This window comes from Xiphias gladius, chromosome 4 (assembly GCF_016859285.1).
Source record: "Xiphias gladius isolate SHS-SW01 ecotype Sanya breed wild chromosome 4, ASM1685928v1, whole genome shotgun sequence".
NCBI classification, from domain to species: domain Eukaryota; kingdom Metazoa; phylum Chordata; class Actinopteri; order Istiophoriformes; family Xiphiidae; genus Xiphias; species Xiphias gladius.
This window is the reverse complement of record NC_053403.1, coordinates 14,347,078-14,465,141: the sequence shown is the minus strand read 5'-3', so window position 1 is coordinate 14,465,141 and position 118,064 is coordinate 14,347,078. Positions and strand designations below refer to the sequence as shown.

General features: G+C 40.9%; 4 protein-coding genes and 2 long non-coding RNA genes across 9 annotated transcripts; 4 read left to right on the top strand and 2 right to left on the bottom strand.

Annotated features, from left to right (window-relative positions):
- Nucleotides 1–9,683: 9,683 nt before the first annotated feature.
- LOC120789197 lies at nucleotides 9,684–11,564 on the bottom strand. Its single transcript, XR_005707355.1, has 2 exons — nucleotides 11,314–11,564; nucleotides 9,684–11,029 (listed from the first exon to the last, which is right to left on the bottom strand). It is a non-coding gene; the product is annotated as an uncharacterized LOC120789197 (long non-coding RNA).
- map7b (microtubule-associated protein 7b) lies at nucleotides 10,686–38,281 on the top strand. 3 transcript variants are annotated; one of them, XM_040125770.1, is made up of 20 exons: nucleotides 10,686–10,756; nucleotides 10,834–10,991; nucleotides 24,430–24,600; nucleotides 24,749–24,826; nucleotides 25,601–25,764; nucleotides 26,735–26,852; nucleotides 27,862–27,972; nucleotides 28,741–28,836; nucleotides 30,011–30,130; nucleotides 31,682–31,830; nucleotides 32,891–33,030; nucleotides 33,272–33,501; nucleotides 33,616–33,766; nucleotides 33,857–34,025; nucleotides 34,200–34,304; nucleotides 34,422–34,472; nucleotides 34,562–34,595; nucleotides 34,741–34,858; nucleotides 34,963–35,189; nucleotides 36,434–38,281. In XM_040125770.1, the coding sequence occupies exons 2-20, from the start codon at nucleotides 10,946–10,948 to the stop codon at nucleotides 36,442–36,444; spliced, it is 2,289 nt and encodes a 762-aa protein (XP_039981704.1). In that variant the 5' UTR covers nucleotides 10,686–10,756; nucleotides 10,834–10,945; the 3' UTR covers nucleotides 36,445–38,281. The 3 variants fall into 3 exon arrangements, with proteins under 3 accessions (XP_039981704.1, XP_039981703.1, XP_039981702.1); XM_040125768.1 differs by lacking the exons at nucleotides 10,686–10,756; nucleotides 10,834–10,991 and adding an exon at nucleotides 11,001–11,055; XM_040125769.1 differs by lacking the exons at nucleotides 10,686–10,756; nucleotides 28,741–28,836.
- A 113-nt stretch (nucleotides 38,282–38,394) lies between these two features.
- On the bottom strand, nucleotides 38,395–41,461 carry armc1l (armadillo repeat containing 1, like). The gene is made up of 7 exons (XM_040126113.1): nucleotides 41,319–41,461; nucleotides 40,832–41,010; nucleotides 40,123–40,214; nucleotides 39,665–39,848; nucleotides 39,452–39,568; nucleotides 39,197–39,271; nucleotides 38,395–39,076 (listed from the first exon to the last, which is right to left on the bottom strand). Exons 2-7 carry the CDS (start codon nucleotides 40,982–40,984, stop codon nucleotides 38,882–38,884), a joined length of 816 nt encoding a protein of 271 aa, XP_039982047.1. The 5' UTR covers nucleotides 40,985–41,010; nucleotides 41,319–41,461; the 3' UTR covers nucleotides 38,395–38,881.
- mtfr2 (mitochondrial fission regulator 2) lies at nucleotides 41,458–45,983 on the top strand. Its single transcript, XM_040126112.1, is given in 9 exon segments — nucleotides 41,458–41,646; nucleotides 42,968–43,150; nucleotides 43,345–43,449; nucleotides 43,772–43,784; nucleotides 43,787–43,895; nucleotides 44,156–44,364; nucleotides 44,473–44,794; nucleotides 44,935–45,118; nucleotides 45,393–45,983. Coding segments are annotated over 8 exon segments (1,068 nt in total). The 5' UTR covers nucleotides 41,458–41,646; nucleotides 42,968–43,078; the 3' UTR covers nucleotides 45,447–45,983.
- A 15,725-nt stretch (nucleotides 45,984–61,708) lies between these two features.
- On the top strand, nucleotides 61,709–63,825 carry LOC120789125. The gene is made up of 2 exons (XR_005707336.1): nucleotides 61,709–61,900; nucleotides 63,401–63,825. It is a non-coding gene; the product is annotated as an uncharacterized LOC120789125 (long non-coding RNA).
- Nucleotides 63,826–66,703: 2,878 nt separating this feature from the next.
- LOC120788917 (cAMP-specific 3',5'-cyclic phosphodiesterase 7B-like) lies at nucleotides 66,704–90,457 on the top strand. Of its 2 annotated transcripts, XM_040125191.1 has the most exons (14): nucleotides 66,704–66,808; nucleotides 66,922–67,079; nucleotides 70,629–70,689; nucleotides 80,938–81,027; nucleotides 82,247–82,410; nucleotides 82,504–82,567; nucleotides 82,863–82,958; nucleotides 84,272–84,372; nucleotides 85,438–85,569; nucleotides 85,692–85,783; nucleotides 86,436–86,580; nucleotides 86,720–86,816; nucleotides 87,685–87,765; nucleotides 87,923–90,457. In XM_040125191.1, exons 2-14 carry the CDS (start codon nucleotides 67,059–67,061, stop codon nucleotides 88,138–88,140), a joined length of 1,362 nt encoding a protein of 453 aa, XP_039981125.1. In that variant the 5' UTR covers nucleotides 66,704–66,808; nucleotides 66,922–67,058; the 3' UTR covers nucleotides 88,141–90,457. The 2 variants fall into 2 exon arrangements, with proteins under 2 accessions (XP_039981125.1, XP_039981124.1); XM_040125190.1 differs by lacking the exons at nucleotides 66,704–66,808; nucleotides 66,922–67,079; nucleotides 70,629–70,689 and adding an exon at nucleotides 76,317–76,644.
- The last annotated feature ends 27,607 nt before the right edge of the window (nucleotides 90,458–118,064 follow it).

The window sequence follows — 118,064 nt, the reverse complement described above, 5'->3', positions numbered from 1 at the left end:
AGCCATTATAGGGAGCTGAGATGCATCCAGGATTCATGTCGAGGTACTCCATAGGATTTTCACTGTCAAGAAACAGTTCAGGGGCAATAGGGTGATACTTTATAATTTATGGGATTTCATGTGGAGAGTATTTTGAAAGTGTCCATACTAGAAAGCTTTACATTTGCATGTATTTTTAAAGTAGCATGTTGAAGGGAACATTTTGTTGGCCCAAAGGTTTTTATTTTACAAAATAAAACACTTTCTTTTTTATACCTTTATTATTACTATTATTACGATCATTATTATTATTATTATTAAGACTAAAATATTCCGTTTTTCAGCTGCAGTTTTGTTTTTCTGTACATCCACAATAAGCGTTCTTGTTTTTAAAATGTAATGTGATGTGTGGTTTGTTTTTGCTGATAATAAAAATCCAGAATGACTCTGTACTGTTTAAAGAGATATCCCCTCGTGTGATGTTTACGTTTTTATGGATAAAGGACGAGTGTCTCTGTGCTTTATTGAAAGCACTCGGTTGACTTTTTGGGACATAATCTTGTTTGCTTTCTTGCTGAGAGTTAGATGAGAAGAGTGATACCATTCTTGCGCAAGGCTGGTAAATACACCCGTGGCTAAATTACAGGTAGCAACCCGTTAGCTTATCCCAGCATAAAGAAGCGATACAGTGGGAAAAAGTTAGTCTGGCTGTGTCTGAAGGCAACAACTTTCAAATACCAGCACCTCTAATGCTCACTAATTGCTTTATATCTAGTTTGTCGAATCCTTAAAATGTAAAATGTAAAAACGATAAACTTCTGTTTCCAGTTTTTATGCCAAGCTAAGTTAACTGTCTGCTGGCTATAGCCAAATATTTACAGGTCAGACATGAGAGTGGTGTTCCCAAAATGTCAAACTATTCCTTTAAATAGGGCAGGAAGGTGTTTATATTGATACAGATGCCTTTGTGTGGCTGAGTGTGTGCCATTATTCAGATGTGTTGAGAATTGTGTGTGTGCATCCCCCTTCATGAGTCTGTGTTTTAGCACAAGGGGCATATTACAGCATCACGGTTGCCAAAGTGTTCCTTCTCAGTGCCACACAGTGTGACAGTGGTTTATTAGGACACTCCTGTGCAGTGTCTGATTCTGTAAAGAGCTCATCAGGGTATGACATTATTGCTCAATGTGCGCATGAGTAGCCTTTATCTTCAGCATGTCTAGCCCCATATGGACTAGCCTACTGGCCTATTGTACATTGTTGCTGGGTAGAAAGTGTTCATTGATCTCTGAGAAATATTTGACACTGTTATTTAAAAGGCCATTGTGTGGGCTTAAGAAAGAATAATTGCAATGAGACTTAATGTTGCATGATCATTGATCTGTGGAGGAACAAGTCAACCAAAGCCCGTATATTTTTATTTCTTAAGGTAAGTCATGTGGAAAAATATATGCCAGTTTACAGAAGAGACAGAGATTCACTTGGTGAATGTGCAGCAGATTTTATTCCCGCGGAGAATGTCACAACGAAAGTCTTCTGATTTGCTGACACACATTCCCAAACAGCCTTGTGGATTTTCACTGCAGGAAACAGAATTGCGCACACACTACTGCTGCTGCTGCCGTGTGTGGGGAGGAAGAGAAAGCCAAAGCGGCGCTGGCGCGAGTGTGCACCCTGACAAGGCTGTGTGTGCCTTTAAATTCTATGACCCACTTTTCACAGCTGGGGCTAGCTGGCAGGGAGCACGTGTGCACGCTGCCTTGAATAATTGGGACTGCAAGGTGAATGTGAGGAGAATAGTTAAGGATGGGAGCCCCCCCACACCCCTTCGGTTCAGTCAGCTGGCTGCACACCAGCAAATCTCACACCAGCAGAGTCCTCAAGTCCCTGCTCTTTCATGGTTTTTCAGAATATTAAAACTGATGTGAACGTAGGTAGTTGTTTGACAAGAAATTAAATGAGATTGGCAAGAGTCAGGATGTCCGGTTTTTATGAGTGTTAAAACCATTTGAAAATTTCAAGGAATACAATAGCAATACATCTTATCTCCTTTTGTGAAATAGCCCAGCAGACCCTAATGTAATTTTTATGTCTTCCCATCCCCCTCTTCATTTTGCCATTCCCTCCCTTGATCCTATATGCCTCCCCTCCTTTTTTTTTTTATCTACTTCTCTCTGTTTTCCCCCCTCTCCCTTGTCGATGCGATGATCCATCATACCAATACTTCTGAGAGACAGAAAGAGAGAGAGGGGGAACAGATTGAGACTATAAAAAAAACAGACAGACTCTGTATATGACCAGGATGGTGGAGAAAATAGAGATAGGGTGACACCTGCAGCACCTCTCCCCTGTTCCATTCAGCTGGAAGATCGATACCATCTTGTCTCCACTCACTGCTGTGGAACCCAAGTGCAGCATCAGACAAATGCTGGGTCGACGCGTCACGCTGTAGTAGCCTGATCATTCATTCACATGACAGGCAATTCAGCCGTACAGCATCACTTATTACCCAGACAGAGAGGAAGAGAAGGGAGGAGATGTGTCACCTCAATGACACAAGGCTGCCTTTATGCTGCACACTAGACCTTCTGCAGTGTGTGTAAAGTGGACACGGCCGGCAGGACTCTCTCCCTTCCATCATAACCTGAAACTGATCTACAATGACAGCAACATTACTAGAAACAAATAAAAAGGAATATATAGCGGGCCAGAAGAAGTTACCCCAAATTTCTTTATTTCTGGCAAGAGTATGGGTTTTGGATACTTATTGAATATTTTATTCTACTTCAACCTTAAGTGCAACCAAATCCCTGGGAACAACCTCCTTCCTTTACTTTATAAATACTATATGACGTACATGCATTTGTTCTGCTTACTAAGGTTGCAGATGTGTGTGTGTGTGTGTGTGTGTGTGTGTGTGTGTGTGTGTGTGTGTGTGTGTGTGTGTGTGTGTGTGTGTGTGTGTGTGTGTGTGTGTGTGTGTGTGTGTTTCAAAACCTGCAGTGCATCTCTTGGGAAATCTGTTAAATTTCACTACACTGAGCCCTTTCAATTTTCCAGCACTCCAGACATAAATGTTACAACTTCTGCTCTTCAAGCATAAAAATATGTAGGCGTGTACAAGATCCCACAGACCGTGTTGCCAACATTGCCCATTTCTACTACTACTATTACTCCTAGAGCTGGAGGTGAATACACAGAGAAGATATGACTGAATAAGTGGGAACTGCTTTAAAAGTGCAGCTGTCTGAAGCTGTTCTGGTAAGTAACAAGTTCAAAGCATTTACACTAATATTTAGTCCAAAACTACTGTGATCACTGGTAGCAGAGGATGGGTTGGACAAAGGAAGAGTGTATTCATTGTGTATTGTGTAATGGTGGGAAAAGTACTTTGAAGTACCAACACCACAATGTAAAAAATACTCCATTACAGGTAAAAGTATTTCACTTAGCATCGTACTTAAGTAAAAGTACAGTAATATGATCTTACGAGTATGAATGTACTACTATGACAGTAAAAGTACGTGTTCTACTGTAAAATGGCTCCTGTGACTAATACATTATTATTACATTATGAGATTGTTAATACTGATGCATCAAGTAGCATTTTACTGTTGCGACTGCCCAAGGTGGAGACAGTTTAAACTACTTGATATACAATGAAGTAGTTTAGGGGTCGGGAGATGATTAATGGGGTAGGAAAGAATAAAAAAAACAACGTTTTGGTCCACAACTACAAATCCATTTCTAGGACTTTTTTTTCAACTTTAAAATATTGACCTTTTTGGACCTCAAACAGTTATTTAAATGAAATCTCTGAGAAGTTTAGAGGGGAAATTTTACAAGGGACCCCATGTAGACACTGCTTTAAAAAAAAAAAAAAAAAATCAAGGTTGACAAACCACAAAGGTTGGGGAACCACGGATATCAACTATAACAATGTCTTGCATATTATTAGATTATATTTTTTTTCGTAAAATCATCCAATCAGAAAAGTAAGAAGTAGCATGAAATGAAAATGCTGAAGTAAAGAATGAGTACCTGAAAATTGTACTGACGTACAGTACTTGGGTAAATGCCCTTAGTTACTTTCTACAGCGTATACTGTGTTAAATGATTACCACTGAGTAATTAATGAAACATGATGAGCCATAATCAAATGTGCATTTTCGGGAAAGAACAAACAACCTACGCTTCTTTTTGGGATTATTATACACACTAGTTGTACATTAATAGTAACATAACTACTTATGAAGTCAAACATTATAGACATTATTAGTGCTCATTAGTGTCTATGTTGTTTTCCCATATAATTGGAATAGACAGGTAGTAGACAATATCAGCAGGGAGGTTTACAGAGCCTAGATGTTGTGGATTTAATGCTTTACAGTTTAGCCGGCCCCTAAGCCTATCTAGCACAATGAATTCCTGGATATCAGACAGTAAGCACTGCTTTTATAAACACTATGTAGACAATACCACTGTAGCCACCCGAGGGATTAATTGCAGAGATTTAGAATTAATAGCACTATTTACTTGGGTCACATAGCCATATGTCTGCTCTCCTGTTTGTCTATGAACTTGTTGTAGTTGAGGTTTGTTTTCTTCGTTGGGATCGGCCTTTTCTGTGCATACCCAGAGGGTTGAGACTGGTCAGCTGTAAAGGATCTCATACCCAGATACAGTATGCAGAGCACAGCTGAGCTGTGTGTGTGTGTGTGTGTGTGTGTGTGTGTAAGTGTGTGCTCAAGGCAGGGCAAGTCTATTTAGACAACATGGGGGGGGCTCTTGGTGGGGGATCTGTCTATCTGCAGGGGGTGAGCTCAGATCATTCTCTATTATGCCATCTGTTTCTAGTGAATTATGTAGAGATAGAGATAATTAAAGAGGCTATTATCATCGTGCAAAACAACACAGACTACATGCTTTGTGCCTCACGTGTACAAAGAACAGAAGTGTGTAACAGGAGAGAAACAGGTTTGAAATGCAAACAGTGTTTAAGATTTGATCCATAAATAACTATTTTGTCACAAGAAAAAACAAAATTACCTATGTTTTCTAACAACATAACAATAACCAATAGGAAACTACAGGTTGGTATTCCCAGGCAAGTTAAAGCAGCAAGAATCCTCTGATTTGCTGGTTTCCTCTGTTTTATAAATGCGATCAGGAAGATAAACAGTCAGGCTAAAGAAACTGGCCTCAATTGTCAAATCAATGACACAAATGACTTGTTGCTATGGAGACATGGTCCTGTCTGTCTGCTCCTTAAAAGGTAAAATGAGGATAAAGAGACAGGGCGACGGAGACAAAGAGGCAGATGGAGTCAGTCTTAAAGTAAAAGTGATAAGATAAAGAGACTGAAATACAAGTCCAGTTTACAGTATATACTATGTGTGTGGTACAATCATGGCAATAACAGTTAATGGTTCCTCATCTTCTTTCGTCTCTGCTACGAATATACAGTTTTATTACAGTGTGTGGGTTGCTAGATACCAGCAGTAAAACCCGTACAGGTATGTGCTTTGTTATGAAGTGCCAGAGTATGTGTGATTTCACCATCATGAGAACATCGAAAACGGAAAAATAATGGAAAAATCAAAAACATTCTTGTTTCGTGAGGCCCTGAATACAAGAAAAAGAGTACGGGAGTCGTGTGACAATTCGCAGCTAAGCTGTTAATGTCCTTTGCGGAAGTGGTGAACCACCACTACACTGACATCTGTTTACTTGTAGGTGGCCATGTATCACTACCGTCAACACAGCGGCATGTCTCTGCAAGTGGGTTTGAAATTAATTTTTGCAGCCTATGCATAGTTCACCTCATTATCTCCAAGATTTCTTTTTTTTTTTTTAATTTGTTCAGCTCAACAAAATTAGCTGCTTAGCTGCCTTCACTTGCTGTCGGAAATATTGCAATTACAGGTACAGCAAGATATAAGGACCATGAACACATGTAAATACAACAGGAAATTTTAATTTTACATGACACCCAATATTCCGAGATATGGCATTCTCATTTTCTTTTTATGTGGCTTATTTTATTGTTTATTTTGTTGTGAATTGGGAATATGCAATGTTACATAGAAAGACTTACTGTACTGTTCGCTGGCCCATGATCTGGGTCCTATGCTAGCGCACAAATTAATCCAAATGAATCAGTGAGGAGCAAAGAAGCCGCTTGTCCTCAAAATCGTTCCATTCCTCGATCTGCTTATTCCTGAGCAGCCCACCCCCACTCTCAGTTTATTATAGTCTTTCATGACGAGCCCCGAGCAATAATCAACAGAGCATCCTAAAGTGGCAATGTCTGACATCCATTCCCCTCAAATCTTGTACACTTAGGTCAAGCAAAGACACCTGAAGTGTCTTTCCTCACTTCAGGCCAGGAAGTAAATACTCCATGCCATGCAGAGACTCAGTGTGTGCGTTCTTTTCATGGTGACCATTTATTGTTGAGCAGTCAAGCCTCTGTTTCTGTGCAGGGAGAATCCCAAGATCTTCTTCCCTTGGGAACCAATTACAGACAGTTTGGGGAGGCTTTCATCATGCACATGTGAACACACTCAAACACACATGACCCTGAACCTCTCCCCAGGCTTAACCACTACCTTCTGACTTAACCCTGTACCTCAGGAATAACCTTTAAGGCTTCTGACAAAAAAAAGACACAAAAGAAGAGAAGCAGGGGGTGGCTTCGTCTGGAGGGGGTTTTATCTGACAAACACGCAGCACAGTGATGTCCAGTACTATATATACCTACAGGCCAAAATCTCTTCCCTCCACTTCCTCCATCTGAGGAATTGCCAAACAGCTGGTTGCCATGGTTGCAGTTTACTGTGCACCAATCAGTTGCCATTTTACTGGGAGTCGAGAGGCGGGGGTGAGGCTGGGGGGGGTCAGCCTGCACATTCTGGCAAATAACAACGATAATAGCAGAGATTAGCATACATTCAGCTAGGAACAGTCAATCCTGGCTCAAATATCAATGGGTTAGCTGAAAAACAAAACAAAACACTGAACTGTTTCGTTTCTGTCTCATATCTCATTTTGTCCAATTGAAATGCTTCTTTGCTAAAGGTAAACTGTGAGGTGAAACGCCCCTTTTATTTCTATTCACTCTGATACTCATTAACATTTTTAGCTAAATACGGATTTTGGTGTTTGGTGAATCAATAAATTTGTTGTAATTTGCAAGACATAAAAGGATACATGAAAGCTGCTGTTATTCATGTATAAATATCAAGGGGATTAAATAATACTTCATTCATTATTAATAGTTATGCAATTAGCTGAATCTTGTGATTTAGACATCCTATAGATGTATCATAGAAACCTAATCAGAAAGGTATTGAACCCCTATATAAAGATTGAATGGAGTTTTGAAGAGTCGAAGATTTTTAATGTAAAAAGAGGGCTCCCTCTGCTGGTAGTATGGGATAATAGTAATACATTCAACATGAGCGGTTTGTGATTGGTGGCTTGCCAGTTAAAAACCTCTGGCTATTACTATAAATGTGTTTTATTATCACTGTCCTGTAAAAATGTATATCTCCAAATTTGGTGATTTTTAATTTTTCATATAAATGGAAAGATTAAATGCTCCTTTTTTGGTTGAAAAAAATATTTCCCACTTCTTAAGCTAAATGATACCTTTAAAACCCATTGGATTACCAGACAATGTGCACTGTTATTAAGGGCCTATTTCACAGAGAGAGGTTTTGACATGTCACAGTACGAAAAGCACAGGTATAAATCATAACGTGAATGTTGAATTGTCTGCCGAGAAAAAGGCCTATTGTTATTTGTTCATAGAGTTGTTAAGATCAGCTAATTCCCAACATAGCTCCGCCCAACTTCAACGTGACTAGAGGTCTAGCTACCTAGTTCTTTGTAAGATCCCGAATTGTTACACATTTATGCCATAACTTGACATCTTGTTCCGCAGTACTTACATATACTGTACCTATTGGTACGTAGGCTACTGCACCGCTACACCGTTGGTAGGGTTTTCTGTGCTGCCCATGATGTTCTGGCCATTTCTCTCACAACCTGCAAGAGCTAGTTTCATGTAGTCCTTCTTGGAGCAATTTCTGCTCCAGGTTAGTTCCTTCTAGCTGCCATGCAAAAAAAAGAAGGCCAGCAGCACTACAGCACATTTCATTATCCTTTAATATTTAAATTCATGATGCATCCAGGTGTAAAGAGAATACAGATTGTAACTCCTAAATCTTACAAAATGGAAACAGTAGTCCTCTACAGTGTATCTGATGTAGATTTTTCTCCTGTAAGATTATAAAAGGATATTGTTAAATAAGAAGTTGACTGGAGTCTGACGTCTTTTGGTGTGTTGCTGACTTTCTCCAGGTGCCAAATTTACAATTAAAGCGCAAAAACTCTGCTACCACTGCTGACCCTCCCCAGAAGAGGAAGCGGATTGTGGCTTGTTCTCCTAAACCTTCTGATGAACATCTAGAGGTGTTGAATTTGGTTCCACTTCCTGGGCCCTCCACCCCAGCAGATGACAACCCAGGGTGGCTGAATGTGGTTGGTGATTTATGGTATTTTGATAGCAAACATTTTCTTTGTGGATTTCTCCAGGACCTGTTGGACTTCACAGACTTCAACACCTACCAGGAGCTGATCAACGACTGTGACAACAATTCTGACTTTAACCACATAGAAATATTTCTCTTGTCTCATCCATACTGGAAGGCTTCTTCATGCTCTGTCCTCACACATAAAACTCGACCTGTGAAGTAGCACATGCCAGCTAGCCCAGCCTTTAATTGTACCTTGCCTTTCATGCCCAAAGGGAGTATCACTTCTCATAGAGATAACTGAAGTGATTAAATGACGTCTGCCCCCCTAATCCTGCATATTATAAATCTGAAGATGGTTATGAACCAATTGCCAAGCTTTATGGGAGTTTCTGACATCTGACATCCGTCCATCTCAGTTCCACCGGTTTATCCCCAAGAAGATTAATGGAGGTCTTAAGGATCCAGAGACGCTCAACCTGAGACTTTAGTGCCTTACATTTCCAACCACGCTCCCTTAAAAAGACTGCCAGTTAGATTGCTCTATTACAATGATTTGCACTCGTTCTGTAAACCTTTGCACCTTTGCGTTGAATAAAGTCCATCAAACTCTGCATCATCAGATCAGTCATTGGAATCCACAAGAATAAGCATAAAAACGGTATCTTAATATCTGAGATCTTGCTGAATTTGTCTTTGTTTTTTTTAGTTACTTATTTCAGTTTGCCAGCAAATGTCGTTATTTATTATTTTGGTGCAACTTTCTAATACGTCACCCTTTATAAAAGGGATTATAGGCAGTATTTAATAACTTAATAAACATTAATTTTCCTCTCACTTTCTGATAAGTGATCAAGTCTGCAGATATAAAAATCAGTAAGTCATTAATAAAGGATCATGACTTTCTTAATTTCTAATAATCGATCAGCAAAAATTCATCGTCGACTTCATTCATAACATAATGACGGATTCTCATAGTAAAGCCATTCATTTTGCCATTGTGAATGTTAATAAGTTGTTTTTAAATGGATTTTGATACAGATGTTCAGCAGCCCTTTTCCAGAAGGTAAGTCGTAGAGAGTCAATTGAAGGACAATTTTCTACAACCTGGCAATCCGACAGTCGTTCTTATTAATGGCTTATAAATGATCCACAACACATCAGTAAATTACTTATTTTTATTACACCATAACTCTGCAGTAATTATGCTATACTTTGCGGGATGTAATCTACCACCAGAGTTATTGAAAAAATACCTGTGTTGGTGTGCAAGGCCTTTAAGTTAACTATGTTCCCATTTTAATTTCTTGTAATCTTGAGCTAATTACCCTTTAACCCTAGTACCTGTTCTGACCGGGGTACTGATATGAAAGACTGCTTTAATAGCTGTATTAAGCGTTGGGGTATAGATTTCATTGTGAGGAATTGTGTCCTATGGTGGACACAAGCTATGACTAGTCTCAAAATGCGCATATGCTCACAGAAACTGCAAATTTCAAACTGGACTGGACTGGACCAGGAACTCTACGGCTCTCTGCGGGAAAGGGCCAGAGTCGAATCTTTTTCCTTGGGGGGGCTACGGTCCTTCAGTGGCTGGGAAGAAGCCCCGAGGGTAGACAACACGAACAGACTCCACAAGCTGATTCAGAAGGCTGGCTCAGTCCTGGGGGTGGAGCCGGACCCTCTGCATGCAGTGGCGGTGAGGAGGATGTTGTCAAAACTCCTCTCCGTCATGGACAATGTCTCCCAGCCTCTACACAGTGTTCTGGCAGGCCGCGGGAGCCCGTTCAGCCAAGAGACTCAGAATGACCAAGTGCTCCACTGCACGCCACAGGAGGTCCCTCCTTCCTGAGTCCATCTTGATATACAATCGATCTCCTTTCTGCGGTTAAACTAATGTTCATTTATGTTGACCTCCATTACTACTGACAATTTTTTTGAACTTGCCCAGACCCCAAATTAACGGTAAAGTGACCGTGGCAACGATTTCACCCTACTGATACAGTCTGACTGCCAGTAGATGTCAGCACGGTACTTCGTTTAAACACCTGTAGCCCATGTAGTTTAGCTTCAGCACATTTCCCCGTCTCAAGCTCTTCGAGCGTAGATGTTTAAAGCGGTAAAAACATCCCGAGATGGACCCAACCGAACCTTTTCTCGACATAAGTAGACGTTTGGCTCCTGCGGCTAAACGTCTACAGGAGGTTTGACGTGGCCCAAACTGAAGCAAATCAAAGGTATGAAAAGTTCATTCATCAGTGTTGTAACTATCACATATCATCAGTTCGCTTTGCGCTGCTAACACTGATGCTAGCCCGTGTCGTCCCCCACCTGTCCGTGGGAGGGTGTCCCGTCTGTCTCAGGATAGAGTCCGGCAGGTCCCTCGGGTTCCTGCCGCTGATCCCTCTCAGCTGACGTCAGGAGAAATGGCGGACCAGGATGGCAGCGACGCATCTCCTCCCGAGTCCCAAGGTGAGTTCTTGCAGACCGGAAACTTTCCAGAGACCAAACTTTTTTTAAATGGACAAAGTGTTAGGTAAGCGACGCGGTGCTTGTCAGTGAGAGGGCTTCCCATGATTTTCGTCGGTGTTCGAACGCTGACGCTGAATTACAAGAGAGACTGAAATACCGGTCGGTCACGGGAGTGGGATTAACTCTCAACGGACTCGCCCAACCAGTTTCTTTACGGGTTTTTGTTGTTGTTTGTTTGTTTGTTGGGGTTTTTTTTTTAATTCTTTTATTGTATTAAACACGACCTGTTCTCTAAACTACTCGAATATTTCTTGAGTGTTACCTATGTTGCCGTTGTCGAGGGACATTTTGAGCTCCTCGCGCGCTGGCAGACACCTGTTGCTGACATTTTGTCAACTCGTCGAAACGCTCCTTCGGTTGACTTGACAGGTGAATTAGTGGAAATAAGCGGAGGGGAGGTCTCGGGAGAGCAGAAGCTAGCTTTGCCATGCTTTGCCATGCTTTGCCTTGGGCCGTAACTTACTTTCCTAGCTTGTCCACCAAATTTTTGTACATCTTTTGCTCGGTCCACAGTTTTCTGTAACACCGCGTAACCGGACACCTGTGACCCAAACTGCTTATTTATGGTGTCGTCGTTCATCATATTAACTTTGGGACTGAAAATGACCACTCGCGGCTTCACTGCAGTACGGGTTGTTTTTTGTTTTTTTTAATGCACTGTTTTGTCAGACTTAAGTCTTAAACGTTGTATAAAAATCTAAAAGCAAAATAAAATGGTGGTAGTGTTCGGCTGTGCGGGAGCCACTGTCTATCTAATAATTTGTGCTTTAGGACAAACCATCAAATCAATACCGCCAGAGGAATAATAGAATATTGTGGATTTGTTTTTGTAATTCAGCACTGAATCGTAAAGGGCCATTTCTGAAGCGAAATTCTGCATTTGTTTAAAATTTGAAGCATATTTGCATATGTTAACTCGAATAGTGATGACACAACAGGTGTGTTTCATTATTTATTATTGGCAAATACCTGCGGTGACATCACTGAGCGGGGTGTGGTCAGAGCAGTGCAGCGGCGTATTATTTCCTATGTAATGCGCTCCTGAATTTTCAAAGCTGAAATGTAACCATCTGTATGATGGGGGCTAAAATGTCGATCAGGACTGAGGGTGTCCAGTTGACGATGCCAAAATTGTCTAGCTTTTTCACTTTAGTAAATAACCTCCGACACTTGTTGACACTGGATGCTATGTCATTAGATGATCATGTATCTCTGCTGTGGTTAGAACATGCAGTATTTTTTTTTTTTTCAAAATGTGAGCTTAACACTTGTATTCATGGATTCAGCTTTTAAATTCTGCATGGTAATTTGGTAGCCCAACAAGTTCTCTCTAGTAAAAGTACTGTTTGTAAACGTTCTTTGGTTTGGCGCATTTGGTTAGTCTAATCAGGATAAGTTTGCTTCAGGAAATAAAGTGTACAAAAGCAGACTAGTTTAGACCCTGCTGCAGACTCTCAGCATCCATTTTCTATAACATGGTGTTTTCATGCTTGACAGTCCTGCTGGCTTAGTATTCATGAACAACTTCCTTCCGTATGCATTATTTATCTTATATTCCTGTGATGCTGTGAGCTCTACAAGATGCCCAATCCACTGCACCTCTGACCATAACAGTGAGTCTGGCTCTAATGTTGTGATCACTGTATCCTACAGGACAATGTCTGACATCCCTTAGTTGCCCATCAATATGCCAGCACAAAAATGCTTCTTATATGTTTATTCACTCTGGGGCAAAACACGTTTTAATATCTCCTCTCTTATCAGCTGACAAATGAATTCCTAACTTGTTATTACTGCCAGCATGTTGCCAGGTGCAAATCTATTGCAGTTTGCCTCTATTCTCCTCCTTTCAGTCAGAATCTTTACCTTTATTCTTCCCATTTCAAATGGACCTTAACATAATGATAGACACACAGTAGTACTGTTCACACATGCCCCGATGAGCGAGGAGCACGGCCTTCCCTTGCAGCCCTCCTTCACCAACAGTACCACCATGATGACATTATTTCCTAATCTGGAAGGCTACACTGTGGAGAGGTGCAGCTGTACTGGGTTGCTCTGGCGATGTGCTGGTGGTGGGTGGACCCCCGCTGTTTGCTCATCTTGGCCCCATCATGTAGGTTGTAGTAGATTCAGAGACAATCATATACATATATTCTTATATTTCTATATGGATCTACAGTCAAAATAGTTAATTTGTTCCTATGTCTGTGTCTCTCATGCACACATTCAATAGGTGTGAGAAGGGTGTGTAGCCTAGCCTATCCAGTTAAAGTCTGAGGGTAGGATTACCCTATCCTGCAAGGACAAAGATCAGGTTGCGCTCTCATGAGTATGTTTGTTTGTACAGCATTTGCTTACTAAGGAGAGGAGGCAGTCTTGTCCTGAATTCCTTATGACTTTGTGATTTGGATGTGTTTATTAGCAAACACTCATTATGCCAGACCACTCATTGGGCTATTCACTTTGCAAAAGTTTATGTAAATATAAGGCCAACTGCAAGAAGTGCAACTATAATGTGTTTGAGCCAAGATTTTTTTTTATCAGAGGTTGTGTCTTTAGTCGTTTTGTCACCTTGATGTTTTGAGCCACTGTATCTAAGTTGCTTTAAGATTTCAAATTGTCATCCTGCTTGTTTAATCTCTGTGTGTATTTGCTTTGGTAGATGTGAGATAAGCAAGCACAAGCACACACCACTAGTAAAGGTTGTTCAGGCTGGTTTACACATTGTTATTGAACAGGCCTCCAGCAAATTCTCATGTTTGAGGAGGTGAGAATAGAGAATTGTTGGTATTTTTGCTTCTGCTTCATGCTTATTACAGTTGTGTCACGCTGTCCCCGTAAAGACCAGTCACACATGAATTGAAGGATGTACTATAGTACAACTGTGGTGTATGAAATAGGTGATGGCTCTTTAAGTGGGGAATGGGGCAGGGACATATACCATGTGCTCTATGAACACACCCCTTCTACAGATACTGCTCCAGTACTGCATTGTTTGGTTTCATGTGTGCATAGGCATGCATCCCTACTTTGTGTGTGTGTGTGTGTGTGTGTGTGTGTGTGTGTGTGTGTGTGTGTGTGTGTGTACACACATTACATTAAAGTGTGTCTGTCCTCTGCTCTTGCGCTTCCACTCTCCCACTGCATCATTTGCCCATGTGCTGCTTTTGTCAGGGAAACCCCTTACTGGTACCGGCTCAACTTCAGCTGCTGGATTCTCACTGAATATTTTAACAACCCTGCTGCCGTCTGTTACCCGTGTATGTATAGGCCTGAGTATGTGTGATTGTGTGTCCCGTGCAGCCTGTGTGATGTGATTCTTCTGACAAGTTTGCATTTACAGAATAGGCCTAGCCAAGAGAGAGTCGAGGAGGGAGAAGGGGGGCTGCAGCAACAGTAGTGACAGCAGCAGCAGCATCTCTTGAGGAGTGAGGGAGTCAAGAGAAGTGCAATCCTTCCAGCTCTTGGACGAGCCAGTCTTGTGGATTAAGTCGTCTTTTCTGAGCAAGACGACAAGAGCTCATCCTCAGACACTGTCGCACTCTCTGTCTCTTTCACTCTTCTCTCTATGCCCGGCACTGCCATCGCAGGCAGTGTGGACATGGCACAGTGAGCTGGTCTGTTTGTCTCATTCACACTCTCCCTCAGGACATTTGCTCATCATCTTTACCTGTCTCCTTTTTCTCTCATCTACCACCATTTATTTCCTTCATCTCTCCTGCTCTTTTTCTTCTGTCTTCCCCCTTCTCTCTCCCTCTCTGTCTTCCTCCTCCTCTCTCAGACGCAGAGTTGCAATGTGCAGTCAGGAGAAATTAGCTGTTAGCATTAGCTATTAGCTATTGGTTATCTTCGTCTTCACTCAGAAGTAGACTTTTAGGGGTGACCCTGTTCTCCAGCATCCTCTGGGGTCCATCACTGACCTGCCCCCCCCTTACCCCCTACCCACCCACCCAGCGCTCCAGGGTGGGATGGGCAGGGGCTGGGTGAGCTAGCCAGGGGCTCTAGGGCTAGCAACAGGGCAGGCAATGCCAGAGAGTAAAGGACAAGGACAAGGCGGAGGTGCAGGCGGGTGCTTGCGGGGCAAGTGGAAGCTGAGGAAGGGAGGCAGCCGCGCAACCATCCCAGTACTCTTCACCATCACTGAGGAAGAGGAGGGACAGAAGCGGAGAGATGCTTGCAAAAGAAAGAAAAAAGGTATGAAGGGAAAGGAGAAAGGGAAACTGAAAGTGGAGAGCACAATTCATTTGTATGCTCGGGTACTTTGTGCTGTTAAAACTATTAAATTGTGTGTGTGTGAGTGTGTGCGTGTGTTTGCGTGTGTGCGCGCGCCTGTACTCGTGTTTGTGCGTCCGTGTGTGTCTGAGAGAGTGAGGGCATTAATATCTGGGACAGAGAGGCTACTGGGGCAGAGGGATGTTTAACCAGTCTCTGGAGAGTAACAGCAGTAGACAATTAGAAAAAAGATCTGAGTTTGTGTTGCAATAAAGACAAGTGTGTGTGTATTTTTTTTTAATGTGATGCTATAGTGAATAAGTGTACCAGGATCTTGGATAGTAAGGAAAGACTTGCATTACGTTGCTGTGTTCCATTTGTGTGTGTGGGTGTGTGTCGCTGTGGGTGGGTGGGTGGGAACCAGCTGACAAGGCAAGATTAGGTCAACACAAGGGCAACGGATGAGAGTGAAGGTGCAGTCCACTTCACACGTATGTGGTTGTAAAGCATCAGTAAGCAGAGCATTCAGTCAGCAGGATAGCGAGTGTCTGCACTGTCTCAGCTGGTGTAAATGTTCAACACATTTACTTTTCATTCTTCTCTTGCTGTCTTCGTCCTGTTTTCCAGAGCTTGAAACATCTGACAGCCTATGTAAAAGATTTTCTTTGCTGTTGTTATGTATTCATTTACTTCTTCATTTATTTATATCAGAGCTTCTTGTTTCATATTCCCAGGGACAGATGGTCTCAGGAACCTGTTTCTGTTTGGCTTGGGGTTAGGGTCTGGAAACTAAGTAAGGAACTAAGAGGAGTGGAAAACGTTATGGTCAATGTTTTATGGGTAGTGCAGTTCTACAGAGTAATGTGGGCTTTAGACTTTGGGTAAACATGGGTCAACTGATGAGAACATAGAGAATAAATGAGCTTTTTAGGTTCCTTCTGAATAGTACTGTTGCTCTGAAAACAAGAAATTAACATCCTGTAAGACAGTAATGCTGTTTAGTCAGCACTGCTTGAAGGGTTTGCAGTGGCCTTATTGTGATGGATTAAGAGTCACTCCAAGTTTAGTGCAGTTTTATGATTTTTTTTTTTTATATATATATACCTTCATCCTTCTTTCACTTGTATGTTTTTTTTTTTTTTTAATTTTCTCTATTGGTTTTAGTGATATCAGAAGGTTTAGCTTGCATAACAGATTGATTTAGGAAGAGTTACATCTTTTACCGAGGGAGACAGAAGGCTTATTAAATATTAATGGCGCAGTTAGGTTTTTATGATTTTAACCTAAGCCATACATACATTAGCACTACGTTCATCTTAAGTTTCACACTGTGCAAAGCTAAACTGACTCCATCTAACTAAATTATTTTTGTCTGCACCAGCTACATGAGATAGAAACAACAGAACAACACAAGATTGGTCTGATTTATAAATAATTGCTTTTCCTTTCAGTGGAAGAAATGATTCTCAAACTAGGGGTTTTGCAGTTTCTTCAGGAGACAAGCAAGTATGTAGAGCTCACGTAAAAACCTTAAATAATAGAGGAGGATAGAGAGAGAGGCGGAGGAGAATGAAGAGATGATTGCAAGCTCTGTTGGCAGTATGATCTAAAAGTATCGGCTAAGCTGTTTGACACTTGTCTTTCTTTTGAGGATGCCAAGTGTAGGTACTATGCATGGAATAGGTTAAATAGTCAACAAAGATATCTGCAACTCATTCATTCGGTGTAAGACCGTTTTGTCTAGTTCAACCTTAGCCTACCTTTTCATTTATCAAGAATAGTGCGGTCTTCCTGACTATGCTTTTAAAGGTATAAAAATGTGGCTTGGTTGAGAATGTATGGGTAGAAAAATTATTTTAATAGTAGTTAGATGAACTTGGATGGAGATGAGATGGAGTTTTGACTAAAATTGGTTTGAGGAAGAGTGCTTTTTAGTAAATCTTAATCTCTGAATATGTCATATCTCTAAACTACTGTGAATGACAGGTTGCTAAACTGTTTTATTTACATTAAAACTCCTTAAAAGCATCTCAAAGAAACAAAAGCAAATATACAATATTGATGACAGCAGTTTTTACTATTCATGGCCCTTTTGTCAAAAGTGTTGTCAGGAGCCATAGTGAGTGACAACACCAGACATTCCTCCCATCATCTGAGCTGAAAGTTGGACCTGCAGTGTACAATGAATGCAGCCTAAAATGCTATAAAGTAGCAGCCAACCTTCTTGCACCTGTTATCCAGGCCTGAAAGGCCTCTGCTGGCTGGAGCTTAGCGTTTAGCTTAGCATTAGCAGCAGCTAATCCTCTCAGGCTGCAGGGGAGGCAGGAGACACACAGCGTGCTTGCCTGCTACCCACTGGCCTGGACAGCACAGCATTAATCACTAACTCTGACCATTTAATCTGACTGCCAATGAATGTAGATAGATTGGGGGTGGGGAGCGTGCGTGCGCACACACACACACACACACACACACACACACACCAGCATGAGGGGAGGCAGGGCCAGATTAAACAGTCACACTCTCCCTATGTCTCACTCTCTGTCTCTTTTACACACACATACGTATACACGCACACACATGGACAAAAGGATGGGGGTTGGAGAGTCACCACAACCTGTCTCACACTCAGTCGGCTCTCAACAACAGTGACACCAACTACAACTGACCTCTCTCTCTTTTCTCTGCTTTGCGCTTTAGTCTGAAAACAGTTGAGTTTTGTGTGGTCCCTTTTTCGGTTGTTTGGAATTTCTTCTTTTTGCAGTTCCTTTGCCCCCCACCCCTCACCACACCATGGACTTTGGATTTGAGCTTATCTTGCGTGTGTAGGATGTTTTCAGGAAGTAGGAACGTTGATTCTGGCCCTCCGATCTGACTAGTCGGAGTGGGACGTTAGCCAGGGGTACAACAGGTCCCATCCTGGGATTGACTCTCCTGGAATCATGAACCAGAATCCAGGTAATGATTTGTGCTGACATGTGGAGACTTCTGTAGATGTAATTTATAGATCAACACAGATGGAACAGGGTGTAGGGTGGCAATAAACACGACCACAGTGCAGCATGTAGATATCATGATATTTTTGCTTTGCTTTGTACTCCAACACGCTGGATTTGAAATGACAGTTACCATGAGATTGAAGACTTTATGATTCCTACATTGTTGACTCAATAGGGAATTTGAAAACCCCTAAATGACCTTAATGCAACTGCTTCGTTTACAGTTTGACCCCCGAGTAGAGCCAAACATGAAAAACATATCCTTTTTTTTGGTTTTTCTGTTTTCTTTCCCTCATAAATTTTTTTTGCAGTACTTCAAAACTGTTGAACTTTGTGGTCTGCGAAGCCCTCTCTTAGTATGGTGGTTTCCTACATTTTTTTTGGTTTTAAGTTTTGGAAATATGGAAGTAGCTCATGTGGAAACATGGCAAAAGGCGGTCAGGGTCTTTGGAGGTTTACTGGTGGACATTTATCACTAGGAGCTGGCACTATACACCAAATTAAATTAATTTTGGTGTGTTTGCAAATGCTGTTAAACAGCTGTGTGGTGCGCATGAGCAAATGTATTCGCTAAAATTTGAGGTTTGTTTTTTTAATGACCTCTATAACAGATGGATGAGCCTGTGAGATGCAGTGGGAGGACACAACTGCACCAGAAATAAAACTAACATATTATACTTTTCGCAGGTGATGGAGTGTTATGAGGCAACGCTCCTGTGTTTTTAAAAAAAAAAAAAAAAAAACATTTAAATACAGTTAGGTATGTAAGTATTTGGACAGTGACACAATTTTTTAAATTTTGCCCCTTTACACCACCACAATGGATTTGAAATGAAACCATTAAGATGTGATCAAAGTGTAGACTTTAAGCTTTAATTAAAGGGGTTTAACAAAAATATTGCATTAACCATTTAAGAATTACAGGCATTTTTATAAATAGTCCGTCATATTCAGAGGCTTAAAAGTAATTGGACATTTGACTGACAGTTTTATGGCAAGGTGTGGCCTGTGCCCTCATTAGTTCATGACAAATTAAGCAGATAAAAGGTCTGGAGTTGATTCCAAGTGTTGAATTTTCATTTTGTAGCTCTTCATGGGAACTCTCAATATGTGGTCCAAAGACGTGTTGATGTAAGTGAAGGAGGCCATCATTAGGCTGAAAAAAACAAAACAAACCTATCAGACAGCAGAAACTTTAGGGGTGGTCAATTCAACAGTTTGGTACATTCTTAAAAAGAAGGAATGCACTGGTGTGCCCATCAACACCAAAAGGTCTTGAAGACCACGTAAGACAACTAAAGTGGATGATGACAGAATTCTGTCCTTGTTGAAGAAAAAACCCTTCACAACATCTAGCCAGATCAAGAACACTCATGAGGAGGTAGGACTATCATTGTCAAAGTCTACGATCAATAATGAATGTAAATACTGAATGTAAATACTGAGGGTTTACCACAAGGTGCAAACCACAGGTAACACTCAAGAACAGAAAGGCCAGATTGGACTAAGTAATCGAAAACATCTAAAAAAGCCTACCCAGATCTGAAAGAAGATTCTTTGGACAGATGAAACCAAGATTAACTCGTACCACAATGATGGGAAGAGTATGGAGAAGGAATCAACAGCTCATGATCCAAAGCATGTACCACATCATCTGTCAAACATGGTGGAGGCACTGTTATGGCATGGGAAAGTATGGCTGCCAATGGAACTGGGTCACTGGTGTTTATTGATCATGTGACTGCTGATAAAAGTAACAGGATGAACTCTGAGGTGCATAAGCCTATACTATCTGATTTGATTTAGCCAAATGCTGCAAAACTGATACAGTGCTTCACAGTACAGATGGATAATGAGCCAAAACATACTGCGAAAGCAACCCGAGAGCTTCTCAAGGCAAAGAAATTGAAATCGAAGTCAGTCACCTGACCCAACTGAGCATGGTTTTCACTTACTGAAGACAAAACTGAAGGCAGAAAGACCCACAAACAAGCAGCAACTGAAGGCAGCTGCGTTAAAGGCCTGGCAAAGCATCTCAAAGGAGGAAACTCAGCATTTGGTGATGTCCATGGGTTCCAGACTTTAGGCAGTCATTGATTGCAAAGGATTTTCATCCAAGTAGTAAAAATAATCATTGGTTTGTCCAATTACTTTTGAGCCTCTGAAAACTAGGGACTGTCTAAAAATGCTGTAATTTCTAAACAGTTAATGTGATATATTTGTTAAACCCCATTGAATTAAAGCTTAAAGTCTATACTTCAATCACATCTTGATACATTTGTTTCAGATCCATTGTGGTGATGTCCAGAGGCAAAATTACCAAAATTGTGTCACTGTCCAGATAATTCTGTACCAAACTGTAAGTTTAGTTGAACGCCCTGTGCACACTGCCTGTGCAAAACATTATGTAGGAACAGAGGAGAGGGAATAAGAAGACGACATAATGTAGAAAAATGTAACTACGATTAGTGACCCATTTTGTGGGTGTTGAACCCTTAGATGAAAAGAACAAGAGATGATGTGAACTGTGAGTACATAAATACGTAGGTACCTATTCCTGACTACAATATGAGTTCACACACACGATTCAGGATTCATGCAGGATTGAGGGTTTGTGTATGGCAGAGATGGGAGCCACCGCAGCAGCTTCATTAACATTAAGTCCTATATTAGTCTTAGTTTAATCATGTATCCAAAGCATTCATCTTCATCTACTTTTCCCGAGATCCTCCCATTTATAAGGCTTTATTTCTTTCAGTCATTCCCTCTGTAGGGTGCTGCCCCATGCTGCCCTGAACTGCACACAGCCTCATCTGCAACTTGAGCCATAGGATGCCCTTTGATCTTAGCTGACCTCTTCCATATAAACAGAATGACTTCAGTTCACTGCCGTATATTTATTTGGTAGGCTGTGTCTGGGCTATGCAAAGCTAAATTGGACTCTATATCCATGGACTTGTTTTTAAGTTCAGTGTAATATGTTTAGAACAAAGCTGGGTTATTAATGAGATGTGATGTCAGGGAATTTTCGGTTTACTGTACATTCTTGTGTTTTTTGTAACATAGTATGTGTCTTTTATACTTTAACCATCATCAATCTGCCCTGAAGAATAAAGAAATGAAGGCTGTGCATTTTTCTGTCTGAAACAACTACGTTCTACTCACAGGGTGAGGGTTGTATCATACACACGCAAAAACAGAAATGGCATTATTTGACATCCTTTAACTTGCATCTTATACTTGAACACAGAATAGAGCGTGTGTAATATGTGCAAATGCTTTGATAAGGGGACATCTAGCTGTTATTCAAATTGCACTGGTAAAATATTAGAGTAATGTAAATATGGGCCACATTTTGGCTTGCACATCTCCTGTACTGTAATTACGCTTAATACACACACCTGTTTTCATTGCAATTTTTTTGTTGATGTATCATATTACTGCTTCCTGCTGCAGTGACCCAAGTTTCCCACAAGTTATTTACAATGCTAGATGCATTCATGCTCCTGTTCTAATCATAGTGTTTTATGTTATGAAATGCTAATTATCTTAAATTGTAAATCGAACAAGTAGTTTTTTTTTCTTCCTCTTGACCACTCATTATCTTACTGCCTCTTGTCCTCTTCTGCATCTCTGTTTCTGTGCCAGTCTTCTTTAAGGACGGGAACTGCTTCTAGTTTGTGTGGTTGAGAGTTCCCAGGTCTTTTCAGTCAAGTGCTCCATTTCAGGCTGTCAAATTAAGGAAAGTGGTTCTGCCCATAGCCCATCACCACTGTTGTGTAGTTGCCCACTTGGCCTGTCAGAGGGTCCACTACATCACCCTCTAGAAGTTAATGTGCATATTTTGTCTTTTTCATTAAGCGCCATGTGACCTCTCATTCAAAGTTCACTTCATCAAATTTACGCTGTTATTGTACTTAATCTAAAGCCCATTTACAAATTCCCAGTTTAATATTTGGCTGCAGGACATTATCCTCTTCTCTCAATGAGCTAATCTTTTGTTTGAGGAAAATGATTTTCAGGGAAAGAATACATAGATTAAATATTATTGTAACCTGGCCCAGCCAAGCCTTTCCTGTTATAACAATAGCCATTATAAAACCAATTCCAAAGCCGGTGCACCTGAGGCAGGGTAGGCTTGTTAATACTTTGTACACACCTCTGTATAGCTGTCACATAGACTGTGACATGCAATACCTCTGCAGCTATGACCTCATGTCTTTGTCCAGCATGTCCTTTGTGAATGAATGTACGACATCTGAATGTGTTAAGGTGGAGACAGAACCAACAGTTTAGATTTGTATCATTTTCTGCAACATCACAAACCACAAAGTGTAGCAAAAAGCAAAAATCATCATGCCTTTCTCACAAAATCTCTAAAACGGTAATCTCCATCCACTGGTGAGAGCAATGAAATGCATTTGAAAGCCAGGGTTAAGCTACTAAGTGGACCTTGAGTTAAACGTGAGTAACATATGGTTTTATTCCTTAGGAAGAGGAACACAAATGTTTGGTCTATCGTAGGCCTTTATCTGCTCCTAAAAATTTCAATTTTTAGTATAATCTGCAATTTAGTTAAGTGCTCTCGAGTGCATTCATCAAGACACAAGAGAGTCCACCTTTAGCATTGGATATGAAATCTGTACATCATTAATAACCTGACTGCGCTAACATGTCACTGAAGTGAAGGGATAAAGAAGAAAAAAAGAGAGAGAGATAAATGTAGAATAGGGTGTGTGGCTTGTGCTATTTCAGGTAGAGTCCATCTGTTTTAGTTTGTCAGTTTAGTCTGGGTCAGGGGGACTGATTTAATTTGGTCTTCAGCTTTCTGGGACAGATTGGTCTCTGTGGAGACTCAACTCTTGCTCACTCTTCACCACACTCACACAAAAAGGAGCAGAATATGGTTGGTATTCAATGGTTATTTTGTACATCTACCTTTGCGTATAGTATGATTTATTTTTCACCTGCGCTTCATTACACAATCATGTCCGTAATTTATCTTAATATTTGCTGCCCTGATACTGTTTATCCCTCGGGTCCTTGACTAATTAAGCCAACCGTCCACCCCAAATCACAAAGGTATGTGCATGTTTTCATTTTGGCAAATTTACAGGCCCATCTGTTTCTACATAAAGCCCAATGTTAAGCTCTGTGTCTTTGTCCAGGAGGCTGACCTGAAAGTGCTGAGTCACCCTAAACCTGAGAGTACCATTAATCAATAGCCTAGCTCTGAGCTGAGTGGAAACACGGCAACGCATTGGGAACATTTGAGAACACAGGAAACACAGTATATATTGTTTCACGCCATTTTCTTTCCTGTCAGGCTACACTCCAGGGCTTGGACCAGCAGCAGAGGTAGCATGCAGACTGATAGGCTGTCAACCCCCTCTTTATCCATTTCTCTTCATTCATATAATTTGTCTTGTACAGCTTTTCTTCTCATTGCATACTGTTTTGTTGTTGTTGTTTTTTTTAACTTTTTCATATGTTTTCATACGTACAGAACATATCACACACACACACACACAGCCGGTCTATGTTTGGACATTTGGACTTTGGTTACTATGTGTCTAATCACACCCTAGTTACCCTTATGTATGACTTACTCGTGGCAACTCTGAAGTCTAGGGAATCTAAATAGGGATTTACATGTGTGGTCTCATTAAAACAAAACACACTTCTAGTTAGAGAGAAATTGTGAAAGTCTCTTCTGTTCCCTCAATAAAGTAAGTATTTACACACAGTATAACAAACTATATGGTATATTTAAATCGTGCAAAGAACACTATTGACTTCTGTGTACTGTGCTGGTGTGTAGGCTGGCTAAAATGCTGTGTCGGTGTATCGATGCAGAGTTGGGAGATAAACCCCTACAGCAAGTCTGCTAATGGATCACTGGAAATGAATTCTGACTATGTTTGTATGGTGAATTGTATTTGCTTATGTATTTGGTAGAGTAAGTCTTTTTTTTTATTTGAATTTAAGAGCGTGTTGAGTGTTTGTTATGGACACACTATCCTTGTAGAGGAAATAACCTACGGAAATGCTGCTTTACTCTTAGTAAAACCTCTTTTACTGCTGTGTGATTTTACACATTTTTCTCACGAGTAGTCTCGGAATCTTAGCCAGTGACACTTTTTCTGTTTTGTCTTTCTTTCCAGCATCATACTGCCAGTATAAATCAGAGGATGGCAGAGCGTCTTCAGCCACTCGCCCGAGCTCCTCGGGCTCTGGACAGACCTACACTCCCACAGTGACTCCTAGCCCCACTCCAACGCCTAGTCGCACCACCACCAGCAACAGCCCCAGTAACAATGCTGCCACCAAAACGGGTAAGTCACACTGGTATACGGGGAAATATTTCTTTCATGTTAAAAAATTATAATGAGACGTAATACAGGATTAACTCTGTCTTCATCAGTCTTTCAAGCCAGTTGTAGAGTGAGTTATTCTGGTGTTTGACTCTTGTTTGTCCTACAGACTCGTTGCTCTTCAACAGGATTGACGAGAGACAGAGGTTGGCCCGTGAGCGTCGGGAGGAGCGTGAGAAACAGAATGGTGTGTATTCCTTAACCGTGTGTGTGTGTTTTTGTGTGTGTGTGTGTGTGTGTGTGTGTGTGTGTGTGTGTGTGTGTGTGTGTGTGTGTGTGTGTGTGTGTGTGTCAGAGAGTAGACTCTACATCGGTGTGTAAAGGGGCTGTATGTGCATCCCTCGCTTTCTTTTTCCCGCAACATATCATGACGGAACTTATTTGGTAGCTGTGGTAGTGAAGTGCTTGTTTCTCTGGTTGTTATATAAAGTCTTGGCCGAAGCCCGGCACCCCCGTTGCCATGGCACCCATGTTACATAATGGGTCAGGCCATGGGACAGGTTTTAGGAAGTGTGGTGTTTTGAATGTTTGTTCTTGTATGAGTGTGTGAGTGACAAACTGCAACAGATGAGTTTTAGGGAGCCAGGGTCTGTTTGTATTTTTATGTTTTTTTATCACTCAAGTTTGTTTGTGTTCATAAGAATGTACAATGGTCATACCTCTAGCCCCAGCTGAGGGGCTGAGGGATTTGCTTTGTGTTGAGAGCTAAAGCTTAGTCACATGATTTACAGCTGACCCATCACACTGCTGCTATAAGCCTGTATGTATCCATGTGGCGCATGCGTGTGTGCGTGCGTGTGCACGTGCATATTTTTATGTACACTTATATGATTTCTTTGATTTTTTTTTTTGTGTTTTTTTTTTTTTTTTTTTAAGCCTGTGAGCACATGTGAACACACTTATTCATGTGCATTAAGTCATTATCAACTGTGTGTGTGTATGTGCATGCATCGTGTCTCAGCTGTCAAGGAGGCCCAGTGGCAGGCGCGTGAGGAGCGAGCCAGGCAGCACTATGAGAAGCACCTGGAGGAGAGGAGGAGAAAGCTGGAGGATCAGAGGATAAAGGAGGAAAAGAGACGGACTGCCGTGGAGGAGAAACGACGGCTGAAACTAGAGGAGGACAGGGTACTGACACACGTCATGTACACACACCTGCGCATCCAGATCTATTCACCCATTATATAAACACACAGACACACACATGCATGCAAGCTTCTCACCCCAGAGAAGATCTGAGTGCAGCATAATTCTCTCATAGTCTCATGCATCATCATCGCCTAATAATATCCCAAAGAAGAGGCTAATAGATATCTCTATTTAGTAAACCATTTACGCGATCTGTGCCCCTTCCTTCTTTAGTCGGTTGGAATTTGAACTCTCCTACTATCTCCTGTCTGCACACTTATTTCCAGGTTTTAGTTTAGCACAGTGTCTGCTTTGTGCTGTCACCCATAGATTTCTGCCTGGATGTTTTGAAGCTTTGATATGAGTTTGATTTTGGAAGTTATTGAAGCTATAAAATACAAATATTGTCAAAGGCAAGAAGACATGGTGGGAGATGAGGTGAGAAGAGCACATGGGAACCATCATGGCTGAATTAGATAGGTCGAGGTCCCTGTAAGACAAGCAGACAAACCCACAAACATACACTACTTCAAGTCTCACTGCTGTTTTCTTGGTGGAAAGAGAGAGAGACTGTGGAATGACATGCAACAAAGGTTACCCATCAGAACCTGACCACTCCACTAGACACTTGTTTTTACTCTAGGTTGTGGGAGTATTTCAAAAAGTTGAACTTCCAATGGACTAAAAAGATTTTTGGCATTGCAGCAGACCAGAAAATGTCTTCACTTCTTTGGTGCTACAAATTCTCAGAAGCACTGTAAGATACACTGAACGGTTTTGCTTTCATTTTGAGTTTTTGAAAATTAGAATTATGATTTCATGTTTTTTGACTAAAAATGTCCATTCAGACCAAATATTGTTCCAGTGTGGCAGCGCTATTTGCATGTTGTTGTTGTTTTTTTTTTTTTTTAAATTGCTGTTTTTGTGACGAAGTTGTCATTGTTGTTTTCATTTGTTCTTGTGACTGAAGGTCCGTCATGAGGCGGTGATGCGTCGGACATTGGAGAAGAGCCATAGAACCAGACAGAAGCCCAACCGCTGGTCATGGGGAGGGGCACTGCACACAAACACTCCCAGCACACCAGCCGGTACTTTAACACATCACACACCTGCACACATCACCTCCACAAACACTCTCCCACAGTCATTATAGTATGTTGAACACAGGTGGTGTGAGAACTTTACCCATCAGTGCTTTCAGGTTCACTGAATACTTTTGATATCTCCTTGATGTCTGACAGCATGCCTCTTGTGTAAATATGTCTGCCTGCCTCTGTGTGTCAGTATTGTTCTTTCATGTTTATATTTGAATTTTTCAGATCCGCTGCCCTCTGTTGTTACTGCTGACTCACACCCTGCTCTACCTCTCTGCCTTTCCCTCCCCCCTTTCTCTCTCTCTCTCTCTCTCTATCTATCTCTATCTCTCTCTACCTTATTCTCAAACTCCACCTCTCTCTCTTACCCTCGCTCTGGGGTCTCCCTCCTCTCTGGTCTTTGTTTCTCTTCCATTGTCCTTTCCCCTCCTGGTCCAGGTTTTGTCGAGTCGGCTTTCCTCTATCCACTCGACCTTGCTGGACTGGAGCACATGCAGAGTGCTTTCAGTCTCTACCGCAGATATGGAATGACCTCCCAATGTGAATATTATAGCACTGTGTCAGTTAGCTGGCTAGCTTTAGACCGCTGACTTTAGCTCTGTAACTGTACAGCACTTTTTTTAGAACACTGGCATTAGCGTAAATGTAGGCCATTGTGAATGGCATGATTAGTGATTGTTGTTTTATTTGCATGTAGCAATCCAGTTCGTGACTTGAAGTTATGTTCTAAGATATAGTATCATTCATTCGAAGCATTTTCGCCTCATTCATAGATGAAATAATACACATTTAATAATAATTAATGTTTTAATATTTTTTCCCCTTTTAGCAACGTATTCATAGATTTTTCATATCTAATCTTACTTAACCGGAACTCGTAGACTAGAGTAACCCCTTCAATGAGAGCATGCTGTCTCCAGCTCTCTTTCTCCTTTCTGTCTTTAAGTCCCTCCCTTCAACAATACACCATTAATTTGCTTTTATCACGCTGCTTCTTTGTTAGATTCTGACAGGCGGTCAGTGTCCACGATGAATTTATCCAAACATGCAGACCCTGTCATTACCAAGCGCCTCTCCTCCTCCTCTGCCACACTCCTACACTCACCAGACCGAGGTAATGAAAATGAACATTACACACAAACACCAATATTATTCATTATATAATAACTCGTGATGGTCTGCCTTTGGCTGCATCTTATGCCATTTGTGTTTGTTGTAAGATGGACTCTTAATTTTTAGTCTTGTAACCATTCATTGTTGTTTTCTTTTAATTACTCAATTAGATTTGGCCGTACAGTGACACCGGTAACTTCAGGGGGAAATAAAGCCAGGAAACACACATATTTGCTTTAATGTCAAGAATTAGGTGACAAGATCGGTACTTCTCCCATGTCTGTACGGTAATTATGAAGGCATAGCTGGCAGACAGTTAGCTTAGCTTAGCTTAAAGACCAGAAACTGGGGTAAAAAACTAGCCTGGCCATGTCCAAATCTAGCAAAGTTAACCTACCAGCACCTCTAAAGATCACTGATTAACACGTTATATCGTGTTGGTTTTAACCCATTAGAAAAAACAACTTATCATTATTACTCTTCGGTGCTTGTATGGATTAAACAAATGAAATATAACATGTTGATAAGTGAACTTGAGAGGTGCTGGTAGGTTGGTTTTGTTACGGTTGGATAGAGCCAAGCTTACTGTTTGCCCCGGTTATCAGCTAATCGGCTGCTGGCTGCAGCTTCATATGTAAAAAAAAAAAAAAACTCTCTCAAGGAAAGAAAGAAATAAGCATAATTCTCAAACTATTCTTTAAAGCATATATTTTTAAGTGTTAAGTGAACAATTAGTCATGTATTCTTGATGTTCATATGTTGCTGACAGGCTTACAGATGAGAACAGCCTCCTCCCCTGTCATTAGCAAAGCTCAGTCCAAACCCCACCTACACCAGGGAAAGACCACCCAGCACAAAAACACAGGTGTTTTCTGGGAAATTTTTGCAATTTGGTCCCTCATTTTGTACGCCTCAAACTCTGTTGCAAAGCAAAAAGATCACGTGCTGGAAACTGTTAAGGAATTCCAAAAAGAAAGAGTGTCCACCCTGCATAATGGCGCAGTGAAAACGAGAGAAATGGATTTTCCATTAGTAATGAAATGTGTAGCTGAACAGTCCTTGGTCATTTAATAGAAAAGATTTTAAACTTTGATTTAGATGTGCTACTCTTCCAGATGAAGTTATCTGAGGTTATATTGAATGTCCACACTCAGCTAACAGAATGTACTGTATATGTGCATGTGTGTGCACTTGTGTGTGTTTCATTGGAGGGATCAAGAATTTTTTTTTTTTTTCCCCCTGTAGCGTGACCCCTTTCTCTAATCCTCTGTAGGATAATCTTTTTGTTTTTGTGGGAACACTGTATGCTGTTTTTATCCCAGCTGAAAAATCAGCACCCACATTTCCAAAAATGGGATGGACATGTAAATATAGACACTATAGAGGGAGACTCAAACAGTGCTTGAATACAGAGTGCTGTATATGAGAGACTCAGATTCCTTTGCAGTTTCCAGCCCAGTTGTATCTTTGCACCTCACTGTGAAACCCGCAACCTTGCACTGTGCTTCATTATCAGAGCAACTAATGCTGCATGTTCTGCCCAATAAACTGTCTTTGTCTCTTAAGCGGCAAACCAGGTTATTATAAGATTAATTAATTGTTGCACCGTTCCTGCCCAGCTACTGAGGGCACTGCATGGCCAAATATTATAACTTACATGCTTAAAGCTTTCAGCACTTTTTGAATTGTTTGCCAAATTCATTTATAAGTTAAAATGTAAATGCAATATGTCCTGATTATTTGAATGCCCTCCTCTATGTTTTTTGCTCATGGTTTGTGCTTCGCTTCAGACTGTTTGCTTCCTCTCATAATTAAGAGTCTGGTGCATGCAAATGTAAGTGTAACATAACACGTGCATTGTTACGACTTCACTTTGGCTCTCGCTTACACTGCTGTGCAGTGTGAGGGAAGGAACTGATAACAACTACAGTAATTATGCATCATTTATAATCTGCTTTGACTGATTGTTTAGGGTAATCTTTGGGCGGTTAATAGCTTTAGTTGTTGTCAAACCTCAAATGTTACGTGTGTGTGTTCAGGTCTGCGTCGTCTTCCATTGACGCCATGGGAGAGCAACGTGGTGAACCGCCTGCAGCAGCCAACGCACTCCTACCTGGCCCGCAGTCGCAGTGCCATGAGTCTGTCTGGAGAGCAAACAGGTAACACACACACATCCCTCACAAAGTCCCCTCCTGACCTCGTATGGCGAGCAGACTGAGTGAGAAAGAGGATGTTCATGAATATACACAAAACTATAAATCACTGCTCATAGTGCTCCAAGTATATATGCTGTTTTATATTTTGGTCTCTTTTATATTTGGTCAGAGTAGTTTCAGATGTTAATCAGATTTGGCCAGACTTAAAGCATTATACCGTCTGAAACTTCCTTCACCAGCCTGTATCTGGCACTCAAAGCTGGCACACACACACACACACACACCCACCCGCACACACACTCACGAAAAGGTCTGAACAAGTAAGCTGTTTAAGAAGTATTGCCCTATTGATATCATTATCATTTGTTGTTACTATTGCAACAGTGACTTTAGATAGCTTTGTGTGTGTGTGTGTGTGTGTGTGTGTGTGTGTGTGTGTGTGTGTGTGTGTGTGTTGCAACAGTGACTTTAGATAGCTTTGTGTGTGTGTGTATTGCAACAGTGACTTTAAATAGCTTTGTGTGTGTGTGCGTGCGTGTGTGTGCGTGCATGTGCATTATATTAGGACCAAAATGAGTGCATTTTCTGCAAAAACATCCAGTTGTTAGGGTATATGTTGAAATGTTTGTTGAAGTGTTGTGAATTGTGTAGTGCACTATTTCTGACATTTTACAGCATCTTGTTGTTGCCCAGCAACTCCAGCCTATTTCTGCCTTTTTCCTTTGCTTAAAGGAAATTTGTTTTTCTCTGTTTTGTGTGTTTTTGAATAATCATAATTCATCTTACTCATACTCCCCATACACGAACTCGACCCCACTGAACCGCACGCAGCACAATCGCACTGTATCTTGTTTTGCTTTCCTCTACTTTGCACACATTTATACGTTCAGTACTGTCAGTAGTGTGGGAAGGTGCACCTCTTGCATGCTCTGTGTGTGGTGTTGAGTCTAACGTGTCTGTTAGTAGTAGTTTATTCTGCCTGGATGATAAGGTGAAATGCTTCCAGCACTGGGACTTCTTACAGCAGGGAATGGTTTGCCAAACCACTGCTGTCTAGATGCTGCTAAGTATAAGACAAATACAAAGTAAAAGAAATCATAGTCTATATTTTTAGAGGTTTTAGAAGTTATAGTTATTCTTTATCTCAGTTTCTAACCTGATCAATCAGCCCCACTAAATCCTTCTTTTGAAAGCCTGATATTAGTTGACATTCTTTAATTTACAATGCCCAAGTGATGGTCGCAGTATGTTAGCAGCCGTTCTTCCAACCAGTAGCACTAATGCCTTCTTTCTCTTCTTCTGTTTCCACCAAATCCTCTCTTCATTTCTCTCACTCCTCCACTGGCCTTCCCAAACCCCTTGGCTTCTCTTTATTAATTCATCTGACTTCCTTCTCATCCCTTCCTCTCCTTCCTGATCTTTTGCTCCTGTCTCACAAACCCTTACCGACGTTCCATACATCCTCACACTGTCCCGATCCATTACTGTCCTCAAAACACTCCAAAACTCCCACCTCGTACATCACTGTAGCCATGCCTGTGTGTCCTCGCTCAGTGTCTTGCCACCCCATGGGCTCCATGTCCTTCAAGGCCCTGCAGGCCCAGCCGCTACCTCACTGCCGCAGCCAGGAGAGGAGCCTCAGCAGGGAGACGGCCTCGTCCTCCTCCACCACCCCACGCAGGAGGACCACTGGAAACACACAGGTAGGTCAAGTCAATAACCTGCACGTTTGACTGTATTATCTAGAGAATAGTGTTTCAGATACTTATGCCAGCTGCAGTATTGTCAGAATTGTAAGAGATGAAACTGTCCAATAGATGGTAATGTTAATATTGATATGTTTGGTGCCTAAGTAAGGGGGTTGTGAGGTCATGCAACTTTCTTTCTCTTTTCTTCATTGCTGGCATTAAATAATCTACTTGAATATATTTACTATAATCTATATACTCGTTTTCTCATCCAGTTCTCTTGGTTGGTTGTTTTATTATGCTCAAGCATGTAAGTCCCGCGCAACATTTTTCTCCTCTTCCTCGTATTTTTTCTTGTTGATGATGTTCCAGATCAGTCAGACACGAGATATCAGAGTATCTAACTCTACTCTACACACACACACACACGCGCACACACACACACACACGCGCACACACACACGCACACACACATGCACACACACATGCACACACAACTGCACCCACTGTCCGTCTGTCTGCTGCTGTGTCACAGCTTATGCCATTAAGGTCTTAGAGGGAGGGCATCTTCTGCACTGTTTATCCCACACACTGAACCACAGACACATGCATATCAGACACAATCCAGTCATATACACATATTCTAATGTGTTGTTATGATTTTTATCTTAATTTCAGTGTTGATGTCCATTAATATGACAGTGCTACTGTATGTGTGAGGGTTTGCTTCCCTGCACATCAGATACATGCCGTCCTAGTTGTTAGATTTTTAATTTTGGTAACAGATTCTTCTTTTAGTGACACGGCATGGCTGGTCAGAGGTTATGCACGGCCGAAGGAAGATTGTCTGAGTCTAATCCTGTTACTAAACATCTTCTGCCGCCATCTCTAGGGCACCTGGGTATGGGCACCGTCTGTACCACCTGATCCCTCGCGTTGCGAAGAGCACTTTTTGTGAAGTGCTTATTTGGTGGCATTACACTGGTGGCTTCCCAGGCTCCTGATTAAATGGAAAGAAAAATCTTACCCAGTTTGAATAATAATTTCTCTCCCCTCCATTTCCCGCACAAAACAGCGGAAGGAGCGTGACAACGTCAGGAAGTCATGGAGCAACCTGTCACTCCCACTGGCCCCCATTCTGACTTTGCCCCCCAGCAAACGCTCCTGTTCTCCAGGCAAGAAGAACAGCAAAGGGACAGCACCCTCTCATGGCAGGTAGGAAAACTGTTTCTATGACAGCTCTCAAAAAGAAGAGTAAACAGATTTGAGACAGATTGGAGTTACGGATTATTTGGAGCAGTGAGAGGGTGTAACTGTTTTATATGGTTTTTGGCATGAGATGGCTGATAAACCGTGAAAAATGTTCAAAACACTCAGCGCTAGTAAGAGGAAGACATTTGCTCTCCTTTGGGCCAGCACTTTGTAGCCAGTTGCTGCTTTTTCTTCCTGCACACAGGCTTCCACAGAAGACAGCAGGGCGCCCTCCGACCCCCAAGCTAGTTAAGTCCCCGGGGGCAGAAGACCCTGGAAACCTTCGACCTATCAGAATCACACCCGAGAGCCCCCATCCCCCAACACCCACTAGAACCCAAGACGAAGAGGAAGAGCAGGTCCTCAGTCCTCCTCAGCCTCGACCTCAGCCGCTGGGCCAGAACAAAACCTCGAATGAGCAGACAGCAGCCAGCGGTCCGTTACCACTCTTCAACCACATTCACATTATCATGCAGCCAGGATGGTTAACAGTTTTTTATGAGTCAGTTTATAAGATACACTGCTCCGATTTTCATTTATGCCTTCTAGAAAGCGTAAGCAGTCCTCTAGCTCACAAGTCTTCAGCCGGCACCACAGATCCAGAGGAGGCGAGTCGTATCCTGGCTGAGAATCGACGGCTGGCCCGAGAGCAGAGGGAGAGAGAAGAAGAGGAGCGCAGGCTGCAGGAAGAGCAAGCGAGGTATGTGCAAGATCTCTAGAGAGCAAACGGATAATACTGAAGGTGGTGTATGTGCAACCTTGACCTTGAATCATTTGTGTGTCTGTACAGGTTAGCAAAGGAGGAGATGGCACGCCGAAAGGCAGAAGAGCGAGCTAAGAGAGAGGAGGATGCTCAGCGGCAGGCGGAGGAAAGGAGAAGGAAGGAGGAGGAGGAGAAGAAGGCAGAGGAAGAGAGACTTCAGAAAGAGAGAGAGGAAGCAGAGAGACTCCAGAAACAGGTCAGAGAAAGTGTACAAGTGAACTTGTGATTTTTGAACTAAAGATTAAAAATCCACCCAAGAAATCTGTTGATCTCACTATATACAAAGTGTGTGTGTGTGTGTGTGTGTGTGTGTGTGTGTGTGTGTGTGTGTGTGTGTGTGTGTGTGTGTGTGTGTGTGTGTGTGTGTTAGAAAGAGGAAGAAGAGTCTCGACAGAGAGAGGAGGCTGAGCGACTGAGGCAGGAGAGAGAGAAACACTTCCAGAAAGAGGAGGCTGAACGCCTGGAAAGGAAAAAGGTGACACATGTTCACACACATGTAATTTTTCATAATATTCCTTGTAAAAGCATGTAAAAAAAAAAAAAAAAGTTAAAAAAAGCATGTAAAAGCTCTTTTTTTTTCTCTAATCATCAGCGCCTGGAGGAGATCATGAAGAGAACAAGACGTTCAGACACGGCAGAGAAGGTAGAGGTGAAAAAAGAAATGTAGCAACTGAGGAGAATCTTTGTAGTTTTTTGAGTCATCATTCTCTTCTTCTTCTGTCCCACTTCTAGAAAGTTGTTCCTAGCAGGAATGGAGACAATGCAGGTAACCTAATTGGCTTTTTTCTATAATCATAATGTGTGCATTCTTTTATTATTTTGAAAAATGAAAAAAGAATAGTTATCTAACCACTGTAGTTGTTCCCATGACGCTGTTTCTGACTGCTGTGTTGGTTTTCTTTCATCATCAGCCTCTCCTGCTCCACCTGCAGTGACTGTGTCCCCGACACACAATAGCAACGGCAACAGTCGGCGACCTGAGGCCAACCCAAACCCAAGCACTGCGGCACTGAGCCATCCTGACCAGAGGTAGAGTTGTAAACCAGTAAACCAACAGCACTGCAAAGATGGCTGTAACAAGGGTACATGTTTTTAAATTCTCCTTTCCTGCCCCATCTCTCTGTTTTTTCCAGGGAGAATGGGGAGTTTGAGGAGGTGATCATACTGCCTTCACATTCCAGGTTGTCTCCTCCTGAGGGAGAGCAGCAGCAGCAGCAGCAGGAAGAGGAGGAAGAGGAGGTTGAGGAGGAGGAGGAGGAGGAGGAGGAGGAGAAGAGAGTTCCTGCCGTAGCCTTCAGGGAGAACGGTCTCCCAAAGCCTCTGAGTGGAAGAGAGGATATATCAGCCCAGCAGGGACCAGGTCAACAAGCATCCTCATTCTGCTTTGACTCTGGTTCTTTTCTTTGTCTTCCTTTACTGCACCTTTTTCTGCTCATATTATTCTCTTGATAAAGTTACAGAGACTGTCAGTCGCTGTGTTCGACTGTTGCTGGGATCATTTTTCATAATAAACCTGATAAAGTTGACACTTCTACTCTGCACTTGGAAAAATTACTGACTGAGCTACTTCTCAGCCTGTGAAACCCGTTGAATTGTGTCTTCTGTGGCTCTGTTACGTAGACAGACAGCTTTCTAGACTGTGTCTACGTAACCCTGATGATGTCATGGTGATCACACCATATTGATTACATCATCAGGGTTATACATTGGCTTCAGTTTACAACTTTTGTCAGATTTCTGCCAAAAACTTTACATTACAAACTTGTTGCACGGAGTTTAAAAGACGTGGGCATTTACCAGGTAGTGAGGGTCTAATGACACACTATAGAGTTGCATTAAGGGATATGTAGGATTCAGATCAGGATATCTCTGCCTCTGCTGCACTGAGTTAAACTTTTTTTTTTTTAAATCAGTCTCTCTCTCAAGTCCCCAAACTTTTACTTCAATGGATTTTGTACATTGAAGCACTAAATAAGCCTGACAGAGTTGGCAGCAATAACACTGATAACAGATCTAACTTGTGATGATGTGTGTCATTACCACAGTGTGCGCTTTATCTGGGTCTATACTCAATAATTCAGAGGCACAATGAAACTACACTATAAACTATGTTTTATTGCTTCTCAGATGATAACTGCAAATGTATCACACATTTCCTGTTTTCTCATAGTATGCTGCCTGAATTTTATTTCATTCTTCTGTGTCGCTCGGCTCTTTATCCATCCTGTCCTCTTCCTCTGAGCTTCACACACTGTATCCTCATTGTCGCCTGAAATTGGCAGGTGGCTTAATTTCCATTTAGATTTACATTTATGACTTTTGACAGATGGCCCTATCCAGAGCAGCCTGACTCGAACTTTGAAAATAATAGTTATCAATAGTCCGACAACACCATCACACCAATTCAAAATAGACATTTGGCAGTAATCAAATCATCCCTAACATCCCATTGGTACAAGAGGAGCTTCATTAGTGACCCAGTGTACAGTAGCTCATACTTGTAATTTAGGAAATAGAGACTTTCTAGATCCATTCTGAAGAGGTGGGTCTTTTAGTTTATCTTAGCCTTCACAGCAACTGATGTTTGTTGCCCTTGGTTTTCAGATGTTGCCTGATGCCCCGTGAGACCGAGATGATTCCACACCCAGAGAGGCGGGAAGAGAGGTGGTCAGAGAGAGGAGGAGAAAGACAGAGCTGTTGGACTGAATCAAAGGAAGGATTCATAGCACCAGAGGTTTACTTTCTCACCCGCCCGTGACAGTAGAGCACCGCGGCCATTTCCCAAAGATGGTGTCTCCAAAGATCTCCCTAAAGCATCTCCAGAGAGAAGTTTCTTTTCCCTCAACAGACTCTCTGGGGAACAGATTGTCTCTCTGTCTCTAACCATGGCTACACTTGGTCATAATGTTTGTTCTGTGTACAGCCCCACCTGACCCTGAATCTGACGAGAATGTCCTGAAATCCCCGGAGGGCACTGAGCGCCTGTTTCATTTTTTGAGTCTTGTGTAATGTGTGTGTTTGTATGTGTGTGTGCGAATGACAGACTAATAAGTAATGTGAAGGAGATCAGTCACGAAACTTGAAGTTTTTTCTGTAGAACATACTGTAATCAGATTGACTGAATCAGCAATGAGACGATATAACTGGAACTCAGAATTATGAGGTTTCTTTAATGCGTGTGCTCTCTCTAACTGGAACCTCATAATTCTCACATTTCAACATTTCTATTGAAATGTTGCAGAAGAGATCATATGTAGGAATGATATCAGTGCATGAAGTTGTGTTAAGACTTACAGGAAAGGTTGATGTAATGTAAAATGTTTTTTGCTGTGTCTACGATGTTTAAAACTATAGGTTATTATTGGGGTGAGGCAGCAGCAGCATTGGAGTATCATGGAGTTTAAGTTAAATAATGACAAAATGAAAATACTGTTTTCTCAGACAACTGAGAATTAGGGTGTAAACTACTGATTTTTAGTTTAGTTTTATTTAATTGGTGTACAGGTAAAATGTGATTTTTTTGTTTCGTCCTCATCCTCCTGTCTTCACTTTCAGTTCATATGGAGAAAAAAAAATTTGGTCCTACTCTTTCTTTCACGTTTATCTTGTCAAAGCTGCTCCTCCATCCTGTCGCACTGTAGAACTGAGCCAGTGAGCAGTGTCGGAGGACCTCGCTGTAGCTTAGCCTCTTTGTGTTTTAGGTTGACCTTTTGTTCAGGACAAGCGAGTACAAAATGGATTGGAATTTACCAGTTATGTTAATTTTGAAAAAATCTTTCATTTGATCTTTTTTGATTAAGAATTTAAGAAGAAATGCTGCTAATTTAGATGTTCCTTTGCCTTACCGCATTGTAGAAAGAATGAGCTGACTTGTCTGTACGCAAGTCTTGCTGAAATGAAAATATGCATATCCAGTATGAGCTTTGAAATTCTGGCCACACACTCAAAACTCTCCAGTAGCTTCCTTTTTTAAATTTACGTTAAATTGACATTACCGTGATACTCACTTCCATCTTTTTCACACTGCTCCAGTTATACTGCTTTCTTGGCATGTGGTTCTCAAACCTTTGCACTTAATTTCTTCTTTGTTTAAACCTTGCAGTACCATCAAAATGGAAGGAAACTTCAGACAGATGATCCATATCTTAGTTTTGAAGTGCTGGTGTCTGCCAGTAGTACATAGCATGATGTTATCTACATGAAATTGCTTTAACACAAGCAAAATCTCTTGAAGTATATTATAAATAGATATCCTATAAATTATGTATAAAAGCTGATATATTTTACTAAGACTGACCACAATATTTTGAAAACTAAAGAGCCCTTTACTTCAGAGAAAAAAGGGGCTGTGGGATAAGATCTTTCAACCACAGTAAAACTAAAATCTTTGTACAAATGTTCCAGCTGAACTGTTTGGCAAGAAATTAAAACTTTTTTGAATTGATTTACCTATTCACCGATGTGGTTTTACTATTATTGTCTTCCTTTTTTTTCCCTAGCCAAAAATGGAGAACAGCAGAGAAATAAAACAAAAATTACAGTACACATGGACAACATGGGGTAATATTTTGTACATTTATTTTAGCATAAACCGATAAACAATAGAACATAGAAATTTTTTTTTTTTTTTTTTTTAAGCAGGAAACATTTGTAACCCTTTACATGTAGGGAGAAAATGGACAGTTTGATAAAAACTGCGAGGAGACAGATTTTGAGAAAATATTTACACTTGTTGATAATAGTGGATAGAAAACAGCAAAGGTCCAGACAAAAGGATGTTTTTCAAGTGTGTGGGTCTCCATTCAGTTCAAAGTAGAATAGAGCTAGATCCTAAAGTCTGAAGTGCTTTTGAGCGTGTTGATATTTGAAGTTATTCACAGGAATTGATAGAAAGTTGGTGAAGTTCTGACCATGCGCACAAAGCCAGAATGTAGTCCTGTTGTGTGTCCACATCCAGTAATGTCCACTCCAGCCACATACACAGCAGTAGGGAGCAGTCTTTTAGCACAACTCTGCGACACTGATTCGCCCGGAAATCCATCTGCTCCAGTTTCACCAGTAGAAGGTTTTTTTGAGGAAACCGGCAGCAGAATTGAGCCAGCTCCCACTGGAATCTTCCTTGGCTGTAGTGCGGGAAATTGCACGGTCGACCCCCCTCTCTGGGCTCTCCTCTTCCTCTGGGAGGTAGTCTGGTAGAGCTGAGTTTTGCTGCACCTTCACTCCACATGGGTTCAGAGGGATCAAAACCTGAAGAAAGCATTAATAGAGGAGAGAAAATTGAGGTTTTTAAAATATAAATGTCAATTTACACCCGCAATTGTTGAGCTATTTTCCGGTGGATACTCAAAATGTGTGCTCAGTACCCACCTCTTCTCCTGCTTCATTCTTCACCACCTGTTGGGCTGACAACACCTTAGTGGCAGCGATTGCTGATGCCAGACTCTGCAAATGGAGAGAGATCAGGGAAGATGTCTGGGATTAATGGACATCAATCGGACATTAATCAAACAAGATGCACCATTTTCTCATGCCTGATTCCTGCACCAAGTATTTAAACACATTATTAAAAGTTGCAGTAGTTTTTTCCTAAGCAGGAAATGATAGTAAATGTTTGTCTTTTACCTCAGTGGGCAGGTCAGAGCGGATACGGACAGTACACCTTTTGGAGGCCATTTGGAAAGTGAAGCTTATCACTCCTCTGACCTTCAGAAGAGCCTCTTCACACAAGCCACGCTGGACCTTTAACAGAGGGAAACTTTATTGGTTAGCTTACTGGCAATAATGGCAATTGCTACAGTCCTGCATATGAGTGTGATTTTCATTCAGCCTACTCACAGTGCTGTTCAGCCCCTGGATGTGCAGAGTGACAGACTTGGCCTTCTTGTTGGAGGAGTTGATAAAGAACTGTGATTTCTTTCTCCTCTCCTGCTCAGATGAGCTGGCTGCAGGATTGGCTGTTGCACGCAGAATGTCATACACCTCCTGGGCCAAGGCTGTGATGTCAACAGACAGGCCCTCTCTGTGTGGAGAAAAATTCTATTTAATCATGTCAGGGTTGACTGAACATCACCTCTCACATGACAACAAACATTGCTACAAAGTTAAAATACTACGTTTTCTGTACTATAGCATGAAATATTAAATGCATATTACAAAAACATGGAATTCAAGTAGTCGACACTTGCTAGTGTTATTTGAAATTGCGCGTACAATCACAAAAAAAATAGTTCACGAAGACGTGCTCACCAACGTGCCAAGGGTCACCAAGAGTGTGATGAACATGATCTCCTTACCTTCCCATGAGATTCTCCAAGCTCACCATCATACCAAGTTCATTTTTCATGGTGGGGATGTTCGGAGGCAACTCAGCCAAGTAACGCAGGGTCTGAGGAAACACAAAAAGACAGAACATGGAATAACATATACACAAGCTTAAATAAGATGTCCTGACATACTAACTTCATTATTTCCTCAGCTTTAAGGAAGCACAGAATCACACCAGTGTTTCTGCATGTTTTTCACCCATTTGCTAGAAATGGTATTACAAAGCATTAGGGAAAGACTATTTTTCAAAGCATGACATAAACGCCTATTGAAATACATGAATGAGTTTTTTCTACTGCCTTCTAAGCAGTCATTGTTTTGTTTTGTGTTTCAGTAAAGCATGTAAATCAATTTGCAGAGACTGGAAACCCGCTTGATATACTGGAAGGATATCCATCCCAGGGAACATTAACTTGTCCTTTATATTCTAACGGCCACATGATTAGTCACAAAAACAATCGGAGGATTAGCTTGTAAAAATAACTATTGATGGCAGCCCCACACAAGCGACATACAGCACACTAAGATGTTGTGGAAAAAGACTGTTTAAATTATATAATGGAGAAGTATCTCTAATGTGTAGTAAACTGACAAACGTGCAAAAAACAAGGTATTGTCCTTTAATGTATGTAAACACTAACGTGAAACCACCGCACCAGTCGAGCCTCTTCCACCCACCTGCAGAGTTGCGAGCAGAACCTCCGGGTCCCGGTGGTCGAGGAAGAGAACCAGCCCGGGCAGACAGCCCTGGTCCTGTACTATCACCTCTCGGTTCTGCGGTTCAGAGGCCAGGTCCCGCAGCTGACTCACCACTGACAGTGCGTCCATCATCTTTATTAACTGAACCAGACCTGAAACTTTTAAGTGATATTTTCAGTCGATTGAGCCACTTTAACGTTAATGTCGTAGTGGACAAAAAAAAAGTGCTTTATAAAGTAGTTTATAAAAGTTCTATTGAAGTGAACCTGTTTGCTATTGCTAACGTTGTTGCTAGCTAAAGAAGCTAACCACTTTTGGCACGTTATCAAGCGGACCAGCTTCGCAAAAAGACATGTCCGTTCATTTTTATCTCAACGTTTGGACTTTAAACTGTGAAATAACTATAAATGTTATATTATAAGTGCCATAAAAGTGCGATAAATATAGTGAAATTGAGTTTACTTACTCAGGAAAAGTAGCTGCTCGTGGACAAAAATACAAATTCAGTGCTAGGTTTTCGCGACACGCAATTGGTCGAACAGCCGTTGCCCACGCTGCACGCTCAACCACTCCTATTGGTTTCCATACTCACTTGGTCGCAACAGCCAATCGGAGGAGGTGTTGCTGCTGCGGCTTTATTTGACTTCACAGAGTCGCCGCCTGGAAGCGTGACCTGAGGGGGAAGCTGCGAGTTCTCCTTAGCGTTTATCTGCCGTTATAGTTTATGTTGTTGATTGTGCGGAGACTTTCGGATAAATGTAGCTGCACGTTTTTGAGAAGGAAACAAGTTCACGGTAAGTAAACGTGCGGTGTATTTCGGCGTATCCCGCAATGCTTTACCGCCGGCTGCGGTGCCCGTGCGGCATTAACGGTACCCGCAGTGCCCTGAGCGGAGGGTTTCTCTTCTTCGCCTGTAAACTAAAACCCACCGTGAACCATGCGTTTTGCTGATCCCCTGCGGTTTCGCAGCCGAGTCAGCATCCAGCGGTACAGACGGAGACGGCGTCCTCCCTGAGCGAGCGAGCGTGCGTGCGTGTGTGTGTGTGTGTGTGTGTGTGTGTGTGTGTGTGTGTGTGTGTGTGTGTGTGTGTGTGTGTGTTGCCAGCAGGTGACACTTTGACAGTTGCATCACTGATGGACTCCAGGTTCCACGTTGAGTGTTCGTTTTAAATATCACATCCATATCAGTTTTCTTTGAATTTAGCGCCTCCAGCTCTGAAACTGTCCCGGTAAAACGTCACAACGGGTGTTTTCTATGCTTGCAGCTGTTTTATTCTTAGTTAACGGTGTGAGGGACAGATGTTTGAATTCACAGATGCAGCTGAACATTATAATTTTGTTGCACATTTGGTGTAGGCTGGATTTCTCCTATAGGGCAAGTCACTGGCATTTAAAGACAGTCTGATTAACCTTTTAACCTACAGCTATTGGTTGATTGATCGATTAGGCGATGGAAAGAAAATTAATCAATCAGTCAATTTTGAAACAAAAATTCTAAATATTTGAAGGTTCCATATTGTGTTTTTCCTTGTCTCACATTATAGTAACCTCAATATTTGTAGGTCAGAAAAAATAAGATATTTAATAACATTACCTCAAGATCTAGGAAACTATGAAGTGCATTTTTCAATTTTCTCTGATGTTTTATAGACCAGATGATTAATTGAGAAAATAATCAGGAGATTAATCGATAACAAAAATAATTGTTATTTACAAATAGAACCTTCAAACAGCAAGGCAGGAATAAAAGAAACACAAGATAAACTAAAAACACATTAGCACTACAATTTCAAAAGAATAAAATTAAATAGGAAGATTAAAAAACTGAGCCTGAATGGAATAAACAGAAGAATTTAAAAAGAAAACACAGTGCAATCAAAGTGCAAGCTGTGATCAAATAGAGGCAAATTTAATTTGAGAAATAACAGCGGTAAACAAAAGCTTGGACTCCGAGGACAGTAAGGCAACCTGTCCCGGACAATCTGACAGGTCTGGCTGTGGTTCATAATGAAGTAGCAAAGTTCTTCTAATGGTGATGTTAGAATTAATGTCCAAAACTACATTAATAGTATGTGTTTTGTTGTGTTTTTTTTTGTTTTGTTTTTTTTGTTCCAGCTGCCAAGTATGTGACTTAGTGACATCCTTTCTGTGTCGGCCTCTGATCAAGTCAGTCAGCGGAAAGAGGAGCTTTGCAGTCGTCAGCTGGTGCAGGAAAAAGTCCTTCAAATGTCTTTGGTAGAGGATATTCTGGAATTGCTGCACCTTGTCCTGGAGTACTTTGGAGTACCTCCAGACATGGTAAGTGCACAGACACACTTCTGCTAAAACTGTGTTCCTGATTCTCAAACTGGGATCCGGGGACTTGATTAATTGTTTTTACGGGGCCAAGAAAAATCACCAGTTACTTCACGGCGGAGTTCCATCTTAGGGCTGGCATTTTTACGCCAAGATTTAGCCATTTATTTATCCTTCTTTTGTTGTCTCGTCTGTAGCTGGTTCCAGTGTGGGACAGTCAGCAGCGCGGTCAGTATCGTAGCATTGTGCGGATGATTGGGACAAATCTCCCACTGACACCTACACCACGTGTCCACTTTCAGGTACTGTGCGACTTTCTAATAGAGTGAGGAATATCTCTCAGAATCCTTGTAGTTTAGTATGATAGTGAAGACTGCTACAATAAAAAGGATAAAACTATAGGTTGGAATGTCATGAAATGATATATTTGTCTTAACCTTTTCACATTTTACTGAACAAGTCGAGTGGAACTATGTGCTTCACATTCACACTTGCTTATAACAATGCTAACGAAGAAGGCTTTATCTCTGTACTTATCATTCATATCATCTGTGACTGTCTAATTTTTGTCTTGCAGACAGTGACAGAGTGTGTAATCGCTCCTTGTCCCTGTTTTTGCCTCAGATCCCTCTGCTCGCTACAGACGCCATGGATATGTCGACATTACCATGGACACACTTGCCATCCCCTCATTTGCTGATGTACTGTGGGTGTTTGAGGACGAGGGGGAGAGCTTTGCCAAGACCAGGTAAGCACATAAATAGACATAGTACAAACACCCTGAACAGTTTTTCTCTTTACATCCCTCCTCGGCTTGCCTTTTTTGAAAACACAGTGTAAACTGGTAACTTACTTTTAGTCAATCTATCTTAGCAGGAGAACACTGATCATTTTTAAAAGAAAGAAAAGCTTTTGCATTTTTGTTGATGACGGAGAAAAACTGCACTTTCCTACTGTACACAAAATAATGTGGTCAGAAAGTAAAAGGGGCGAAATGTCCACGTCCAGGAACCATTTGCCTCCAAAGAAGCGAAGCACTGTAAATCGAGATGTGGTGAGATACCCAGGACTGGCCTCGAATCGAGCCCAGAGAGGAGGCGGACCTGTAAGACAGACAACTGATCAAGACGCCCTGAAGAAGATCACAGCGCTGGAGAGCGAGCTGCTCAAACTACGAGCTCAGATAGCCATGATTGTTACTGCTGCTCCAGCCTCTGGTACACATCCTTTTTACCTTGTGCCTCAACTTATCACAAAACATACAGATGTTCTCGGTACGTCAAGTGAGTGCTATATTCTGTTTTTTTCCTTTCAACGTGTTTTAGGTCTGACTGAGTGTCAGAATGCCCCAGGCACACCTTTGATGTCTCCTCCCCCTCCACCAGCTCTCACCTCCACACCTCGCAGGGCTGCTCCTCCACCACCTCCACCTCCACCCCCACCTCCCCCCTGCCCCGGCTCCTCCACTGAGACTTTGTCTGTATTAGAGCTGATCCGCCAGCGCAGGAAGAACGAAAAGGACCTTGATAAGGGTCAGCTCAAGCTCCAGGGCTCAAGCCTCGGCAGGGGTTCAGAAGTTAAAGGGGTCCCCTCCATGATGGATGTTCTCAAGGACTTAAATCAAGTCAAATTGCGCTCTGTCGAGAGGTAGGCATCAGGATTGATAGAATATGGGCGTGTGTCAAAAAATCTCTCCTCAGTGTGCCAGTGGATTTAGGCACTTAATTCCCCCCCCCCCCATCCCAGACAACTGTCCCCTCACAAAATATTTCTCTGTTTCCCTCCAGATCTCCAGGGGGCACACCAGTCAGGAGGAGACGCAGTAAGGGGGGGGCAGCATTGCTTAATGACCCAGCAGCACTTATTGCAGAAGCACTGAAGAGGAAGTTTGCCCAGCATCGCCATAACAATTCCTCTGACAAAGAGAATTCAATAGAACTCTCACCTTTCAGCAGTCCGGACACACCTAAGGTTTGTTTTCCACGCACACACCCCATACTCACACCTCTTTCTTTACTTAAGCATATACATTTATTCCTTTCAAACAGTTTCACACTTAATTGAATACTATGTATTTGGTCTAATAGAGCCCTGTCAGCTAAAAGATGTACAACAGGGCCACATACGTGTCTTTGTTGCAAAGTGCCTTTTTAAAGTTTTGTCCACCCCCACGTCTTGTGGCAACAACCGAGCTTGCAAGATTTAAGCTGGCAATAGGGCTGCTAACCTGACACTTCTGTTCCAGGTTCCTCACCAGACCAGACGCAGTCAGGGACGCCGCCACCTGTTATCCCGGTAAATGAGAACTTCTGACCCCAAAAGGTCAAACGTTAGACATGCCATCAGCCAATCACAGCTCCCACAAATGTGCCTCACAAACAAATTACCGCTGCAGCTACTGACTTGCATTTCATTTTTGTTTGTCTAATCTTTTGTTCTTGTAAGAGTGTTTGTCTCACAATGAACAAAGTGCTCGATACTGTTACATTTCTCTTTGTTGGGAGGGTTGAATGTATATTTTTGTTAAAGCTAATGCTGTAAACAAGGGTTTTTGTACAGTCGTTTTGTTTTTGTAAATTGGAGTCTCCAGTGTTATTACACATTGATATCGTTGTGAGCATAGCTCCTTTTTAAAGGAGATAATTTATTTAAGAACGTATGCACAGTATCTTGTAGCTCCATGTCGTCATGTTTCTAAAATCACTTTGTGAGGCCTCAGTTCTTATCTTAACCAATTGAAATGAATAACTGTGTGCTTTGAGATTCAAATAGCTCTATTCTATGCACCTGCTGTTTCAGGATCTATTATTTTATTAAAGTGTTCAAGTGCACTGACCAGTTTTTGTTGGGTTTTTTTTTTTTTTTTTCATGTTTTCTGATAGTTCAGTTTGTGTCCAAATCAAGTCAAAGTAGTAGTTTTTACATTTGAACATCGCATTGATGTTGAAACTGCCACAGTACAAGGAGTGCAGAACATCTTGCAGATGATGTCATTTCACGTTGTTGCACTCAGGGTCGTTTTTTAAGCAGAGGTGAGCTAGGTAGTCGCCAGGAGTGCCAAAGAGGAGGAGGAAATCTTTATAAATTAATTATATACGCCCCCTTTGTTTTTGGAGTTTGACTCACACTAATGGACTAAAATTGAGGCTGTTGCAGCCTCCACTGCATCAAACATGTACATTCTTTTTTGGACCCCACTGTAAATGGATGTGGAGTATCTACTATCTAGAGTAGTCTATTGAGATCTGCAATAAAAAGCTGGTCTAGATAAAAATAAATAAAAGAAACATAAGTGGTAGGTTGACGTAAAGATTTAAAAATTTTCGGGCCCAATTTTGTAGCGGCACAAAGACCACCACAAGTAGCACTCTTACAGTTTGGTCATTTCCTTGACCTTGAAATTCGATTTTAGCTTATCTGTGTGTTTTTTTTGGTGCCAAGCGTCGTGTGCACTGTGCACAAGTGGGAGGAGAGGTGCAAACAGGTGGGAAGTTCTACAGCAACACTTTTTCCACCAAAATACAGTTGTTGGTGTTTTGGTGGAAAATGTGTCTTAGACTTTGTGCTGAGAATAGACGTTTCAGAATCATGTCTGTTTCTGGCACAATGTCAATCTGCTGCCACTTCAGTGACACAGAGTAAATGCAAAGCAATAATGGAATAATGCTTGAAATGTAATTTAACCATTTTAGCTAATCCCTCTCCAGCCAGTGGAGGCATTTATTTAAATCGACATGAAAAAGTTAATGTTTATTTTGTTTTAAAGGAGCAATATGTAAGTGTTTTAGTTTAAACCTTTTAAAGAATTAACCAAGATTATCAACAGAATGCGAAGAAATAAGTTTTGATGTTCTGTCAAAGATGTATATGTATTGTGTTGCAGAGATATCTACTGAAGGTAGCATGCTAACTAGCTGGCCCCGGCACATCCCCTGCTCATAATACTGTTTAGTACTTTCAAGAGGCGATAGTGATTAACAGTAGCGTCCAGTCTGAGAAGATGATAAAGTAGTAACTGTGAGTAGGCTATAAACCTGGGTTGCAGCGTTCCTCTGTCAGCTACATTCCTCCACACTTTCCTCAAGCTCAGCCATTGATGCTGCTGCTCTAGCTGCTTCCCCGATCCCTCGAGTTCCTCAACCTGTCGTGTCTCGTCCTCTACTGTCGCCACTACATCTTCGTTGTCTCTCTGAATGGGAAGACTGGGGGTGAAATCGCCATCATCAGTCGATGATCAAAGAAAACAACCTACCAGATACATAATCAGATTGCAAGGCAAACCTGTGTGGAAAACATTAGTCATTAGTCCGCAGTCAATGCAGGTCTGGCAACTTGTCAGGAACTCTCCTATGCAGAGGTTAGATTTATTCAAGCTAACGTTAGCTCAACATGAGGGTTGAAACCGGCCCACGGATGCAGCGGCCTACCAGAATCTGTCCCAGTATGCCCGATGGTCAGTCTGAATATGGCACAGGGGAAGGGGAGGGGGGAGGAGGGACCAAAGAGTGCATTTCCTTGTTTCTTACGAAAGTGGTGGACACCCCAACTCTGTGGTAATATGCTGCCCCCTATTTTGTTTGGAGTATGAATTCTACAGTTGGTCATCTCTGACACACTGCCCCTTTAAAGCAGGAGCGTCAGTAAATCGGTCTGCATTTATCCACAATTTAGTATGAGTGATTCTTACAATACCTGTAGACCACAGCAGCTTTATACAAAATGAAAAGTATCTCCTTCAGTTCATTAAATCCCTGCAGCCATCTGAAGGCAGCAGGACATATGTTATGATGAATCTGCAACTTCTGATTTGATCAGGACCAGTCTAAGCTGCTCTAAGATGACTCTGTATATCTGACTTTGACTCTGGATTACAGCGGCTCGTCAGTCCTGTGTGTCATTGGCTCCTCTCCAACTTTTCTTTTTAGCGAATGTAGCATTTTGCGTTTTATTGAAATGCATTACAGTGCAAATGCTGTTGTGCCACATTTTACGGCGTGATGTGAGAATTTATGACACGAGGTACAATTTTGTCTGTGTGACTCCTTAACTAACAAATTAGTTAGGGCTGTACTTGCTGTGCACTATCCATCGCAGTAAAAATAACTTTTGTTTGAAGATACTCTAGTATGTTCTAACAAACAGGCCTCTCCTGTTCTGCTCCCTCCTCTGCCATCTGCTGTCAACAAGACGAAAGAGCTAGAAGTCTATAGGTAAAATAGCAGCCCCACGAGGCTGTAATAATAAGATGGATATATTTTGTGTACAAAGTTGGTAGTCTGGTCTTGGAGTGGCTTGATTAGTTCTCGATAAAAGGCACGTGCACTGGGAAGGAGTTTTGCAGGTACAGATCATTCTGTGAGGATATTATGGCATATAGCTTTTATTATGATCATATTTTTAAGTCCTGTCCAGTTCGTCTACACCAAACTAGGACAAACAATTTCTTGTGTATGGGGCCATGTTGAAACCGGAAATGCTGTCTCCATTGCCACAAACTTGGAAGCACCCTATTTCTGAAATGTATTGTATGCTGTAGCATTCAGATTTTCCTTAATTGGAACCAACAAGCATATAGCCCAAACCATTAAAAAGCCCCAGACCAAAAGTATGTGGACAAGAGTGTTTTATTTTATGGTGTACTGCTTTTGCGAGATTATATGGCCAGAGGTGGAAATTTTTGTTGATTCAAGGTGTTACCACTAGGGAAAGGGCCAATGGACATCCAAATGATATTTTATTTCTGACCCTCCGTTGTCAGAGTGAACCTAGCCCACCCAATGGTCTTTTAGGGCATTAAGACTAATTTGATCATCAAAATGAGTCTTAGTGATCAAATTTCAAATTATTTGAAAGGGGTAGGAGTGGTAGAAGTGGAGAGTAAGAAAGGTAAGAAGTGGAGAAAAGGGTGGGGGTTTCAGTGGGAGGGATGTTCTGCTGTAGCTAACCCCTTCTTTTTCTTCTCCCTTGTTTTCTTTGGCTTCTCGTCCTGTTCTTTTCGTAATCATGTTCTCTTTCTACTTGTTTTGAATCTTGCTCTCCTCCTTTTCCTTTGTATTGCTGACAAGCTTCTGAAGAGATAAAAACAGTATTTTTTTATTCAACATCAGCTGAGGCATGGTACCTGAAGCTGTTCGTTCCTGGAGGCTAGGAGACTGATCTGCTTGTCGGTCTGGCGTTCCCTCTTCCTCCATTCGTCCTCCTTCCTGAGCCATTTTTCACTGTGGAGGTTCCTCTCATTTTCCACTTTCTGCACTTTCTTCCTCCCGCTTTCGTTTCTCTGGGCCAGCTCCTGCTGCAGGCTTGCCTATAGTGTGTCACACCTGGTCCCCCACTGTTCTTCACTCCTCTTTAGCTTTTTGGGTATAGATATAGCCCCCGTTTTAAAGTGGCTACATCTAAGTTTTCTCTGCCATCGAATTTGGTTTCTTCGTGAGCAGGTGGTGATTGTGATGGTCGCTTGCGATGAGCTTCAGGCATTGCTGCGTTTACAAGAATAGAGGTTAGAATAGGCCCTCTGAGCAGAGCTACTTCTTCGTCTTCTCATGTTGGACTGAGGGCAGACTGGACGCTACAGTGACTCCCTATCGCAGAGTAGTATTACGAGACGGCTGGTTAGCATGCTAACTTCAGTAGAAGAAAAGAAGGGACAGAAACAAAATAAGAATCAACATCGGCCTTGCTTTCAAAAACTGGAGACAGCTCTTGGTGAGTAAAGGAAGGACGTTTATTGCTGAACTCGCAACATTTATTTTAGACTGGTACGTAAACAGCTGTCAATTGTAACATAGGCTATGTAGCGATAGCAAAAACGTACATATAGCACCTTTAAAGTCCCCATCCACTCCAAAATATGTTTTGCTTATTGTTAGTTCACTTGAGTGTTCAACCTTCACTGTGCAGAATGATGTATGTGAAGAGTTTGACACTAAAGGACTGCTTTCAGAATCATCTGCTGAAGGGGGAAAACTTCTCTGTGCTCATTTCAAATCTCAGTTTAAGGTTTATTTGAGCCATTTCTCAATGTGTTCTCGCCCAATCATTCGTGCTAGAATTTTTATTGCTTTGTAGATTTCTACCAGGCTTTTGATATTGTAAATCATGATTTCCTTATCTTCAAACTAATGAAATCTAGTATTGGTGGGAAATTTTATAAAGCTGTGAAAGCTCTCTATCGAGTCTCAGTTGCATATGAGCAAATTAATGACTGAAACACTTTGGTTGAAATTAAGCAGCAGGTGCTGGGGTAAGACTTTCTGATTTTTAAGGTTGGTACTTTTCTTTATGCAGATGATGTAGTTCTTCTGGCAGAGACTGAACAGGGTTTTGAGAGTAAATTTTGTACATTGCTGGTGTAGTGAATGGAAACAAAGATGAATAAAGTTAAAACTAAGATCATATATTATCGAGGAAAGGGGATACCTAAATGTAAGTTTTGTGTTTCATATTTGTTCAGTTCTTTTGTCATACTCAAACAGTTACAAATATTTAGGTTTTACCTTTGATGATAATCTTACTTTTGAAACAGGAATAAGAATCCTGTCAGGCTCTGCTGGTAGGGCTTTGGGGGCCGTTCTAAATAAGGTTAAGCTTTCTTAAAAATCAAGGTTATAATATGTACATGCAACTGTTTAAATCTTGTGTCTGTTCAATTTTGGATTGCACTCCAGGGATATGAGGTTTTAGATAAACAAATAGTGATAAAGTACAAAACAGAGCAATGCGTTGCTTTCTGGGTTCGCATAAATGGTCCCAAAACTGTCCGGATGTGCTGATATAGGACGGAGTCGTGAAGTTAGGCAAAAGTTTGACATCCTAATACTGTGTAATAGATTAATTAGCATGCCTGACAATAGACTTATTAAACAAATCTTTTATTGGGATTGCTTAAATAATTACCCATGGGCACTTGAACTTGCAGAGTTACTCTCTAAATTTGGTTTACAATATATATTTAGAAATAAGTTGCCTTGTGTTAATTATTTTAAATATCTTGTATTTGAAAGATATAAAGAAAATGATCACAAGAAATATTAAGCAAACCAGGACAATTCTAAGTGCCTGTGACTAATAGGGGCCCTAAAAATGTATTAGAACATTGGGTATTTTGTTTTCAATATTATTATTAAATTATTAACCTATCATCGTTAATAGAATATTTTATTATCAATTTACTAACCCTTACAGGTTCTTTTTCTTTTCTTTTTTGTTTTGGCAAAAAAGTAAACATCCAGAGAGCCTCTGTAATTTTTCACAAAGAAACGTGGGTGTAGTCCTTGCGTGGTGGAAATGAACCTGTTAAATTAGTCTATAGTGAAATAGACTTACTTTTGCTCCCCTAACATTAGCTACTTAGTATCTTCACTGAACGTTCTGAGTGTTTACATTTTGCTCCTCTCTTAGGCGACATTCAATCAATGAAGACAAACTTTTAGCAAGCTATCCATACTAAATCAGTGGTCCCTGCCCCTGCCTGCTGCCAGGCCCAACAGATGCAGCTTCAGGCTCAGCAGCCGTGTCTCCCCATCCCCATACCCCGACTCCCAACTGTAGAGGGAGGTGAGCAGTATTGTGTTGGATGACATATCAGTTGGTATAATTGCATGGGGTGTGTGGGAATTTCTTTTTTATTATTATTATTATGAAAAAATAATAATGATTAAATCCTTTTCAATGATAAGAATTAAAACACTGGAATTATTTTTCCAGATAATGATCATTATATGAAACAAAAACAGCCTTTAGTTTGTATTGGATGCTGGACTTGGTGACCATTTGACATTTCCTTTAGCACTACCATCAGGCCTTTTCATTTCTTTTTCCATTTTGTTTTCCATTTTTCATTTCCACTTTTACAGCTGCTTATTTTCTAGTTGGTATGTATACTTAGTGAAAAATCTGCTGCTGATCTTATTCGTTTGTTTGCTGTATCATTCTATAAATGAAGATGTACATTTTTTTGAAGAAGTTAATGATTATTTAAATTATATTTATTTGAAGTTATTCATTTCTATTCAGGGCTGTGAGAGAGGCCATCACAGGGCAATTTTTATGCCTCTGTGCTGGCGACAGCCATGGCCAGAGGCATTACGTTTATGGGTTTTATCCGCCCATCCGTCCGTCCATCACATTCTCGTGAATGTAATAGCTCAGGAATGCTTTGAGGGGATTCCTTCAAATTTGGCACAAATGTTCACTTGGACTCAGAGATGAACTGATTAGATTTTGGTGGTCAAACATCAAACGTCAAGGTCACTGTGACCTCAAAAAACATGTTTTTTGCCATAACTCAAGAATTCATATGCTAGTTATGATAAAATACACTTAATTCCTTCAAAGTCTTCACTACATATGTGCATATTATATGAGACTGGATAGACATGCATGTAAACTTTTAAGCTTGAAAACTTGACTGGAGGCATACAACCGTGAGGCATTAATTATAGTTTGTCTAAATAACACACACAAAGAACAGGCCTTTTTCTTTTCATTTACAAGTCTTTATTCTTCAATTATCTTTCTCAGGCATGGGAAACTATTTTAAGTAGTTTCCCATGCCTGGAAATAAATTACGTTACTGAATTACCTTGTTTTTTTACTCAAGTTTTTCCACCTCGAGTTTCACTTTTTTTTATTTGCTTTTTGTACTCAGTATTGCGTTTTTTTGTACTCAATATCAACTTTTAAATTCCTCTTGTAGAGAGACATCACATTGTCTGCTCCAACCTGAAACAAATGAAACAAATAATACAGTTGCTTTAACATTTAAGCGTTGTCCTTTTGCAGGTTTCACTTGAAGAAAGGTGCAAATGTCACATTGACTACCCTGTTTAATTTATGGTTAATTCAACACCACTTGTGATCCTCTTGGCCTAGAAGTGGAGGTCTCAGGCACAGGGGAGGAAGATTTCACTCTTCCTGCAAAATTAACATCATAGCAATGGAAGGAATTCATTCATTTTAGGATAGAGAGCACTTGAAGCAGTTGTTAGTCCCATGTGCAGACACGCACCATTAGCAAGTAATTACGGGTAAATCAGGTACAGCCAAGTTTCCACACTCTCACCATCTGTGTTAAGATGGTCAAATTTAAAACTGCATAAAAAAAGGTTAAAGTGTATCCCAAAGCTTTCTCTAGGGCCTCCAACATGGAAACTAAGATATGTAAATGATCTATTTAATCCATGATCAGCAAACACATATGACATGCCATTCTATATAGCAGGTTGCTTTCACTGTTACACTATGGGACAGTGTATAAATGGGTCTTGGCAGTAACACCAATGTCTCCCCAGCAAATGCAGAGAAAGTAAATACATGTTACCTGCTCCCACAATAATTAGTATATTATTAATTGTGTTTTTTAACAACCCAGTAGTTAAACATTAATTCACTGACAAATACCCTGTACAAATGTGGCCAGTTGGGAGCTGCCACTTTCACCAGGGTCAAACACCCCTTTCACCCCTTCATTAAGGGGCACCCCTCAATACTGTAGAGGGCCAGCTCCTAAGCAGGAGTGTACTCCTGTGTAGGAGGTCCCCCTCCTGTCTTCTTTATTTCATTTTTTTCCCTGTGGGCTACGAGCATTGTCAAAGCCGTTTCATCGTGCTTTAGTATACCAGTATCCTACAACAGAGACTGACCTTGTAATTGTTGTACTTGCAAGATATGAAACTAAGCCTACTTACCGCTTTGAATTATGTCTTTATATTTATTTTTTATTTGCTACCAAGTCCGTTTGACACCGCCGGGGTTGCAGCTGAGAGAGTAACGCTAATATTGCCATAAGAATACATCAAAGTAACACATTAATTCAGTGGAATACACAAATCTAATTAGAATCAGATGTACTTGGGTCCTCCCAAGTGCAGACACACAATGGCAAAGTGGTCTCAGCCTTTTGGACCCCACTGTATTTTGTTTAATAGTGACCTTTTGTGGGTGGCTGTTTTTTTTTGTTTAGGTGGCCAAGTTTGTGCCTGTACGTCCCGCCACGACACAAGACATGATGTGATGAAACTATGAATGACTTTTTCGAAATGTTGAGGATGAAGCAAGGTCCTCAATTTGCAGTATTTCTCAGTCAAGTGGTTTCATACAAAGCTAAAAACACAGATGGGACTCAAAAATAATGCCAACACATTTTACAGCAGGTTTAACATTTTGAACAAGCTGGAGCAATTGTATTTGACAATATTGATCGTCATCTGTACCTGCTGATCCTGTGAAGAAAACAGAAACTGAAACCCAACACTGTAGGATGACAGTGCTAATCACAGAGTCACCATGTCACTATGTGACAATGTATGGGCCAATAAAAAGAAACTATTTTTTTATGATATAAGTTGGAGAAGATTTTTTCTTCGCACTTTTGAACTACTTCCAGAATCACTGCATAGGAGAGAAAGGTATACTTAATTATCATAAGCAAAATGATGATAAATGTTTTCAAAATGTCAGATTATGTGGGAACATATACACAGTGAACAGGATTGACCCCTAGGGCTCAGTACATATTTAAAAGCAATGAAGCACTTCCCTTCATTCTGTCCCTGCCCAACATCGTTGAGGACACATAACAGGATATACTTAGATTGAACCAAGTCCATCTTACAATAGTCAGTTGCCTTTATGTACAGTGACAGAGTTATCGGTTGCTGTAATTGTTCCTCGTGTCCATACTTGCCTTTAAGAGATCCCTTCCTAACATGATTCCAGTGTAAGAGATAGGGGACAAAATCCACAGTCGTCATTCCGTGCAAAAATGCACTCCACGGTTCGGGTGAAACTGGATAGATCATGTTTATCAAATGGCTATATTTTAAACAAAAAAAAGTTTGTCAGACTTGTTTGTACTCTCTTGTGTAAGGGTCAGTGATGTGAAACCAAAATTTTTGTCCAACTGCATTTTTTTCAGTTAAAAAAAAAAAGGCTGTATTTATGTTTATCATATACAAACAGTGATGATGTCCATTTTATGAAATATCATGTTGTGCGACCATCGAGACATGACCACCTTGGGACTTTTTTTTTTTTTTCTTTTGGCATTTTATGCCTTTTGACAACAACAGTGAAGATAGATAGGAAATGCAGGGAGAGATGTGGTAAACTTTAAAAATGTTATGTTGTAATCCATTCGAAGACAGGAAGTTTCATCATATACCAGTTTGCCAAGGACCCATGGAAGCAGCAAGCAGGTTTATAACACACTCTATTTTGGAGGAAAAAAAAAACAAAAAACCTTTTTAATGGTCGGTATGTAGTTTCCACATTTGGATACCATGTGGTATGACCTCAAAAAAACAAAATAAAAAAACAATGGATATTAAGTTACTTTTACAAATATATACACTGCCTCGAAAACATCACGTGGTGCGACCAAACATCATGTGGTGCGACCATTGCAGTGTGTTTTTCATGACAGATATATTTCCTAGATCAGCAGTTTTTGTGTTTTTATATTCAGTTGATGACTTATGCACATAAAGTACCTTATTTTAGTGTTATTTGGAATAGATTTTAATGCAATTTGAACATTTTTTTCTAATATTTCAGAAAAAATGGCTTATGATTAGTCTTTGTACAATATCATGGGAAAAATGCAAAAAAAAATGCATGTTTTTCATTAACATGTTCATCTGCTGCCATCTATCATTTGTCCCAACTGAAATAAACTATACACCGTACATTTATGGCATGACACTACATTATTTTACTGTTTCAGCTACCAGAGAAGAAAATGGCAGGAAAAGAGTCCATATGTAAAGTCAAGTGAGCTGCCAGAGAGAAAGAGAAAAAGAAACGGAGAGAGAAATGGAGGGCTGCATCCATTGCTTACAGGGAATAGAGAAAGATGCCAAACACTGTGTTAGACCTTGCACCTCCATCTACGGAGACCATTCCACTAGTTCTGGTTGATGTAGATGTGCACCAAGAGCAGCCAGAAAATGTAGGTCAAGCTGTGGTAGACCCCATACCTCCGAATGAGGATTTTAATCCACCAGGATCCTCCATACCGGAGAGAGATCAGAGAGGGAATACAATTTCAGCAGAGAAATGTATCAAAAGATTGCAGAGGGAGAAGTGTAGACGGGAAAAGCGTGTGTTACATCTGAAAGAACAGCTTGAAGAGAGGAAAGAGTGAGGGGGAGGGTAATGGCAAGACAAAGAGTGTGCCTAAGTGAAAAATTCAAGTGAAAGGGGTGCAAGAAACTGTCAGCAGAGAGGAAAGCAAGCTGTTATAAATTTTCTGTTCAAAGATGAAAATGCAAAGAAAAGTTCTAACAAAGCCCCTCACTGAGCTCCATGCACAGTATCAAACAGAGATGGAACAGCATCTCTCCATGTCCTACAGACAATGTGCCAGAAGACAGCCTTTTTGTATCACAGAGCCGAATACCAGGGATAGAGATACATGTGCATGTGTGGAACATGAGAATGTCTGGCTGTTGGTTAACCAACTTGCCAAGAGGGGGCTCGTGAAGACTACCAGCATCTCAGAGTCTGTGAGTATGATTGTGTGTGACCCTTAAAAACAAAGCATGAATGGATGGATGTCCCGAGTACTGCTTTGACTAAGCTGAATTTCCTGAGACAGACTGTACTGAGGTTTCTTGGGAACAATGGGAGCGGGTAACTTCAAGAAATGGAGAGAAAACCTTTTGCAAGTGTTTTAAAACAAACATACACAGGGACAATCCAGGGGTTTAAAGAGCTGTTCCACAAAAAGCTAGAACTTTTAGCCATACATCAATTAAACTGGATCCACCAAACAGAACAGTTTTGTGACCTAAAACAAAATCTCACTGCATCTGAAGCTGTTCTTCACATTGTTTTTTTGGAAAACACCTGCAAGATGAGTGCAAATGAGGCAAAATTGAAGTTGTAAAAATGTAAAGCATTTAAGGATATTAATTTTAAGAATAAAGTTTAAGGACAATTCATCTAGATGGAAAAAAAAAAATCAAAATCACTTAATTTAAAATTTTAATATGAATTTATGTGTACACAACATTCGTAATATTTGAACAACTGCAATAGATATTCTTATTTTTTGTATTTTAAAATGATGTTGAAATGTTGAAAGTCTTTATACGTCATTGACAGTATACAGAAATACAGAAGACTCAAGTCTTCTTGAGGACTAAGACGCACACTGTGGACTGCCTTCTGAGTGATCATCCAGTTAATATAATGAAAACTTTGATCGGTTTAAACAAATGAAAAACAAACTCCCTGTTCTCCGAGGCCGTTCATTTTCAGGTTTTAATAGTCAACAATGTTACTCCAGCATCTTCCTCCTCTGTTCTCCTAATGTTGGACGAAGAACACCAAATATCATAGTCCCAAAATAGGGATTGGTTGAAAAACCACGCTGGCTGTAAGAAAAAATGGGTTCTGCTCTTTAATGTGAGCAAAAATGAAAAATTTTCGTCTAAATCATTTGAGTGGCCATAAAAGTTTATGGCTTTGTCTGTTTAAGTTGAGGCAACCCTGGATGGTGGCTTTACAATGTGCACAAGTGTCACACCAGAGACTAGGGCTTGCATCCAGAGTCCTGCCCGTGGCTCACTTAAGGCAACAAAAGCACTTTTTTTGAGGTTAGGGAAAGATCATGGTTTTTGGTTACATGTTAACGCATCATGTCTTAAGTCGCTGTGAGCTTTTTCTGTAATAAACCCAGCTAGTGATTTGTTTTTGTTTTTTTAACAGGGTGGGAGCACCCCCTCCCTGCTCCCACACCACCAACCAACACACACACACACCCATGTACACGTCCCATGTCCCACAAGACATTGTTGTAGGACGCCTTAACCTGAACTGTCACATTTCTAATTCTACAATTTCATTTTATCCAGTTATCTTCCTTCTGTTCCTACTCATTTGTCTTTTTATACCTGTCTATTAAAGTAATGACTAAATTCACCTTTAAATTTTATTCAGCGGAGTGAGTTCATCAGGCGGGGATTTCTCATGGATAGGGATGGTGCAGGGGGGGTTGGCAGGTTAGCTGGGGGTATGTACCCCCCCCTCAAATTGCCTACTGATTAAACCAGACCTCAGTCTTTCCCTAACCTTAACCAAAGTGCTGTGAGCGCCTAAAAAAGTTTTAATCCAGTTGCACTTACATTTTTTAAAATACATATTTGCTGTTGCAGTTTAGTTGTATATAAAGGTCATTTCTAGGAGACAGGGCTGGTTAAGGAGTCAGTGGGGTAACAGACAATATACACAAGAATGTCAAATTAGAATTTAGAAAAAAATAAAGAATATGTGAGGCCTCTACACGTTGAATATACTACAGTCCAGCGTGAGTCATTGAAAGTCATTGCCAATTAAGTCCCATTTATATATTACCTCTCTTCCACTTCAAATGATCAAATACTAGTTTGTTTCATAAAACAGTGTATGTGAATTAGTAAATAACCTCCAACAAAAATGTTTGTATTAAATAGTGTCCTTTGCATAAAAAAAACTAATCTGAAAAAAAAAACTAAAAAGAACAAGATCATCAGGTGTTCAACTTATAGCTTATGGTTTTTTGCAGTTATTCATCTTCATCGACCTCCTCTGCAAGACTGGAAAATTAAAATCGAAAAGTTTAGAGTTACTTAATACCACTGTATCTTAATCGTGTAGAATGATCATGTTATCCAGTTATGCAGTATTTAGCCTTATGAAAACCGAATCATCACTAACAGTAAAAATAATAAATACATGCAAATATCTAGACTTACAGAAATGAGATCAGTGTAATTGGACACACCAAAAACAAATAAATAAATAAAAATTATGAATAAATGTTGACTATATTAAATAAAATAAACAAATGTGCATAGAAATACACATGCATGGATGGACAGAGTCCAGCCTTCAGAAGACCCAAACACAGCATTAACTCTTTCTTTGCCCTCCTTTTTAGAAAACAACTTTTGTGATGTAGGTCTATCAACACAATCAAAATTTAGTCTTTATTGTTACCTGGAATTTGAATCCCTGACAGTCTCTGTAGAACCACACGACATTGGAATTGCCTCGCTATGGAAATCTCTCACAGAACTACAATAAAACAGTTGCACATAGAGACAAGCAACATTAAAATAAGTAAGAAGGTAAGTTCACATATTGTATATGCAAAGTGTAGTGCACCTGACAATAAGATATATTAACCTCTGAGGGCCTTGTCCATCCTGGCCAAGCTGTGAGCAAAAGCACACAATACAAACTTCATAAAAATGTATCCATTGTATAAGACCAAATGTTTAGTTTAATTTTGGATTTGCATTTTAAAATCGCTGGTAGTGACCTCACCTGTTGTGAAGAAATTGGGAATGGGAATGTTTCACTGTCATAGACGACTACACCGGGACACCCCTCGGTATTATCCACACACTCGATAGAAAACTGCTATATAATAAATAATGTTTCATGAAAATTAAATGTATCATCTAATGGCCCTGTTACGATACCAAACTTTAACCACAGAATGCAGCCAATTGCGCTACATGCTAACAATGCTAAAGTACCAAACGAAGGAGCACACTTCACTCTGTTTCTGTCAATTCACCGAGTCAACCCGCATCCAAATAAAAACTTCCCAAACTGCAGCAATTCCACATTACCAGATACCTGTACAGGTATGTTTATTGCAATGTTTAAACTTACACAGTTTATATCGGCGGTATCCATTATGTTTCCCTTCTTCTGCTCAAGCATATTGGTCACGTGGTTTTTCAGACCACGTGAGTGTTACATATTGCATTTTCTGCTGCATTAATACAGGTAATGTATTAATACATTACTACAATAGATGTAATGTGTTGTAGTAATGTATTAATACAATACACGACATGCAATGATGAGCATGTCAAAGTGCTATTTAAATAATTACATGAAACCCTTTGCTGGACGCAGGTTATTTGTGATAACTATTTTCATTTTTGTTAGACTATTTTTATGGATATTACAAAAGACGGAATCTCTTATTAATTTACCCAATTTAACGTAATTTATTGTTAAAATAAAACTCACTGTGAAAAGTATAAATCTCTCCACTTCTTCTATAAAACACCACCAGAACTACTAACTCTGAAGCACCTTTCCAACTAAGCATGTCCTATTAGCTGATGCAACTCGATTCAACATTTGTTTCCAAATTAAGGACATAAAATTGTTCATTCCCCCCAGAACCCTAAAAAAAAATAATACCTTTTTTCTTGAGAGCCTTGTACAGAACGTGGATTACTTAGATTATTCCTCTGGTCATGTTGGTTCTTGTTGACCAACCGTTACAACATTGAAGATCATTTCACTGCCCGAGACGAGGTCAGCTCCTCTCCTCTGATGAAGAAGGAAAATGAAATCTGACTTCTGTAATTTCCCTTTTTGCATGCTACAGATGAGCAAGCTGATTTCAGTTTTCGGAGGGAACTTTGCCCTGCAAGAGTGCAAGATGGAGCCACCCACAAAATCAAGCTATAGGATACAGGATGTGAACTGCTTGCTGTGTTTGAAGTCACAATTCGGTTTTTTATACACCCAACAGTGTATCATGACCTTTTGCAAGGTATAGCAACTTCATGCTACCCTGCAGCTGAAGACAGTTTTTGGTACAACCTCAAGTAGCCACTGGTCAGAAAAAAATGAAGAAATGACACCCAATGCTGTAATTTTGTTTTTAAAGATATCTGTGTATTGTATATGCATAATTTCCCCAGTTTCCCCTTTTTTGAAAAAGGATCAAAAAATGGAAATGTAAATAAAGAATCCAATTTTGTGAAAATCAGTATTAACCAAATCTATACGTTAATCAAAGGTCAATCAAATATTCCATCAGATTATATATATATTGAACTATTTATAGTCTAACCATGATAAGTTTGTACTGAGCATTATCACAAACATAGATTCCTCCTATGTGAAAACACTTATTGATTAAGTGATTGTTTTTTTTAAGCCAGTCAGTCAACTTATAAGTAAATGTAACTAGTTTTCTGTAGAAAAATTGATCAGTTTAGCTCATGTTGAGTAAGGTATAACATTAGTGGTATACTTGACGTTAATCAATTTTTAAAAAATGTATATTTAATAATAGATAGTGTTATAAAGCATACAGTGCCATCTATCCTTGGACTGTAAAATGCATAGTTGTCCACTTATGGTAAGAATGATAAACTTTTATTTAAAGACATTTGGGCATTGGAGAATCACCTATGAATGAGAGATGCATACAGTGCATTCAGAAAGTACTCGACCCCTTCACTTTTTCCACATTTTGTTATGATGCAACCTTATGCCAAAATCCAAAAAAAAAATTTCCCCTCATGAACCTGAATTCAACACCCCATAATGACAAAGCAAAAACAGAATTTTAGAAATGTGTGCTAATTTATTAAAAAAGAAAAATTAAAGTGCCACATTGACATGAAGTATTCAGACCCTTTGCTATGACGCTTTTAGCTCAGGTGAATCCCATTTCTCCTGATAATGTTTGAAATGTTTCTACACCTTGATTGGCGTCCACCTGTGCTAGATTCAACTGATTAGACGTGATGTTGAGAGGCCCACACTTCTCTATATAAGGTCTCACGCAAAAACCAAGCCATGAGGTCAGAGGAGCTGCCCGCCGACAGCGCAGAGACAGGATTGTGGCGAAGCACAGATCTGGGGAAGGCCACGAAGCATTTCTGCTGCATCGAATGTTCCCAAGAGCACAGCGTTTATCAAGAGTAATGGGATTCACCTGAGCTAAAGGTGATGTGAATGGCCAAGGCAGCGCTCTGTTATAGAATCAGTTAGAGCGCTCACACAAATAGACGACTACACCCAACATTTAAAACGAAGAGATGACTACACCCAACATTTAAGACATCTTAAGACATTCGGGATGTCTGAAGGACAGTGTCACTCAGACATCCTGAATGTTTCATTATGTCGCAAATTCAAAACTATCACGCCTTTTCAGTTTTCTCTTCATAGGTTTTGGTCTATAAAACCCAAAGCCAGCCCAGAACGTACCTCAGAGCTTAACCTAATGGTAACCTTAACTTACTTAACCTTGATATTTATACTACACTTACTGTATCTGTTGAAAAGGGCTGATTCCGAGCCTGCGTTTCTCTTTTAAGAAGCACGGTACAAGGAAGCATGTGATGTTTATATTACATTTACTCATTTGGAAGAGGCTTTTATCCGAAGCGACTTACAAGTGTGGGACAACACTAAAGCGTCAGTGCAGTAGGAGTCCCTGATGTAAGTGCTAAGTAGTAGATCTACACAAAAGACAAATTGCAAGGGGATCAGGTAAAGAAGTGCACTGAAAGTACACAGTAGGTGATAGTTAGTCATGTTAGCGATCTAGCAGTGTCAAGAGAGGAGGTGCTCTAGGAAGAGCTAAGTCATCAAGAGTTTCTTGAAGACATAGAGGTACGCTACTGCTCTGTTGCTTAAATTTATCATACTACTCAATCACTCTTCCTATTTGTAGTAAAATAAACTGGTGTCACTAATGAAACATGTATGTAGTTGGATGGATGGGTGTATTAGAAAGGTATCTCTATATATAAGCCTTCTGATGGCCCCTCTCAGCATGTCGTGGGCTCTCTGTGGCCACCTATTTAAACATCTCAATCGTATCGATTAAAACTTTCTCACAAGATTTATCAAATGGTCAGTCCTAAATGCCTCCATATTCAAGTTAAAAAGTTCCTAGAAAATATCAAATTTGACTTTCTCGTATCTGCAGACACCTTGCTGTTCTCAAGAATACCACTGATATAGCTTTTCTTTGAATTTCTACTCAACAGGATATATAAAATGTAAAATCGTCAGGCTGTTTACCCACATCCTGCTGCAGAATTTGCACTGAGCTGTCATAGTGAAAAAGTAAATATGACACATTCACCCAGGACATGCATCCAAAATGACACTTCAAACAAGTAGATAACAGCCCTCTAGTGACAGAAAACCTGACACACAAGTAAATCCTGCTCGTTTTCAGCAACTGCAGTTCTAACAAACTGCACCCACCTAAATACAAAAAGACTGAATTTTTGAAATGCCGCTCACCTTTGAATTTATTTATTTGATTTTATTTGTTAGGGATCATGTACAATATTAAACGTAAATTCAACCATTGGACATTGTCTACCAGATTTATCTTAGCGATACTGCATATTATAAAAGTGAAACTGGAAGTCAGGTAAGCTTACAAGTGAAACATAAGTAGATTTTTCAATTATCTCTTGTTCAAAGATACAATGACCAGTGCAGAACAGTGAAATGTGGCATACATCCATCCATCGTCCATTTTCTGCCACTTATCTGGGGTCGGGTTGCGGTGGCAGCAGGTTTAAGGCAACGCAGCCCAGATGTCCCTCTTCCCAGCGACGTTTTCCAGCTCCTCCTGGGGGATCCTGAGGTGTTCCCAGGCCAGATGAGACATATAAGCTCTCCAGCGTGTTGTGGGTCTACCCCGGGGTCTCCTACCAGCTGGACATGCCCGGAAGACCTCCAGCGGAAGGCGCCCAGGAGGCGTCCTAAGCAGACGCTGGAACCGCCTCTACACCTGCGCCTTGAGATCCTGCCAATGTGGCACGTCATGCTAAATGCTAGTATCTTTTATCTGTTGTAGAATAGAGGAAAAAGGGAGAACGAAATAAAACACAATTCAAACTGTACTTGTCTTTTATTATCTACCCCCTTGTGCTACTGTAGTGCAGCCTGTTCACCCAGCACCTAAAAATGACCTTGGCTCAATCATGTACATACTGTATGTTCTGTTCATTGTACTCTAACTTTACTTCTTTTCCACCAGGTGTCAGCATTGCCTATTAAGACAATGTTTTCACCTTGTTTCAATCTACAGCATTTTTATGTCCAATTTTGCAAGTTAATTAGTTTTTCTTTGTTCAATTATTTTTGTTTAATTCTTGTTTTGTTTTTTTTTTGTTCCTCCTGGGTACCACATTTCTGGGTTTATAATATGCGCAAACTCAGCATGTGGTGGTTTGTTTTTTACCCCCAATGAAAAAATGATATAAGTAATTCTTGTACTTATAAAAAGGAAGTAATGGCGTGCTGTTCACTATCCAAACTGCCATTAAAACTGCAATAGAAGCACCGGTGTGTTCCGGCAGTCTGTTATCATGTTTAAACCAACCATTAGTTCAGTTCCCATAAACTTGCTGCAGTGTTGCAGATGAGTTTCCCTGATCTTCATTTTCATTGGCTTCCACAAAGATACGAACCTGTAAACTGGATAGAGATATTTTTTCAGTCAACCACCGAGTCTTCAGTTGAAGTGCACAGATAGCATATACACACACACACACACACACACCAGCTGGATGGTGACATTAGGCTTGTTTTGTTGTGAGCAGCATGACACACACTAATCTGACAGCTCTGATCAGAGATTACAGTGTACATTGAGGTGAAAAGGTCTCAGGAAAACATCCACATGCTGCATGTTTATAGGGATAAAATTCATTTTGTTACACAAACGGAAATGTATTCAGATTTATGTCTTCTATGGGATTGACAATACAAAGTTTTTTCCTTTTTTTTTTACTCAATCCATATTGCTATATTTTTGTTGCATTAGCGGAAATGTTATGCCACAGTTATCAGGCACATCTTTCAAGAACAATGCAGACAAGAAGATAAAAAGACAAACAGATATGATCTGTTTTTTTTTCTTACCATGCGGGTACAGTAAATGCTCTGCAATGTAGCCCACAGCCACGCTGTATTTGATCTCAACAAAAATACTTTTCATATCATACAGGTCTTTTTTCTTTCACCTTTTTCCAAATTTTGGACGATTTAATAGATTGAACAGACTCTAGTCTGGCCAGTGCAATTAGAAAAAAAATCAATTTCTGTTGAATTAATGAAATTTGGGTTTTTTTGCTTTCACCGCAGAGCCAAGTTAAAGACTTTTTCTGTCCCAAACAAGGATGTAAACAATTACAATTTCTGAATCAGAGATTGAACTTCACCAACAGTCTCTAATCTTGAGATATGGCCGTATGGACATTTGACTCTGTATTAACACATTTTGGGACAAATCTGTTTTTTCTTGTGTTACATGATGATGAAGAGTGTTATGTCACTATTTCAAAATTGATGAATCTGCCTACTAAAGACCTGCAACACGCTCCCTTTGAAATTACCTGAAGAAGAGTGAATTTGGGCAAAAAAAGTCCTTGGGAGGCAGGAATCAAAACGACAGATTTTTGTACTCAGCAGCTGCAAAGAATGATGTGTCTGTGTTTTGGACACTGGCTCTTTGGAAAAATCAAACGACTGCTTCAAGGTGTTTATTATTCACATACCTTCCCTAACCATAATCTAGTGCTTATTGTTGTAACCATACAAAAGAAGCTCCCCTAACCTTATCAAGGTAGTCATTTTAACCCAAACCCTGACGTTTCTTTAAAATCTGACCAAACTTTAATATCAGTATTGTCAAATTGGATTTGCTTTTCTGCAGTGATCTGTAGTGGTTTTGGAAGGCACAGACAAATGATGTCCTGTCGACAGGGTTGTCAGGTCAGAAAATGCTTCTATGAGTCGTTCTAGAGGGAATGGACAAATTATGTGTTTTCTTGTTCTGCATTTTACAAAATAAAAATGTATGCGTAATCAAGTTACCACAAATGAATGACATATCATACACTCACTGAGCTCTTTATTCGGAACAATTCAGTTCAATTCAGTTTCATTTACATAGCGCCAAATCATAACATACGTTATCTCGAGGCACTTTACAGAGTAAGGTCACCATACTAATACTGCTCTCAAAACAGCCTCAGTTCTTCGTGGGATTGGATTCCACCAGACGTTGGAAACTTGCCTTTGAGATTCTGGTCCATGTTGACATGATTGCATCACATCATTTCTGCCGATTTGTAAGCTGCACATTCATGCAACCAATCGCCCGCTCTACCACATCCCAGAGGTGTTCTACTGGAGTTAGATCTGGTGACTGGGGAGGCCGCCGAAGTTCACTGAACTCATTGTCATGTTCATGAAACCATTTTTGAGACGACTTTTGCTTTGTGACCTGGTGCGTTATCATGCTGCGAGTAGCCATTTGAAAAATGGGTAAATTGTGGCCATAGAGAGATGCACATGGTCAGCCACAATACTCAGACAGGCTGTGGCATTCAAACGATGACTGCCTGGTGTTGACTCGAGGCAGGTTGGGTCCTTGGATTCACGGTGTGCCTAATTCTGACCCTGCCATCTGCGTACACTCAGCAGATATCCAGATCCATAAGTGGAGTGGAAGCCGACGTGATCGCCTGCTGTTCAGGCCCATCCGCCTCAAGGTTCAACATGTCGATCGCTCCGAGGGCGCTTCTCTAGCGCTTATCGCGAGTTAGCGTGGCCTCTCTGTCAGCCCCGACCAGTCCGGGGCACCATTTACCGGAGGGCCCACCAATTGGGCTCAAGGCGGTGATTCTGTCCGGCGCCGATTGGTCCATTCCTCACACGTCCCGCCTCTGCGATGCCACGACCGAGCCCCTCCCCTCCGCTCTCTCTGCGGCGCACAACCAAGTCACACACACTGCACGCGGGCGGACGCGGCGGTGGGAAACGGCAACTTCACCTTGCCCTTTAAAAAGCCGACGCTGTTCATGCAGGGCGAGCGAGGTCAGGCACAACCGCGGGAGGAGGATGAAATAGTTGTTTTTTTTTGTTGTTGTTGTTGTCGGGGTTTCTTTTTTTGTTTGTTTGCTCCTTTGCTTCTTTGTTTCTTTAAACAGGTGTCAGCCAGGGCACAGCCCAGCCTCCATCCCGCTGTATGAGGCTAAGCCCCGCGCTTCCCGTGACATGAACACACTCGGCACGCGCCCGGTTCCGTCGCATTCGCTCGGTGGCCGCGAGCAGCCGCGATGGTTAAATGTCCTGTTTAATGCTAGAGGTACGTAGACTGTGACTTCGCGGCCGAATGTGCTGCGTCCCCCGGGAGCCACTCAGACACAAGACTTTGCTTTGAAGTAGGCCTGGTAAGACCCAACGAAAAAAAACCTGTGTTACATTCCTATAATGTTCCTGTAAGGACCTATAAACTTCTCTTTAGTGCTCATTGGAGAGTTTGTAACGATTGTATCATAGTACATAGTCTGCTTTGCTCATGCTATGTGCCATGGTGTTTTTATGTTTTTCCTCCAGGAGTGTCTCAAATGTTGAGATTCTAGGCGGTGAGTTTATAGTGACCCCCGGGTCTAATGGTATGGGAGTCGTTTTTTTTTTTTTTTTGGTGCCGACCTCTTCATGTATATCCCATGAGCCGCAGCGTCAGTTACAGCGGGCCTTGGCTATTACTGCAATGTGTCACGTCCGTGTGTTGACAGCTTTCCAGCAGTCAACCTGCAGCCGGGGCACCGCAGACCGCATGTAGACAGGGGCTCAGGTGTGCAGCGGAGGGAGCTGTCATACCTTAGGAGGCAGGTTTTGGTGTCCGTGTTTGGTTATATTGCGACAGCATATGTGTTAGAAACTGTTCTGAATGCTTAATACGATATCTTAATGTATACGGTATGTGCAGGAAGTGAATAATGTGAAGAACTTGATTGTGAAAACAGGGGAGTTGATTATTAATAGTATTTCACAGTTAAAGTACATGTAGAGTGGCTGTCCTACGTAGACGAATTTGCATATTTGAGCACGAAAGTTAATCCTTGAGGTTGAAAACAGTAGTTTGTAAGAAAAAAAATCTTAACTCGGAGTCCACTTTCTAGCCTTTTATGGAGCTTTCAAACAAAGAGTTCATTCTTGAACTGGGAAACAGTTTGACAAAAACAGTATAGGCTATGAGCTTTCTAAGACATCTCATGGTTTTCCTTAGAGGATGGAGTTTGCTTGGTTGTCATGGAGATCACTCAGTTGTCATCACTTGTATATTGTATACTATATGTAGTGTTTTCTACTATCTAATATTTTAAATAAGCACTTATAATGTGTAGATTCCTGGAGAACTTGTCTCCCCACTTCAACAACTTTTTAATTTTGTGCTTTTCTGTCCCTGACTATTAAAATTGTATTTAATGGATTTGTATTTCGTTTGCGAAACATTTTAATGGGTGTTTTTAAAAGGGGCCTTTGTGCAGCCTTATTTTAATCGCCTTATAAACATTTCTTGTACTTTTATGTGCAAACACTTAAATATTATTACACATACATATCACAGCAAACAGGTGCAACAGAAGTACAGCACTGTATTCTGTAGAAGTTGGACATTCATACAGTGTGTTTATATTTACGTAACACACGCTTTCTCTCGTGTGATTAAAGTGCATTACTGCAATTGATGCTTGCACAGCGGCATTTTATATGTGAAAATACTGTATGTCAAAAGATTTTGAAACTGATTCCAAATCCCCCATCTCTTGTGATCGTACAGGAGACAGTGTATAGACCTGCTCAATCTTAACAATTTGACAGCAGTTAGCCATAAATACACAGATATAGAGACTTAGTGGCGAGCTGTCCATGATGAGGTGAATAATGACGTAAGCATAGAGCTACAGATCATGGGAAAGAAATTGACGCGAGCGTCCTGTAAACATGCGAGAACCACGTGGGCTGGTTGAGTGAGCAGTCATTGCCTCTGGTTTGTCTCCATCCACCCATTTCCTGCCTGCAAGTAAACAGCAGTGAGGTAATTTAGATGTAAATCCTCCTACTCAAAGTACTTGTTTATGACTATTTTCCTCCAGAGAGGTAACACTGAACACTACGTGGTAACAGATAGCAGATGATTTGTTACGTGTCCATCAGGTCAGCTAGGGTACCTGGTTTCTATCAAATGTGTACATGTGTGTCTTTGCCGTCGGGTTTCTGTAAACCAACACTGCTTCGTGCACTCAGTCAACTATTAACTCTTGTCTACTATGCACACAGATGTTGAGCCATTATAACTATTATAGCCATTACTAGCTATTATAAATAGATGACCTCAACTGGGAAATGTACCAAGCTGAGTCTGCATGAACTGCAAGATTGTAATAAGGTTTCAAAACTGAGCTCAGATCAAGATAAAATGGCAGATTACCACACAGCTAATGTACTTTATCAATTTGAACTCATCAGACAGATATGCACAGGGTATTGGTGGTGCTGATTCAAATGCAGGGCAGAGCTGTTGATGGAAAATATTTGTCTGTCACCACTCACATTACTTTGTAGGGGGTTGGAGTGCGGCAACAGAAGGCTTTGATCAGTCAGTAATCACAAATAGAGCCTTGACATTAACCATAGATGAAACAATTAGTCAGTTAAACTATTATCTGAACTGTGGAAAAAGAATCAGCCACTATTTTGATAATTACATTAATCATTTAGTCATTTTTCAAGCGAACATTTGTTGCTTCCAGCTTATCAGGTGTAAGACTTTGCTGCCGTTCTTTGTCATATGCGATAGTTAACTAAACATTTTTTGGTTTTGAACTGTTTGTCAAACAACTTTGAGTTGCCAACTGGGTCTCTGGGAAGTTGTTATGAGCATATTTGACTATTTTCTGCATATTTTATAGACAAAACGATAGTGAAAATATATTTGTCCCAAACACTAGTTTCAAGTAATGGTTGGTATGGTCTTTAACTGGTTTTCACCAATTCACTCCCTATTAAGAGGCTTTTAGTACTGTCAGGTTATCATGGAAAAAATGATGTGAGTGAGTTAATGTGATAAACAGTTCTGTGAATTGTATCTATTGCAATTTGTCTTATCAGTATTTTCTGAAAAAGTTGAACTTGATACAAATATACTTTTGATAGAAAATGGTTAAAAAAAAAAAAAAAAAGATGACTTATGACCAACCATGTGGATGCATGTGATTAATGTGCAGATTGTTGCCAGTTTATGCCAGTTTGCTGCCTGACCCACTTTTCAGCGTTCTTGGCCAATACGCAGACATGTCGCTACCGGAACGGCAGATGCCCCTGTCGCTAAATGCACCTACTCTGTTATTCACCAAGATGATGAATAGTCTTTAAACAGATGCTTGTAATCCAGTTCCAACTTCATGATTCAGTCTGGGATATTGATATTAATTACACTCGGTTAGGATGTAACAATGAATTACACTGACAAAGACAATACATCTGTGGAAGTTCACGGCTCAACATTCACTTCTTTTTAACTTTATAACCACAGTCATTTAATCAAAATTAGTATCCCATATTTTAAATTGTATAGATAATTAAAATATTGAGTTAATGCTCAGCTAAACTCTGCTGTAGATTTTTGAGGGCTTGTGGGAAAACACTGCAGGCTGGCAAGACGGCACACTGGTGTGAAAGAGGTCTGTGAGTGTGTGAAGCCTCGCAAAGAGGGTCACCATGACTTTTGGCACACTTTTCTATTTATTAGCCAGGTTCATTGATGCTCTTTGATAGCAGTGTGTATTTTTGGGTGTTGTAATATTAATCTCTTCTCTTTCTCTCCCCCTCTTTCCCTCTGCCACAGACGTGTGGAGCTGTCACATTTAAAAGGTCGGAGCAGAATGCCATTCAAGTACGCATGCTGGGTAAGAATGCTAACTGACCTGAATACCTCAGTTCAAAAGGTTGTTAATATATGTAGTCAGCTGCAAATTGGTGGTGGAGAATGTTTCCAAATGTTTGGTAACTCTGCTTCAGGTTTTCACTGACCTGTGGCCCTGTGTATTCTCTGTGTCAAACAGAGAAGCATATTTCTGCTATCTCTGTGTACTCTCTACAATGTCCAGTTGAATGACTTTTGTTCAGTACCGTAAGTTTCACAACCCCGTTAAAAGGCATGTGTCCAACTTGTTGAGAAGCCTGTAACTGTTCTAACAGTGAGTTTTTTCCCAGTCATGTTTTTTTTTTTAAATAGTGTCTGGACTGGAAACAGTAATAAATAGCTGTTTATCATAACTAAAGTCTCAGATCTTGAAATCTTTTTCCATATTAATGTCAAACTTGTTTAAAAGTTTCCTGAAAAAAAAAAAAAAAGCAGAGTGAAAGTTTGAAGCAACCTTAAACATATGACAAAAAAGGAAAGGTAGCGTGTAAATTACCAGTGCAAAAAGTCAAACGTGTTCACATACTTTCACGTGTACAAACACAAACAAGCAGAAATGTAGAAATGGCTGAAATTATTGGCACCCCTGAATTTTAAGTACAGGATTTAGAATAAACTTTTTTTGTAAAATGCAAATTAACCAATTTGGTATAATCAAAATATTTGATCAAATGTCCTAAGTAATTGAACAACACAAAAACATAAAACGCTTCCATATAGTAAAATAAAACATACAGACATAAAATGTACACTCACCACAATTATTGGCACCCTTTTGATGAATTTTAATTGGTTCCATACACAAAATAAAGAACAAATAAGACTCACCGGTGCTTAATTTTCAGTGTTCAAATGACCTGAATTAACAAATGAATTATGGTTTTAATGCATAAAAAGGGGTTGATTGTTTCCGGTTTTATTTTTTGCAATGTCAAAGACAAGAGAGCTGTTTGAGAGCATCAGAAATAAAATAAAAAAAAGAATTCCAAAGGCTACAGGGCAATCGCCAAAGATCTTGAAATCCCTGTTTAAACAGTTTGTAACGTTATCAAGACATTCCACAGTTTTAAAACTGTTAGGAGCTTCCAGGACGTGGTGCTAAGAAGAAACTCAGTGATTGCGGATTGTAAAAAAACACCACGCAAGACATCTAAAGAGCTTCAGGCTGAACTGGAGCAATCTGGACTGGTGGTTTCAGCCCGTCGCATTAGCCACACACTGAGCCAAGTAGGGCTCCATGGGCGAAGGCCAAGGAGGACACCACTATTTAAAAAAAGGCACAAAAAGGGCAAGAGTAATGTTTGCAAAAATCTTTCATAGATAAGCCACAGTCTTTCTGGGATTATGTTCTATGGACAGATGAAACGAAAGAAGAGCTCTTTGGAAATGCAGTAGTATAGGCGATGAAATGAAGCCCATAAGGAAAAGAACACCCTACCTACAGTAAAACATGGTTCTATCACGCCGTGGGGCTGGTTTGCTGCCTCTGGTACTGGAGGCGTTGAATGTATCAAAGGAGCAAAGAGTGAAATGTGTTAGCCAGTGTCAGAAAACTAGGTTTGATGTGAAGGTCTTGGGTCTCTCAGCAGGACAACGACCCAAAGCAGACATCCCACAGCACAAAAGAAGGGTTGAAAGGGAAAAGATGGACTGTTTTAAACTGGCCAGCAATGAGTCCTGACCTAGATCCCATGAAAACCTTTGGAGAGAGCTGGAATCCTCCATTGCAAAAAGTACTCCTGCAAACTTAAATGAGCTCTAATGCATAGCAGTGGAAGAGTTGCAGAAAACTCCCAGCAGACAGGTGCGAGAAGCTTCTAGATGGCTACAAGAAACATTTAGAGGCTGTCATTGTTGCCAGAGGTTCTGCAGACAAATATTAGTGAAGGGTGCCAATAATTGTGTCTGGGGTACATTTTGTGTTTGTATTATTTCACTTTTATGCAAGTTTTGCTTTTTTATTTTCTTTTGTTCAGTAGACTTGGACATTATTTAAATATTTTGATTATACAAAATTGGTTAATTTGCATTTATTTCTGAAGCAATTCTAAATCGTGTACTAAAAATTCAGACGTGCCAATAATTTCAGCCAGGACTGTACAAACACAAATACAAACACTCGCCAGTGTTTTCTTTACACGGACCATTTCATTCACTGGCTGACCCACTTCTCTACAGCAACCTGCCAGAAAACGTGACCAGTGGCATTTTTAAAGAGAATCAAAAATAAGACTCTCTCGCTCATACAGACACAACACAGAGCACAGAGACTGAGTGGTATCTCAGTCGTACTGTATACTGTGCATTATGTGTGCATGTATGTGTCTGAGAGGGAGCAAGGGATCATTTGGAGCCAGCAGTCCACTGGCTGACTCCCAAGTTTAGTCGTCAGGACTCCCACTGACCTCGTCTACTCTCTGATATCTTTCCCTGTCTCATTCTGTGACATTATCACTGTTTTCTCTGTCGCATGCCCTCTTCTCACACGTTCACAAAGTTACGAATCTTAGCTCTGTTTGTCTGCTGCTATTATTCTTTTCCAGTTTTATTCACATGTTCTCATCCATTAAAGTCACATTTGGTTCAGCCCTGGAAAAGCACGATCTCTTGTCAGTCTCCACAGACTGGATCAGTTTTTTTCAAGTGCCAACAACAAGGACGGCTATCATTCGTTCTTCTGCCACTGTCACACTCATTCATAGTGCTGATAAAGGCTGTTTTACATGCTTTACAATTGTAGGGCTGATGAGAATTATGATTTGGAACCATGTCTGAACATACCCAGTTGGACTGAGTCCATTATAGCCTGAGATCAAAGTCATATTTTGTGGTATTCAATGATTTGAATCATTTTACCTTGTGATCCTGCTGTTGCCTGTCATTCTTTTAAAATGTGTCAGATTTGTACAATGAGAAGAGGCACATCAGATGTCCCATAGAAGGAGAGAAAAAAAAATAGCAACAGACAGTGGGAAAAGAAGTAAAGTTCATCTTGTATCAGTGCAGAGCCACAGCTCACCGAAAGTTCACCTCATCCTTACAGTTCAATCACCTCCAGTTCTCTTGAGAGTTTACATTGCTTTTGTCATCTGCCATCTCGTCTAAATTTATCTTTTTTTTTCTTTGATTGCCTTTTTCCGTGCAAACTGCAGTATAAATGAATAATACACACTGTTTTGGATGTCCTGTCATGTATTAGTACAGAAACAAGCAAGAACTGATCTACAGTATGTATGTTGGTGGAAATAGCCCACTGTAGGGGGAGGTATCTTGTTATAGTTTTCAATAATCTTAACACATGTCCATAAACTAAAGGAAGAAATTGGGGAAAAAATTCTTTCTGATCAGCAAATCTGAAAACATCAGGTTCTTGCTGTTGATTATAGAGTTTACTTGGCGGGAGTCAAAAATAAGACCTGCTTTCTCATGATGTCACTACACCATACAAGAAAATATAATATTTTACACTTAACACCAACTGCTGATCACACTGACAACAAAACAGCTATACATTATACATAGCCATGGTGCATTTTCAACCTGCTGTACATTGTGTCATTGCCTGCTTCTCACAATTTCCCAAGGCGTGTATCTTTTATCTTAACGCTCTTAACGTCTTGTGATTTCTTGCAATCGACTACTTGCGTCTGATATGTCACATTCAAGGCTATGTGCCTCTGAGTGTGTGTGTGTGTGTGTGTGTGTGTGTGTGTGTGTGTGTGTGTGTGTGTGTGTGTGTGTGTGTGTGTGCGTGTGCGTGTCAGCACTTTTGTCAGCTTGCGACTGCTTCTCAAGGGAATGTTTGAGTGGGAAAATTTAATGGTTGCAGCACTGCAATCACTCCATGATTACACATAGGTCAACTTACATTCACTTAATATTTGTACTACAATTAATGTCTTTGGCTTTTTTTTGAGAAAATGACAGAAAGAGAGTGGTTTGAGTCCCAAAAGAATGTTCAGTCCTGTACAGTTCCTCTGAGTTGAAACTGATTCAGTTCAGGCCATTAAAAATCATTTTATGAGAATCAGCTATAGAGCACAAATAATAGATAACACAAGTGTAATTAAGACTTCGGACGTTGGAATTGATAGAAAGTGGGAATGTGACTAACCGTATCCAGGATTTATCCAAAATAGTGTTAGTACAGTGCTGCTTGCTTTGGTCATCATGAATTTAACCATTTTGCCTCTTTTCCTTGGACATTTCTTTGAACGTCTTCCAAGAATTGAATGTTTCGAACAAATCCTGTTCCTCTGCCTCTGTCTTCTGTCTGTCTTGTGAAATCCAAGTTGTGTTTAAGCCCAAGGCTAGTTAGTCACCTGAACAGGAGAATTCAGAACAAATAGATTTAAAAAAAAACCATTCAAGTATTTCTGTGCCAGTGAAGCCTTAATGAAGAGTGACTCAAGGCGTGCTGTGTAACTCGTTTTACGTTCAAGCAGAACAAATCTCTTTTCTCTTAGAGAATGGGCCTGTATTCTCAAAGGTTAAACAAACTATGCACACAATTGGTAATGAAACAGTTAGAGAATTAATTGATTAGATATTAATCATTTATATAATGAATAAATGCCAAGTAGTCGTTGGGTCAAGCTTCTCAAGTGTTAGGATTTGCTGTTTTTCTCTACTTTACATAATTGTAATTTAAATCCCTTTGACTTTGGGTTGGACAAACAAAGCAATATGAAGAGCTCATCTTGGGCTCTGGGAAATTATGATTGGCATCTTTCCTTATTTTCATTATTTCCTAACATTATACAATTAAAACAATTGGTCGAATAATTGAAAGAAAATACTAAAAAAAAAGCCCTGCATAAGATTTGCGGATGTACGATACTAATTTTAATATTTGTTTAAGAAATTCATGTTGGGGAAAGTGTGTGTGTGTGTGTGTGTGTGTGTGTGTGTGTGTGTGTGTGTGTGTGTGTGTGTGTGTGTGTGTGTGTTTCTGTGTGTTCACCTCATACAGCCATGTTCCCACTGACCTGACCGTGAGACAGATGATGCATCCATGAACCCAAAGCCCCTTGAACGTTCACACAAATCCTATTGGTCTGTCACTGGGGTAGCAGCATATAGGCAGAGCAAGAGAGTGTGTTAGTGAGCTCAGAGTGGGGAGAGGAGGGGCTTTTAGACTCCACAACAACGCTGGCGCGAGTGAGAATGTAGAGCGGAGAGAGAATGCGGCAGAGGGAGCAGACCGTCGGCAGCCGACTCTGAGACAGGAATACGGACAATTCTTGTCTCTTTTTTTCTGGCTTTTCCCTGCTTTGCATTTTTTTTTCATCTTCCTAATCACCCTGCAACCCTTTCCTCTCAATCTTTTTGTCCCTCTCTCCCTCCTGCTGCTCATTCTGTCCGTCCCTGCAGTCTTTATTCCTCTGTCCTACATCCACGCTTGACACTATCTCAATCTGTCCCCCTCTCTCTCACCTATGGCTACCTGACCACGAGCTTCTCCCTTCCACTGTCTCTCTCTCCCTCTCCTGGTTTCTTTGTCCAACCATCCTTTTTCTCTCCCCTTGCTTACTTTCTCTCCCCCCTTTACTTTGATCTTTCCATTCCTCGCACTTGTCCGTCATCCATCTATCTTCGTGTGGTGTGAGGATGCCAGTGTTAGAGGGGCTGTGGGCCCCAGATCTTAGGATGCGAGACTCTGGTCTTGGTGTCGCGGTCGACGTTAGGGTCTGTCCAGATGAGGCTTCCCGCTCGCCAGTGTGGGGTCCTCTCAGGACTCCTCCGGTTACTTGTGGGGGTCTGTCGCTGGCCCTGGAACTTCCGGCTCTCATACGGCAGCTCAGGGCAGCCTGGAGGGGGCGCAGGGGAGGCCCTCGGGGGTCCAAGAGAAGTGAGGCGAGCACTTGGTTGGAAGCAGAGAAGGAGGAGGTAGAGGAGGTGAAGCAGGACATAGAGAACAGGAGCTCACATCTGGAAGGTAACTTGCACATAAGACATGTTACAAGTACAGTAAAGCCTAGCAGCTATGTATGCTACATGAAAACACATTTATGACCACCACAAAGCAGTTAGTGTTTGACTTTATATTTGTTTTTTTTGGGCACATTCCTTCACGATGTGAAACGATTTGTGCAGAATTTGTTGTTCAGTTTCTTTGGAATGGTGTTTGCGGTCACTTTTATGAATAAGTGTGTCTGGCCATGTTTTTGTGTTTTCTTGTGCATCCATTTTTGCATTTGAATATTCGACTCTTGAAACTTTTTGGCAAGTGCGTGCGTGTGTGTGTGTGTGTGTGTGTGTAAAACAGATTACCTTTGACAAGCGTGCCTCTGGCCATATGTTTACGTACACGTGTGTTCATACTTGATGTGACACGGCTCAGAGCAGTTCAGACGGCTAGACGGAGTAGATGGTGAAACGGGGGATTTGGTCCGTAACCCCAGAGTATCCATTAACTAAAGCTGTGTAACCATCTGCTGAGCTGCAGCTGTAGCGATGACACTGATGTGACGCCATCAGTCGAGCTTCTGTCCATCTGTCAGGAGTATGACACTGATGATGCAAAGTAACATTGTTGACTGTTTGGTATGAATTACTTTAGTGGAGAAGGGATGATTTGATAATAAACCAATGTCTAATGTCAACAGCAATGACATGAAATAAGGTAATCTTATATTTAACAATGATGGAAATGAACAACAGTGGCATTACATTGATACTGAATATTATTGATACATTGATATCTTTTTGCTGTTAGTATCCGAACAACACAAGAATTGACTAACCGTCAAATGTTTTTTGATAATGTTGATCTCATTGCCATTTAGTGATACAGGTATGAGTATAGCTTAACCAGCTGATCCAAAAATGGAACAATGTATATTTAAATCTTGAATGTGCTTTTGAAGAGTTAAGATGAAGAGATGATTCATACAGTGGGGAATTACCTGCGCGCAAGTACTGACTCATAAGGTGGAAATGGACAAATGTATGTTGTTCACTGCCTGTGACTTTCCCTTTGAATCGTGATGATCTCATTCATCTGATGACTCCTTACAGAGGGTGAAAGTCTGTCTGAGTGATATTTGATTTCACCATATCCAACATGTGTTGAGACACTGAGATATGTTGTCTGTGGTGATAGTGAGTCATTCTGACATTTACCGTTGCACAGTAAGAATTACTGTTTTGTTTTTTGGTTTGTTTTTTGTTTTTTTTAATAAAAGTAGGGTTACCTGACTTAGGGAGATTTAGGTGGAAAAAGTACATCAGGCAGCATTTTACCAAAAACTCCAATTGTCATATTTCCCCATTTTGACATTTGGACATTGGTCATAAGGCAATGGAGTAGGGGAGCTCTCTGGATTTTACATATGTAAAATACAGTATATTAAATATTGCCCATGCTGCAGATAAAGACAATTCGCCTACAGGCCAGCAACTATTTTAAATTTATTTTTTATTAAAGCCATTTTTGAAGCAAAAATGCTCAAAATAACACAGGTTCTAGCTCCAGGTTCTCTTAGTTTCTATGATATTAAACAGAATATGTTTGGAATTTGGGCTGCTGTTTGGACAAAAAAAGACATCTGATTATGTGAAAGTGGGTTTTTACGATTTTTTTTACTGTTTTCTGGCATTTTTATCGACCAAATAATCAATTAATCGCAAAAATAACTGGCAAGATTATGGATTAATCGATAATGGCAATAATAGTTAACTTGCCGCTGTAGGTCATATTCATAACAAAAGATATGAAGCCACGTTTCCGCTTACGCACTGGTGTTTTTTCCTGCCTGTTTTAAGGACTACAAATCATTGTAGTTTAAATACACAGAGAGAGAAGGTATTAGCTCTGCCAGTGAGTCAACTGTATCAGGAGATTTCAGCCAGCTGCGTGGATGCACTGCATGTATCTACAGTGGGGTCCAAAAGTTTGAGACTACTTTTCCCAATGGCATATGACACATATGGCAACGATGTGTCTGTCTCTTTCTGAGAAAGGAAAAAGCCCCACACCAGATTTTGTGCTTTAAACACCCACAGATTCAGTAAAGCCAAGTGAACATATTCATATCAGAGCCTCGTGCGACTGTTTGAGCTGTTTGTGTTGTGTGTGTGTGTGTGTGGTTGTGTGGGTGTGTGTGTGCCAAGTGTGCGATCTTGTTTTCGTATTTGGAATCAGATTTAACCTCATTTGCAACTGTGTTCGTGTTTGTGTGTGTGTGTATGTCTGTGTCTGTGTGCCATGAGTGTTCACGCACGAGTTCATGACGAGGCGCGTGTGCATCGCTGCGTCTTTAAACACCCTTTCCAACTGATTCTCGTTTTCATCCTAAATGACCCAGTTCTGCTCAGTGTGGAGACAGTGACCTATTTACCACACAGAGAGTTAAAAGTAGAGAAAGGGAAAGAGGAGAGGGGCAGGGAGTGAGGCAAAAGGATGGATCAGATGGGGAGGGCGTGTTGTTGTTGAACAGGAAAGAATGAAAGATGATGGGAGGTTGAGGGGGTAGTAATTTAGAGATAGAGGAGGATGTGAGGACAGGATCCAGAAGTAGGGGAGGAATGAAGGAGTGAATGGAGTGCACATAAACTAGAAGTATTGAGAGATGGCTAGAACGAAGTAAGAGAGCCAGAGGGTGGTGTGAGTGTGAGATGTGGGGGATCTCAGTGTTACTGCGTCGGTTTTTCCAGATGATGTATTTCCTCCTCTCCATCCCCGCCAGCACACAGGATAAAAAAGCAAAGAGGCTTTCCCCCATTTCTCCTATTCTTGCTCAAACTAGGCTACAAGGAGTCTTCTGCCTCACTTTAACAGGCTGAGTCACTACCCCCAAGCAGTTTATATTTGTTTGTCGGACTATAACATGCATAAATAGGGAATGATGCCACTTTTCCACCATATGTTTTATGTACAGCCGCCTTACCTACACAGCACACACACGCATTTACCCAAACCACACAACACCTGCCCGCAGACTCTGCCACTTTGGCACTCCACACTTGCAAGGCAAGATCTGGCAACCCGAGGGTGTTACCACAGTGACTCCAACCCCATTAACAGGTAGTTTAGCTGCTCTGCTAAGCGGGAGTCAGAGAGCTGATGTGAATTGGCAACCTCTGGGACATAACACGCTCCAGTTCCTCACATCTGATCTGTAAATTATTCAGTATTCCCGTAGTTTTTAGTTTATTCAAGTGTAAATTTCATGTGTGTGTGTGTGCGCTGTGACTTAAAGTTGGTTTTTTTGTGCCTTGTTGTCACTGGCCTCAGGGTGTGTGGATTGCGCATTTTAAACAGGCAGTATTCAGTGTTCAAGGATCCGTTGTGCTGTTTTGTTCCCTCTCTGTTTGATAGGTGCTCGCACAGCAAGGATTAAAATCCAAAAGGTTACCTCTGGGACTCTAGACATTTCCTGTGGAAAGAATTCATACAGTAGACAAAGACACTTGATATCCTTTTAGGAGAAAATGTGCTGTCAGCATGTCAGAAATACATGGGCGATTCACACATATGTGAAATGCACATTTCCTTTTTTTGTCTGAAAACATTTGTCAGCGGGTTAAATGGTGGATTCCATGTTTTATAATCACACTCTTCAAACAGAAAACTGTTTTTTTTGTAGCAGAAAATTAATATCTCCACTCCTTGGCCCTTGGTTACAAAAAACACAGGTTATAAACTACCTATGTTTGAAAATTAACCACATGAAACAGTCAGCATCAATGTAACACTACAGTAAAAACAAGAGTAAATATTGTATGAACAGAGCGTACAGTCATTGCAGCACCAATCTGATAAATAATAAGTGTTCAGACATGCACCATAACAGCTGCACCGTGGCATGAAATCCATTCTTCTCGGGCAAATTCAGACCAGATGCACGACGTCCTGGTGATTCAGCGAAGTAAAAGATCCTCTTTTTCCATAGAAGCTGATTTAAAGACAACTCTAAATGTGCTTTTATGAGGCTGATTATGTTGAACATCTGTATGGCACCGAGGAACACTTGTTGTTGTACTCTGTTGTCCTCCCATCACCTTGCGCTTCTCCTTCTACGGCCTCTGCTCTGTTTAGTCTCTACACTCACCTCCTCTCCCTCCTTCCTCCCTTGAAAAGATGGATTCATGGATTTTCGGCATGTCTGCCAAAAATGGCCAATACAAAACATCTGTAATACCACCAAATATTTATATTTCTTGCTCCACCTTCCTCCTTTTTTCCACCCTCTCCTTATCCTCCCCTCTTTCTTTCTCTCTCCCTTAGCTGATGGCAGACTGAGCACTGGTCATGCTGGTGTTTTGCTGGCTGAGAGACGAGGCTCCTACCCGCTGATTGACCTGCGCATCCTGAACAGTAGGCCTCCTTACCAATTTAAATACAACACAGTATACATTAAAGGGCCATTTCAGCAATTGTTAGCCCACTAACACAACTCTCATCTATCAATTTTCCTAGAAATCAATATTGTTGTTAAAAAAAAAAAAAAAAAAAAAGTAGAATTTTCCAGGAATTCAATTCCAAGTTTCATATGTTTATACAAAAGGTTCTGTCTGGTTATACAGTAATACACAAAGCATAATAATTTTTTTGTGACTACCCAAAAAGCAATAGTAAGTTTTCATTTAAATGTGATACCTGCATAAAATTACTTCAGTTGTATGAAAAAGATACAGTAAATGAAACTGATACACATTTCTTGGTTCACTCTCCATTCTTCAAAATGAGACCGTGGCTTTGTTCCAGTACCTACACATGGGGTATTTGCATTTAGTCACATACTACTTGTGTGATTAATTTCTGGGAAATTACAACAAATAACCATTAAGATTGAGAATGTGTGGAGGATTTTCACAGAACATAGGGAAACACGTGGTTAATGACGTCATCTCATTGCTCTTATACAGAAATGGATATGTGTCACTCCAGCTCTGATGCTTTTTTGATTTTATTTTCAAATAAAAGTATGTTGCAAGAAATAAAGCTGTTACGCTGACTAAATTTTGTACATAAATTGAGAGACATAAGATGATATTATTTCAGTTTTTTTTTTTTTAACTCAAACTCGCTGTCAAAATAAAGGGAAGCTTATACGATTGCATATATATTCGTAATATTTATGACACATTTTATCATTTATACAGATGTGGTCAATCAGCATTTGATTGTATTAAGGCTGAATCCACCTTGTCATGAACTTGAGCTTCTTTGTGTTTGTTATTTACTATATTGCCAGTGGTGACACAGACAAGTTTATGGGATAAACTTGTCTGTGAATACAGCTCGGAGACAGAATCAGGGTAATTGTGCATTAAATGTGGGTCAAATGTTCTGTGTTTTCAAAAGTGGGCCACACAATTGTCTACTTACCTGATGGAGCATGAACTTTCACTTAATTAGTCAAGACCAGAAATCTGGGTACTAGGACAGTGCCGAATACAATTCAGGAAATCCTGAAACTGCATTTATCAGACGCGTATCTGTCACCACTGCAGCACTTCGGCACGTGTAGATAACATTTGTCAGGTACTGTGTATGGTCTATTGAAATAAAACCTGTGTCTTTGTACTTTCAGCCAATGCCCAGCAGGGGGAGGTAGAGTCTGGCACCAGGAGAAAGGTGAAGCGTCTGCTGAGCTTCCAGAGATACTGCCATGCCTCCAGGCTTCTTAGGGGGCTGGTGCCCCACACCCCGGGGTCCCTACACCTGCTAGACGACGACTACCTAGGGCAGGCTGCGGTAAGGACACATGCTCACATGCAAGTACACAGGGAAGTCACTACATGTGATTCACAGATCAATTCTGACCTTTTTTTTTTTTTTTTTTAACAGCATATGCTATCAAAAGTAGGCGCATGGAACTTTGACATTTTCCTCTTCGATCGTCTTACGAATGGTAAGATGACTTATCAACATTATTAATCTTCTTAATTTTTGTAAAATAATTATAATTATTACCTGCTGTATGTTGTCATTAGATGTCATTATCATTTCTTTTACCTTGTTCTTACTGTTTTGTTTTAATATGCAATTTAAAAAATAACTTTTTTATCACTGTCATACTCTACTGCCACTCTATAATGTAAAATATCATTTTTGTAAAACTGATTTGAAGCACTTTACTGTATGTGTCTTTTCACATATGAGTTTGTGTGTGTGTGTGTGTGTGTGTGTGTGTGTGTGTTGTGTAGGTAACAGCCTGGTGACTCTGATGTGCCATCTCTTCAATGTCTATGGTCTCATTCATCACTTCCAGCTGGACATGGTCAAACTGCACAGGTTTCTGGGTAAGCGGCAGGAAAGTGGCAGTGATTCTACCCATCAACCATCTGTCCTGTTTTGTTCTGCAGCCGAAAGGGATGTTAAAGTGCATCCTAATATTATTGGCTACTGACTTAACCAATTTGATAAAAGTGGTTTGACGAAATGAATCCTCTAATTACTATTCATTACCAGTTTCATTTGAAAACCTTTCAAACAGCCTATTTACATTTACTTGCACAACAAATATACTGTACCAGATGTGCAATCAGAGTATTTTGCATATTACATGAATATAATAATTTTTCATATTACATGAATATAATAATTTTTCATATTACATGAATATAATAATTTTACAATAATCTTTTATAACATGTAAATGGTAAGGACTACTGATTATGATCACAGAATACATTTTCTCCCAGTTGCTCTGTAAAAAGTTCTCCTGCTGGCTGGTGTGGATGGGCAGACTACCCTTGAGGGCTGAACAGGGTTTAATGTTTTCAGGAAAGCCCAGACTGACATCAGCTCCTTTTTCTCCACCAATCAGGCATTACAAAGGGGGAACACTGGGTTTATTTCCCCCACAGTAACAACAGTTCCATATAAAGTGACTGTGGGGATATTGTCATAGTAAGTGCGTATTAATCCAGTGTCCATAGCATGCTGAATGGTGCTATCAGATACAGAAGATGAACAGTGGCCTGTGTGTTGTTATAGAAACGAAGTGCGCAATCAGCATTTTTTTTTCTTTCCTGTGCTTTTTCCATACACAAATCCCAATGTGTGAACATAACCCACATGAACAGGATTTTTCTCCAATCATCACTGGACAGTGGAAACTGGGAACTAATGCTGTTATATTGGTCAAATTATAAACTTTTTTTACCAATAATTTTGATTTATCTGATAATTATCTTTACAAATGCTTATGTCATATTACCACCTAGTCAAGTTGTTTGGACTTCAGCTTCTTCCCTGTGTCATATATTCATTATATTGAAAAAACTTTGATCAACCCAAATCTCTAGCAATCCTGGCAACCACCGCTAGTTTTCCTACTGTTCCGTGTCAAGTTATTTGTTTACTGGGTTGCTGTAGCTGTTGGTCAACGTAAGCCCTTTGAATAACTGTTAAATCTGTGCTAAATTTTGCAAATACATGCATCAGTGAATTAAAACATCTTGGTGTATTAACTGGGTTACACTGATCTGATAATCAAATTAAGGCTTTTACGTGACAGTTTTGCAGTGTTCCATGAATTGCATTATTGTCAGATTAAAATATGAAAGGTTAAATAGTTAATAGGGTTTTGCCCCATCTCCTCTCTTGCCAGGCATGGTGCAGGACGACTACCACTCCCAGAATCCCTATCACAATGCTGTTCATGCAGCAGATGTCACTCAAGCCATGTACTGCTACCTGAAGGAGCCCAAGGTATTGAATAATATTGTATTCATAGACACACACCCTCTCTGTTTCACTCTCTCTGTCTCTCCTTCTCTCTCTCTCACACACACACACACACACACACACACATACACACTGCAGCAATCCACTAAGCCTGAGCTTCTCCTTGACATATTCTGTTAGCTTCGCTCCCTGAGGGATAATTCCTGCTCACTTAGACTTGGCAAAACAGCCATCCACAGCCTGGAGAAATTGCTGAAGCCCTCTGACCAGATTAAGTGCCTCTGCCTCTCTCCCTTGACAGAGTAATTGTTTTGTGTCCTTTGTTGCTCTGTAAAGCACTTAGTGATGCACATGTTTTGCTAAAAGCATGAATGCTGGTGTGCTTCAGATAACTAGTGCACACTCAGATGACAAGCCTGCTGCTTCTCCGATCAATACACCATCTTTACTGACCATTAAGCATTTGTCTCCACGCTGTGACACACACCTAGATGAATTAAAATCCATAACTGTGAGTGAGCATTTCAGTTTATAGTCCAAGATATGAGATCAATTAAATTCTGAAATAAATAGACAGTATTTCTAGAATTATCCAATATGTGTCTTTTATTATACTGTAATTACAACAGACTTTTTTTCCTAGAAGGGAAGATAAAATATGCAAAGTAGAGTTGCAGAAATTAAACTGAAAAGTAAATACACTTAAGGTCAAAACTTAACTAAATATTAATGTATAGTGCAGTAACTAAGTATTAGGACGGATTTGATTAGGCTCATTACTGCACAGCATTGGGCTCGAAATGAAATAATAACTTTTAGGCGGAAGTTCTGCCTTTTGGCTTTTTTTTTGATATAGTGTGTTGAAGTACAGACAAAACAATGAAAAACATCAGTGTCTTCATACTCTGTGCTGTCTCTTCTGTGGGTCTCAGTACAGTATGTATCAATCCTTGAAAAAAAGGTCAGGATAAACACCATAAATTCAGGGTGTCTCTACATGCGTCTCTCCAGAATCTTGAAAGGTCAGTTTAGTAATCAGGTTTCATTTGAAATGAGTGCAAGTGTCTGTTGACCATTCCTGTGCTGTAGCTGGCAGAGCAGCTGAGCCCTCTGGACGTGTTCCTGGGTCTGATGGCAGCAGCCGCCCACGATGTGGACCATCCCGGAGTCAACCAGCCCTTCCTCATCAAGACCAGACACCACCTTGCATCCCTCTATCAGGTACACACCAGGAGTGGTACTGTGCATTAGTGTGTGTTTAAACATTGTGTGGTAGGTTTAGTGTCAATGCTGCAACCGACTCTGATTTGAAAACCGTTTTCAATTTCACTTGTCCTGAACAGAACACGTCTGTGCTGGAGAGTCACCACTGGAGATCCACCGTGGGCATGCTGCGAGAGTCAGGACTGCTGTCCCACCTGCCTGCTGACATGTCGTAAGAACACACAGACACACACACACACAAACATAATATAAGCAAACATTTTACAAGGATACCTCACTCTTTTGCTCATTGAAGGACTTGCACCAAGTATGGAGTTGGAAATTTTTACCAGTTGTAAAATAAACTTGTCAGTGCTCAGTAGGAGTTAGAAAACTATGTAATGGCAGGAATCCTTTTGACTGAATGCAAACGTATCTTTTGCATCCCTGTTACGCAATTTCTTTAAAAACCTATTAGAGAACGTATTCATCCAGAAATTCCAAAACCCAGCTGTAAGGAATTTTTGCACACGCATAATTTATAACCACACACATGAGCATGTTTGATATGGTTAAATAGTCCTGATGCAGTTAGTATCACAATCTCCGTTCATCTACCAGGCTCCAAAGGAAGGTCAGAGCTCAGGGTCAGATACAGAACACCAACACAGGAGCTCTCCATTCAGCACGTTGCTGTAAAAAGCAGTAGAAAGTGTACAGTGTGCACCAGGATATAGTACCGCCTATGATAACTTACCAATAAACATACAGTATATTTCCACAAATGTAGTTGTTGCTGGTGTTACAGGTAGAGTCAAAAATTAGCACAAGAATTAGTGGTTTAGTTGTTTTGGCCCTCAGTGTCGCCCCCCTCTACTCTGCAGGCAGGACATGGAGCAGCAGCTGGGCTCTCTCATCCTGGCTACAGACATCAGCCGGCAGAACGAGTTCCTGTTGACCTTCAGAGAACATGTGGACAACCAGGATCTGGACCTTCAACTGGCTTCACACAGGCACTTTATTCTGCAGGTATACTGCACACCCATCCGACAATACAGTATCCAAGCGTGTTTCACAAAATTTATATTTATAATGTATGCTTCTTCAAATACCTTGAATTCAAACAGTAAAGCAGAGTATGTGTGAATCTCTCTCTCTTTGCCCTCAGATTGCTCTAAAGTGTGCAGACATCTGTAACCCGTGTCGGGTTTGGGAGCTGAGCAGACAGTGGAGCGAGAGGGTATGTGAGGAATTCTACAGGCAGGGTGAGTAAAGTGTTTTCGTTCAATTCAAGATTTTCAAAAAAAAAATGGTTTGAAAATTTGAGTTTTGAGTGCTTTTTTATTTTTTATTTAAGGGAACTTCATAGTCTTTTAAGAAAATGAATACTTTAGCAGTTTTCTTTAATAGCAGAAACCTCCTCCTGTTTTGTATTTTTAAGCATACAGTATAGTTTCCCACAAAATCTGGGAAGGCGATATACTTTTCTCAGTGATGGTCTTTGTTAACAGTAAATAGGTAAATTTATCAACTGAAAATGATTACTAGTGGTTTGTATTGATGTTAGAATTCTAAATGTTGAAGTTATTTAAAATGCTCTTAACATTGTGATCCTTAGCACTTCTGTTTGAGCCTGCAATAACAGGCCAGTGGAAACTAGCTGTACATGCCTAAGTTGATTCAGTGAACTTGAGAGCAAACATTTTCAAACATGAAGCAACATCGGCATTTGTTTAGAGTCATATTTCTGTCCAGAGGGAAATATGTGGTTCCTTAGCTGATAAATGCTCCACCACGTCTTTGAGAGTGAATCGAAACGGTACAAGTTTGGAAAACCAAAACATGGAGATGAAAGAGCCTAAAATGCTCTATAGGGAGAGTGGGTAACTGGACAGTGGGCTAATAATGTTCTGTGTGTCTGTAACTCAGTGAAACCACTTTGATATACAAGTAGTCATCAGATCCATTGTTAGTATAAAAATACTGATCTTAACTACTTAATATATACGTATTGATGTAAAGATTTTATTCAGGTCTGCGTCTGTAAAAAAAAAATTTCTATGTTTCTGCTTTTCTTTTACATGTTTTTCTGGACACTGTTTTATTATAATCTATTATTTGATTTATTAATAGGTGACCTGGAGAGAAAGTTTGACTTGGAGATCAGTCCTCTGTGTAACCAGCAGGCTGACTCTATCCCAGCCATCCAGATAGGTGAGTACAAAAGACACATGCGTACACCAAGAACATTATATCATCACATGTCCCTGTACCTGATAGAAGATGCACCTCAGCCCACTGAGACATGGCAAGGGGCTGCAGCATCAACCCCCAGGTACTCACTCTCCCTGCCTTTTGCTCTGTGTCCCAGGTTTTATCTCCTACATTGTGGAGCCTCTGTTTGAGGAGTGGCACCGCTTCACCGAGCCCAGCCTGCTCAGCCAGAGCATGATGGGTCACTTGCACAAGAACAAGGCTCACTGGAGCCGCCTACGATACGCACAGGCAACTCTAGACACGCAAACACACTCCCATGCTGATGAGCCTGAGCCTGAAGTAGGAGGCGGAGAGGGAGAAAACATCCCTTAATCCTCCTCTTGTGTCATGGGGTATTTCATATTCCTTTGTAAATGGAGAAGAGGAGCGCTTATCAACCTCCTTGTCTGTCCTCCAGCATATTTCCTCCCACTCCTCGGCGTTGGCAGGCTCTGAAAGCAGGAGCACAGGACAGGAGTCTGACCTGGATTAGTGAGAAATGGCTCCCTCTGCTGGAGCGGAGGACTTTAGCACGGCAGGAAAAAAAAACAGATCCACGGTGGATCAGACGGTGGATGATCTTAGTAAATAAATGCCAATTTGACAAAGTCAAGCCTTGCTCTTTAACCCTGTGATATCTGCTTTAAAGTTACTGAGACGCAGGAATAGAATTGAACGGTTATGGCTGATGGCAGAAGAAGGATCAGTAAAAACAAATATTAATGTGTTTGCACAATGCTGCTAGAACAATAAAGAAAAGCCAAAATTATATACAATTCTAACAAGTCAGCTGGACTGTGCTGGAAAAAAATGTTATAAAATATATGAATATATCAACTAGGCTATGCTTTTTAAACTTTTAGACAATACATATTAAGCTTTTTTCACTTTTTCTCTTTTTTTTGTACAGCTTGCACTTCTATTGGATACTCTTTCAAACAAGTGTCTCACTTGTCTACTTTTCACTGGAGTGCGTTTTAACTCGAGCACTAAGTTGATATGTCAAGGTATTGTAGTCAATAACATGTATTTTGTGTTAATTGTTGGACCTGTCAGACTGACTGATACGCTTAATGACTGTCACAGAGTGGCTTCAGCTGGTGCTGCTGAGTTGCTTGAACTCAGATTATCAACCATCAGCCTGATGTTTTTGGACCCGGGCTGACTCACTGACGTGGAGAACACAAACAAGAGCCTTTTTTTTTTTTCCTTTTTTTTTTCTTTCATGTAATGATATAAACAGTATAATCTGTACGCGATATGTGATGTACGACCTCAGCACTTCACATGCCAAAGTCTGGGAAATGTATTCATCTTTTTACTGGGTATGGATATCGGTAAACATAACTCTCCTTACACTGGTGTTACCTTTGTAACAACTTCATGGGTGCATTTATTTATCTGATAACCTCACTTCACAAGCTCAAATACAGTAAAGCCTTAACAGCAACTAGGTCTGTCTGTGAAACACGTTTTCTAATGGTGTTTTACCATTTTCTGGACAAGCTTTCTTACACGATCAAACTGTTGTTGCCTGTTTTTCTTCAGCTATACCAGCATACTGAAATATACACACACACACACACACGCACACATAGTACTTTAGCAGCTGGTTTCCTGTCTGATCTCTCAACCAGTATTAGGGTCAGATTGGATCATAAACTCAGTGAGCATTGTCAAGGTACTGGTCTGATACATGGACTCACTGCTCTGTTTAGGGGTGGGAATTGATAAGATTTTTTTGATACCAAGGCCACTATCAAATCTGCTTATCGGTCCGATTCTTTATCGATTCCCTTAACGATTCTTGATCAGTTTTCTGTGCGGGGGAAAAAAAGGAGGTCTACACAGGTTTTCGGCGTCAATGCAACTGTTTTATTATCTCTGAGTCTGAACACAGAGTAGGAAAAAAGGCATGTGTGTGACTCAGGTGTGCAATAGCTCCACTGTTTAACTGCTGTTTTCATTTAGGTTTTCTCAGTCAAAGGAAAAATCTGCTAAATCTGCCTGCGTGGTGCTAATGTTATTATAACATAGGATATTTACCCTTGGTAACCAACCCTTACTTGAAATTACCATTTTAATGGAGAGTACAACTAACACGGTCCTCACCACACCTTGGCCGCCATGACTCGTCAGCGCAGACGCATGAGTTTGATGTCGTTGTATTGCGGTGAACAACTGTCAGAAAACCCTGCCAGCATCGATAAGAGGAATTGATAAGCTCTGAAGCATACGATTCCGATGGTTTTTAGACAATTTGGAACCGGTTCCCCAACTGGAACCAGTTCTCGATTCCTATCCCTTCAGCTATGTTACCTCTCTAAGGCTTTTATATTGCTTTGTTTGTACACTTGCCGCAGGCACTGTTTGCACTGTATCTTATGAACAGACTCGGGCCAATTAGTAACTACAGATATTTCTAAGTCTAATATCAAATTTGTTATATCCCGCAGTCAGTATCAATTCAATTAAGATGTTTGTTACAGAAAAGTATACACCCTCATTCATTATTAAAAATATGTATAATCATTGACTAAAGTTGCATTTTTAAATATAATCTTAATGGTGAAACTGATCCATATGTAGCTGATGTAGCTTAAAACAAGGCGTATAAAGTGTTTGTACATACTAGTTGGTCCAAGTGAAAGAAATACCAATATAAAAGTCATTTTTTTACCACTCTGCTCTAAATATCAATACACAAGGTTGTAACATTTTCAACTCCCGTCAAGCAGGGTCGAGGCTGTGTACACGGTGCTCACAGAGGGCCAGGCCCCGCGTCTTCCCTGAACTATGGTAGAAGAATAACCTGAGCTTTATGATTCTGGCATCCGAGCCAGCACACAGTATGCCGTACTCTGCATACAGTGTATTCTATAAGATCATCACCGTTCAAATATTGAGAGGTTATGTTCATGAAATAGTAAAAGAAATGATATAATAATGAATTTCCACAAGTTTTTCAAAAACGTTACACTACCTGTGATATAGGCCTTATGTATGAGTCACAGTGCAATGAAGTTAAGTCACTGGCCAAGATGGTTATTTGTAAGTGAATTCCTCTGTCCTCACTATAGCAGTCTGTTGGCTCTGCTGAAAGTCCCACTATATGTAAGCCAAATACTTGTCTGAAGCGCACGCTGGGGTCACTGTGTTTGATGTCTCTACTGTAATGAAGAATCCTCGACTATCTCTTAAAAGCCCAACACTGTTGACTGAATTCATTTACTCTAAGATACACACTTGCCTTTTCACTTACCAGCAGTCACTGAGAAAGCTTGCTAATCAGTCTTGTTTTGTTTGGTTTTTTTACTTTGTTTGTTTGTTTGTTTTTTGTTACGGTTGTACTTCCTACAAGTACGGCTTTCGGTGTCAAGAGCAAACTTCTTTTAAAACTATAACCGCGGAACATTGTGAAACGCCACGTAATGCTATCGAAAACTGCAATATTTCAATCTTTGTAACCTCCCTGCTACTGCCGTAGTGTAGACCTACTCAAGATAGCAGCACTTAGGCTGCCTTTATTTGAATACCTCTCAGAATCAGCACTGATACAGGGTCACTGAGCCATACTGGTTTTACTAACGAGTACAAATATGTACTGTATGTCTGTCATAAACACTTTTATATCAGAGGGATTATTATACCACATTCACTGTAAGTAGCATCTTATTAAAAGGAATTTAGTCTCATAAAATCAGTGGATTGACTGTGAAGGTCAAAAGAGATTCAATCAAGACCAACTGGTACTATATACCCAGTGAAGTATTTTACAGTATAAGATTGGACACAAAGAATTCACCAGAAATACCAAATTGTCTGTAAACCATGAACATTTTGGGGGGGGTTTTTTACCCCCTTAGAGGGTCATCCATGTTCAAACGTATCCACTGTGTTTGGTGCCATCCCACTCCAGATGTAACTGTGTTGTCCAATAATAGAATTTCCACCCCCACATGTAGTGTAATCAGTTGCCTGGTGGTTTGAAAAGATTGTCATCCTAGTGCCCAATACTCAGTAGTAAGTGGAAAGTATCCTTTTCTTGCTTGACCTAAGTCGGGCAAGCTAGTGCCACTGTAACCGAGAGAAGTTTAAATGCTGTTTTTGTTTTTGTTTTTTCTTCTGTGTCTTTGTTCATTTGTTTTCCTGTGAACGACCCGCTGCGAAACTGATGCGGGTGACGCTGAGACGGGTGCACCTTGGGAAAACCCGAGCACAAAAGAAAACAGTCTCGCCACAAAGTCCGTCTGGTAGTGGCTCTGGCGTTTTCCCTCGCACCACATGGTCTTCACGAGCCCTGCCGTCATGGAATGGTAGATTTTCAAGTGTCCATTGTTCTCTGAATGGGTCTAAGACCTGTTGCCTATGTTGGCTTTGAGACTGAAGTTCAGAGTTCATTCGTGACCATGAAATCAGCAGCTGAGAAAAAACAATCTCTTCATAATGTCCATTTAGTTGCTGTTTTTGAGTTTTCATGTACATGCTAGCTACATGTCAGCTACCTATAGGACATTTGTAAGAAAAAGTTCTCATCAGCTTAGTGATTGTTACAGAACTTTTGAATGAAACCTTTCAAATTAAGCCCTTTGTATCCAAAACTGATATATATACTGTTATGTATATTTTATGTTCTGACAACCAACCTCTGAGCACTGTGAACAATAAAATAAATGTTTTTCAATTAACATCAGACACATGTTACTCCGTGGATTTGTGTGTGTGTGAGAGGGAGTTTTTGTCTCCCAAGAAGGTGTTATGAGTGCAGCTGACCACTAGATGGCAACCAAATCGTTTCAGTGGCTTTACGCACAGCACAACTCTATCACTCTTCACAGTGGCTGGTGGTGGTGTGTGTGGGTATGTGTGTGTGTGTGTGTGTGTGTGTGGGGGGGTTGTCGTCATTATGTGTGCCTCTGCTTTGTAGAGGCTGCAGTATAAATACAATAGACAACCTGTGAATCAACATGACGATTTCTGTGATGTAAGCATGGCTCGGGGGTATGGGCTCATATGTAAACAAAAGACTTCAGGAAGAAAGACAGGCCTGATATCACACAGTGTAACGTTGCGCTTGGTTGTAGTTTGCAGGACAAGCAACAGAATTTGAGAAGCTGAGTGAGTCACACGACTGAACCATGAATTGTATACTGAGATATTTTGGGGAGGCATTTCCTAACCGATTGAAAATTTGACAATTTGACTTTGACAGAGCAGAGAAGGCATGTGAAGCAGAATTTGGCATGGAATATTAGAGGGCCAATAGGGAGGGAAATGTAAAGTGAAAAAAAAAAAGTCAGAGAAAGGTAAACAAATGTGAAGAGGATTAATAGGGATTTAGAATTCAAAAGAGAAGACTAAAGAAATGTAAATACAGGGTTGATATACACTATTGATATAGTGCAGTGAGCAGAGAAGTGCCGCAGACATAGCCTGCGTCTCCCTCATTTGTATATCTCTGATTTGCAACGTAAATGAGGATTGTAGATTGCTACAGAGGCAGAGTCCACTTCTAACTGGTCACCTATTAAATCACACTACGCTGCATTGGGTGACTTTTCCAAACTTTATCTTGTCGGCAGGTTGCTTCAAGCGTTGCAACTTGGCTTTTTCCAGTAGCCTGGAACTTCACGTTTACCGCTGTTAGATAGATGAGCGTGCACACGCTCACATAGGGCGTACGCACGGGGTCACTCCAGACAAGACAGAAGTTATGGTTTTAGGACTTGACGTGGTTCATCAGAGCATGACATCTGACATCCATTTGTACTGATAATGCTGTCTTTCAATCTTTCTGTCTCCCACTCGAACGCACACACACACACCACACACACACACACACACACACACACACACACACACACACACACACACACACACAATTCATCCCAGTCAGTCAGCATTCATCCAGCATGTCACTGTAAATATTGACACTGCAAACAGAGCCCCCTCTTTTGCCCCTTAAATGACAGTCAACCAATCCAACCACTCCCTCTGTAAAAACACTCACTCCATCAGCTCATTGTGCCGATAACCATCTACCTCCAAATGCAAACCTGTCGAAGGCTTTTTGGCATTTTTCATCAATAGCTGTGTGAGTGTACACGATAATCGCTTGCTGCTTGATCACGTGGAATACACCTTTATTTTTCTATTTTAAACGAACTTGAGCTGTAACTGTCAAGTGAACTATGTCTCCTCCGTAGCCTCGCTGCTGTGAGACGCAGACTGTGACTGTGACTGTGTGTTTAGAAAGTGAAAAATGAAACTTGTGGTGTTCATATGACGTGTCTCTCTCACTTTGTCTGTCTGGCTGCAGCAGACCATCCTGAAAGGGTTAATCTCTTGTTGTTAGTCAGTGTACCTGCTATATGCACTGTATACACTCCCTTTTCTTTGCATTATCTTTCTTTCGTTCTTTCTTGAAAAAAAACCAATGATTTTTGTCAGTTTAGTACAATCCGTTGCCAGCAGCACAGCAAAAACCACTGCTTTTCTGAAGCCTGTGCTTCTTATTTTGTCCGACCTCTGTACTTGAGCGGGAAGAAGAAGTAATACATGTCACATTAAATCCTGCCTATCACACTGTGTTGCACCTTATTACTAATGAAACATTTCGTACTCATAATTATTTTCTGCATGACAGGTTTGGATGGACTTCCTTACTGACAATAAGGAATAATCATCTCAGGGTATCTCGAAAGCACTTCTTAAATTTAAACCTTTCAATGCACAATCCAATAAGTACTTAACCTTAAATATTTCATATGTACTGTATGCACAAGTCTTGGCAGAACCATTTCCAGGTATTATCTACCTTGAACTGCAAATTGTCCTCAAGCTAAATGATTTAATTACTTTTGGGAGATTTTAAAGATTATTATCTGATGTTTCTGGTGATTTGTGGTCTGACTTTATATGTGTTGTTCTCGCTGCGTGGTTTTTTTTTGCCTACGAAGGTTTCTTGTTCATAGGTCTCGCTTTAAAAAGACTAAGACTACCTGGTCCGTAGACTTACTAAATAGACTTGTGAAATTCAGAGGAGCATGCATAAAGCAATGCGCAACAATAGCTTCAGTGAATCAGTGGAACAAGTTGACACACGTCAGTGATACAAACAGTATATGATTGTAAGAGAGTGAGATCGAAGATCTTTTCTCAACATTTAAAGCTACCTTAAATTTAAGGTGAACACAAGTGGTGTTTAAAAGAAAATATATGTAACCTCTGACTTTCAGACACTGATCATCAAAGACTAACCACACCGAACATTTTCAGATTTCATTCATGTTTTAGGTTAAATCTTATATAATTTGTAAATCTGTTTGCTAACAAACTATACATTTAGGTCATACAGACTGACTAAAATTCATCATAAACTGGATTTTGGCGGGTTTACACTCCACTACATCCCTGCATTTGAGTGTCTCTGTGCAGCAGGTGCTTTCCAAACAGCACTCTATGTTGTGGAATGACTAAAGCGTACACTTAGGGGAAATAAAGGGTTAATTTGCCATGCAGTATGTGACATGCAACACCCACACATTCACAAACACGCTGCAAACAAATATGTACAAGATCAATATACAGGAGCAGAGCGTGTTTGCAGCTCTGACTCTGTGTGTGTGTGTGTGTGTGTGTGTGTGTGTGTGTGTGTGTGTGGGTGGGTGTGTGTGCGTGCGTGTGAACGATGGACAGTGAGTTCTGTACATCTGAGTACAGTCATATTTTCACTGTACGTTAATGTATGTTTTTTTGGGGATTCATGGCTGAGTACAGATTTGTTGGCTGCTTTCGTCAATTTGCATACTGCAAATATGTGTAAGAATGTGTGGGCAGACGAGAGAGCTTTTGCCATCTGAAAAGAGCGTGGTGTATATTAGGTTTTTAAATGTGTTCTGACCATTTGACACAAGTCTCAGCGGCGGATTAGTATGCAAGCGGCTGCAGCTTGATTGCACGTAGGACCTTGTTAGATCAGAAACCGGCAGCGACTTACTCAATACTATGCACAATGGAAATGTTTTGGCAACCAAAGTTTATAAGATGGTTTCCTGTCTTTTACCAATGTTTACATTGTTCAAAAAATGTATACCCTGATACTGACTTTTAATCGTACAACCTGCAAATTTGTAGTCGTACCCTTTGTAGGGTCGAGCAGACCAAAAAAAAAAAACCTCTGCATGGCTTGAGAACTTTGAATGTTTTAAAGAAATACATAGTGCCTTAAAGGAGAACTTCACTCATTTATTATTGCACTTCATAAAGTTGGGATACTCAAAAGGGAAAGAAAGAGTCGTCGGAATCGAAGGGGCAGAGGCTGAGATTTCCTGACGTTTAGTCCCTAGTGTGGATCAAGCTCCAAAAAAGCTGGATCCCACAAAATCCACGATGCTACAGAATAGGGGATTTCCTTACCAACAGAAGACATTATACGACTGCTAGAACTCCTTTGTGATGAATAAACTGAACTTCATGTGTAAAATTGGCAAAGTGACCCTTTTAAAAGGCTATTTTTGAGTATCTCCTTTCGTTTTTTTTTCCCCGCTTCATATTCAAGATACTTTGTACTAATTCTTTCAATCCAGATTAAAAAGTAACAATTGTAACATACTACTGCTAATATACTTGAGAAGGTTTTCTTTTTTCTTGTATTATTAATACTTCAGTGTTGCTGGTGGCCCCTAAAATCACTATAATAGGGACCTTTTAGTGTTTTATTGCATATATTCATCATACACACGAAGCCATATCTCTCCTGGTCCGTGCAATTCCTCTTCAGGCCTGCTGAGGGAATACTGCACAAGAAGCTTCCTGTAAATCATGTCTCTTCTTGTTATTACAAGTACAGTCCAACTTGCTTGGCCTGTTCCTCAGGCTCTGCATCATTAGTCAAATCATATTGCTATCAAAATCACAATTATACAGCCTCTATAATATTGTTGCTGCTGTAAACAAGGTGTTTATTTTTGGTTTAAGTCATGTGTGCTGTTGACTTCTAGATTTGGGCGATTTGGGGTTGTGTAATGTTTTTCTGTGGTTTGCATGGCTAAGTTTTAATGGTGGGGTTGTGTTAGTAGTTTCAAACTGGGAAACACACCTTTATTTCCAGGAAATTCCCCATGGATCATTTTAAAATGACATTTTTTTTCCCTCCCTAGAGTTTGCATTTTAAGCCAAAAATCATGTTTCTTACTGTTCTTGCTCAAAGCTTTTAGATTGAGTCATGTTCTCCTTTAAACTAAAAGGCATCATCTTTGAAATGAAGGCAGACAGAGCACAAAGCTTAAACAACAGACTAATATGGAGCCTATGGAAGATCTAATAGAAACCTTAAACACCCAAAATAGAGTAAAATTAGCTTCAATAGTATTTTAACTTAAGGATCAACTAGGCCACAGGGCAGACCCACATTTGCATAGTCAAATTGTCACCTAGGTAATTCAAAGAGGCTTGATCAGGGCGGTGAGCCTTTCAGAGTGTTTGTATTCCTGTTACTCTTCTGCAGGTTTTACATTGCTAAAATGTTGTTACTGTAAGTTCTTCAATTGTGATCAAATGTATATTATGAAAATTTCTCGTCTGAGTTTCAGGGTAATTTATGAATTTACACATACTGTAGTTCATTATTTTAATTTTTTTTTTTTACAAGCAGCTTCGTACTTGTTTCTCATTTAATTATATAGGTATGTAAGTCATGAAAAACGCGGTGGTCTGCATTATTAAGCTACTGCACTGATTCCCAACCAGGGGCACGTCTACACTGGCGGTATTGCATTGCAAGATTGTGGAGTAGCTCGGCTAATCTGACAAAATTAAAATGCATATTTGTATTAAGAAGAAAGATGAAAAACCATGTGGGATTACAAATGGGTGAGGTGCTGATCTTCATTCTCACAATGAATGTATCTGACCACTAAACGCATCAACACGTAAGTACATCAGCAGAACGAATGACAGTGACATCACTTTTATTTCACGAATCTGCCCTTGGGCCGGTGTGGGTGAGCTATATTGAGAACATCAATGCGGTGCCTTTTTTTTTTCTGAAATAATTTCGAACAACACAGATGTGTGCATGTGTAGCTGTGCTGTGTAATGTCCCTGTGTCTTTGTAGCTGTTTCAAAGTTCCGCATGCATGTGTGCAGGTCCAACGCATCGTTTGGTGTAAATCCATTTAACCGATCCCAGAAGTCAGATTGAAGGCCCAATTACAAGATACCGCATCCTCTAATCCCACCCGACCCTTTTCCTTGGAAGGGATTTGGGAGTCTCCTAGATGAGGGGAGCTCTAGGGGAGTTTGCTCTCCAAAGCTACACTCCCACTTTCCCATGCATCTCATTTGACTGGCAAATCACTATGCAAATCTGCTGTGCTAGCGAGGTGGACACAAGGAGAGATGGGTGACTGAGTGCACACGGTGGGGTGGGTCAGTTCAAAAAACGTGCGTGGAAGGACAGAGGGATTTCTTGCATGCATGCTCCATCTTGCCCCCTCAGATTCTTCGTTGTCCCTGGGCTAACAAGGGTTTTTTTTTTTTTTTGGGGGGGGGTGTGTGTGTGTGTGTGTGTGTACTGAAAATGTACCCAAGCGATCCATAATATTTTGCATACAAGACAGGATAAGAGATGGGGATAACCTGTGCCAGTGTGTGAGAGTGTGTGTTCATTGAGTTGTCCATGTTGCATCACAAAAGAATGAGTGACACATGTACCTTCCTCTTTATGGTTGCAAAACAACTCTCTTCTCGTTCTCTTTCCCTCTGTGTGTGTGTGTGTGTGTGTGTGTGTGTGTGTGTGTGTGTGTGTATGTGCCATCTTTCTTCATTCATATGCAGCCTTTAGTAGTAAGTAGTACTGGTAGTGAAAACTGTGGGGAAGTTGTCACAAAGAGGGGAAGTGTGTAGTAAAAATATGCCAAGATATGTCAAGTATTGTTCACCTCATTGAAAGAGAATTTCCCCTTTTTCTTCTGTGCATGTGCCATAGGGTGGGTGTGCTTGAGTGTGTATTCTTATTGCATGTGTGTGTGTGTATTGCGTTAAAGAAGGATACACCCAATGCTCTACTACTAATGCGACACACGTATAAAATGACTGGATATTGCTTTTCTTGTTCCTCCTGTATCAAAGTTCCTCTAATGGAAGGTTCTCCATGAGGTGATCGTAAAATAAAATAAAGAAGGTTCCTCCTTCATTATTTAACCAAACTGCTTCCCAACAGAACTTTAATTTAGTTTTACTTTTCCCTTCCCAACAGCACGGGCTCACAAACTCATAATCTGACCTTTGCTATGACATTCCCCACTAGTGAAGAGAACCGTGTGCTACAGTGTACATCGCATGTGTGAACGACATTAGTGTATGAGGGGTTTTTTTAACAAGTGAAATTGCAGGAGAAATAAAAAAAAAAACACCTACTAAAATATGTGAGTTAGATGTGTAATTGTGGTTATGTCGTCATGGTGTCACTTGCATCACCATTCGTGTTGGACCTTAAACGCGCACACATGCACACGTGTGTGTTTTTCTGAGTGACCCAGGAAGCGTTGCTGCGTCTCTCTCATGCTCTTCCCCCAGCTGGTTCCACTCACTTCCTGCTGTCTCCTCTTGTCCACTCTCTGTGCGTCCATTCATTCAGACTCAAGTCTAGGAAATAACAGGGTTTTCTGTTGTCTTCATCTGTCCACACGGCGAAGCAAAAGGACGCCGTTCTGTTGTGTCATCTCGATGTGAGTTTGTGACTGTGTCTTGTTCGCTTCCTTCGTTCTCCACCTCCTCGTCCTCACTTTCGGCCTCTCTTTTTGTCTTCCCTTCTTGTTTTAAGTATCCCACTTTGCACAGGAGCTTGGACATGTGGCCTCTCAGCTTGTTTGCCTGCCTACCCGTCTCTGTCTGTGTGTTTTTTTTCACTCTCTGATTGGCTGTCTATCTCCATGCTACCACGGCTGAGAGATTTCGATGCAAAACATAAACTAAAAGCATAGCTGTTTCTGGCTTTAACGACATGATTCTGAAAGTAGTATGGGGATGTGGAACTACTCTGCTTCTTTAAGCATGTACCATACATTGAAATTCGGATTGAAAGCGTCTCAAAATAACAATACATCAGTGACTAATGCTTGTGGTTTCCTTCCAGCTTTAGTAATGACAGATTCTTGTAGTGAGGAATATGGACCAAAAAATGACCCTGGTGGGGCTCGTAGTTTGCAAGTTTGTGAGATCTGTATGGCAAAAAGAAACATATATACACACACAAGGTTTCCTCCTTGGCTAATCATGTTTCGATTTCCCTTTCTGGGAAACAGGGAGAGGAATGAGGAAGTTAGTAGGAGAGACTGTATCTCCCTTTTTTTTTGCATATTTTTGTTGATATCATGATTTGCCCAAGTCAAGTTTTAGATATCTAGAACTTTTCAGACAGAAATGTCTGTTTTAATCAGCCGAAATCAGAAACCTTCCATTTGCAAAAACAAAACAGTCTAGTGCAGCGTAGGTCCTACAAAATGTGGAGTGTGAGCTGGTATGACACAAATTCCCAACGAATATCAGCCCACACTCACATAATTGTTTAAAAATGATCTCATACATCTTTCAAAAACTCTTACAAAAACTCTTTTTCCATGACACTGGTCTGTTAAATTACCCATTTACATGAGGACAAGTGATGTTTTCCTGTAAAAAAAAAAAGGTGTGAAAATCTGAAGCCAGAGAGGAATTCATGGGGTGCCCCCGAAAAAAAAAAAAAGCTACGTAAAAGTAAATTTCAGTGCAATCTGTCCTTTAGACTTTGAAAGTGGAAATATCAGTTTGATGGTGATGTAAAAGAAAATGTCATTTAGCCCCCCCCCCAAAAAACATTTTTGGCATAGTAACTGGAAGAGTTGCATCTTGACATTATTCGTGACTTTTCCGAAACCGACAATCAGAGAAGCCAGGTGTGCAAAGGTGAGAAAGTGGGCAGGATTCTCTCTCAAGCCGGTTTTTTTTTTAAATTCTTCGCACACTAACTTCCCTCACCATTCATTTGCGCAAACAAGTACAACATCACATATACCTTTGACATTTTGGCCTGCTGAACAGCAATAAAGACTTGTACCTTCAGATTTGTTGGGATGGCAATTTGTATCAAGGTTTTTATTTCAAGCGCTCCCCTGGCCTTTCATATCCACAGCAGTTTTCATGAAAACCCAGCCACCGGTGTTTCCTGAATGTCTGCCTTTACTCCCCATGTGAAGCATATGGAATTAGACTTCATAGTGAGCGTTTGCATGCATCATTTTACATTTTTGAATGCTGTATTGAAAATATTCTTTGAAAACACAGTGTAATGTTGACATCATGTGACCCTTTCCATCTTTTTTATATTTAAAAAAATCCAAATCTGAATGAATAATGCAGCTGGAAAGAATATTTTCCTTTTAACCAATATTTTTCCTCCTTGACTTCTGGAAAAGTCCTTTGTTTGACTGGACTGGGGAGTTTCATAAGTAGGTCTGACAGTGGGTGTAGGGACGTAGATATAGTGGATCTTTTCCACTATGAATGCTGCTTTAGTTATGTTTTTTTAGTATCAGTTTAAAAAAATACATTTAAAGTAATCAATATTCCTTTAAATGCTTTAGTTTTATTTCTTCACTTTTGGTTAACACTTGAATGAACACAGAAAAGTCATTGTAAGATGTTTTTCAGGCAGTATGAACAGTACTTGAATAAAGGAAATTGGGTAATTTGAAGGGTTAAATGCAAATGTGTGCCCTCCATGGAAATGTAGGGCTGAAATTCTGCTGCAAAAAGGAAAATGAAAGAAAATGAATGATGATTCAAGGCAGGATGAGTGATCAAGCAAAGGAGTAAAAGAGAGTCAGAGTTAAAATAGAGCCTAGGTTGCTGTGTGCAACCAAATCCCAAGATCCGGCTGAGCGAGAACAGACGAGAGTTTCCTAACACCGCTGCGAGTCCTGACACGATGGCGGCCATCACACCGACACCAGGATGGGATCGCGGAACAGGGAGTGCGTCTAGACCCAGAAAAACAGGATTCCACTCTCACTCCTTGCTCACGGAGCAACATACCTCCCCAAGAGTTTCCCACGAGAAAAACCTCCGGCATTTTTCGGTCCAGGAGAACCACAAAAAAAAAGTCAACACAGACGGGGGAGACAAGGAGATAGATATATAGATACATTCTATATGCAGCAGCATGGGAAAAGTAGGAGCCTGTTTCGATGTATTACAGGTGGGTGGGGTGGGGGTCTGATAGCTTGACGTTTAGAGACTGCCAGGTAGAATGCTAGGCGGAGGGATTAAGTGTGAGATTCATGAGAAAAAACGCTAGATAGGCATCAGCTAGATCACACTTCTGGACCACAAAGTTTCCATAACTGTCTACTGAGTTGTGTTTAGCTTGGAGACATTTGCTTAATGCCAAAAAAAAACAACAAACCCACCTGAGTCAGCATAAGTGGTTAAATGCACCTTTGCTGTTCACCATGTGGACACACATGCAGTCACATTCGTACAAAATGCCAGGGTGTGGTTCTCCTCGTGAGCCACTAATGTACCTGGAATTGCTGGTGACGTGACTTTTTCTCTCTTCTCTACGTCTTTCTCCCAACGCCTCCATCCATCCCTCGCTGGCTTTGTCAGGAGGATAAAGTCATAGCTGTCATACCTGTTTTTTGTCTTCATTTATCAGCTGGATCTGGAGGGATGTCTTTCCTTCCCCATCTCTTCCTGCTCTTTTGAGGAATATACAAGGGAATTATTATGAGCTTAGTAAGGACATAAGTAATTTATTAGATCTGTAATCCCTGTATGTACTATGTATACCACTTGATTTATGTACATACTGTAAGGGATGTGTTCAAGCTGATGGTGACAAGCACTTGCTCCGCTGAAATGCCTTCCAGCGAGGTTCCTAACTGTGGCTGACCCTGACCTTTGACCTCCGTGTAGAGGGAACAACTGACACAAGAACCTTACATATCGAAGGAATACGAACAAAGGAACAAAAACATGACCTACTGCTATGTTTTTTACTTTTTGCTTCATGTGTGTCTCTCAGGTTGGCTCAGTGGAGTGATTTCTGAAATCCACACTGTACAAAACAATCAGATTCCCAAGATTAGCTGCATGGAAATCGATTGATGGGTAACATTCTTGCAGTGGTGGAAGAAGTATTCAGGGTTTAAATGTGAAAGTACCGGTAGATCAATGTAAAAACACTCCATTACAAGTAAAAGTTCTGCATGCAAAATCATACTTGAGTAAAAGTAGAGATGTATTCTTGGCCCAATGTACTTAAAGTATCAAAAGCAAAGGTACTTGTTTTTCCAGAAAAATGGCCTCTGTGACTGATATTATGTGTGGTTCATAACCCCAGGAATCAGGGTCTTATGTGTCCCTCTGACATGTAGTCGAGTACAGAGTAACAGAAAATAGAAGTATTCAAGTACAAGCACGTCAAAGCTGTACCTAAGTACAGTAAGTGAGTAAATGTACTTAGTTCCTGTCGTCACTGGACTGTTGCGTAGTCTTGATTGAAACCTTATGACTGGTCACATTTTTTTTAAATGCTCACTATGGTGAAAAGGTGTCTCTGAGCCGAAAAGAAATTTTCCATTGTAGCATTCACTCACTCTTTGCATCTTATTTGCATAGCTTTGCATTCAACTTTGTTGCTTGCCAAGTTATGCATTCAGCTTTATATTTGTAAAATATTTAGCCTTTTTGCATGTGCCTGAAGGTGGACATTATGATTAAGTAAATCCCAAACTGAGATTTTTATCTCTTGGTACTCCCGCATTTCTCAGACTGACAGGATGACAGGTTGTGGTAAAGTCCCCACCATGGGTGCATTGCAGACCTGAGGCTTACAGTAAAGGATCTGTTTTTTTTTTTTTTGCTGCTACGTCTCTTGTGCAAACACAAGCAAAAGAAGCATATAGGCGTTTGCACAGCTACATCCTGTTCCAGAGAATCCCCCCCCCACACACACACAAGTTCCCCATAATGGCAAATACATAACCATACCTTTTCAAAGTGTTATAAATATTGTCTCTGGGTCCAGCTCCTGCAGGAGACTTCTTAACTTTACCTTTTGAATTACCTGAAAAAGCTATTTTGTCTTGTACTGTAGTGATTTATATTTTATTTTTCGGGATGAGGAAACCAATTCAGTTTGAATAACTGCATTTTATAAATTTTCTTTAGATGTGAAACAGCCGTTGGTGCTCGTTGCGACTGCAGGGAGAACACAAATATCACAAATATCTGTGAGGGTTCTCAGTCATCCAGGTCAGGGTATTTCTGAGTGCTTTAGGAAGACAGCTGGACTTGCTTAGGGTTCTTGAAGACATCTCAGCTCTCATCCGAAAGGCTTCTTCAGTTCTAAATGACTGGTGGGGAGTCCTAGGAATTTAGCCTCTATTTAACCAAATGTGCATATTTTGGCCAGAGACGACCAATGGTTTGACAGAGGAGTGAAAGAGGCCATCTACGTCAAACTGGAGCAACCACCGCTCAACAGAGTTGGTCTACGACCCCACTTGTCAGCCACTTACAATGCAGTCTTGAGATCCCTCCCCGTGCAGCTTAACACCCCATTCACACAATGACTCGTGTGACCCTAACTCGCATTATGGCCTGGTGGGTCAACGACTCGCATGTGACCTCAACATCCCTCAGGGTGTTAAAGACCCCACAAGAGGTCAAATGTCTGGTACTCCCCGCCAGTCAGTTGGATACTGAGGAAGCCTTTCGGATGACAGGTGAAAGGCCTTCATGAAACAGAAGCAAGTACAGTTTTCTTTGTAATACACTTAGAAATCAGATCAGTATTTTTTTCCCCTCACTGGGCAGGGAAAAAAAGGTAAAAGAAAAAAAAAAGAAAAATGTATACAAACCCCATATTAATCATTCTCTCCTTATATTTCAATTTTCATTGCATTCAACTCCATGGCTTCAATTATGAATATAAAGCAAAACGCTTAAGATAAAGCAGACAGATAGTTTCATGTTTGAAAAGCACTTCTGACTGTGCAGCAGCTGCAGCATGTGTTGAATTACCTACTGATCTATCTACAGACTCTCTGATCAATTACAGGTTGTAATAATTCCAGGTCGGGGCACTCGGTCGAGCCTTTTTTAAATCATCAGAACAACTCAGACCAATGCAACAAGGCATCGGATTGTAAGGTATAAGCGCCGATGAAGCATTGCAGGAGAAGCAGATCATAAAACATCAAGGCTCCTTCGTGTAAAATACAAGGGTGTAAAAAACAAAGGTGTAAAATACATTTACAAATAACAACAATTCCTATCAGACAGAAGAAATAAAAAAAAAAGAAAAAGCCATAAATGGATAGGCAAAGAGAGAGGTGCAGGTGTTTAATATAGTTGAAGATAACTTTAACCTCAAAGATGTGATCAAGGTGGATAGAGCGATTTTTTTTTTATGCTAACAGGCACATATACAGGCTGGTAGCCACATAACTGTACCACTCAAGGATGTAGGATCTTTGTCACAATTATAGCACAACCCGTCCCTTATGACACAACCCTATCACGTTTCTGATGAAGTGTTACACTACACTAAGTGCTGCCTGACCGGTTCAGCATCTGTGTGTACAGTGTGTGTTTAAGTCATTGCGGGCCAGTGTGCATGTTAAAACTTGTCCGGGATTCACAGAGAAGACAGTAGCGTGTCGAATGTGTGTGTGTTTGTGTGTGTATTACACAACAGAGACAGAGATGAAGAGAAGGAGGTGCTCATCCATCTTAATGAGTACTTCTTGCTGGTCCTTTATGCTCCTTCTTTTTTTTCTTTTTTACTTAGGCCTCGCTCCTTTGGTACCCATTCATCCTGCAGAATGACTGAAGGCCACCTAACCCACAGCCTCCATACCATCACTCACACCTTGTGATCATCTTGGCACATACCAAAAGCACTAAACGCATCCTCAGCTTCACAGCTTGCACACACACACACACACACACACACACACACACACACACACACACACACAAACACATCCTGTACTTACTGAGGTGAGTAGAGAAGAACATCAGAAGGGGCACTGTCGGAGTGACGCATACACACTCTTTTTCACTCTAACCCATTTCCAAATGGCCTGTGCAACATCCCCACACACTTTTTTTATGTGTATATATAAGTGCCCTGTGTGTGTGTGTGTTTGTGTGTGTATGCGTGTGTGAGTTATCAAGGCCCTGTGTTTCCTGTTTTGCAACCCTCACCATGCCCTCCCAGAAAACGTCTGCCTCTGGCTGCTTCAGGAACGGCGTGTTTTCTGCCCCCCTCAGAGGGGGCATTCATCACTGAGACAAAAGTTCATATGTAGCGTCTTAGAGAAACTTAGCACAAATGTCTGATGGTTTTAAACAGTGTTTTCATATCATAAAGCATTAATAAATTGCTTTTAGGCGACTGTGCCTTTCCTCTGGCAATAAACAGAGGTATTATGATCCACATCCTTTCATTTTATCAATTAGAACTTGCAATAAATATAAATATAAGGATAAAGAGCTCAAAAAGCTGTCACGATAGATTGAGACGCAAATTCACCTTACGCAGTTACTCTTATCACACCTGTGAAGCTTTCCATTCATGTGTTGCACATATGCAGTTTATAATAACAGTGGCTGATTTGAACTTGAAATCCGTAGTCATTTTTGAAAGCAACAGAACGTTGATTCCAGACAGAGGTAGACAAAAATAGGCTTCTCATTTCTGGCCGGCTGAACTGACACCTGTCGCTGGCAGATTTTATCAGCTGTAGCCAGCAAGTTAATTGAGCTAATGTCAATCCACGAGTTGTGTGGATGTGTGCAAGTATTCGGTGTTATTCTTTTCTTTAGTCAGATGTGAAAGTGTGGAAAGTCTCATTATCCTATGCGGTGAAATGGCACAGAAAGCAACAATAAAAATAAATTTCACATAGTTCGGCACAGCGTGGATGGTGGGAGTGGTTATCCAGATGTTGCAGGTGAGAAACTGTAACATCATCCAAGATGATAAAATTTCATGACACCAGGTTATCTACCTGGATGCACCTGTGCATGTGTGTGAATGCGTGTGTGTTTGCATATGAAAAACGCCACCTCGCCCTGCAGTTATCTGTCCAGACGGCTGTGCACCTGTCCAGACGGCTGTGCACCTGTCCAGAGGGCTGTGCACCTGTACTTTACGACTCACCTGACTAACGTGCCAGACAATAACACCGATGACAACTGAGTCAGGCCAAATACCTCTACGTGGTGCCACTGTTACATGTAACTGTGGGGGTTTCCTGGCCATATTTCTTGCTGCCATTTTTGTATAATAATGAATAATCAATAACTTTTCTAAGGCAATGTCCATTGAGGTGGTTTCCCCTGGAGGCAGGTGCGTGCCTGTTTGCATATGTGTGGGAGAGAGGATTTTCTGCAGCAAGGAGTTACCCTGAGGTAAGTCATTCACAACTTTCACTTATCAATACCACACATTGATGAATGACTGAATGAGTATGTAAGAAACACATTCTTCATACAAGTCAGGGATTCCCAGTATAACAACAAACACTACCCTTGGTGTGTCTGTGGGTGGAATGACTGTCATCTCTAAATTAGCATTGCCTCTGTCTTACACACATGGCAGGGATGGACCAGCACAGGGCCTCAAGGTGTGGCCATGGTTTATGTCGGGGGTAGGTTTGATTGTAGTCAATTGTGGTCAAGAGAGCTACTTACTGTGGTCAGATACGTGTGTATGGGTGTGTTTTTGTGTGTGTGTGTGTGTGTGTGTGTGTGTGTGTGTGTGTGTGTGTGTGTGTGTGTGTGTGTGTGTGTGTGTGTGTGTGTGTGGTTTGTGCTCAGGATGGGTGGAGCTGGGCAGGGCTTTTTGCTCCTATCATACCGACAAAAGAGTGGAGCCTCTTTACTGAGAAATCAAAAGTGATAAAGGTCAAAGCAGCAATGTGATACCACAAAAAGTGCAGAGAGTGTTTGCCATATGCATTGTGTGTACAATAAATGTGGAATAAAGTCCAGAGGGAATTCAAGAATAGGGCGATGAAAATGCTGCAGTCAGGGATAATCTGAGGGTAAAGGCCTCCGCTGCCTTCTTGAGGTTTCCTCCAAGAAGAAAACGCTCAACAGTGTGTCAAGCAAAGACAGTGTTTCAGGAACATTGCTTTTGTTGTGGTGAAGAGAGACCAAACAACCACATATGGCAATGATGCAAACAGAATGTCTTCCCAGCATGATGGCTATTGCATGATTCTCAAAAGGACAGGTATAAAACCTAAACAAGCTGTAGTTTATAAGTCTTTACATAATGGCACCAGTTGACCACTCGCACATTAAGCCGGCTAAAATTGTGCATTTTATGTGTGGAAACGATGTGTGTCTACACCAGTGTTTTCAGGTTGTTTTCATTACGATTTTTGTCGACAATAGAATACCTGTCAATAGGAAAACTGCTACATCCTTTCTTCTTTGCGCGCTGTTGGTTAGCAATGGACAAATCTGTACATCGCAGCCAATATCTGGTCAAGGATGGGACAGTCAGCCCCGATACTTTTTTGCTGAGTCTCAGCTGTTGTAACTCATGACTTACGTGTTCTCATTTACATGTTTTTCTGTTTCGTCTGTCAGACAACTTAATGAACGTAAAACAGTGATTTGAGTATGGCTCATAAATAGTACCTTGTAACCAAGGAAGCAGTATGTTGTGGGCTGCTTTGCTGACATGTCAACAAAAAAAACTACGTTACTAATTCTGACGTTGCCTGACAAAATAAACATAATTTCAGTCAATTCATAAAGTGTTGTTTGTTTACAATGTTGGATGTGATGCCACAGTTGTGACATGGGTATTAAAAAAATGTTGCGCAGAGCGATCATTAACTAAACAGCATAATGGTTTTTGGTAGAATAATGACTTCTCCAGTCCCTAACACAGTGAATGAATGTTTTCTATTGGCGGAGTTGAACAAAGGTGAACTCTGAACTGCAAGTCCATTGGCGATTGTACGGACACAGGGGACGAGTGCTCGAAGTGAACGGGAAACGGAGTGAATATTCACCTTTAGTGCAGATGTACGTTTTTGCTAGGCTATTTGGCATCTTCAGGCTTGCCCTCCATGACTGCAAATTTAAAAAGCTGATCAGAAGCAGGATGGAACCTCTGCATAAAACCTGTTAATAGTCATATTTGTAAACCAATCACAATAGAGGAGATTTAGATTTTGAAGAGTTAGAGAAGAATTTTTAGGGTCTGCGACAACTGTGATGTGCATTGTGTAAAAGAGGCCACATCTCAATAACAGGACGCTGTGCCTGACATTTTTTTGGTCCGTCAGGCGTGTCCATCGGTCTGCTCTGCCTGCCAGCCAGAGTCGCGGCAGCCGGGCTGTGCAGTGTTTTGTTTGTTGTTATGCCACAGAGGTGATCCCTCATGTCTCTCTCACTGAGCAGCTGTCACTCCCTGCACCTCTGCTGTTGTTGTTGTTGTCTTGACGAGGTACTTTCCCTCCCACGCACTTCCTCCCACAGGACCCTTTGTTTATGACAGGGTGTGTGTACGGTGAGTGTATGAGTGTATCTAATACGTTTGGCACATGCATCTGATGTGGGTCCGCAGATTCTCTGAACATGCTTAAACTGAATGTGCCTTCACCAATTGTGATGCGCATGCACACACACAGAAAGACACAAAACCATGCGCGTCATTTTTTTCCTTGTGCAAATTGCGCATCTACAGTATTCTTCTCCACTAACGCATACTAGTAATCACAATCCAAACTCATTATCAAGCAGCTTTTTGTTCATTGTCTGGGATTTTGTACTCTTTGCTGATTGTGTGACCAAGTCAGGTCGTGTGATTGTTTTTGCGCAACTCCTGGTCCTCTTTTCCTCACACACTCTCTCATCTCGCTTTCCTTGGTGTCCACTGCCCTAATGTCCACTGTGAAAGCGTGTGGACATCCTTCAGGGGTACATCAAGATTTTCTTCTGGAAGACAGGATATTGCAGGTACTCTGTGTGTATGTGTGTGTGTGTGTGTGTGTGTGTGTGTGTGTGTGTGTGTGTGTGTGCTGAGGGGTGTGAGCAACTGCATGAGGATAGACGGAGAGCTGGTTTTAACAACATAAGAAACATTTTGCTTACCTCAGCTGAGACACGCTGCGGGTTCTTTCTGGTGGCGATTATGCAAATGCCTGCTTGGATAGAATGCGCGTGAAAGTATCGTATCAGTTTTTGCTGCGTTGTTTCTCACCTTTTCGTTTTACAGCATCACTGTACATGTACATGAAAGGCGGGCGTGAGACTGATGTGCCTGTTTGTGTGCGTGTACACGCATGCAGAATGTACAGCACCTACAGCGCTTTTGTGTGAGCTCTCTTATATCAGCGTATGTCCATGTAATTGTAGCAACAGTGTGTACACGCATGCGCTTACTGGACTCTAATCCTCACCTCTTATTTGGATATCAGTGTCATGTGGAGCACCATTCAGGCTCTCTAACACTGTCCCTGCTTTGAGGAATATTAACCAACACCAGTCTCTCACCTTCAAACTTTTCTCTGCGTTTACTGGACTTCTCATCCTCAAATCACAGGAATAAGACTCTGGGAGGACTCGGGAACCCCCTGCTAACGGCTTCCTTGATAAAAGAAAGGTAGAGCGCTGCACCCAGCAGATGGTACGTGGTGAGTGGATAAGGGCTAAACATGACAGATGTACATAATTAACCCATGTCCTGCAGAATAAAAGAGGCTTTAAAAATTTATCAGAATGGCATGTATTCTTGGTTTGCACACGATGTATAAAGTGAAATATAATACTGACATTATGTAAATCAGATTACTTGTCCAAAATATCATGAGTTACTCTTTTTTTCTTTATTTTCACAAGTGTTCAAAACCATTGCAAAGTGATGCCCTTCTGTTTATGCAACAAAAGTCATTTCTGAGCTTCATGTTGACTATAAACAATGTTTTTCTGTTTATGAAAGCAACATCATAATCATTAAAGGTTCTTAAGTGTAATTCCAGCAATAACTGTTTTAAAGAAAAGGAATAAGTTGGTCATGATTCTGTAGTGCTTCCACTCAAAATGTGATCTCTAATATTGGCATGGGTGCAATGAAGTTGTGAAGTTGTGGTATAGAAACACACAGACATACTCTCTCTCTCTCACACACACATACACACACACAAACGCAAAGTCTCTACATCCATCTGTCGTCTCAGCTTTTTTTTTCTCCCACCCCCCACTCAACAATCCCACAACTTCTTATCTCTCTGCACGGCTGTGTTCCTACCACCCTGAATCCTGCCCCCCCCCCAGCACTCTCCACATCCTCACACACACACACACACACACACACACACACACACACACACACACACACACACACACACACACACCTCAAAACCCTCTTATTCTGCTGATGAGCTTAGGCGCCTCTACTTGGTCACATCACCCCAATGTTGCATCCAGATAACAACACTGTGAAGCCTGTGGTTTTGTGTGTGTGCGTGTGTGTGAGTGTGAGTGTGCGTGTGTGAACCAATTTTCAAGGTGTGTATTATATTCCTAATTCCAAGATGCTGTTACTTTAAGACTTGAATAAACAGATTTGAATATAAAAACTTTTTTGTACTTTTTTTGTACTACTTACATCATAAGTCTTTGCAAAATGCATCACATAAATATACTTTCATGCATACTCAAGCATATAGTATCTATCTATATACCTCACCAGTACGAAGTTTCATAATAAGGTAAATGTTTTTCAATTTGTATATTTAAATGTGTAGATCAGTTATAAAAACATATTTAAAAAAGCAAAAACTCTTCCTCAGCTGCATTTTAAATCTTTTATAATCTGCTTAAAATGAGTTTCATCAGTGTAATGTATCAGGTTCAGTTGCCTATGTGGACCAGTAAACCTTGTAGTTTACAGTAGCATTGTTTTTCAGCAGAAGAGATAAAGGTAGCTGAGGACACAGGATATCCTATGATATGCACATGATATTCATTATGTTAATAATGAATTAATAATTCATAAGAAATGACCAAAAAGTAGGCTAACAAGCATGTCTCTTCTCTTCTCTCACATTGTACATCACTGGTTCATTAGTCATAATGCTGACATGCTCATCTGTTTAAAAGCACTGTGACGCAACATGTTCATCAGCGTAAAGCAGGACTTGTTTACACATCAACTTCTTAATACAGACATCTCTCACTTTTTGGAAAGCATTGGTTGGACATTGCCGGTATCTCTTTCATTCATGTATCGCAGAATATTTTTCATACTTTTATAGGTTTCTCTCATCTTTTGATGTAAACTGTAGAGTGTGTCCTGGAGATGTAAAACAAAAGTGTGGACTGTGTCTTGATCAGATCTTTTGGATTATGATTATGGCATTATACAAACAGGAAAAAAAGGAAAACACTGCCGTGTTGTTAGGAAAGATATACTATTACTAGGTAGGGCCTCCCTTTCAGATCTGGCAACTGGGGAGGCCTATGAAGTCCACTGAAATCATTGTCCTGTGCAGGAAACTGGTTTGAGATGCCTTTTTCTGACAAGGTTTGTCACAACATAATGCAGGTCATATATTGCATGATCATGCTGGAAGTAGCCAATTAGGGGCTGGTAAAACTGTGGCCACGAAGGGATGCACATGGTCAGCAGGAATTCTCAGATAGGCTCTGGCATTTAAACTGTGATTGATTGCTATTGCGAGACCCAAAGTGTGTCAAGACAACATCCCCCACACCACCACACCACCACCACCACCACCACCAGCCTGGGCTGTTGTCACCAGGCAAGTTTTCCCCAGTCATCATAGACTGTATGTGTGTGTATATGTATGTGTATATATATATATATATATATATATATATATATATATATATATATATATATATATATATATATATAAAATCAGTCTGTTTAAATAGTGTTTTAGCTCATAACCATTTTTTTCTGTATAAAAAAGGAAAAGCAGAGTTTATTTTTGCACAGACAGATAGATAGATAGATAGATAGATAGATAGATAGATAGATAGATAGATAGATAGATAAGACCTCTGAAACACAACTTTCCACCTCTGTGGTATCTGATGGTCTTATCTTTAGGGGGACAGGTGTCTCGAAACCTGCCGTCTGCATCACTTTGTACATTTATCACACACACACCCACACACCTACTCACATAAAGAACTGTTTGCTCAGAATTTTCCGCCACTGATAACATCATCTCTCTGCAGCCACTGGAGACGTATGGATAACCCACACAGGGAACAATGCTTGACATGTAGTAACTTTGATATGTATCTGTTGTTGAATTGGCTGTGTTTGCAGTTTTTGTCATTGTTGCTACAGTGTTCCTGTGTTTTGTCCTCTAAATTTGACGGCCACAGCCCAGAACACAGATCCAAAGTGAATACTATACAGCTCAAAACATCCTCAACCAAACTAATGAAACTATTTTAGGCAATATTTTAATACGCAAAAAATACGTAAATTGCAATTATTGGACAATTAATGTGACAATCTTAAAACCTGTCTGCTTCCCTGAAAACTCTCCCTCTTTTTTCCTTTTATTTGCATTTGTACCTCTTCTGTCACAGTCACTGTTGCACCCACAGGCCTTTTACAACTCTTGCTCACATTAAAGTTTAAAGAATAGCATTTTTAGCATGTACCATTTGTACACACTGAATTTGCAGACTCAGACTCACACTCAGATGCATTCGGGTTAGTTTGTACTTTGTCAGCATTTGCTCCTCTTCCTGTCAGTTTCCATAGAAGAAATGAGAGGAAAGAAACTAAATACATCAGCATTCATGGCGAGAATCGATGTGTGTGTGTGTGGGTGTGTGTGTGTGTGTGTGTGTGTGTTTGTGTGTGTGTGTGTGTGCGTGTGTGTGTGTGTGTGTGTGTGTGTAGTCAGCTGCTCATTTTTCATGCTGAGCTGCAGAATAAAACAGATTGCATAAATTGGGAGTAGGCACATTGAACCTGGCCCTGACCAGGTGTCTCTTTTTTATGCGATGGAAATACATGAAACTTAACAATTAGGCAATGGGTCCATCTTACTGTTTTGCTTTGTGAAATAAACCTCTGGAGAGGTGCTTTGCTTTCCATGGAGATCCAAGAGAGAGGGTGTGTCCAGTAGTGTAACTTGTTCCTGTATGATGATGAACACAGGCACAGGATTATTTACAGTCAATCCTGCATACACTTCCCTGGAAAAACTAGTGCCAAGTAAACATCCTCTCCATCAATGTAAATTAAACAAAGGAGAGGATTGTGGACTTTAGCAAGACCGGCACCACTCCCCCTCCCCTCCCCATCGGAGGAGCAGCTGTTGAGGTGGTGTCCTGCTTTAAATATCTAGGGGTGCACATCTCTGATAACCTCACCCGGAGCATCAGCACAGCCAACATGGTGAAGAAGGCCCGCCAACGCCGCTGCTTCTCGAAGAGGCAGAAGAGCGCTGGCCTTGGCACCTCAGTCCTCCTGTCCCTCTACAGGTGTGTGGGGGAGAGCATCCTCACTTCCTGCATCACCAGGTCTTTACGGCAACTGCTCTGCTGCAGAAAGACACGCACTGCAGCGGGTGGTAAAGACTTCACAGAGGATCACTGGCAGTAGCCTGCGCACCATCAGTTACATTTACAATAGCAGGTGCCGGAAAAAGGTCCCCCTGCATCATGAGGGACTCTCCCAACTCTGCCGACAGACTGCTTGCCCCCCTCCGTTTGGGCAGCCGGCTACACAGCAAGGCCAGAACCACCAGGCTGAGGAACAGCTTCTTCCCGAATGCTGTGAGACTGACAAATTCTGCATACTACAGAACAATTACGGCAATTTGAGACTGATGAATTCTGCGCGTTATGACTGAAAACTTTGCAATCTCCCTGAACAGTTGCTGCCTTTCACTGGACACTTATGATTACTCTTGTTTCATATCGGGGCACTGCTGCAATTTGGGCCCACTTGGCCACCTTGTTTATCTCATAGCTTTTTACAGTCTGGCTCCTATTCCTCACTTTATACTTACTTTTATATATTTATGTGCTTATTTTCTATTTTTAATGATGTTTTATTGTTTACTTTGTGACCTGAGTACCTCTTTTTGTTCCCTTTCATGTACAATACGTTCCAGAATGACAATAAAAGCATCCTTGCCCTTATGAAACCGGTTTGAGATGACTGTTGCTTAGTGACATGCTGCATGATCATGCTGGAAGTAGCCATTAGAGGATGGTAAATTGTGGCCATGAAGGGATGCACACGGTCAGCAACAATACTCAGACAGGCTCTGGCATTCAAACTAAGATTGATTGGTAATATGGGGCCCAAAGTGTGCTCAGTAAACATCCCCCACACCATCACATCACCAACCTTGACTGTTGACACAAGGCAGTTTGGGTCCTTGGATTCATGGCGGGCGTAATTCTGATCCTACCATCTGCGTGCCGCAGCAGAAACCCAGGTCCATCAGACCGGGCTACGCTTTTCCAGTCTTCAACCGTCCAGTTCCACTGAGCCTGTGCCCATTGCAGTCTCAGCTTTCTGTTCTTAGCTGACAGGAGTGGAGCCTTACGTGATCGTCGGCTGTTGTAGCCCCTCCGCTTCAAGGTTCGACATGTTGTTCACTCTGAGATGCTTCTTTGCTCACCGCGGTTGTAAAGTGTGGTTATCTGAGTTAGCGTAGCCTTTCTGTGGATTACAGTAATTTACAATTGGTTGCAGACTGCTTGTGTTTATATTTAGCATTCTGGGTCTCCACAGTCACTGTTACCATATTTATTTCCTCAGTTTGAATCCTTTTATGGCTACATGACATACCATAGTCTCCTACACAGTTTGTATTAAGTATTATGTATTACAAAATACAAATAAAAGTTATGAGTTTGATGTGTTTTTGTGTATGTGTTACAAAGTGTGTATCCATAACGACCATTTCACAGAACATTGCAATACTGTCCTGTAAAGCTGTATGATGCATTCACTGCCAGCTGTACAGTTGTTTTTTTGTTTTGTTTTGTTTCCCTCATCATGCGCTTTTCTCCCATATGTCCTCTCCAATAGAGGAAAAGAGATATGCGCCTCTACAGAGGAACACTTGCTTGCTTCAGCTGTCTAACTTGGAACAACGATGATGTCAGAACATGAGCGCCATAGCGCTAGTCACCCGTTTATTTCATAACAGGTGTCATACATACAAAGAGCGAGTGTGTGCGACTATCCATGTGTGCGTTTGCCTTTTCAGCCTGTCTGTGTTTTGGACTGCAGACCACAAACAAGCCTGAGGTCTGAGTATTGTTATCTCATTGGTGCAAATATACCCACTCACACACATATGCACACAACTTTCACCCCATTACCTCCTACCACACCCACCCTCCAAATGAGTTCAAGGGCAGTAGGGGGTGTATCTGAGAGGGGTGTGTGAGTGTGTTGTGGAGGGGTGGAGGGCGGACGGAGGGCAGATTTATTGACGGCTGGGGGACCCCGGTGACAAGTGTCCTAAATCGGGGCGGTCAGGCGTGATCATGCCATGTGAATCGACTTGTCAAGATCACTTAGCAACAACAATAGAGTGGACAAATGAGAGGAGAGGACAGGAGAGGAGAGGAGAGGAGAGGAGAGGAGAGGAGAAGGGTGTTTTACGAGACTAATAAGTGCGTGTGTTATTGGATGTTAGATTTAGGAAGAATTGACATGTGGGTATTTGTGTGCAGTCGTAGAGTTGGCAAGTGGGGGCAGTAGGGGTGGGGCGTGTGTGTTTGTGTGTGTGTGCGCGTGTGTGTCAGTGTGTGTGTGTGTGTGTGTGTGTGTGTGTGTGTGTGTGTGTGTGTGTGTTTGTGTGTGCGCGTGACTGTGTGTGTGTGCGCGTGTGTGCGTGTTTGCGTGTGTGTGTGTGTCTGTGGTGGGCTCGACTGAAAGGCCCTTCCTTCTGCTCTATTTACCCAGGTGAATAGAGAAGCTGGACCAAGCCTGAGCGGGAAAACATGTCATTTTTTACTCTGCAAGTGTGTGTGTGTGTGTGTGTGTGTGTGTGTGTGTGTGTGTGTGTGTGTGTGTGTGTGTGTGTGGGTGGGTGGGTACTTGTGACTGTATGTAAGCACAAGTTCTCAAGACAGAAAGTTAGCCACATGACCCCACACCCCCACCCCTAATCCTGAACCCAAATAGACACACAAACACACACACACACACACACACACACACACTGACACACATACGGGAACACATAAACACACATCAGAAACATGGTAATTCCCAGACATGTTTTGGATTCATAGTATCATCAAACTACTTTTAAAAATCTTTCTTCTTGCCTCTCTTCCTCTCCCTCTTTATCTTTCTGTGTTCATGCACGAAATGAAGGAAACCTAGACAGAGCCAATGTGAAAGTAGACAAAATGTGGTCTAGGTTGAAGTGTTTGCCGTGTGTGTGTGTGTGTGTGTGTGTGTGTGTGTGTGTGTGTGTGTGTGTGTGTGTGTGTGTGTGTGTGTGTGTGTGTGTTTAGGGGTGTTGCTGGGAAAAAGCCTTAGCCCCAGCAAGTCAGGAAACTGGGTGACAAACCTGACCACACATTCAGAAACAGAAGGCTGCGGGGATGTCTGCGTTTGTGTCCATCTCTGTGTATGTGTGTATTTGTGGTTATTTATAAAGACCCTGTTTAACTCAAGACACCTGCTTCAGTGAATTACAATCATTTGCAACGTAGATGGAATTTTTTTTTTTTTTTAAACTTCCTTCTTCAGGCTTCAAGAAAAAGTTGTCAAAAGCCATCGTGTTGTTAGGAATTGTCTCCTGTCTTTCTGTCACATGTACTGCTCTAAGCGCAGTATCATGTATGTATAACCCTTCATACCTATTGTGAGTGCCTTATCCTGCATGATTGGACTTTGAATGTGCCGTAGCAGACTGCTTTCTGAGGTGGTCAGAGGCCATGTTAACAACAACGTGCTAGCACAGTCTTCTCCAGTCCACATTATAACACTTATGGGAATAAAATACTGAATTTTTGTAATCTAACTAGGACTTAAACAAATCACACAGGTGTCAGATGACTCAGGCTGCATTGTCATGATAATCAGAGGAGACATGCAACAGGCCTTCAGTTCAAAGAAATTAATATCTTTGGAAATTTGCATGTAAAAGTCAGTGGAGTACAGTTTTACTTTGTGCACTGGAGAGGCATTTTACAGTAACAAG

What these genes read in the sequence shown, in the direction of transcription:
- armc1l (XM_040126113.1), bottom strand. Translation starts at nt 40,984, where the DNA reads ATGATGGACGCACTGTCAGTGGTGAGTCAGCTGCGGGACCTGGCCTCT. An exon ending in GCTCTGACCTGCCCACTGAG is followed by an intron (nt 39,272 to 39,451) that starts GTAAAAGACAAA and finishes CTCCATTTGCAG; the next exon opens with AGTCTGGCATCAGCAATCGC. An exon ending in AGAATGAAGCAGGAGAAGAG is followed by an intron (nt 39,077 to 39,196) that starts GTGGGTACTGAG and finishes TGCTTTCTTCAG; the next exon opens with GTTTTGATCCCTCTGAACCC.
- map7b (XM_040125770.1), top strand. Translation starts at nt 10,946, where the DNA reads ATGGCGGACCAGGATGGCAGCGACGCATCTCCTCCCGAGTCCCAAG. An exon ending in ATCTCCTCCCGAGTCCCAAG is followed by an intron (nt 10,992 to 24,429) that starts GTGAGTTCTTGC and finishes CTTTCTTTCCAG; the next exon opens with CATCATACTGCCAGTATAAA. An exon ending in ACAGCACCCTCTCATGGCAG is followed by an intron (nt 33,031 to 33,271) that starts GTAGGAAAACTG and finishes TCCTGCACACAG; the next exon opens with GCTTCCACAGAAGACAGCAG.
- LOC120788917 (XM_040125190.1), top strand. Translation starts at nt 76,317, where the DNA reads ATGCCAGTGTTAGAGGGGCTGTGGGCCCCAGATCTTAGGATGCGAGAC. An exon ending in ACCTTGCATCCCTCTATCAG is followed by an intron (nt 85,570 to 85,691) that starts GTACACACCAGG and finishes TGTCCTGAACAG; the next exon opens with AACACGTCTGTGCTGGAGAG. An exon ending in TGAGGAATTCTACAGGCAGG is followed by an intron (nt 86,817 to 87,684) that starts GTGAGTAAAGTG and finishes ATTTATTAATAG; the next exon opens with GTGACCTGGAGAGAAAGTTT.